The 138,448-nt window shown below is 38.8% G+C and overlaps 19 protein-coding genes, 2 long non-coding RNA genes and 4 pseudogenes across 27 annotated transcripts in view; 11 read left to right on the forward strand and 14 right to left on the reverse strand.

Moving 5' to 3' along the window:
- Positions 1-1,287: 1,287 nt before the first annotated feature.
- On the reverse strand, positions 1,288-3,952 carry LOC116201855. The gene is made up of 3 exons (XM_031533287.1): positions 3,701-3,952; positions 3,034-3,141; positions 1,288-2,150 (listed from the first exon to the last, which is right to left on the reverse strand). The coding sequence occupies exons 2-3, from the start codon at positions 3,118-3,120 to the stop codon at positions 1,572-1,574; spliced, it is 666 nt and encodes a 221-aa protein (XP_031389147.1). The 5' UTR covers positions 3,121-3,141; positions 3,701-3,952; the 3' UTR covers positions 1,288-1,571.
- Positions 3,953-5,618: 1,666 nt separating this feature from the next.
- Positions 5,619-6,119, reverse strand: LOC116199353. Its single transcript, XM_031529676.1, has one exon. It carries the CDS (start codon positions 6,117-6,119, stop codon positions 5,619-5,621), a length of 501 nt encoding a protein of 166 aa, XP_031385536.1.
- Positions 6,120-7,408: 1,289 nt separating this feature from the next.
- LOC116200796 (probable magnesium transporter NIPA4) lies at positions 7,409-11,822 on the reverse strand. Of its 2 annotated transcripts, none has more exons than XM_031531705.1 (9): positions 11,266-11,822; positions 10,294-10,350; positions 9,829-9,919; positions 9,593-9,753; positions 9,375-9,502; positions 9,152-9,289; positions 8,368-8,460; positions 8,009-8,114; positions 7,409-7,911 (listed from the first exon to the last, which is right to left on the reverse strand). In XM_031531705.1, exons 1-9 carry the CDS (start codon positions 11,402-11,404, stop codon positions 7,814-7,816), a joined length of 1,011 nt encoding a protein of 336 aa, XP_031387565.1. In that variant the 5' UTR covers positions 11,405-11,822; the 3' UTR covers positions 7,409-7,813. The 2 variants fall into 2 exon arrangements, with proteins under 2 accessions (XP_031387565.1, XP_031387566.1); XM_031531706.1 differs by having other exon boundaries at positions 10,294-10,363; positions 11,266-11,404.
- A 10,283-nt stretch (positions 11,823-22,105) lies between these two features.
- On the forward strand, positions 22,106-26,129 carry LOC116202061 (probable LRR receptor-like serine/threonine-protein kinase At1g34110). The gene is made up of 2 exons (XM_031533573.1): positions 22,106-25,086; positions 25,450-26,129. The coding sequence occupies exons 1-2, from the start codon at positions 22,506-22,508 to the stop codon at positions 25,746-25,748; spliced, it is 2,880 nt and encodes a 959-aa protein (XP_031389433.1). The 5' UTR covers positions 22,106-22,505; the 3' UTR covers positions 25,749-26,129.
- Positions 26,130-27,379: 1,250 nt separating this feature from the next.
- On the forward strand, positions 27,380-28,491 carry LOC116199354 (leucine-rich repeat receptor-like tyrosine-protein kinase PXC3). The gene is made up of 2 exons (XM_031529677.1): positions 27,380-27,833; positions 28,373-28,491. The coding sequence occupies exons 1-2, from the start codon at positions 27,380-27,382 to the stop codon at positions 28,489-28,491; spliced, it is 573 nt and encodes a 190-aa protein (XP_031385537.1).
- Positions 28,492-29,745: 1,254 nt separating this feature from the next.
- LOC116201863 lies at positions 29,746-30,758 on the reverse strand. The gene is made up of 3 exons (XR_004155959.1): positions 30,624-30,758; positions 29,890-29,960; positions 29,746-29,760 (listed from the first exon to the last, which is right to left on the reverse strand). It is a non-coding gene; the product is annotated as an uncharacterized LOC116201863 (long non-coding RNA).
- Positions 30,759-31,458: 700 nt separating this feature from the next.
- LOC116199355 (leucine-rich repeat receptor-like tyrosine-protein kinase PXC3) lies at positions 31,459-32,573 on the forward strand. The gene is made up of 2 exons (XM_031529678.1): positions 31,459-31,912; positions 32,275-32,573. Exons 1-2 carry the CDS (start codon positions 31,459-31,461, stop codon positions 32,571-32,573), a joined length of 753 nt encoding a protein of 250 aa, XP_031385538.1.
- Positions 32,574-35,385: 2,812 nt separating this feature from the next.
- LOC116199357 (leucine-rich repeat receptor-like tyrosine-protein kinase PXC3) lies at positions 35,386-36,500 on the forward strand. The gene is made up of 3 exons (XM_031529680.1): positions 35,386-35,482; positions 35,636-35,839; positions 36,202-36,500. The coding sequence occupies exons 1-3, from the start codon at positions 35,386-35,388 to the stop codon at positions 36,498-36,500; spliced, it is 600 nt and encodes a 199-aa protein (XP_031385540.1).
- A 482-nt stretch (positions 36,501-36,982) lies between these two features.
- LOC116200833 (dihydrolipoyllysine-residue acetyltransferase component 5 of pyruvate dehydrogenase complex, chloroplastic) lies at positions 36,983-40,613 on the reverse strand. Its single transcript, XM_031531760.1, has 6 exons — positions 39,521-40,613; positions 38,664-38,855; positions 38,479-38,566; positions 37,745-37,815; positions 37,532-37,615; positions 36,983-37,416 (listed from the first exon to the last, which is right to left on the reverse strand). Exons 1-6 carry the CDS (start codon positions 40,382-40,384, stop codon positions 37,312-37,314), a joined length of 1,404 nt encoding a protein of 467 aa, XP_031387620.1. The 5' UTR covers positions 40,385-40,613; the 3' UTR covers positions 36,983-37,311.
- Positions 40,614-44,630: 4,017 nt separating this feature from the next.
- On the forward strand, positions 44,631-46,439 carry LOC116199995 (DNA polymerase I-like). Its single transcript, XM_031530627.1, has 3 exons — positions 44,631-44,723; positions 44,904-45,138; positions 45,283-46,439. Exons 2-3 carry the CDS (start codon positions 45,045-45,047, stop codon positions 45,618-45,620), a joined length of 432 nt encoding a protein of 143 aa, XP_031386487.1. The 5' UTR covers positions 44,631-44,723; positions 44,904-45,044; the 3' UTR covers positions 45,621-46,439.
- A 166-nt stretch (positions 46,440-46,605) lies between these two features.
- On the reverse strand, positions 46,606-51,933 carry LOC116199993 (embryogenesis-associated protein EMB8-like). 4 transcript variants are annotated; one of them, XM_031530622.1, is made up of 15 exons: positions 51,354-51,931; positions 51,008-51,097; positions 50,271-50,332; positions 49,981-50,075; positions 49,684-49,776; positions 49,455-49,577; positions 49,074-49,151; positions 48,739-48,824; positions 48,587-48,635; positions 48,156-48,212; positions 47,900-48,057; positions 47,745-47,828; positions 47,569-47,647; positions 47,058-47,476; positions 46,606-46,860 (listed from the first exon to the last, which is right to left on the reverse strand). In XM_031530622.1, the coding sequence occupies exons 1-15, from the start codon at positions 51,647-51,649 to the stop codon at positions 46,857-46,859; spliced, it is 1,773 nt and encodes a 590-aa protein (XP_031386482.1). In that variant the 5' UTR covers positions 51,650-51,931; the 3' UTR covers positions 46,606-46,856. The 4 variants fall into 4 exon arrangements, with proteins under 4 accessions (XP_031386482.1, XP_031386483.1, XP_031386484.1 ...); XM_031530623.1 differs by having other exon boundaries at positions 47,927-48,057; positions 51,354-51,929; XM_031530624.1 differs by lacking the exon at positions 48,587-48,635 and having other exon boundaries at positions 47,900-48,037; positions 51,354-51,933.
- Positions 51,934-52,980: 1,047 nt separating this feature from the next.
- Positions 52,981-58,221, reverse strand: LOC116198815 (sucrose transport protein SUC9-like). Of its 2 annotated transcripts, none has more exons than XM_031529059.1 (6): positions 58,093-58,221; positions 56,033-56,084; positions 54,488-55,909; positions 54,029-54,092; positions 53,696-53,739; positions 52,981-53,384 (listed from the first exon to the last, which is right to left on the reverse strand). In XM_031529059.1, the coding sequence occupies exons 3-6, from the start codon at positions 55,697-55,699 to the stop codon at positions 53,208-53,210; spliced, it is 1,497 nt and encodes a 498-aa protein (XP_031384919.1). In that variant the 5' UTR covers positions 55,700-55,909; positions 56,033-56,084; positions 58,093-58,221; the 3' UTR covers positions 52,981-53,207. The 2 variants fall into 2 exon arrangements, with proteins under 2 accessions (XP_031384919.1, XP_031384920.1); XM_031529060.1 differs by having other exon boundaries at positions 54,488-55,906; positions 58,093-58,218.
- A 2,934-nt stretch (positions 58,222-61,155) lies between these two features.
- On the forward strand, positions 61,156-61,891 carry LOC116199358. The gene is made up of 2 exons (XM_031529681.1): positions 61,156-61,340; positions 61,447-61,891. The coding sequence occupies exons 1-2, from the start codon at positions 61,156-61,158 to the stop codon at positions 61,889-61,891; spliced, it is 630 nt and encodes a 209-aa protein (XP_031385541.1).
- A 3,143-nt stretch (positions 61,892-65,034) lies between these two features.
- LOC116199754 (sucrose transport protein-like) lies at positions 65,035-71,340 on the reverse strand. Of its 2 annotated transcripts, none has more exons than XM_031530231.1 (7): positions 70,443-71,340; positions 68,690-69,671; positions 68,375-68,418; positions 65,958-67,031; positions 65,743-65,804; positions 65,540-65,601; positions 65,035-65,355 (listed from the first exon to the last, which is right to left on the reverse strand). In XM_031530231.1, the coding sequence occupies exons 1-4, from the start codon at positions 70,905-70,907 to the stop codon at positions 66,777-66,779; spliced, it is 1,746 nt and encodes a 581-aa protein (XP_031386091.1). In that variant the 5' UTR covers positions 70,908-71,340; the 3' UTR covers positions 65,035-65,355; positions 65,540-65,601; positions 65,743-65,804; positions 65,958-66,776. The 2 variants fall into 2 exon arrangements, with proteins under 2 accessions (XP_031386091.1, XP_031386090.1); XM_031530230.1 differs by having other exon boundaries at positions 65,540-65,642.
- A 2,107-nt stretch (positions 71,341-73,447) lies between these two features.
- On the reverse strand, positions 73,448-76,789 carry LOC116199758 (annotated as a pseudogene).
- Positions 76,790-81,454: 4,665 nt separating this feature from the next.
- Positions 81,455-82,908, forward strand: LOC116199756 (annotated as a pseudogene).
- A 598-nt stretch (positions 82,909-83,506) lies between these two features.
- LOC116199755 (ATP synthase subunit delta, chloroplastic) lies at positions 83,507-84,773 on the forward strand. Its single transcript, XM_031530232.1, has one exon. The coding sequence runs from the start codon at positions 83,770-83,772 to the stop codon at positions 84,526-84,528; it is 759 nt and encodes a 252-aa protein (XP_031386092.1). The 5' UTR covers positions 83,507-83,769; the 3' UTR covers positions 84,529-84,773.
- A 352-nt stretch (positions 84,774-85,125) lies between these two features.
- On the reverse strand, positions 85,126-88,423 carry LOC116199757 (annotated as a pseudogene).
- A 1,074-nt stretch (positions 88,424-89,497) lies between these two features.
- On the forward strand, positions 89,498-93,403 carry LOC116200152 (IST1-like protein). The gene is made up of 7 exons (XM_031530873.1): positions 89,498-89,732; positions 89,959-90,048; positions 90,456-90,588; positions 90,677-90,780; positions 91,462-91,633; positions 91,723-91,863; positions 92,115-93,403. The coding sequence occupies exons 2-7, from the start codon at positions 89,999-90,001 to the stop codon at positions 93,117-93,119; spliced, it is 1,605 nt and encodes a 534-aa protein (XP_031386733.1). The 5' UTR covers positions 89,498-89,732; positions 89,959-89,998; the 3' UTR covers positions 93,120-93,403.
- A 1,404-nt stretch (positions 93,404-94,807) lies between these two features.
- LOC116201488 (somatic embryogenesis receptor kinase 2) lies at positions 94,808-100,075 on the reverse strand. Its single transcript, XM_031532737.1, has 11 exons — positions 99,533-100,075; positions 98,552-98,684; positions 98,384-98,455; positions 98,032-98,175; positions 97,816-97,887; positions 97,667-97,738; positions 97,441-97,553; positions 96,992-97,123; positions 96,556-96,897; positions 95,911-96,305; positions 94,808-95,652 (listed from the first exon to the last, which is right to left on the reverse strand). Exons 1-11 carry the CDS (start codon positions 99,678-99,680, stop codon positions 95,338-95,340), a joined length of 1,938 nt encoding a protein of 645 aa, XP_031388597.1. The 5' UTR covers positions 99,681-100,075; the 3' UTR covers positions 94,808-95,337.
- Positions 100,076-103,471: 3,396 nt separating this feature from the next.
- LOC116199317 lies at positions 103,472-104,597 on the forward strand. Its single transcript, XR_004155521.1, has 2 exons — positions 103,472-103,795; positions 104,110-104,597. It is a non-coding gene; the product is annotated as an uncharacterized LOC116199317 (long non-coding RNA).
- Positions 104,598-110,330: 5,733 nt separating this feature from the next.
- On the reverse strand, positions 110,331-113,440 carry LOC116200178 (G-type lectin S-receptor-like serine/threonine-protein kinase At1g34300). Its single transcript, XM_031530925.1, has one exon. It carries the CDS (start codon positions 113,156-113,158, stop codon positions 110,543-110,545), a length of 2,616 nt encoding a protein of 871 aa, XP_031386785.1. The 5' UTR covers positions 113,159-113,440; the 3' UTR covers positions 110,331-110,542.
- Positions 113,441-114,479: 1,039 nt separating this feature from the next.
- On the reverse strand, positions 114,480-124,762 carry LOC116200026 (exocyst complex component SEC6). The gene is made up of 25 exons (XM_031530685.1): positions 124,408-124,762; positions 124,113-124,151; positions 123,908-123,996; positions 123,688-123,778; positions 123,139-123,228; positions 122,970-123,049; positions 122,361-122,453; positions 121,517-121,543; positions 120,917-121,024; positions 120,688-120,823; positions 120,558-120,602; positions 120,098-120,153; positions 119,608-119,716; positions 118,328-118,468; positions 118,046-118,225; positions 117,788-117,871; positions 117,608-117,694; positions 117,130-117,174; positions 116,801-116,879; positions 116,417-116,486; positions 116,184-116,271; positions 115,857-115,946; positions 115,625-115,741; positions 115,378-115,440; positions 114,480-115,120 (listed from the first exon to the last, which is right to left on the reverse strand). The coding sequence occupies exons 1-25, from the start codon at positions 124,534-124,536 to the stop codon at positions 114,989-114,991; spliced, it is 2,268 nt and encodes a 755-aa protein (XP_031386545.1). The 5' UTR covers positions 124,537-124,762; the 3' UTR covers positions 114,480-114,988.
- A 4,510-nt stretch (positions 124,763-129,272) lies between these two features.
- Positions 129,273-132,018, forward strand: LOC116199360 (annotated as a pseudogene).
- A 1,898-nt stretch (positions 132,019-133,916) lies between these two features.
- Positions 133,917-138,448, reverse strand: part of LOC116199437 (putative laccase-9) — a 5,289-nt gene continuing 757 nt past the window's right edge. The window contains exons 3-7 of the mRNA XM_031529782.1: positions 135,957-136,201; positions 135,736-135,861; positions 135,014-135,608; positions 134,489-134,850; positions 133,917-134,310 (exon numbers count right to left, since the gene is read on the reverse strand). Of these exons, the coding sequence (XP_031385642.1) occupies positions 134,129-134,310; positions 134,489-134,850; positions 135,014-135,608; positions 135,736-135,861; positions 135,957-136,201 (1,510 nt within the window). The 3' untranslated portion in view covers positions 133,917-134,128. The remainder of the gene's footprint in view (positions 134,311-134,488; positions 134,851-135,013; positions 135,609-135,735; positions 135,862-135,956; positions 136,202-138,448) is intronic.

Genomic DNA, 138,448 nt, shown 5'->3' on the forward strand with positions numbered 1-138,448 from the left:
TTGTATTTTTTGGAATTTTTAAAATTTTATTTTCTCTTAAATGACGTAGCGCACTATGATTGATTCTACGTAACAAAAGTGACACATAGGACGTGCCACGTCAGCAAAATGTTAACGGCGTTAGGGCCAATTGACGGTTTGTACTATTATGAAACAATTTTGAAACATTTTGTACCATTATGTAGCGAAAAAAACTTTTTGGACCATAATGAAACATTTGAAAAAAAATTTGAACCACCAGTGCAATTTACCCATAATATAATAACAATTTCTAGATTTGTCTTTCTTCACCTCCTGGGATGCTATGTATATTCTCCGAGCAAAAAACTATCTTGTCCATAATATCGCTCATTCGACATCATTTTGAAATATCAATGGACCTATTGCCATCTCTTTCATTCCTCAATTGTCCTTGTCCGGGGAGAAGAGATGTAATACGGATAATAGACAATTTTTGTGTTATTTCTACGCCTTTTATGTCGATTTAAAAAAAAAGTAGATATATGGTTTTAGCTAGTTTTATATTTCAGGATTGCCTCAACCAAAACCGTAAAGTCCCGTTTGATACGAAGGAATATAATGGAATAAAAATGAATGGATTTTATAGAGGGAAAGGTAATAATATTAAATGAAAGTTTGTGATTTTCTTCAATAACCATTAAAAATGAAGGAATATAATTATAATACTGAACGTATTTACTAAGATATCATATTATATATATTTATATATATATATATATATATATATATATATAAATTAAAAGAACATATATAATACCTCAATACAAATAGTATGAAATAAGGAAATGACCATTCTTTTTCTTTTTGAAGGGAATGCTCATTCCATCAAAATGAAGGAAAAACATGATGATGAGAGAATGCCTTTTCAAACTAACATAAATGACACTATATAAGAAAAGGAAGTGAAATAAAAAAAAAAATTCAATTCCTTACCTAACTGGACCTCACAATTATAACATCATACGAACGACATCATTAATATATATTGGGTAATGTCTGTCTCCAAGCTGGGGATGGAGCAAAGAACAAATCAGCCTAACATATATTGAAACATGCCTTCTACATCCCTCCCTTCTCTATGGACAGCAATCATGTCCTTTATTAGAGCTACCAGACAAACTTGCTACGGGATTTAGCTGGGCGATATACGTATACCTATACATATACATACACAAGCACATGCACACACATACACACACTCATACCTGATTCATTATGCATCTGTCTCAAAACGGTGCCGCCGTGACTATGAAACCAGTGCAGCCATGGCAATGTAACCAGGCAAGCTGGTGAAATTTTTATATATGAACGATCGACTCTCCGGTCATGCTGTTAATTTGCACCGATTGCATGCATTCCATTCACATACTGGAATTATGCAAAAGGTGTTCAACTGAGTCGGTGTCTGCTTAAGAATCGACATATACATTGGTTTCACGCGCATGTTTGTTCCAAAACCTACTCAGTGCAGGAAATTACGAACTCTCTCTCGAGGGGCAAAATAACCTGGGATGATTGATACAGTTTGAAGGATTAAATTCCTCCTAAGGCTAAAACCGGACCCAGCATCGAGTGCACTTGGCCATACAGTCTCCCTTACAATCGACATTGTATCCCAGCACCTTTGGATTTCGAAGGAGAAGGTTCTTCAAAGATTTCCCTTCTATTCCCCAATCTCTCTTCAGGACCTGCACATTGTTCTTCAGTTCCTGTTCGAGGCCGCATCCGAGGACTTCGGGGAACTTCTTCAGTAACTTGCACAGATCGTCATCTGATAGGCTTAAGCTCCTCAAGTAATCTAATGTTTCCGTCACAATCTCGAATTTTGGAACTTCCCTTTCACGTTCTTCGCTCCAGTAAGGGGATTGGACATGACCAAAAGCCTTTCCTAGGATCTTATCCTCGTCTTCGGCGTTAAAATTAAATGGACTAAGAGCTTCTCTACACGCTTCCCAAGATTTGGTCTCTTCTTCGCTCGAATTATAAGTTTGAGCAGCAGCTGCATGTAGTCCCCATTTTTTTGTAGGTTGCTTGCATCGCCAAAATCCTCGGTTCTCATTACACGGAAAACAGTGGGAGAAATTAACCCTCTGCAGCAGTCTGTCTGGCGTATATATTATGAGATCAGCCTGCAACATGGTTGATCAAATAAATAAATAATTTGGTTCGATAATTTTAAACAAGAAGTTACTGGTTTTGGATCAAATGCTGCGACATATAACAATTAACAGGTGAAAAGATAAAAGACATGCAGATATTATTACAAATATATAAATAAATATATATATATATATATGTTGAGCTGATCGTTTAAGGAGATTGAGTTCAAAAGTGAAGTGTAATTACACCATTATTTTACCCTCAATGACCGACTTCAAGTATTGGACGAGTCTATGAAGTTGTAGACATTCTTAATCGAATCAAATGAGTCCCACGACAGTGAACTAGTTACTCTACCCAAAAGGCTCGGCAAGTAGCTTCATTTTGAAGCTCGGAAGATGTTAGAAATTAAAGCCAAAAGGAAATGGAATATATTTCTGGGCATGTTCTATTAATTGCTACTCTTGGGATGGATGAAATGATGCTTTCTTAAACCAGAGGTGACATGCCAAGGCTACGGTCATTTATTTACAACAGATAATATATGAAGAGACTTTCCTTTTCTGTTGTTCTCTCTGTCCCAAAAATGTCTTTGTTTTGTACCTTGCAACTTGGAATTAAAGGCAGGGAGAGGTAGCACAGAGAGAGCTTTGCTTTTTGGAGTTGAAATGAAAGACTCATATTATCATGTGTAAGTAAAGTACACATGTGGTTTGCTTTTTCTTTTTGTTTTTTTTATGTTTTTTCTCAACCCCCACCAAAAGAAATCCTGCAGGCAAAAGCATTATAGACGGACAGACATCAATCAAGATTAGCCAACGGCACAGCAAACAGAGGAGGAGGAGGAGGAGGAAGAGGTATGTTTATTATATAATGGGATGGAAAGGGACTATAAATTCAATTCTCACTCACAGTTGCGGTTGCAGACACGGTGGAAAAGGCAATTCGAGAGGCAGAATCATGGTGCAGAAAAGGAGAAGCCAAAGGGTTTCCTACCATCCCTGCAACTCCCAACTCCAACTGTGAGCAATTTTGGCACAATAATCCATACAAGCAGAAAGAAAACAATTTTAATTGACAGTTTTAACTATCAACTAAAAATTTCAATTTATTATTCATAACTTCCACCTGAACTAAAGTATACTAAACTATACTATACTATACTATACTATACTATACTATACTAAAGATGATTATTATTGACATTCGTCAAGAACCAACCCCTCCCCCCCACAACTCCCCAGCCAGGCTCCATAAAAACAAAATCAAAATAGGAGCAGACATCACATTCGATTCCAGGCTGCTAAGTAATTACATACAGGAATCCAACTCACCCCTCCCCCAAAAAAAAAAAATTTTGTTTTTTCTGGAAAAAAAAAAAAGAAAAAAAAAAAGAAGAAGATTGCAGCTTCTTCTTCTTCTAGTAACTCAATAATATTGCCGCAAATCGATGGATTGCGGGCGGGCGGGCGGGCGGGCAGAAATCATCTATGTATGTATGTATGTATGTATGTATGTACGCTACCTGAAAATGAGATACGGTGATACAAAATACGGTAAGAAGGAAACCTTACCTTACCTGCTGCTGGCCCTCCGCTCTTCTCCTCTCCTCTTCCACAAAGCAAGCAAGCAAAGGAGCTGCCTTCCTTCGCCTGCAGCTCAATTCCTTCCTTCCTTCCTTCCTTCCTTCCTTCCTTCCTGGGACTGGATTGATGATTGGTTCAACCGCCGTTAAAGCAAACAAGCAAAGGGCGGTACCGGATAAATTTCCCCCCTCCACTCCCACTCCAATAATTGCATAATTTGTATTTGTGTGAAGAATATTTACGATTTATGTATATGTGTGTGTGTGTGTGAATGTATGTATGTATGTATGTAAGGCTCACAATGCACAATTGCTGATAGATAACGTGCTTAAGAATAGATAGATAGGTAGGTAGGTAGGTTGGTAGATAGATAGACAGACCTAAGCAAACCAGTAGCAGAGGCCTAGACGAGATGGAGATGGAGATGGAGATGGACCTGCTTAAGGATCGTCAGATAAGTGGATCCGTGGGCTGGGCTTATCTTCAATGCATAAGGCTTTGGACCGGCCCAATAAGTGGGCTTTCGTCTTCTTCTTCCTACTTTTTTCTTTTTTTCGTTTTTTCCCCTAAAACCCTAAAACCCATGTAAAAATTTCCTCCTCCACCTTCTTCCCCTAAAACCCATGTAAAAATTCCTCGTTATTTTTATTTTTATATCCTTCCCTAACTAAAGCAATTCTAGTCGTATATGAGTAGATGTCACTGCTGTCAGTAAAAGACACAGAAGGATTGTTTTGCCAAACTGAGCTGATGATATTTGTTTATTTGAGGCAAAATTTGAGGGAGGAAGCTGAGGGAGACTTTATTTATTTTTATTTTTTTTATTAAAAAAAAAGTTATACTTTTGGTACCTCATTTCATACGATCATGCTACATTTCTCATGCAATCATGTTACATTGATTGCCCTCCAACCCCTGCTACTTAAAAAAAAAAATGAAAGAAGAGGATTATTATACTGTTGTGAGTGCTGCTTTGATAAATTACGTCATGCGATGGTGAAGTTGAGAGTTCTCTCCCTTCCTCCCAAGGATCAACGAGAAGTTGGCAGACTCATAGTATGCTCGACCATTAGGAATTCATGGAAGATGTATATACTATAAAAGGATACTATCAAGTAGGGACGGACTCGGGATTTGACTTAAGGGGGGAAGGGGTGAGATCCTTAAAGCGGCCAATAATGAAATAATTTCTTCTAGTTAGGGGGAGCGAGCGAGTATAAGAAATTTCATCAAAATTCAAATGACTATAAATAAATTTCATTAAGACGGGGCGACTTCCCCCTCGATCTATCCTTGCTGTCAAGAGTTCGAGGAAGGAGATGGAGATTCGTTCTGCGACTACTGTGTTGTCTCCACTATTTTGCAGTGTCAAGAGTTCATTAGTTTTGATCATCAATATTGACTGTTCGTCTGTTGACCATCTGTTTTATATGGGCTTTGCTGTTGTGAGTTTGTAATTATCTTGGATAAGCGGACAGCCTCTCTCTGTTGCCTCTTGTACATTTTAATATTAATTGGAAATTTCACCACTTATCCCAAAATAAAATAAAATAAAATAAAAGGAATCTGTTCTCAGTTGAGGATGCATTATGTACATAAAAGTTGGGCATAAATTACATCATGTACTGCAACGGGTTGGGTCAAACTATTTTTGCCCACAAACATAGCCAAGAAAGGGAGAAAAAACCAATCTTATATATAGTTATGCATCGATAATCACTAACTACGTCTATCGGCTATTCTCATTTCCATATTATATATCTGTTACTAATATAATTGATCAGTTACTGAGTAGTTGACGTAATGAACGCAACATTATTATTTTATTTCATGACCAGAAATGCTTTTAAGTTTTTTTTTCCCCTTTCTTTCTTTCTTTCTCGTGTTTAAGAAAAAAAAAAATGACCACCACTACCAGCAATGTGGTGGCGGCTGCCCCTGCCTCTGCCCCTTCTTGAGCGTCTGATGGTTTTGGTTACTACTGTGAATCAAGAACAGCTTCCTCAGCACCTTGAGAAGTGCGACCACCCCCGGCCTGTCGGCATTAGCTTTTGAAATGCTCAATGACTTCACGCATCCGAACCGGCCCGACATATCCTTCTCGGATTTGCCTCTGCGCCTGATCTTCAGCGGCGAGGAGGACAGTAGCTCTTCATTGAAATCTTCCCACAGCATATCCATTTTTTCTTCATCCATGCTCAAGCTCCCTCCACCTTTCTTTCCTGGAACTGGGACGGCTCCGGCTCCGGCTCCGATGGCCGGTTCTTCATCAACACTGGCGCTCCTCCATTCCTCGTGTTCATGGTGACGGGAGAAGGAAGGTGGGGACGAGGCTCGCCACAGAGGGGGGGAGTCGATTAAACAGGGGAGTGACTCTGTGGCTGAAGGGAAGCTGAAATCTTCCAGGTCCATTGAATTTGATGGGTCGGTCGGGTCAGCTTCTTTTAAGTCTCCAGACCAGACACAAGAAAAAGAAAGAAGGCGGCAAGAAACGAATGGAAATGGGCATATATGGGGTTAGTCATCTTATTGGGTGGGGGTTGCGGGTTATTATTTGTTAATTTGTATTATTGATTATATAATTATTATTGATTGATTTGTGAGGGTGTTGTAGCTCAACTGCTACGAGTTTACTTTCTTTGTTCATATTCTCTTCCATGCTTATTCTGAGTTCAACTAACATGACAAAAGTCACAGTAATACATTTGATACTCTCAGTTCAAGTTTTTAATAATAATTCAATTTAAATAGTTAGTACTTAATAAAAGAACCAAACACTTGATTGAAATACCAAATATGTCCCCTAATCTCTTGTCATAATAGAATTTACCTCTTGAGTTCATAAGTAACCAGCGAGCCATGTATAATATATATAGGATAGGATAGGATAGGATATATAATAATGGGGACCTAAAAACAAATTCTTTAGAGGGCTATTTGTCTTAAAATTAAAATAAATAGAGAGAGAGAGAGAGAGAGAGCGCTGTATATTATGAATTAGATAGAATAGGGAAAGATAGATGAGTCCCAACGAACTAATTGAAATGCCAAAGGCATTTTTGGTGAATTCATGCCTGATTGAATCCTTTCCTTTTCATGCATTTGGTGGGGGAGCTTATCCGGTCCCGAGTCGGAGCCTGTTCAATTGAATATAATCAACTATAAAATGAACTGAGCCGACTAAAATAAAGTGCAGTCTGATTATGTTCAACTGAACCAATTCCGCTCCGAAACTGAATAAATTTCCTTAGGTGAGATGACATCCTCCTCTCTCTCCCTCTCTCTCTCTTTGTTTTTTCGGATGAGTTGAGTAGAGTAGATAGTATGGTGCGATTTGATATCCAATGAATGGTAAAATTGGTTTCACCACATTAAACCAAACCCACCTAAGCCAGCTCCTTCAACATAGAATTAGAATATGCAGCAGAAATTATATTGACCAAACCCCAGTTTTTGGTGTGGGTTTCGCAACCCCATACTAGCAACCCCATACTAGCTGTAGTTGTAGAGGTCGCACCGTTGCTTCCATCCACACCACCTTGATTTTCAATACCAAGAACTAGACAGGCACAAAAGAAAGAGATGCTGCTTCCGCGGTGCGCCCCGTGCGCCCCGTGCCCCCCTCCCCCCACCCCCGGACTAGAAGAGAAACGAGAAGCAGTTTTTCAAGCAGAAAGGCAAATACCATATGACAAAGTTCAGAGGGAACTCACACCCACATGAGCGGGACCGTGGATGTCCTATCACATTGACATCGTTTCCTGGCCAATCTGATTCTAGAATACATGTATGTATACAAGGAGGGGGGAAAAAAATATTCATGCTCGAAATTACAATTGCCGAAGAGGTTGTTGACCCATGTAGGGCAACTAACGAAACTAAAAACGAGGGTGCAGCACGCGATAATATGGAACCGATCACGCATACCTGGCCCCACGATAGCGACTTTTCAGCTTTCTTTCCACTGCCCCCCAATTGTTAAAACAAGATAGCCGGACCACCCCGACAAGGGATTCAAAAACACAGGATGGCTGAAAATCCTTGCCCAAAATGTGAGCGACTTTAGGGAGAAACAGATTACTGACACGAGTATCATATGCGACTTCTCATGAGGTTCGTAAGGACTCAGGGCAGCGTAACGGGATACCTTCCACATCAAAACCATCCTCATCCGCGTGCTTGGGCAGGCGTGTGGATCCTGGACCTGCAAAAGGGGACCATGACAACATTACCTTCTATTCTACAGAGAAGTCGCCACTCCGAGGGAAATAACCAAGGAGAAAAGAGAGAGGCCGACTCACCATCCACCATGTCTTTTGTTCTATGAAGAAGGAAAGTGCCGGAAAGAATTGTGACAAACCCACACATCTCCGTAACTATCTGAGTCGGATTTTGTCGGTCCCAATCCTGCATAATTTGAGAAGAGAACCAGCTTAGATCCTCTTCTATTGCAACTAATTTAAATACTTAATTGATTCAAACGACAGATCATTTGATGGCTGTTTTGATTCTTGACCAGCAGTAAGAGTTGGAGCAAATAGCAGAGCCCAAGTGGTATTTTCTCAACATAAGCTGAATTTGTGCAGCATGGCAGTATAAAATTCAACCCTTTATAGAAAATATGGTTGATTAATGAAATATAATAAACAGAGAAGATTACCTTGAACATGATTATGCTAGCCAAAATAGTTAATGATGTGAACATAACATAGTATATTGGTGATACGACTGCAGTGTTGAATGTATCAAGCGCCTGCAGAAACATACAAGATTAATAACATTCTTTGATTAAAAGAAGCTCTTCACGGAGGGGAAAAAAAGAAATGGAAAAAAAAAAAAAACCCACGCCGGGGATCAAATTTTAGAGGCCTTTCTGATATTACCACAGTGAAGCTGGAACAGATTTCAGAACGTATTGTCTTCTCATCTGTTTGGACGAATTTCTTTTTCTTTCACCAAAAAATGGTCGTGGAATAGCCATTACCTCAAGACAGAGAACATGTAAACGTCCACTTCCAGGAAAATGAGAACCAGCACTTATGGCGCCCTACTTCCACTCCAAAACACTCAGTTCAAGATTTAATTTCTGCTATAGGAGTTTTCTATACCTCTGACTAATCCCCCCCTTGTCAAGGCCAGTAGACCTCCCTTGTACTTAAAGGGTTCACTCTACACAATACAATTCTAACTTTCCCTTCTCATCTTCCTTGCATAAAGCTCTATGTAACTAGGTACAGAGCTCCAATGCTTTCACTGTCAGTTCTTAAATACAGATAGATTCTTCCTTTTGTTGATAAGAAACCAAATACAAGAAGGGAAACTTCAGTTTTACCATGTCAAGATTTGAATTCAACAAGGAATATACACAACATACACCGGCTTAATCAATTTGTTGATTACTGAAAGTTTCACCAGAAAACAAGGAGTTCAAAGATATGCATTACCTTGTTTAAATAGTTCATCTGAGTTATAACACAGGTGGCCACAACCAGGATGAAGACCCATGTCTGGGGATATACTAACTGATTCATTCCTGAAAAGGTCAACTTCAAAGCTATTCCAAGTGCTTTAACGCTCATGACCTGTCAAAAAAAGTAATAGTCGTCAACAAAGAGACAGTAACAGCATAGACAAGAAGATCGAGGAAACCAATAATTGGCTACATACCGACAGTGAACCCACGAGTGAACAGACGCCAATATAGACCATGACATGCGTCTGCCCATACAGTGGTATGTAATGGACGATGAGTACAAAGACGGCTGCAATTACCAAAGCCGCATAGAAAAGAAAAGCTGCAAGAAATATTACAACAGATTTCTCATACTGCAAGAACTATCACAAAACAGACTCAAGAGATATAAAATCTCAATGATGTAAATTACCAGGCTCGGTTGCAAGATCCCATACTTCCTTCACTGACTCAATTTCCCGTTCTTGAGGAGCATGTAGGACAATTGTTGTTGATCCCACAACACATAATACACAACCGAGAATCCCAAATATATGCAGCTTCTCCCTTAAGATGATGTGTGCAAGTGCCGCACTGTAAAAAATATCACAATGAGCAATTGAAGATGATTTTGGTAAAATCGGCATCATATAAATAATCTCCACATGCCTGATAATTATACTTAGTGCACCAAGAGGAGTGACCAGGATAGCTGGTGCAAATGCATAAGCTGCAAAATTTGCGATTTCCCCAACAACCACTGCAAAATAAAAATCGAGACAAGTTAGAGCACGTTAAAAAGGAAATATGAAGGGAAAAAAGTTCAAACTGAAACAAGAAAACTCAATGCTTTGGAAAAGAACTTTTGAGACAATATTTGAATTCAAATTAACAGCAATGAAACAAAGCAAAAACATACTGAATTGAAAACTCTAAGTTGATCGAAAAATGTGAGTCAACCAAGAATGGAGCAACTTTCTCATATAAGCACAAGCTACCCCTAAAAAAAGCCGCAATAGCTCATCTAATAAACTGAAAAATCCAAAATTAGAACTAACATACTTCACACTCAGTAATACGAAAAATATTTACGCACTTTGGACTCTTTACAGCAAATATTAGGAAAAAGCTTACTCGTTATCATGCCAATCCACCATAGTGGCTCGTACAAGTAAGAATAACCTCCAACACCTGACACGGAGAACTGTAAGTTCAAGCCTGAACAGATCAATCTTCAGTTTACATATAAGAAAAGGGAAAAGGAAGAAAAGGAAGGAAGAAGACATTTTAGTGCAGAAATAAGTTGTTCTTAATGCTGGCATTTACATGTAAGACAGAGGAAATAGAAAAATTTCATAGCATATAAGCCATAAGCATGTAGGATGTCCACAGATATGCAGATCACGACACTGATGAAGAATGTAGGAATGGAAGAACTTGCTAGTACTAAAGAATACAGCCAGCGACAAAGATCACAGAGAGAGACTGATTAGAACGACAAGATGAAATTAGGCGATGCACAATCAATATAAACAACCTCAGATCTATCAATAACAAACCGGATCTATCAATTCTGTTTGTTGAATGCTCCACAAAAAAAATTAGTCCTTTTTAGCAGATAACCATGTTTGGGCGGGTGACACTGCAGACTGTTGTTAGGCATGACGGACAAAATAAACAATAGCAGCATCCATAATTTAATAAAGTCATTGAGCGATCATATGAAAGCTTACTGCAATCGAATCAAATCCAGCTATCAAGGAAAGGAAAGGAAACCCCCCGGAACTGAGTGGAAGCATTCTCAGAAGGGAAGGAGGCAGGCTCACAGAAACCCAAAATTATCTTTATCTTTCCACTAAAACTAAACCTCAAATTCCAGGTAAAGGCAAATTAGCTGGAAAAGCCCCAACGCAAAAAATTGCACGGAAGCGATACATACGAGTACTTCACTGCGGAACTGAAGGAGCAGAGCACGCACACTACTGGTGCAAGCAAACAGAAACCCCGTGATTTGGCTCCCCATCAGAACAGGGCGATAGCAAGCAAGCACTGGGACTGGAGATACCTACTGAGGAATATTTTAATAAGGGGGAAAATTTGGGTTACCTGCCCTAACACCTGAAGCCCCAGCTTTCTTCAAGCCCTTTTTCTTGACGATGAAGCTAGCACCAATGAAGAAGCTTGAAGACAAGGCCAACACCAATCCCTTGATGTTGTCGGAGGACATGCCCTTGTACGAGTCCATAGCAGCCGTCTCACCGATTCCTTGTAGACAAGAGACGAGAAAAACCCTAGGCTACAATTCAGTGAGATCCATGCAAACCTCACCGCATTGTCAGCCCCTTCTTATCAACATCCGCAACTGCAATCAGTCTGAAGGGGAGCGCAGATGTACGATAGATAGCCTACAAAAGTGTGGGTGGGGCAGGGGGAGCAACAGAGAGACAGGAGCTGAGAGCAGGTTTGAGGAGGAGAAAGGTAGCGGAAGATCTGATGCAAGCGGATATGAGCAGAGCAGAGCAGAGAGAGAGAGAGAGAGAGAGAGCGAGCTTAATAGAGAAGGGATGGGATGGAAAGGAAGACGAAGGGAAAGCGTAACAGAGGAGACCCTGAGAGAGAGAGAGAGAGAGAGAGTGGTCGCTGTAAAAATGGGTAGATCGGAGATCGGCTAGTGAAATTGATTGAATGTATGAACGAAATAATAATAAAGCAAGATAATAAATTAATAATTAATAATTAAATAAAAATATAAAAAGCGAGGAGAGAAGCAAAGGAAAAGAGGAGCAGATAATCTTGTGTGTGTCTAACAATATGAAAGAATAAAAAGAAATCATATATATATATATTTGGTTCGAATTCTTTCTTTCTGCTATCTTAATAAATAATAATTAAATAATAATATAAAAAGCGAGGAGAGAAGCAAAGAAAAAGAGGAGCAGATAATCTTGTGTGTGTCTAATAATATGGAAGAATAAAAAGAAATCATATATATATATTTGGCTCGAATTCTTTCTTTCTGCTTTTGTTCTGCTTTATTATTATTATTATTATTATTATATCTAGAGGGAGGGGGAAAATTGATTTTTTTTTTTTTGGATATCAATCAAAGTAAGAAAAGATATGTGTTACGTTGTAAACGAGCAACCAACGACATAAGAAAAGGAAAACAAAACGCAATTTTTTTAAAAAAAAAAAAGAAGAAGAAGAAGAAAGAAAGATCTTATTTATCCATTTTTCTATCTATTTCAAGTTTAAATTTATTTAGTTAAAGATTGAGAAAGGATTTGGTTCGGCAGCCGTACCGAGGAGGTAAGTCCCAGATAATCATAGGACTACAACAATGATTTTGATTTAACTAAGTCTCGGGATCTGTCGGATGTAGATTTATCGTGAGGAACTTATCTCGAAAGTTAGTCGGATGGATGGATGGATGAGCAAAAGCTTGAGATATACAAATTAACATTTTCCTCTAGCAATAATTTTAGATAATTAACAGTAGAAGGGATGGGAATAATTTAAAAGGAGAATTATCATTTAGATTAGATTAGAATTAAAAGAGTGGACATTTATTGAAAACAATTAGATTGAATTGAATTAAAATGGTCCCGAAAATCTTTGACTGACTCGATTCTCCGATCAACACAGCTAATAGTACAGCGAGCTCAGCTAGCTACCTAGCTCAGCTGCCAGGCCAATTTCAATCATGAGTTGGATTCCTTCTTTTTTTTCTTTTTTTTCCCCCTAAATTGTTCTATTACTTTAGGGTTTTGGGCCCTTACCGTAATATTGGATAGGAGTCCAATACGTCAGCCCACTGTGAGTTTGGGCCCATCTGGTTTGGCCACCTCATCCTCAGCCTGAGAGGCTCTGATAATAATAATAATAATTATTATTATTAATTACTTATTATTATTATTATTATTTATGTTGGACGAAGGCCAGTCTTGTTATTATATATACTAGGATATCATCCGTCCGATGCTGCAGGTCGGAAAAAAAAAGTTTCATCAACTTCTTTTGGTTTATCATAATAGTTGGTCTAATAACGAATATATGATATAACTAAAACTACAAATAAAACTACTCACATATAAAAACTATGAAATCTCGGTTGATAGTAAATGATTCAATTTTTTTAAAAAAAATTGTAGTACTTAATATTTCATATGGTATAAAAATTAAAATTTTCTCTCCACTAATTTAGTTTGAATTTTGGGTAAATTGCACCGGTGGTCCAAAATGTTTTACAAATGTTTCATGATGGTCCAAAAAGTTTTTTTCGTTACATAATGGTACAAAATGTTTCAAAATTGTTTCATGATGGTACAAACCGTCAACTCGAGCTGACGCCGTTAACATTTTGCTGACGTGGCGCGTCCAATGTGTCACTTTTGTTACGTGGAACCAATCATAGTGCGCCACTTCATTTAATACAAAATAAAACTTTAAAAAGTCCAAAAAAATACAAAAAATAATTTAAAAAATACAAAAAAAAGAGTAAAAATTTTGAAAAAAATAAAAAAAATATTTTAAAATTTTGAAAATTTTAAAATTAGGGGGAAAAATTTAAATTATTTTAAATTATTTTTAAAAATTATAAAAAATACAAAAAAAAAGTAAAAAGAAAAAAAAAAAAAAAAAAATTTTTTAAAAAAATTTTTTAAATTTTTTTTTTTTTAAAATTTTAAAAGGGTAAATTTAAAAAATTTTTTTATTAAATTTTAAATTTTTAAAATTTTTTTAAAAATTTAAAATAAGAAATTATTTTTTTAAAAATTATTAAAAATAATTTTCAAAATTTTCAAAATTTTAAAATAATTTTAAAATAATTTTTTAAATTTTTTACTCTTTTTTGTATTTTTTTTTTTTTAAAAAAATTAAAAAAAATTAAAAATTTCAAAATAATTTTAAAATTTTCAAAATTTTAAAATATTTTTTTTTTTTCAAAATTTTTACTCTTTTTTTTCAAAATTTTTATTCTTTTTTGTATTTTTTTAATTTTTTTGTATTTTTTTGGACTTTTTAAAATTTTATTTTGTCTTAAATGACGTGGCGCACTATAATTGGTTCCACGTAACAAAAGTGACACATAGGACGCGCCACGTCAGCAAAATGTTAACGGCGTCATCTCGAGTTGATGGTTTGTACCATCATGAAACAACTTTGAAACATTTTGTATTATCATGTAGCGAAAAAAACTTTTTAGACCATCATGAAACATTTGTAAAACATTTTGGACCACCGGTGCAATTTACCCTTGAATTTTCCATATTTCTAACTAGAGTACCATGATCATAATATAATAAGGCTTAAGTGGTAGTGGTATACTAATTTTAGGTAGACGAACTTTCTCGCAATTGGTTCGATATTCATTAAAAGCTTATAATGGCGAACGCCAAGTTAATATACAAACAAGAATTAGTCTCAAGTCAATATGTTAGTCTAGCGTCGCATTTCATCGAAAAAGAATGACATTTCTAACGTCACGGATAATAAGAGACTACTTAAATAGGAGTTAACTAGCAAATCCATCCCTGACTTAGTTGAATTACATCAAGTGCATCATTGAAACGAATTTTACATCATTTTGGTCACCGAGTTAATCAGTTACATCAATCGGGGTCCTTTGTTACATCAATGTGGTCCTTTGTAACATCAATTGGGTCCGTTGTAACATTAATTTGGTCCATGTCGTCTAGTCAACCATTAGTCTTGGACATAAATGTATGTTTACATCAATTTCGTGCTTTCGAACATTTTCACCATTTTTTCTTCTTTTTACATTTCTTTTAAATTTCTCTCTCTTGCTTCTAGCTCTCGCGATCTCTTCTCGACTCCGATGTGCAAGTCTCGCTCTCTCTTATGTTTCTCAATCTTCTCTCTCCTCTCTCTTTCTCTCTTTTCTCCTTTCTCCTCTATGTGGCCCAACTTCAAGGGAGGAGCCGGGTAAAATATGGATTGGCTTGATTTAAGAAAAAAATACGGAACTGTTGGCCCAAAAAAGCATTATGATACCACTTATTTTTGGAAAATTGGCAAATTAGATAATTTTATATAGGATTAATTTAAATAAAAAATTATACTTTATTGAATTAATTAAGGATTAATTTATTTGGATCAATTACTTTATTTGGGTTAATTTTATATAGGATTAATTTCTAAAACATGTATATTAAAATTTAGATGATTTTTTCAATTTTCCTTTAAATTTTTGTCTTTCATCATTTAAGTCGTTTTACGTTATCTCTAGTAAGGTTGTCAGAATCGCGATTCTACTTAGAATTGATCGAGAGTTGTGGAATCGTAAATCGTAAAATTCTACCTGTAATTAAAAATATATATATACAGATATATACCAAATCTCATGTCAAAAATAATAGAAGTAAACATTAAATGATAAATCTTGCTACTTCCTACTTCGTTAGTCAAAATCTGATGGTGCTTAGTCTTCACAAGATAACACTCCCACTATAACAATCTCCAATTAAAATTGATATAGTATCGTGGTCACGGGTCATGTAAGCGAAATTGTTTTTTCTCCCTAACTTCTTCTTGGTTTGTCTCTTCTTGAAATCATCTTTCTCTGCATATATAACTTTGGATTGAAACTAGAATCGTAGAATCGGTCTGATTCTACGATTCTGCGATTCGAATCACGATTCAGCCACGATTCTACCTTTCCGATTCATGCCATGAAATCGGAATCGCTAACCACCCATTGAATCGTAGAATCGTAAGATTTTACGATTCGAATCACGATTCTAACAACCATGATCTCTAGTATAAAAACATCTCTCTCTCATGGCTTCCATTCACACCCTTAATCTCACTCTATTGTCATATTCTGCTATTTACATCATGAAGGTCCCTCCTTAAATATTATCTCGTATTAAATGGTCCTTCAATATCAAACTTACATCAAATAGGTCCTTCGATAACCTTTAACATAATGTGCATAGTTATACTTATTCAATAAAAAACTCTATATGATCGAATATCTATACTATTATATAGAGAGATCCCCATTTCTTCTCACATTTTCTTTCCCAAAATGCCCTTATAAACATAATTCCAAATATTACAAACCACAAAATAAGGGCTAAAATTGTAAATTCATAAAATAAGTACTACATTCACTCTCCTATTTCTTTCTGTTACCACCCACTATTCCTCTTACTTCTCTATCCCTCTTTTCTGTTTTTCTCCAACCTCAATAAATAATTACCCAATGATCCCTTAGTCAGAGAACCATTCTTCGTCGTCAGAGGAGCTAGGGGTGCCACCATTTTCATCACTGGAAGAGTCGGAGGAATTGTCTTCTTCATTATCGGAGGATATGAGTAGGCACTCTTCTTCACCATCACTCGATTGGGGAGCGTTGTCACAAAAGTTTCTGCGACGGTTGATGGGAGAAATACAATGATCCTCGTCTTCCTTTTCTTCTTCGCTTTCCTCGTCAGAACTTGACCCGAAGAGGGTAGACGCATTTGAAGAGTTAGAGAAGTATGAGGAGTCGGACACACCTCCTTCATCTTCTCTAGCTTCGTCTTTTGCCTCCTCTCCTCATTTTCCTTCAACATGGCAATTCTCTTGGACGAAGGACCAGGGGAAGGGCAATCTTCGTGCTCTTCTGCTTTTCACTTGCCCTTATACATGGCTTACTTTGTCATATTCAAGAAAGAACGGAGGAAACAAAGAAGTGAAGAACTGGTGAGAATGATATGTTATTTTATAGCCCCATGTATAATCATTACGTTAATTTGGATAAGTAAATAAGTGCACGAATATGCGGATTAAACAAAGTATTAGCCAATCACTTGATCAACATCTATTCGTTTCTTGGCAAAGAATATTAAAGGCTAGTCAATAAGCGTGAAACAATATGGCTTATATAGTTAGAATATGGGACCAATAATTTTTTCATAATAATTTGAAAAGTTAACTATTTCTTGGAAAATAAAAATTTATTTGGGTTCGATGTTCCATCTTTTTGGTACTGCTTTGAAATAGAAATCCTTATGGACTCGTGTGTAATTGAAAGTTGCATATAGTTTTAAATTCTGTGGGTCTTTGTGTACCTTTTGCCGATTTCTTTCTCTCTTTTTAGAGAGAGAAAGCTTAGTTATGGTTGTTAATGGTAGATTCAAGTAGGATTAGATTCTTTCTAAAACTTTCATATGGTCAAGTCTTTGGATCGTGAGGAAGCCATAGGATTTTATGGATCGTGATTTCGTTAAATAATTTGTAAGATATAATAGTTTGAAAGTTTATGATTTCGTGATAGAAAACTAAACTTTGAACCAACTTTTTGAAGTCGTTTCTTTATGAATTGTAGTTTATTATGTTACCTTTCCATATGCTAGGATGAGCTCTTTGGCTTGGGTCTGGGATAATATCTGGTTTTTGTAAATTATACTAGGCCTCTAGTGGAGCTATGTTGAAGGGGTCAGTACTTGCACTTGTTATTCAGTTTGTCTTATATATTAGCAGTTGAACACGAGAGCCCGAACATGGCGTAGTGAGGGCAGCAATATTACCATCACTGCTGCACACCATTTAGGAAGAAAAACTTGTAAAAAAAAAGTAACTTGATTGGATATCCAAGCGAAGAGTACAAATGGCTTGAACAGCGACATTCGACCACCATTTACAGTAGAGAGTGGGAAGAGGAGATGAGAGAGAGTGTAATGAAAAAAGAAAAAAAGGTGGAAGGACCTTTTTGATAATCGGCTCATTTCAGCACAGTTAGATTATTAATATCGTTATAACAGAAGGAACGAGGGATCAAGTTGATGTTACCAATGATCAAATTGAAGTTACCAATGACCAAATTTATGTTATTAGGGACCAAAATGACGTAAAATTCATTTCAGGGATCCAATTGATGTAACTCTACTAAGTCAGGGACAAATTTGCTAGTTAACTCCTTAAATGAGTAACAAATTGAAATAGGAATTTTATCAATCTAGATTGGTTTTAAGTGAGCCAACGCTTGTTATCCTTGAATAATGCCTCGGCTACAAGTCTTGCGATTAGAGAAAATTTAAGATTGGGAGAGCTTTATATTATTAGTGTGTTAACCTTGCTCGAATCTAGATTAATTGGATCCGTCGGTTTCTATTTATGAAGTGGCATACACCGAGAAAAAGAGACTTGTACACTTAAATCCAATAAAAAAATAAAAAATTATATATTTAAAAAAAGAAGCAAAGATGAGTAGTTGATGGGGGTGAAAACCCATCGTACTCACCAGGTGATGCCCATAGACTTCTTTTAATAGTTGTAAGCTAAAGTTATACTAGGAAGTAACCAATGCGATGCCGCGGGTCGAAAATTTTTTTTGTCAATCTTTTGATTTATTTTATTGATTTGTGTAATAACCAATATATAGTACAATTGAAACAAATTATAAAACTATTTATGTGTAAGAATTATGAACTCTCAATTGCTACTAAATGATTCAAATTTTCTAAGAAGTAACATTAATTAATATGCCATACGATATAAAATTTAATAGTTCTCTCACTAATTTCATTTGAATTTTTAATATTTTTTATTAGAAAGCCATGATGATAATATCATAAGATTAGAAAACACTGGAAAATGGGAGAAATAAAAAAATGGAAATTTTAAAAATGCAAAAATTAAGGCAAAAAAAAGATAGAGAGAATATCATAAAACGCATGATATCCAATTCTTTAGTGATTTAGGAAAAAAATGAGAAATGCTTGTATACCATAGGAGCAAAAAAGATGACATTAAATTTACTTGTGAATGCTAGAGATTTGCTTCCATAAGTGACACTATTTAAATATAGTAATCGTAAAAAAAGATGATAGAGATGTGCAAAAAAGATGACGTTAAATTTACTTGTGAATGCTAAAGATTTACTTCCATAAGTGACACCACTTAAAAATAGTAATCATAAAAAAAGGAAAAAACTTGCATGTAATACGAGCAAATATAGATAAAAAGGTAAAAAGATTTAGAAATAACTGATCCAATCAAAATGATCATATCATCTGACTTGACGATCAACTGGGTCACTCTGCTACCTTATCGAGCTGAGGTGAAAAACATTAGACAGAAAAAAGATATTAAAAAAATAAGGCACCTGAGATTCCATACTTGCAACCTAATACGGAATTGATTAGAGAAAAATTATTGCGCATTTTTTATAAAATATTTCTAATACGGAATTGATTATGATTTTTCCAAATAAAAGTTGAAAGAAAGAAATATTTTTTGAAAATAAGTTGTCCGACTATAACAATCGAATGATTTTGGCCTCATCGGTTGACTGGATTACCCAATACCTTGTTTGGATTAGATTTAAAAATAAGAAAACATGAGAAATTTTAAAAATATATTATATTTTTATATTTTAAAAAGAAAAAAGAAAAAAGAGGTAAGTGGGGAAAAGGTCCCTACCCCCACCATCGTCCATGCCACCTAGAATCACTTCTTTGTATTATATATATATATTCTTATCTTATGGATGATTTTTTCTTGGTTATGGCTAAATACACACCCCATATAACTAGGGCTACCTCATTTATGATAAATGGACAAAGTTACCTTTAAAAAGTGGCCCTGCAGCCCCTACATATGGGGTTTGTATTTAGCCCCAACCTTTTTTCTTTCATGAATTAAACTGCATATATATTACTTTCATGTTCATGCATGCATGTAGAGACGGATCAGGATTTGAACCAAAGAAAAGTGAGATGCTTGAGAGGGCCAAGAATAAAATAATCTTTTCAATTTAGAAGGGTTAAATGTAAGAAATTTTATCAAAATTTTTAAATTTATATGTAAAACTTTTTAGGATGTGAGAATTTACATAAATTTTGAGTGAGCTATAATTTGTTGGAGTCGGGACTTGCTTGATAGGAAAAAAAAGAAGAAGAGAAAAAAGTAAAAAACTCTTAGGACAACTCCAAATCCTTATTTTTTCCTCTATAAAAGAGAAAATTATAGTATATCTATCATACATTATTATAAAGGGGTTTTCAAGCCATATATCTTATGATTTGTCCATTTTATCAAATCTATCACATGATTTAAAAATTATCCAAAAAGACCGATGGTTTGCATGTTATTTCAGATTTATCCCGACGTCAAGTTTTTCGTCAATTTTTAACGATACTGTTAAGGTGACTCATTTTACGTGTAATAATGCTTACGTGGAAAATTGATACGTCAGCAAACTTGACGAAAAATTTGACACCGTGATAGATCTGGAACAACATGCAAACCATAAGTATTTTTGGAATAGATTGAAAGAAAATGGATAAAACGTGAGACATAATCTCGCCACGAAAAGTTAGGTGTCCGTTTAAGGGCACAGATTCATCAAGAACTAATTCTGGCCCACCACGCTCCACGCTAGGTGAACTACAGTGGACGACCCCCAAATTGATTTTTTGAGTCTCAAACCCAAGACCTCTAGGACTTTCCTGGGCTCTGATACCATCTCGCAAAGAAAAGCTAACTGTCCGTGTGAGGGCACAAATTCATGGAGTACTCATCCTTACCCCTATTATAAAAGAAAATGAATCTTTTTGGTGTAATATTTATTTTTCGAAATTACCCATATTATGAGAATCATAAATTTGAGATTAAATTTAAAAATATTTTAATCTCCAATTTATGAGATTTAAATAAAAAAGGTGTGCAACGTAGTAGCGTATACACTCTCCTATTGACTTAGAATTCACAGATTCGATATCCAGTGGGACTATTCGTGTCCATTTATTAGTTCTTTATTATTTATATTTTATTATAATAGATTTTAGACCTCTTTTATAACAAATAAAAATTGAGATTAAAATGGTAAATTTCATATTAATAACTACCCACTAACTTCTGTTTTTCGCTCAATATATTCTATTCTTTTTTTTTTTTGCGCTTTTCAATTTCCCTTCCTTCACACTTTTCAACGTGACCTTGGCAGCCAAGTTTTACGAGGATCTTCCTTAATTGTTCCATGACATTGTGAACATATAATGGGCAGTGTCGTTCTTTTTTCACTAATATAATATAATTTGCCAATAAAATGTTTCCGCAACCCAATTAAAGTAATTTCTGGAAAATATAGTGTTTCTCGACACCTATTTGATATTCAAATTTTCTCATTTACGGTTTCTGCGAGTACGGTGGAAGCGTTGCCTCTAGTAATTTTAATAGGAAGCATGGACCCAACTTCTTCGTGGGGTTATATTATACATAAGGAAAAATAGCCGATCAAACAAGTATGAAGTTAATATTATCCATTCAAGTGAATGAAAAAGAAAAATTCAATAATAATCTTTGAAAGTGGTAAACTGGGTTAGAGCGAACTCACATGTCCACACTAAGGAATTTTTTGATTTGGTGTGGTGAATAAGTAAAACGCACTGAATATTTTAGTCGGTCAGGCTACGGCAGTCCAGCCAGGGAAGTCTGTCGGGTCGTCTACGTTCTACTACTCCTAGTAAAAAAAAAGTCAAAGTTAATTAATTAATCAAGCGGTCACCGGTAACCATACCAGTACCCCCAATGAATTGGATTGGGAGAGAAAAAGAAAAATAGAGAGAGAGAGAAAAAGAAAGGGAAAGGATTTATTTAAGTTAACATTCCATTCCATTCCATTACATCCCCTTCCTTTCCTCCCTTTTCAAAGAATTTTCGTTGTTGGAAAAATCAAAAGGAAAAGAAGGAAGAAAAAAGAAAAAGAAACGAAGGCACAATACTGAGCCGACACCGTTGTCAGTCAAAGTCATCTGTTGTCAGTCAAAGTCATCTGAAGGCGACATATATATGTAACCAGGTAGTCAAAGTCAGCTCAACCCAAAACATACGTCACTTCTCTCTCTCTCTCTATCTCCCCCCGCCGTACAGTACAGTAAAGTCAAGTCTTCCTCTTCCATCCTCCTCCACTCCCCTGCACCCACTTACCCATTTTTTCTCACCTTTCTCACGCAAGCATTCATTCATTTACATTTCATTCATTCTCAATGGCAATGAAACTATTACCGGTCTTAGACAGACATACATACATACCCCTCCCCTCTCCTCTCCTCCTTCGCCATATAGTTTACTAATAATAAAGATAATCCTCTCTCTCTCTCTCCCTCTCTTTTGTTTCCAACACAATACGATACGAAGAACACGATTGCCAATCATCTGAAGAAGAAGAAGAAGAAGAAGAAGGGGAAGGCAGCCGAGCTCAGTGCTTGCTGCTGCTTTGCTGTTGGAAAATTCATTGTCATTATATTATTTATACAGCCTTAGCTCTATAGCTTAGATTAGATTAGATTAGCTAAGCTAAAAAACACATACACAGAGAGAGAGACAGAGAGACAATGAGCACCTCTCTGCTGCTCATTTCTGCAGCTTTCCAGTTGCAGTTCCTCCTCTTCTTCTTTCCTGATCCGGCCTTCTCTCGCCTCCCACCCGACCAAATCTCCGTCATGACCGCTCTCTCTCACCAAATTCCCACCACCCCAGCAGTTACTGCTGCTCTCTCGCTCTCATGGAACATCTCCTCGGAGCCTGACCCCTGCAACTGGAAACGTGTCACCTGCTCCCCCGACAACTCCTCCATAACCCACCTTTCCCTCTTCGGCTTATCCCTCTCTACCCCCGACATCCTCCCAACTCTCTGCAACATCTCTTCTCTGGAGGCCCTCGACCTGTCGGACAACGACCTCTCCTCCATCCCGCCCCACTTCTTCAGCTCCTGCGGCAGTTGGCTCGGGCTCAGGCTGTTGAATTTCAGCCGCAACAAATTGGTAGGTTCTCTCCCCGCTTTTGCTGGTCATTCCCTTCCTCAGTTGGAGTTCTTGGACCTGTCCCATAATTCCCTCGATGGGACCATCGGCTCTCAGCTCGATGGCTTGGTTAGCCTTAGGAGCCTCAACCTCAGCTCCAACTCGTTCGGTGGCTCTCTCCCTGTCCCTGTCGGCTCAAGCGGCGCCAAGTTCCCCGCTCTTCAGGATCTTAAGCTCTCCACCAATAATTTCCATGGCCCCATCCCTCCCCAAATCGCAGACTATCCCTCCCTCGTGCTGATCGACCTCAGCTTTAATAGCCTCAACGGAACCCTGCCCGGCACCTTAGGACAGCTCCAGGATTTGCAAGTACTGATTCTCTCCGCCAATGACCTCAGTGGCCCCATCCCGCATACCCTTTCGAACCTCTCTAAGCTCTCGAGGTTCTCCGCCAATCAGAACCACTTTACAGGCGCCGTTCCCAGCTGGCTCCCCAGGTCGTTGAGGAGTTTGGACCTCAGCTATAACGACTTAAGCGGGCCGATCCCATCGGAACTCTTGTCTCCCCCGAGTTTATCCTACGTCGACTTGTCTTTCAATCGGTTGGAGGGTCAAATTCCCCCCAACATATCTCCTGCCATGTTCAGGTTGAGGCTTGGTAGCAACTCGCTCAGCGGTGCAATCCCTTCTTCGGCCTTCCTGGGGCTCCACAGCTTGACTTACCTTGAGTTGGACAACAACACCTTCCGGGGTCCCATTCCCATCGGATTGGGCCACTGCCGAAGTTTGGCTCTGCTCAACTTGGCCAAAAATCGACTGTTTGGCCCCTTTCCTCCGGAGCTGAGAAATCTCTCTAGCCTCCAAGTCCTGAAGCTCCAATTCAATAACCTGTCCGGGGAAATTCCTGGCATCATTGGTAGCTTGACGAGCTTATCCCAACTGAACATGAGCTGGAATCTGCTGACCGGGCCCATTCCATCTTCGATTTCAAGCTTGAGGAACCTCACCATTCTGAATTTGCAGCATAACCATCTTGTTGGGAGTATCCCCGACTCCATCGCCCATCTTGATTCTCTGATAGAACTCCAACTCGGGAGTAATCGACTCAATGATCCGATTCCTCCTATGCCACCTAACCTGCAGATTGCCCTGAATCTCAGCAACAACCTCTTCAATGGACAAATCCCGTCCGCTGTCTCTCAGCTGAAGAACTTGGAAGTCTTGGACCTCTCAAACAACGAGTTCTCGGGTTCCATACCCGAATCCTTGACTGCAATGGATGCCCTCGCACGGTTGGTCCTCACAAATAATCGGCTCTCAGGAATTGTCCCCGAGTTCGGTCCACTTGTTAAGCTAGAAATAGAGGGAAACAACGTCACTCTTCGTTCTCACAATCGAACCACCTCATCCCCGAAGAAGAGAAACTCTGTCGCTTTGGCCATCATCATAGCTCTAGCCTCTGGTATTCTAGCTTCCATACTCGCTGCAATACTCGTCTTTTCATTGTGGAGACGGTTTTGTCGGGTCGAGGATGAGCACTTTCAATCAGGGGAAGACCTTCCCCTCCCTCAGGTCGTTCGAGGCACTTTATTAACCACAAATCGGATCCACAGATCAAGCATAGACTTCAACAGAGCAATGGAAGCAGTCACTGATCCATTGAAGATCATAGTGAAGACTCGTTTCTCGACCTACTATAAGGCCACGATGCCTTCAGGAATGAGCTACTACGTCAAGAAGCTGAACTGGAGTGACAAGATATTCCAATTGGGGAATCATGACAAGTTTGCACGGGAGCTCGAGGGTCTGGGGAAGCTGAACAACTCGAATGTCATGACTCCTCTCGCTTATGTCCTGTCTGTAGACAGCGCTTACCTTTTCTATGAATATGCGCAAAAGGGCACCCTCTTTGATGTCTTTCACGGTGGATCAAATGAATTGGACTGGGCAAGTCGTTACAGTATTGCAGTAGGAGTGGCTCAGGGGCTGGCCTTTCTACACGATTGCTCCTCAGGCCCCATTCTCCTCCTGGACCTCTCGAGCAAAAGCATATTGCTCAAGTCTCTGAAGGAATCTCAGGTGGGAGATATCGAACTCTGCAAGGTGATCGATCCCTCGAAGAGCACCGGCAGCCTCTCAACTGTTGCGGGTTCTGTTGGGTATATTCCACCTGGTGAGTCAGGCTGCTTCTTCATTTTAGTTAGAGTAGAGCAGTCAAATTAACCATTTCTTTTCCTTCTCTTTTAAACTATTCCATCTCAATGGCTGTTAGGATTTTTAGGACGCGTCATCTCTGAAATTTTTTTTGTGCATGATAAGTTGAATGATTATCGTTCCCGGGAGGTACGTACGTACTAGATCAAAACATTAACAGAGTTGGCATAAATGATAACTGCTAAATCTATCCTTGCTGCTGATAATGACATCGAATGCAATTGACGAACAATAACAAAATGAAAGAAATATAAGAGAAGCAAAGCCTTATGTTTACAAGCTATAGAGCTCACTTGGTTAATATTTCTGATATTGTATACAGAGTACGCATACACGATGAGGATGACGACAGCGGGAAACGTCTATAGCTTCGGGGTCGTGTTGGTGGAACTCGTAACTGGGAAGCCAGCGGTCAGCGAGGGAACTGAGTTGGCCAAGTGGGTGTTAGCAAAATCGTCGCAGTGGGATCGTATACTCGATATCAGTGTCAGCAGAACTTCCTCGGCAGTTCGGAGCCAAATGCTTAATGTCTTGAAGATCGCTCTGAGCTGTGTGAGTCCATCACCTGAAGCTCGGCCTAAGATGAAGAGTGTGCTAAGGATGCTCCTAAATGCAAGGTAAAGCCTCTGTTGGAGATATTAGACGGATCTACCTTTCTTGTCGATGCAAGGTTACCTGTATTTGTATGTAAAATATATGAATGTGTGGAGAACGATAGGAGGAGAGCGAGGAAGGGAATAATTTTTCGAGGGAGCCGACGCTGCTCCCTGCTTTTTTTTGCTTCATTACATTCTGTCTTGATACGTAGCTCAACACTAAAGTCAAGACAGATAGGTTGGAGTACAAACAATACAAAGATAGTCTCTCTCATCTCCCGCAATAATAATATAGCAGGCCTAGCCTGTATAGTAAAGATTTTTGTCATATTCTTGTTGCCCTGTACAGTGAAATGTCTCTGCAATTCGTTGCTTACAGCAAATAGGCCATAAATTTTCTTGATAATTCTGCGTATCTTTTGCTCTGATGGACGGTTCTTCACTTCATTGTTTTGATAAATCTTTTAACACAAGCATCGGTTATTGTACGCACAACAACATCGCAGCAGCAAATTGAGCTATACCTGAGCAAACTTGAGAGCATTAATTCCAAAGAGGACAGCAAGTCCAATGACAATACAAACAGTGAGGAATCAAAATTCAATTATTCGGACTTCAAAAATGACATTACCAAAGCTAAAAATGTGTGTATTTAGGTAACTCCCGAGTAGAACACTGCAACCCCATGTCCTGCATCTCTTCAAAAATCTGCTTCTAATTTTATGGAAAGTTATATCATCAATTCATCCTTCCAACTTCCCTGCATGAACTGATAGCGTGCCAATGGAAAGCCTGAAACTTCAAAACAAATGGCGGGTAGAAGGGGTGGCACTTAGAAAGTAAGATCCTTCGGGTCGTCGATAATCTTCGCCAACTCCTTCCACTTTCTTGACAAGGAATATATATCAACCTGAAAATTATAGTATAGTAACCCTCGTATGATTCATCACCGTTGAAGTTTTTATGAGAGAAATCAGTTGGAAAATAAATACTTTTACAAAGACTACCTTATCAGCATCCTGAAGCACAGGGGTGATCAACCCTCCGTCCATTGCAACAGCAACTGCGATATTTATATTACTGTTGTATGTGAAGCTCTTTCCATCTCTGCAACTAGAGTTGACAACAAGACGCTTAACCAATGCAAGAGCTGTGGCCTTTGCAAGTAATGCTGTCATGGTCACCCCCTTGGACTTAATCTACAAGATGTTAAATAGTATGACACAGGACGAAGAAAGAAAGAAACATGTTTTAGGAAAATATGGACCAAGGAACATCAATTATATATTAAAAGGCGTCATTTTGACCACAGATACTGGAAAAAACTTTGATAGTATCAAAACTTGCCAATCAGCAACCACAAATATAGATTGAAATACTTGCTTGGTATTTATTGTGACAAGAGTAAGAACTAACAAGATATTTAATTTGATAACTTCTTGCTTTACAAATATCCCCACCATTGATATCCAATAATCCTCCCAGCAATTATGCGTCATATTGCTTTATACTGAAGGAAAGCGACATACTAATAGTGCATGCGAACCATCTCGCAAATTTACTTTGACGTCAAATTATTATTCGCTCTTGCCTATAACTGCATTTGCAAGCAACAACTTCACACTAATCAATTACTTTTTCTTAAGTTATGACCAGATGATGCAATACTTACTAACTTACGTAGAGGCAGAGCAGCAGAATTATGTTGACCAACAACCACGGAAGATCCAGTCTCCTACTATTATCGCTGATTGTTCAAAAATCTATGAGAATCACTACTTGAAACTAGACCACTGGAGAGCAGCTATTCTATTTCTTATGCTCGAGGCAAATGGTTTCCAGAATGTTATACCTTCTTGTAGAGAGCATCGAGAGAACCTGATAGCAATAGCGTACCTTCTTGCAGTTGGAGTGGCTCAGAGGCTGGCCTTTCTGCACGATTGCTCCTCAGGTCCCATTCTCCATCTGGACATCTCGAGCAAAAGCATATTGCTCAAGTCTCTAAAGGAACCTCAGGTGGGAGATATCGAGCTCTGCAAGGTGATCGATCCCTCGAAGAGCACCGGCAGCCTCTTAACTGTTGCGGGTTCTGTAGGGCATATTCCACCTGGTGAGTCAAGCTGCTTCTTCATTTTAGTTAGAGTAGAGCGGTCAAATTAACCATTTCTTTTCCTTCTCTTTTAAACTATTCCATCTCAATGGCTGTTAGGATTTTTAGGAAGCGTCATCTCTGAAATTTTTTTTGTGCATGATAAGTTGAATGATTATCGTTCCCGGGAGGTACGTACGTACTAGATCAAAACATTAACAGAGTTGGCATAAATGATAACTGCTAAATCTATCCTTGTTGCTGATAATGACTACGAATGCAATTGACGAACAATAACAAAATGAAAGAAATATAAGAGAAGCAAAGCTTTATGTTTACAAGCTATAGAGCTCGCCTGGTTAATATTTTTGATATTGTATACAGAGTACGCATACGCGATGAGTAAATATTGAATACACGATGAGTTAATATTGCTATTGATAATGACATCGAATGCAATTGACGAACAATAACAAAATGAAAGAAATATAAGAGAAGCAAAGCTTTATGTTTACAATCTATAGAGCTCGCTTGGTTAATATTTCTGATATTGTATGCAGAGTACGCATACACAATGAGGATGATGACAGCGGGAAACGTCTATAGCTTCGGGGTCGTGCTAGTGGAGCTCTTAACTGGGAAGCCAGTGGTCAGCGAGGGAACTGAGTTGGCCAAGTGAGTGTTAGCAAAATCGTCGCAGTGGGATAGTATACTCGATATCAGTGTCAGCAGAACTTCCTCAGCAGTTCGGAGCCAAAAGCTCGATGTCCTGAAGATCGCTCTGAGTTGTGTGAGTCCATCACCTGAAGCTCGACCTAAGATGAAGAGTGTGCTAAGGATGCTCCTAAATGCAAGGTAAAGCCTCCGTTGAATATATTAGACGGATCTACCTTTCTTGTCGATGCAAGGTTACCTGTATTTGTATGTAAAATATATGAATGTGTGGAGAAGGATAGGAGGAGAGCAAGGAAGGGAATAATTTTTCGAGGGAGCTGACGCTGCTCCCTCCTTTTTGTTGCTTCATTACATTCTGTCTTGATATGTAGCTCAGCACTAAAGTCAAGACAGATAGGTTGGAGTACAAACAATACAAAGATGTCTCTCTCATCTCACGCAATAATAATACAGCATGCCTCGCCTGTATAGTAAAGATTACGGTGAAATGTCTCTGCAATTCGTTGCTTACAACAGCAAATAGGCCGTAAATTTTCTTGATAATTTTGCGTATCTTCCGGTCTGATGGACGGTTCTTCACTTCAATGTTTTGATAAAACTTTTAACACAAGCATCGGTTATTGTACGCACGACAACATCGCAGCAGCAAATTGAGCTATACCTGAGCAAACTAGAGAGCATTAATTCCAAAGAGGACAGTAATTCCAATGACAATACAAACAGTGAGGAACCAAAATTCAATTATTCGGACTTCAAAAATGACATTACCAGAGCTAAAAATGTGTGTATTTAGGTAACTCTCGAGTAAAACACTGCAACCCCATGTCTTGCATCTCTTCAAAAATCTGCTTCCAAATTTATGGAAAGTTATATCATCAATTTATCTTTCCAACTTCCCAGCATGAACTGATAGCGTGCCAATGGAAAGCCTGAAACTTCAAAACAAATGGTGGATAGAAGGGGTGGCGCTTAGAAAGTAAGATCCTTCGGGTCGTCGATAATCTTCGCCATAGTTTGCAGGAATGAAGCCAGGTTAGATCCGTATATTACCCGATGGTCTACTGTAACATTTACCTGGTATCCATTTCAGCGCATTATTGGGAATGTATTAATGCTTGGATCTCTCAAGATTAACGAATTTTTTTTTAAAGTATTCCCAAAGGCAAAAAAGATATGGCAAGTAGATTACTTGCATTTGATTTTTCATGCCAATTCGCCCATCCTTGGAGGCGACGACGGCAGGCTGAGATGCACCAACTGCCATGATTGCTCCCTGCGCATGAGAGAATTTTCATGACACGCTAAATATATCCTGATGACAAATTGATAATCAATTTATATCATAAGTCCTCTCTCGAGGGCAGGAGAGAAAACAAATTGAATTTCGAGTTAAAAGACATACAGTTCCAGGAGGGAAAATGGCATCGAATCGATCCACACCAAACATCCCAAGGTTTGACAGCGTAAAGGTACCTAGAAAAGAATTGCAAACACAGCAATGACAATTAGGCATATGTTGCCAAAAAACTTGCCGGCCCATGGAAAAGTAAAAATGAATTTAGTAGCCGTTAGTCTATTGATAGTGAGGCTATATACGAGTGCATATTCAGCCGAGCTCTTCATTTCAAGTTTGATACACCTGAACAATTTATAAACCAACGCATGAATCAGCTAATTGAGTGCTCAGCACTATCGAGCTGTTCTGTTCTACAACGTGCCAATGTAATACAGAATTTTGTCCAGCAAATAAGGCTCTACTATTTGCAGGAAGTTAGGTTTCAATACTCTTGTTGTTAAATGGTCAAACCATCAAATTCTTCTCACCGCCTCTGAATAGAAAATTATCTTGCCCACATGAATATGCCATCGGACTGTCGAATGCTCACCTTCACTATTTTAAGGAAGAGATGCAACATACACCATGCACCCAACCTCGACCCAGGATTGAGAAAACAAATCCATCCTATGATTAGCTATTATCATAGTGATACAAATCCTTTAATTTCTGGAGGATTTATCAAGGGATAGGACAAATCAATGCAGCTAACAACAAAGAGGAAAATGCCCATGTAGCTTAAAATATTTCTTTGTACCACCAATATCACACTGCATCAATTATAAAGTAAGATAAGCTACCTGTGTTGTACTCATGAGGTTGTAACTGTTTAGCACGGGCCTTATCCACCAGCTCCTTCCACTTTCTTGACAAGGAATATATATCAACCTGAAAATTATAGTACAGTAACCCTCGTATGATTCATCACCGTTGAAATTTCTACGAGAGAAATCAGTTAGAAAATAAATGCTTTTACAAAGACTACCTTATTAGCATCCTGAAGCACAGGGGTGATCAACCCTCCGTCCATTGCAACAGCAACTGCGATATTTATATTACTGTTGTATGTGAAGCTCTTTCCATCTCTGCAACTAGAGTTGACAACAAGACGCTTAACCAATGCACGAGCTGTGGCCTTTGCAAGTAATGCTGTCATGGTCACCCCCTTGGACTTAATCTACAAGATGTTAAATAGTATGACACAGGGCGAAGAAAGAAAGAAAAAATGTTTTAGGAAAATATGGACCAAGGAACATCAATTATATATTAAAAGGCATCATTTTGACCACAGATACTTGAAAAAACTTTGATAGTATCAAAACTTGCCAATCAGCAACCAGAAATATAGACTGAAATACTTGCTTGGTATTTATTGTGACAAGAGTATGAACCAACAAGATATTTAATTTGATAACTTCTTGCTTTACAAATATCCCCACCATTGATATCCAATAATCCTCCCGGCAATTATGAGCCATATTGCTTGATACTGAAGGAAAGCGACATACTGATAGTGCATGCGAACCATCTCGCAAATTTACTTTGACGTCAAATTATTATTCGGTCCTGCCTATAACTGCATTTGCAAGCAACAACTTCACGCTAATCAATTACTTTTTCTTAAGTTATGACCACATGATGCAATACTTACTAACTTACGCAGAGGCAGAGCAACAGAATTATGTTGACCAACAACCACGGAAGATCCAGTCTGCTGCTATTATCGCTGATTATTCAAAAATCTATGACAATCACTACTTGAAACTTGACCACTGGAGAGCAGCTATTCTATTTCTTATGCACGAGGCAAATGGTTTCCAGAATGTTATACCTTCTTATAGAGAGCATCAAGAGAATCTGATAGCGATAGCGTACATTCTTGCAGTTAGCGTGGCTCAGGGGCTGGCCTTTCTGCATGATTGCTCCTCAGGCCCCATTTTCCTCCTGGACCACTCGAGCAAAAGCATATTGCTCAAGTCTATGAAGGAACCTAAGGTGGGAGATATCGAGCTCTGCAAGGTAATCGATCTCTCGAAAAGCACCGGCAGCCTCTCAACTGTTGCTGGTTCTGTAGGGTATATTCCACCTGGTGAGTCAGGCTGCTTCTTCATTTTAGTTAGAGTAGAGCGGTCAAATTAACCATTTGTTTTCCTTCTCCTTTAAACTATTCCATCTCAATGGCTGTTAGGATTTTTAGGACGCGTCATCTTTGAAATTTTTTTGTGCATGATAAGTTGAATGATTATCGTTCCCGGGAGGTACGTACGTACTAGATAAAAACATTAACATAGTTGGCATAAATGATAACTGCTAAATCTATCCTTGCTGCTGATAATGACATCGAATGCAATTGATGAACAATAACAAAATGAAAGAAATATAAGAGAAACAAAGCTTTATATTTACAATCTATTGAGCTCACTTGGTTAATATTTCTGATATTGTATACAGAGTACGCATACACGTTGAGGATGACGACAACGGGAAACGTCTATAGCTTCAGGGTCGTGTTGGTGGAACTCTTAACTGGGAAGCCAGCGGTCAGCGAGGGAACTGAGTTGGCCAAGTGGGTGTTAGCAAAATCGTCGCAGTGGGATCGTATACTCGATATCAGTGTTAGCAGAACTTCCTCAGCAGTTCGGAGCCAAACGCTCGATGTCCTGAAGATCGCCCTGAACTGTGTGAGTCCATCACTTGAAGCTCGGCCTAAGATGAAGAGTGTGCTAAGGATGCTCCTAAATGCAAGGTAAAGCCTCCGTTGGAGATATTAGACGGATCTACCTTTCTTGTCGATGCAAGGTTACCTGTATTTGTATGTAAAATATATGAATGTGGGGAGAAGGATAGGTGGAGAGTGAGGAAGGGAATAATTTTTCGAGGGAGTCGACGCTGCTCCCTACTTTTTGTTGCTTCATTACATTCTGTCTTGATACGTAGCTCAGCACTAAAGTCAAGACAGATAGGTTGGAGTACAAACAGTACAAAGATTGTCTCTCTCATCTCACGCAATAATAATATAGCAGGCCTCGCCTGTATAGTAAAGATTTTTGTCATATTCTTGTTGCCCTGTACGGTGAAATGTCTCTGCAATTCGTTGCTTACAGCCGCAAATAGGCCATTAATTTTCTTGATAATTCTACGTATCTTTCGCTCTGATGGAGGGTTCTTCCCTTCATTGTTTTGATAAATCTTTTAACACAAGCATCGGTTATTGTACGCACGACAACATCGCAGTTGCAAATTGAGCTATACCTGAGCAAACTTGAGAGCATTAATTCCAAAGAGGACAGCAATTCCAATGACAATGCAAACAGTGAGGAATCAAAATTCAATTATTCGGACTTCAAAAATGACATTACCAGAGCTAAAAATGTGTGTATTTAGGTAACTCCCGAGTAGAACGCTGCAACCGCATGTCCTGCATCTCTTCAAAAATATGCTTCCAATTTTAAGGAAAGTTATATCATCAATTTATCTTTCCAACTTCCCTGCATGAACTGATAGCGTGCCAATGGAAAGCCTGAAACTTCAAAACAAATGGTGGGCAGAAGGGGTGGCGCTTAGAAAGTAAGATCCTTCGGGTCGTCGATAATCTTCGCCATAGATTGCAGGAATGAAGCCAGGTCAGCTTCGTATATTACCCGATGGTCTGCTGTAACATTTACCTGGTATCCATTTCAGCACATTATTGGGAATGTACTAATGCTTGGATCTCTCAGGATTAACTAAAAATTCTTTAAGGTATTCCCAAAGGCAAAAAAGATATGGCAAGTAGATTACCTGCATTTGATTTTTCATGCCAATTCGCCCATCCTTGGAGGCGACGACGGTAGGATGAGATGCACCAACTGCCATGATTGCTCCTTGCGCATGAGAGAATTTTCGTGACACGCTAAATATATCCTAATGACAAATTGATAATCATTTTATATCATAAGTCCTCTCTCGAGGACAAGAGAGACAACAAATTGAATTTCGAGTTAAAAGACATATAGTTCCAGGAGGGAGAATGGCATCGAATCTATCCACACCAAACATCCCAAGGTTTGACAGCGTAAAGGTACCTAGAAATGAATTTCAAAGACAGCAATGACAATTAGGCGTATGTTGCCAAAAAACATGCCGGCCCATGGAAAAGTAAAAATGAATTTAGTATCCGTTAGTCTATTGATAGTGAGGCTATATACGAGTGCATATTCAGCCGAGCTCTTCATTACAAGTTTGATACACCTGAACAATTTCTAAACCAACGCATGAATCAGCTAATTGAGTGCTCAACACTATCGAGCTGTTCTGTTCTACAACGTGCCAATGTAATATAGAATTTTGTCCAGCAAATAAGGCTCTACTATTGGCAGGAAGTTAGGTTTCAATACTCTTGTTGTTAAATGGTCAAACCATCAAATTATTCTCACCGCCTCTGTACAGAAAATGATCTTGCCCACATGAATATGCCATATGACTGTCGAATGCTCATCTTCACTATTTTAAGGAAGAGATGCAACATACACCATGCACCTAACCTCGACCCAGGATTGAGAAAACAAATCCATCCTATGATTGGCTATTATCCTAGTGATACAAATCCTTTAATTTCTGGAGGATTTATCGAGGGATAGGACAAATCAATGCAGCTAACTGCAAAGAGGAAAATGCCCATGTAGCTTAAAATATTTCTTTGTACCACCAATATCACATTGCATCAATTATAAAGTAAGATAAGCTACCTGTGTTGTGCTCATGAGGTAGTAACTGTTTAGCACAGGCCTTATCCACCAGCCCCTTCCACTTTCTTGACAAGGAATATATATCAACCTGAAAATTATAGTACAGTAACCCTCGTATGATTCATCACCGTTGAAGTTTCCACGAGAGAAATCAGTTGGAAAATAAATGCTTTTACAAAGACTACATTATGAGCATCCTAATGCACAGGGGTGATCAACCCTCCGTCCATTGCAACAGCAACTGCGATATTTATATTACTGTTGTATGTGAAGCTCTTTCCATCTCTGCAACTAGAGTTGACAACAGGACGCTTAACCAATGCACGAGCTGTGGCCTTTGCAAGTAATGCTGTCATGGTCACCCCCTTGGACTTATTCTACAAGATGTTAAATAGTGTGACATAGGGCGAAGAAAGAAAGAAAAAATGTTTTAGGAAAATATGGACCAAGGAACATCAATTATATATTGAAAGGCGTCATTTTGACCACAGATACTGGAAAAAACTTTGATAGTATCAAAACTTGCCAATCAGCAACCACAAATATAGACTGAAATATTTGCTTGGTATTTATTGTGACAAGAGTATGAACCAACAAGATATTTAATTTGATAACTTCTTGCTTTACAAATATCCCCACCATTGATATCCAACAATCTTCCCAGTAATTATGCGTCATATTGCTTTATACTGAAGGAAAGCGGCATGCTGATAGTGCATGCGAACCATCTCGCAAATTTACTTTGACGTCAAATTATTATTCGGTCCTGCCTATAACTGCATTTGCAAGCAACAACTTCACGCTAATCAATTATTTTTTCTTAAGTTATGACCACATGATGCAATACTTACTAACTTACGCAGAGGCAGAGCAACAGAATTATGTTGACCAACAACCACGGAAGATCCAGTCTCCTGCTATTATCGCTGATTGTTAAAAAATCTATGAGAATCACTACTTGAAACTAGACCATTGGAGAGCAGCTATTCTATTTCTTATGCACGTGGCAAATGGTTTCCATAATGTTATACCTTCTTGAAGAGAGCATCGAGAGCATCTGATAGCGATAGCGTACATTCTTGCAGTTGGAGTGGATCAGGGGCTGGCCTTTCTGCACGATTGCTCCTCAGGCCCCATTTTCCTCCTGGACCACTCGAGCAAAAGCATATTGCTCAAGTCTATGAAGGAACCTAAGGTGGGAGATATCGAGCTCTGCAAGGTGATCGATCCCTCGAAAAGCACCGGCAGCCTTTCAACTGTTGCGGGCTCTGTAGGGTATATTCCACCTGGTGAGTCAGGCTGCTTCTTCATTTTAGTTAGAGTAGAGCGGTCAAATTAACCATTTGTTTTCCTTCTCCTTTAAACTATTCCATCTCAATGGCTATTAGGATTTTTAGGACGCGTCATCTTTGAAATCTTTTTGTGCATGATAAGTTGAATGATTATCGTTCTCGGGAGGTACGTACGTACTAGATCAAAACATTAACAGAGTTGGCATAAATGATAACTGCTAAATCTATCCTTGCTGCTGATAATGACATCGAATGCAATTGACGAACAATAACAAAATGAAAGAAATATAAGAGAAGCAAAGCTTTATGTTTACAATCTATAGGGCTCGCTTGGTTAATATTTCTGATATTGTATACAGAGTACGCATACAAGATGAGGATGACGACAGCAGGAAACGTCTATTGCTTCGGGGTCGTGTTGGTGGAACTCTTAACTGGGAAGCCAGCGGTCAGGGAGGGAACTGAGTTGGCCAAGTGGGTGTTAGCAAAATCGTCGCAGTGGGATCGTATACTCGATATCAGTGTCAGCAGAACTTCCTCAGCAGTTCGGAGCCAAATGCTCGATGTCCTGAAGATCGCTCTGAGCTGTGTGAGTCCATCACTTGAAGCTCGGCCTAAGATGAAGAGTGTGCTAAGGATGCTCCTAAATGCAAGGTAAAGCCTCCATTGGAGATATTAGACGGATCTACCTTTCTTGTCGATGCAAGGTTACCTATATTTGTATGTAAAATATATGGATGTGTGGAGAAGGATAGGAGGAGAGTGAGGAAGGGAATAATTTTTCGAGGGAGCCGACGCTGCTCCCTGCTTTTTGTTGCTTCATTACATTCTGTCTTGATACGTAGCTCAGCACTAAAGTCAAGACATATAGGTTGGAGTACAAACAATACAAAGATAGTCTCTCTCATCTCACGCAATAATAATATAGCTGGCCTCGCCTGTATAGTAAAGATTTTTGTCATATTCTTGTTGCCCTGTACGGTGAAATGTCTCTACAATTCGTTGCTTACAACAGCAAATAGGCCATAAATTTTCTTGATAATTCTGCGTATCTTTCGCTGTGATGGACAGTTCTTCACTTCAATGTTTTGATAAATTTTTTCAACACAAGAATCGGTTATTGTACGCACGACAACATCGTAGCAGCAAATTTAGCTATACCTGAGCAAACTTGAGAGCATTAATTCCAAAGAGGACAGCAATTCCAATGACAATACAAACAGTGAAGAATCAAAATTCAATTATTCGAACTTCAAAAATGACATTAACAGAGCTAAAAATGTGTGTATTTAGGTAACTCCCGAGTGGAACACTTCAACCCCATGTCCTGCATCTCTTCAAAAATCTGCTTCCAATTTTATGGAAAGTTCTATCATCAATTTATCTTTCCAACTTCCCTGCATGAACTGATAGCGTGCCAATGGAAAGCCTGAAACTTCAAAACAAATGGTGGGCAGAAGGGGTGGCGCTTAGAAAGTAAGATCCTTCGGGTCGTCGATAATCTTCGCCAGAGTTTGCAGGAATGAAGCCAGGTCAGCTCCGTATATTACCCGATGGTCTGCTGTAACATTTACCTGGTATCCATTTCAGCACATTATTGGGAATGTACTAATGCTTGGATCTCTCAAGATTAACGAAAAATTCTTTAAGGTATTCCTAAAGGCAAAAAAGATATGGCAAGTAGATTACCTGCATTTGATTTTTCATGCCAATTCGCCCATCCTTGGAGGCAACGACGGTAGGCTGAGATGCACCAACTGCCATGATTGCTCCCTGCGCATGAGAGAATTTTCATGACACGCTAAATATATCCTGATGACAGATTGATAATCATTTTATATCGTAAGTCCTCTCTCGAGGACAAGAGAGACAACAAATTGAATTTCGAGTTAAAAGACATACAGTTCCAGGAGGGAGAATGGCATCGAATCGATCCACACCAAATATCCCAAGGTTTGACAGCGTAAAGGTACCTAGAAAAGAATTGCAAACACAGCAATGAAAATTAGGCATATGTTGCCAAAAAACCTGCCGGCCCATGGAAAAGTAAAAATGAATCTAGTAGCCGTTAGTCTATTGATAGTGAGGCTATATACGAGTGCATATTCAGCCGAGCTCTTCATTTCAAGTTTGATGCACCTGAACAATTTCTAAACCAACGCATGCATCAGCTAATTGAGTGCTCAGCGCTATCGAGCTGTTCTGTTCCACAACGTGCCAATGTAATACAGAATTTTGTCCAGCAAATAAGGCTCTACTATTGGCAGGAAGTTAGGTTTCAATACTCTTGTTGTTAAATGGTCAAACCATCAAATTCTTCTCACCGCCTCTGAACAGAAAATGATCTTGTCCACATGAATATGCCATCGGACTGTCGAATGCTCAGCTTCACTATTTTAAGGAAGAGATGCAACATACACCATGCACCCAACCTCGACCCAGGATTGAGAAAATGAATCCATCCTATGATTAGCTATTATCATAGTGATACAAATCCTTTAATTTCTGGAGGGTTTATCGAGGGATAGGACAAATCAAAGCAACTAACGGCAAAGAGGAAAATGCCCATGTAGCTTAAAATATTTCTTTGTACCACCAATATCACACTGCATCAATTATAAAGTAAGATAAGCTACCTGTGTTGTACTCATGAGGTTGTAACTGTTTAGCACGGGCCTTATCCACCAGCTCCTTCCACTTTCTTGACAAGGAATATATATCAACCTGAAAATTATAGTACAGTAACCCTCGTATGATTCATCACCGTTGAAGTTTTTATGAGAGAAATCAGTTGGAAAATAAATGCTTTTACAAAGACTACCTTATCAGCATCCTGAAGCACAGGGGTGATCAACCCTCCGTCCATTGCAACAGCAACTGCGATATTTATATTACTGTTGTATGTGAAGCTCTTTCCATCTCTGCAACTAGAGTTGACAACAGGATGCTTAACCAATGCAAGAGCTGTGGCCTTTGCAAGTAATGCTGTCATGGTCACCCCCTTGGACTTAATCTACAAGATGTTAAATAGTATGACACAGGGCGAAGAAAGAAAAAAAAGAAAGAACGAAAGATGTTTTAGGAAAATATGGACCAAGGAACATCAATTATATATTAAAAGGCGTCATTTTGACCACAGATACTGGAAAAAACTTTGATAGTATCAAAAGTTGCAAATCAGCAACCACAAATATAGATTGAAATACTTGCTTGGTATTTATTGTGACAAGAGTAAGAACCAACAAGATATTTAATTTGATAACTTCTTGCTTTACAAATATCCCCACCATTGATATCCAACAATACTCCCAGCAATTATGCGTCATATTGCTTTATACTGAAGGAAAGCGGCATGCTGATAGTGCATGCGAACCATCTCGCAAATTTACTTTGACGTCAAATTATTATTCTTACTTGCCTATAACTGCATTTGCAAGCAACAACTTCACGCTATCAATTACTTTTTCTTAAGTTATGACCACATGATGCAATACTTATTAACTTATGCAGAAGCAGAGCAGCAGAATTATGTTCACCAACAACCACGGAAGATCCAGTCTCCTGCTATTAACGCTGATTGTTCAAAAATCTAAGACAAACACTACTTGAAACTAGACCACTGGAGAGCAGCTATTCTATTTATTATGCACGAGGCAAATGGTTTCCAGAATGTTATACCTTCTTGTAGAGGGCATCGAGAGCATCTGTAGTGATAGTGTACCCAACTCTAAATGTGGGCACGCTCAAACTCTCCACCATATTCCTACTCACGGCACCCTGCATTGTCGTGAAGGGCACCACTGTTCCCAACTCGACCGCTGCTGCCGCAGGGGGTGCTGCACTCCCAGGTGCCGGAGCTGCTGCAACAGCCAAATCCGCTGCAGCAGCCTCGATGTCCTTAGCCACAATCCTCCCATTTGGACCACTTCCCACAATCCTCCCTAGTTCCACCTTCAACTCCTTGGCCAATTTCTTAGCATATGGGGAGGCCACTATCCGCTTACCTCCTTCCGAGGCCGGGTGCACAGCTGACCCAGCGGAAGCTGCTGCTGCTGTCGCCTTTGCGGCTTGGGGAGGTGGCGTGGCGGGACCTGCATTCTCTGGCACCGTCTCTTGAGCCGCCGGAGCGGCAGATTGGTCGGAAGAAGGCAGCCCGGAACTCCCCGCCTTGAACTTGGCCTCCGCGATCTCCTCCTCCGACTCGGCCAAGAGGGCGATGGCGGATCCTACAGGGGCGACCCCGCCTTCCTCGACCACGATTGCAGCTAGATAGCCGTCATAGAAGGTCTCGACGTCCATGTCGGCTTTGTCAGATTCTACCACGACAACGCTCTCGCCTTTAGAGAGCTTGTCGCCCTCAGACTTGACCCAGGAAACAATTTTGCCCTCCGTCATCGTGGAGCTGAGGGCCGGCATAAAGATCTCCCGGATCTTGGCCTGGACTGGGTGGGTGGAGACTCTACCGGCGCGGTGGCCGGGTATTCTGCGGGGCCGGAGGGCAGGCGAGGAGGATATGAAGGTGGTCTTGAGTAGATGAGCCATCGAGGAGAATGAAGACGCAGCAGCAGCTTAAAATCGAATTGAAAGGGGCACAGAGAGAGAGAGAGAGAGAGAGCGTGTTGTGTTTGTGTCTGCGACAGCGAGAAGACCCGGAAAGCTTAGAGAGAGAGAGAGAGAGAGAGAGAGAGAGAGAGAGAGAGAGGAGAAGGTTACATTACAAACAGCAGTACATTGGAGTCATCGAAATGGGGAGTTGGGGGGGCGAAGGTTCCAACAACCTTCACCGGTGAAAGTGATGAATGGGTCGTCTACTACTCTCTCTACTGGATTTGGTTCGGCTTCGGCATCGGCTGTGGCATCTGCCCATGGGCCTCAACCCAACATGCCATTGCCATTGCCATTTTTTGAGAAAAAGTATAATTTTGATCCTCTATCTTTTAATATTTCTCTGTTTTAGTACTCTGTTTATTTTTATTTCTAATTTCATCCTTTACTTTAAGAAATTTTTCTATTTTCTAACACCGTTAAACTACGCTGAAATGGATCCGCGTTAGCACCACCCATTCCACATCATCAACATTTAAATTAAAAAGAAAAAAAATAAGTCAATAAATCCCTAGATGGAAATTGATTGGGTGCTTGAGGGGTTGAAATTAGACCTTTTTCTGTTATGCAACTCCAATCCAATTCTACCATAAGTCATCTTCTTCTTTTTCTTCTTCCGTTGCCTATCATGAAAATCTACATTCAAGAATTTTGTATTTTTTTATTTTCTCGAGTTTTTTTCAAGAATTTTGTATTGTTTCTCATGGAATCAACCCTTATCGTTGATAAATTACTTGCTAGAGATGTTTTGTGCTCTAATTTTTCTCACTCTCTGTTTCTCTCTCTAGTATCTCCCTAATTATACTCTCAAAAGGCTCGATTTTTGTTGACTAACTTAGATAGCGGCATAAGTTAGCTCTTCCTTCAACACCCACCATGGACTTACTTGTGCCTATTCATCCTCTAATCATTGAGTGTTTGTCCCTTAAGCTCCCACAACCTGCCAAGGCTACTCCGCACAGAATTTTCCATCGCAGATCGTCCTCTTTTGACTATTCTCTTCGGACCACCACTACCTTATGGACTCCTCAAACTCCGTGGTAGGGATCTACCTTGACTCGGACGCAGTCCGCTACCTCACCAACCTACCTCTTTTGCTTTGCTAGTCTAGCTACATCAGCCGCATTGGCCGCCCTTGCAAGTTCACTACCATAGAGCTGATAAGGTCGGTCCATGTCAACGAGGGGCTAAAGATGGCCATCGTGCTTCCGATTGTATTTCACAATGCGTGGATGAATCTTAGTGCCCAAGGCAGGGCAAACAATAGGTGAGGATCTAGTTCTTGATTGGGTTTGGAGGGAACCTCAAGGGAAGAAAATGACTTTTTGTTGTTTGGGTTAGGGTTAGAGTTACAAAGTTGAAGAAGTCTTTTTTTTTTAATCCTAAGGAGGAAGAAACCAATTATTTATGATTTTTTTTTATGTATATGACATGGAATGGGTACAACTAACACGGTTCCAACCTAGCAAAGTTTAACGGTGTCAGTAATAGAAGGAAACAGAAAAGTTTCTGAAGTTAAAGGATGAAAATATGAATAAGAATAGAAAAATGACTAAAATAGAAAAGCAGTCAAAGGAAAAAGACCAAAACTATATTTTTTTCTCTTTTTTCTGTATTATTAAATTAATATAAATGAAAAAATTATAGCTAAAGTCCTAGAAATTTTTTGTTTTTACTAATCAAGTTCTATATGTTTTATTTTAGCTTAATTAGTCATGTAATATATATTATATTACACACTTTCAATCCATATTGTAACTGAGAGTTAATGTATGTTGACATGGATATTGAGACATTGACAAAGTTAAATAATTTCCATTTGTAATGGAAAAACTTATGTGATATAAAATAATAAAAAGATATTTTTAAAAACATAAAAAAGGGGATCTCCAACCCCTTGTTGTGTTGGGTGCTACTAATGGCTTATTAACGGATCCCACCCCTTGGATGAGGTTGCCAACAAACACTGAAGGAGCAGTAGCCTCATCCATGGGAGCAGGGGTAGCCGATGAGGCCCCTACCATTAACATTGCGCTGAAATTGTTTTGGATCTCAAACACGATTTCAGGGTGATGGTCTCGTCATCAGGCCCCGCCCCTAGAGGAAGTTGCCAACGCCTTTAGTGTTCACTAGCGACCTCATCCTCGGAAGCACCTAGCTTAATAAGGGGCTGGTTTTCTTTTTTCTAAAAAAAAAAAGTATTGCAAACACGTCAAAGGTGAAGCACGTCCCTCCTGGGGCTCGCGAGCCCAAGGTCAAGTTGCTCGGGGCATTCTCGTTTTAGACCAAGGCTGGGTAGCCATGGGTTCGCCTAACCCTGGGCTCCCGGCCTTTGGGCTGTGGCTCGTGCGCCTCAATCAAGCCCGACCTTAGGCTCGTGACACCCAGATGGGGCGACGAATTGTCACACGGTAGTTGGGTTAAGTCCTGACGTATCTATAAATTTTAAAAAGAAGAAGGAAACAAAAACCTGGTGCGTCCCACCCCCGACCATCTTCTCATCCCGACATGGTCTTGGGTTGTTTTTTTTAAATTTTCTATTTAAAAAAATCATTTCATTATTTTATCTATACTATAAGTGTATATTATAATGATAGGTAGAAATTAATTAACGTCGTCAATGTTCATATCAGCACACGCTAATTTTCAATTATGGTTTGGACCAAAAGTGTGCAATATAATGAATATATTTTACGGGACTGAATAAAAAATACAGGACTCGATCAACAAAAATCGCAAAGTTTGAAGACTTTGGCTGTAACTTTTCCTTAATAAAACACAAAGCCTTCCATTTCCATGAAATAATAAATTAATATTATTATAAATTTAAGAAAAAAGATAATAATTAATGAAAGGAAGTTGTAAATATTGAGCTCCAAGACCACCATTAACAGTGCAGCTCGGGCTCGGTCCCAAAGGCAAAGCTTCTAAAATGGTGGAAATTGCTGCGGCAACATTCGCCCATGTCCAGATAAGTCCAGGTGCGCCCAGCGGCTTCTTCACTCTCTTGCAAGTCTCAGAAGATCAAGAGCTTTGAGCTTTCAACAAACCAGGAAAGATGGAGAATCAGGAGATTCAGGAGTGCTCTTGCTTCTGCCGCTGCCACTGGGGCATTTTGTCAAACAGGTCCAGGGCAACCTCTGACAAGAAGCGAGCTTGACTTGGCTAGAGAGAAAAGGCGACAGCCAAGAGAAGGGTCTTCTTCTCCGACGTGAATCCTCTCTGTTATAAAGGAAGGACCCCAAGTTTACGTAATTCGGGACATTGGGTTTCCCTCTTCTTATCTCAAGTTAACCATTGCGACCCTGTAATTGCTGTAAGTCGCTTCTCCATATCTTCCCTATTCCATTCATTGCATATCACAGTTTTGGCTTAGTGGATTTGCTCGAATGTCTTTGCCTCCTTTAATCCATCCTACCCAGACTGCTAGATATTGGTTGAAACCGCAGATATTCATATTAGATTCCTGAAAGAGTAATTCGTACCTGCGAAGAGCTGCACGTTTACTAAGTTGTGACTCCCTTTTAGAATACCTAACATTTGTGCTAAAGTACTGTTCTGGCAGGTCCTTGATGGCGAGAGGGGCAGTGAGCATCGCCGACAGCTATTGCCTTTATATAAAGCGCATAGGAAGAAATTCTCAAGATATATGTCACCTTCAAGAAAGATTGCATGGTCTCACGTTTGAAGATCCCCACAAGTCATTATAAATGTTCTAAAGAAGTGCAATGTGCCGGTGCTTTGCCGGCCCTTCCTTATTGCATCTCTGCCCTTCGTTAAATTGGTTATTCCTTTCCTTCCGACACTTTTGGAATATTATCTTATCTGCCTGTCAGTTTTATGGATCTGACCATCTGATGACTCTTCGCTCGGGGATACTTGCATGTGCCATTCACGTTTTCTGTTGATCTTAGTTTAGCAATAAATATCTGTGTTAGTTGCACTCTGTTCAGTTCGCTGGATCGGTACTAGCCCGAATCTGTAGCATGTGTAAAATGAACAACGGGTGTACGAGGACTTAAAATATATTTTCTTGCAGATTTGAAATGCAACTGGAAAGTAGTATCTCTTCTCTGTCATGAGCTACCTATGAAAAAGAAACCGAAGAAAAAGGATATGAGGAAGCACTCTGAAATGCAACGTCATTCTACTTGATTAAACTTGCATATCACAAGTTCATTGAAAAGCTTGTCTTTTGTTTGTAGTGAATTTCACAATTGCAAGAGGTGTTAAGGTGGGTGTAAACAAGTTGTGCAATCCACTTCTTTTGCCACAGGTTTACTTTTTGAATTTGTATTATCTGTGAGTACCTGAATAAGATTTTCATGGTGCAGTGCATGATAATGATACTACCCTGCTGATGACAGTAGTTGTACTTACATATCAGTAAAATTGTTGTTTAGCCACGAAAAAAGATGCACCAGTGAACCTGTTACTGACAAGGAGGAGTTTTCAGGTCATTCAAGTTGAAGGCCATGGAGCAGATGATGTTGTGGCTACTCTTGTTGATCAAGTTCTGCAAAAAGGATACCGAGTGGTTATTGCATCTCCTGATAAAGACTTCAAGCAGCTGATTTCCGGAGATGTCCAGATTGTGATGCCTGTGCCTGAGTTAGGAAGGTGGTCCTTCTACACACTAAAACACTGCATTGCTCAATACAATTGTGACCCGTGTTCGGAATTAAGCCTCAGTAAGTATTTGCAGCATGTTTCCTTATCAGGATAGTAGTCTCATGAACTATTGTATTTTACTATTTTCTCTGAAGTTGATAATGTCATTATTGTCCTCAGACTAGACCTGTCTCTTTCTTATAAAATATGACTAATTCTGATAGGATGCATCTTGGGTGATGATGTTGATGGCGTTCCCGGGCTTCAACATTTGGCTCCTGCCTTTGGTCGTAAAACTGCCATAAAGCTCTTGAAAAAGCATGGTTCACTCGAGAATCTACTGAATGCAGCGGCAGTCCGTACTGTGGGGAAACAATATGCACAAGATGCACTTAAGAAGCATGCTGATTACCTACGTAGGAATTACGAAGTTCTTGCACTTAAAAAGGTAATGTCTTTACTCCTTGCCTCTCTTGGCTTTTCAAGCATATATCATACTCCTCAGTGTTGCCGGGGATGTGAATGTTGTTCTTCAAGAAGAATTATTGGTGGAGGGGAATAGTTGCAATGATTCAGTGGCTTGGTCTGACTTCTTCAAGTAGCTGCAAGACATTGAGAAGATCTCTCACCAAAGTACACCTTATTCTTCTAGTAGTTCGACCTCAAAAAGTGAGCTCCTATGTTTTATTCAAAGTAATGACAAATTTGGATGGCAGCAGCTTAATAATATACTCCAGTCACCCTCGCTTCTTCCCCCACCCCCCCACCCCCCCCCCCCCCCCCCCCCCCCCCCCCCCCCCCCTCTTTCCTGAGATGCGAGGACATTCAAGACATAGTGATAGGGTGACTGAGTTTGGTAATTCACGTTGCTGACTCAACGTCAAGAGAGAGCTATTCAGTCTCACCTCTTGATTGTATGCTTTTGCCCGACACGGTCGGGATGTATATGTTCGATCAAAGGTATGACTTTGTTGTCATCTACTCTTATCCTCAGTTTGCAATTACTTTAACCGTCTTTTCTCCCCATAGACGTGATTTTGTTATGAACTGCGCAGGGGAGCTTGATAGGCGACCTCTAGTTTGGGCGAGCATCAATTTTTATGCCAAGATATTGTGAAGAATACCCATTGATTATACATGGGCAATTTTTCTTGGTTAGCATGTTAACATAAGATTGATTACATACACGTAGAACTTCTCTCTTTTTTCTTTTTTCCTGGAATCGACTCTTCTTCTATAGTTCTTCTACTCCCTCTGGAATATAGATAAAGACGACAGAACTTATTGAAACAGAAAATTACCATGATGTTATTGAAAGCTACAAATTGCTGACAAACAAGAACCATATCGGTATACAGGATTCACCAGTATATTTAGTTGAGATGGGAATTGGTCGTGGTTTGGATTTGAAATCAAGAAAAAAAAGAATTCGCAACAGATGCAAAAACATCTCTTGGGCAGGCTTGGACGCATCGAGCTGGTAGTGTAATGTTTGAAAATAAGAATCAATTTTTACCATTAGACATAATCAATGCATACCAATCCAATTAAGAAAAAAGCCCCCTCTGAGAGCCATTTATTCCAACATTCGTTCAATGTCCACGAAACCAAAAAAAGAAAAAAAACATGGAAGATCATCTTTGTTAAATTGGAATGGCATCTTCTTTTCTCTCCTCCTTTTCCAATGGTGCAGATAAAAAAATGCTAACAGGGTCGCACTCTGTAGTGCCAGGCCTGAACATCGCCTCAGCTGACGAGCACTGGTAGGTTGTGTGGTCCGACCCCTTAAACCTCGTGATCATCTGTATATACAAAATCTTGAGTACATATCACAAGTAATATACTTTCCTATTCAAACAGTGATCAATTTTCCATTCGCTTTTGCTTCCAAACACCCAAAGAATTGCATTGCGTCCCTCCCACTTCATAAGTTTCCACATAAAATTTATGGCATCCTGTTCATGTATCTCATTAAGAAACGTGATGCCGGAAAAGTTACCGCTTGATTGGAGGGGCAGGCAGGTCCTTCCTTAACTTTCTTGCTAAGAGAACTCGGAGAGCTGACCCAACCATAGGCCAAGTCACAAGAAGAGCAACATGAGCAAGCAGCCAAATTGGTCTTCTTGACTGTCCCAAGATCAGATCTAGACATCTCCTGAAGGGTGAAACCACATGACCTGCCTCAGATCCTTGCTCCGATCGCAGAATTGCTGCTGGTTTTCTTTCCTTAGGAGCATCAGTCCCATTACCACTTTCAGATGGAGGGTCTAGGGAGTCGGTTGAAATTTCTGCTGAGCCATCACAAGGTTGATCACTTTCACTGACCATTGGGGCTACCATCCCAGCCGAAACATTGACGTATGGGCCCTGATCAATCAAGGACTCGAATGCTGTATGTGGGCCAGGAGATTTTTGCACCTGGAGATACAAGGGGAGAAAAGAATTATGAGTTCATCATCACCAAATGCGACTTGCAATCTTCATATGCAAAACCCGGGGTAGAAATATACCTCAACAGCCTTCTTCTGCAGATGCAAATACCGGCTCGTTTCAAGATTATCTAGAAATTCGTCAGAAGCTCTCACCCACCTGCAAAGAATTAATGATAGGTGAATCCAATTCTGGATGTTCTGAATCATAAGTAAATAACTCATTACTTCCTGTAATCGTCACTAAAGCAACACACCAAAGTGAAGATCCCGCCAGTCCTTCAAAAAATGCAAGATGTCCTCCATGCTTCGTAGTAGCCAATACAACGTTGCTATTTAGCCTAATCAAATGTTATTAAGTATGAGGCAAAGCTCTTCATGTATCGGGAAAAAAAATAAAAAAAGGGATTACTTTTTATTAGAGAAAGGACAATTCCACCTGCACTCGTCCCAAGGAATTGCTTCCCTAGAGCAGACAGGGTCATCCAAGGCACTGATACAGAGCAGAGGCACTGAGACATTCCCGATATAGTTCGCACTGCTACAACGCCTATAGTACGTATCAACAGTCTTGACATAATAAGAAAGAATTATTAAATTATAAGTGTGTTTTAACTTACAAGGAATGGGGAACAAAGACGAAGATGACAGCGAAAAAAACTTGATACCTCAAATTGTCCAACTCGGCAGGTTGCATGGTGATCAAAATCTCGAATGGAACGTGACTGTTGGTATAATGAAGCAAAAACTATTAGATGATATCATGACAATGCATGCATAGCGAAATAGGGAATAACGAGGTGAATAACATTTTGTTTTGTCTCCTATAGAGCCAAAGTTGCATTGTTTAGAATTTTAGCAGAGGGAAAAATAAAATAAAAAAGTCGACTAATTATTATTTCTTTTTTTGTTCTTTTCTTTTTTTTTTTTGGGGGGGGGGGGTGCCGCTTTTCCTTGTCTAATATATATAATCTATAGAGCTGTATCCTAGCATCATAAGTCTAGATTTTGCATTATTGATTGATCTTTGCTTGAGGTGCTTTCATGATAATAGCCAAAGCAACACATGAAATGAAATGAATCTCAAGAGGCAGCCCACCCTCTTTACTCCCTCCCAATTTGCAAGGCGAGATAATCGTGTTTCATGTCTGCGATGACGATTTTGCTCATGTCAGAGGGAGATCATGCATGGCTCAAATCAGCATAACAAGTTTCTTGAAAACAAAAGGAAGTCAAGGACAAAGAGCATACAGAAATGCATATCTTTGGAGGCCGCTCGCAATAGCTCTATCATAAAATTTCTGCACAAGTTTTCGGCCTATAAATCTATCGCCAATCTGCAGAGAGGCAAACAACGATAAGGATTGGTGATGCTAAAAAATGCATATTGTCATGTATCTGAAACTTTGTGCAATTATATGCTCGAGAAGAACAATGCGTACACTCCTCAAAATCAGACTCATCAATAAACAGGAATTTAGTCATGAATGAGGATTTTTTTATTTTTATTTTTTTATTATCGTTAACACTGCAGTAGATGAAACCTAATCTCTAACACTGTAAGACACCATAATCGTGCAGCTTACCAGAAGGTCCCATGGGGAGCAAACAGCAACAGCACCTGCAACAGGAACATTTTCCCCATCCTCCCCCAGATATTTTACCTGAAATTAATACAACAGTTAAAAGTCTTTGTCAAAATTTTCCATTTTCTAATACATAATAATACAGCTGATAAAAACCAATGGACCTCAATTCAACAGCCAGATGAAGCATATTATGAGTAGAATGGGTGAACGGATGGATGGAATGGAACTAATTAGGATGCTACATTAAATATGTTGCTGGTCGACCATCAAAGGAACAGAACCGAACAACTAACTTGTCGATGGAGACTTGTGACACTCAGTTTGAAAGTTGATAAGGAGGATATCAAACAAGAGTGTACATAATTAAAATTTTCATACTAGGATGTTAGCACCAACGCTAGTTCCCACAATATAAAGAGGAGCCATAGGATACTCTCGAGATAGGTGATTCACGACTGCCCGTACGTCCTCCGTCCATCCAGCATTATAAAAGCAATCAGTCTGCCACCAGAAACGTTTCAGTCTGATAAAGTAGCACGTCGTTTTTTTAAAAAAAAATTTAAAAAAAAGGAAAAAAAAAATCCATGCCTGATAAGCAATAACTCACAGTAACTGAAATACCACCCTGTCCTCGATGGTTGCTAACAACAACATTCCATCGACGTTTTTTTGCCATGTGGAAGACAAGGTGCTTTATGTACTGCGAAGACAGCAAGTATAATAGATTCACATTGTGTACTTTCATAGAAAATACTTGTTTACTACGAGGGGGAAAAAAAAGAAAATGTCTAGGGTGCACCAACAGTACTCAAATAGTCTCAAAGAATCTCAGATTTGTCATTTTTATTTTATTTTTATATATTTCTATATTCAAAGTGCTTTATCAGATGCTTGAGGAACTTACAGCAGCAGAAGACTCGCTCATCAAGCCAGGAATTACCACCACGATGGGAGTTGAGCCTTCTTTGGAAATGGGATCATTAACTGTGTTCCCATGACCTAAATCGGTGGGAGGGTGGTTAGGGTTATATCTCAATCACCAGTGATTCAATGAAAATTTTCAATCGAACTAGGAAATAACTAATGTGGTACTGGACACTTATATATCTGAAAAAAGAAAAGAAAAGAAAAGGCGGTACAGAGGAAAATGAAGTTTCCTGGCAAGAAAATCAATGGTAAGTAAGGAGGCCTTACCATATGAACTTGCTAACCAATCTAAAGCAATGTTGCCACCATCAGAAGCAGCAAATATTTCCCTACGAGAGAGCAACGAGTATTTGTTAAGACCAGAATATATATTTTCTGCAGAGTATGTGTATGTACCCACACATATACATGGAGATGATAGAGCTACAATGGCGGCGGGCAATAAACGAAGTTTCTGAAAGCACGTATGAATGGACTTGTGAAAGAAGGTTAGCTGGAGAATCCTATTTCATTACTTCTCCTTCTTTCATGAAGGACCAACCATAAAGGCAGTACATACCTTACCGGCCTTGAGATGCCATAATCAAACTGAGTTGAAGGTAACTTTTGAAGAAAGAAAACAAGGGATATATATATATATATATATATATATATGGATAGATAAAGATAGATAGATATGATATCATAATTCCCAACCCCCACAAAAAATAAATAAAAAAAACTAATTGGTAAGAATTACGATTTGTTTGGTTTCACAAATAAATTTTAACTCTACTTCACTTATCTTCAATTTAACATTACAATCACTTATCTTCAATTCAACAACACAATCGTTACTTTCCCTCAACTATTCATTATATTTTTACATTTTTTTCTCATAATTCAACAACACAATCATTATAATCTAATTAAAATAAAAATTCAACTCTATTTAACTCTAACAACCAAGCGCAACATAAGACTGCAGGAATGCAGATGGGATTAGAAAATGAAAAGAACCAAACCTTGTGTAGCTGACCATGGGAGGCTTCCCAAAATAATTCAAGAAAGCAGTCTGAACATGGGGGCTAGAGAGCCACGGCGTCGCCAAGTACCTGCACATTCATCGCAACAATTCGCATCGGATAATCCCCCGATCCAATCGAAAATGCATCAAAATCACACCCGCAACTCAATGAACACCACCAGAGATGAGACGAGAGGAGAGGAGAGGAGAGGAAGAAGAAGAAAAGAAAAAGGTAGGACACAGGGCAGTGATTTTATTAGCGAGCAGAACAGAGCAATGCAAACATCTATTCAATTCAAATTCAATTCATGATGGATCATTGATGCACCCATCCACCCACCCACCTGCCGTGTAGCAGGGAACAGTTGGAGACGACATCTTGGTAGAGCTTTGAGAGGGGATTGTAAGTGAGCCTGACGGAGCAGCCCCTGAGCCCCGTGAATAAGACATCCTCGATGAAATGGAACTCCAGGAAAGCGTAGACGAAGACGGCGACAACAATACAAAGAGCGTACAAGTAGTGAGAGGCTGGGATGAGGGAAAGAGCAGTGAGAAGGAGACTGTAGGCGCCGCCGCTGCCGCTGCCGTTGCCGTAGCAGATCCCCATCCCCATTCCCTCCGGGGAGCTTAAGGATTCCATGGAATGGAAAAATGGAAAGTACTGTACTGTAGTGTAATGTTTGGTTGATGATTTTCGGATCTCAAGCTGGGAACTTGAGGGGGAGAAAGGCGAGGAAATCTATGAAACCAGGAAGGAAACAAAAGGGACAGAGTCAGACGGGGCGGGGCAGGGCATGGCAACCGTCCGGGTGCCGGGCAGGGCATGGCATTGGCGTGGCAGGAAGGAAGTAAACGAACCGACACTGACAGATTCCTTGTCTGATTTTTTTGATTGGAAGCTTATACGGTCCCCGGACGGCAGTGCTGTCCGGGGAGAGGAGGAAAAAAATAAAAATAAATAAATAAATATATAAATATATATATATATATGGTGTTGCCACGTCTACGCATATGTCATCAAGACTCCTTTCCTATCCTATTCTAATCCAACCCTACTACTTAGTATTATATATATATATATATATATATAGTATGGAAGCACTGAATGTTTGGGCCATTTTTACTCTGATAAAATAAAATGCAGTGGATCGATCAGGATCAGGATTCGTACTGAACTTTGTTCCAGCACAGCAACTGACTCGGTTAGTGCGTGAATGAATGAAGAAGGAGAACAGATCATGTAAAAAAAATCATTGAAAATTGCCAGCAAATAAATTCTTGATAGAAAGGCGAGGCACAAAGCTTGTGGCCCAACTACAACTCAATCAAAAATACGACCATTATTAAAGAGAGCACCGCAGCAGCTGCCAACACAACAACATTCTCCGACTCTGCAGGACCATGAAATATCCATGTAAAAAGATATTGCAAGTTACCAAATAGGGTTATTTTTCTTCTGTTGACTTTCATTTTCCATTTCATTGTTAAAAGCACGGATTGGCGCGAAAATCTACAGAAATCTGCTGAAATTAAGTGCTGGTGAGAGTAATAGAAATCTACAGAAGCTGCAATCGAGTTAGGTTTTAAGGTGCGATAGCAATGCTCTTCCAGGATTCAATTTTGTCCTAGAAATTAGGAATTATGGGCGAAAGAGCGATAGTGGCATTTGTCAATCGCAATGCTCTTCTCTTCTCTCCCTGCTCTTTGATGTCGGGATTTAGGGATTAGGGTTTTTGATTGAACAAAATTTGAGAATTAGGGGAGAGAGAGCAACGGTGCCGTTTCTGATGGTATTAGTATGGCAAAAAACGACGTCGTCCGATGAGGGTGTACGGAAGATCGAGTAACGGTGTTGTTTTGCTTGAGCTACATGGGGGATTATAAAATATTATATTCTTAACACCGTGAGTGCCATGTCGATTTTCCGTCTAGGCATTTAATGCCGGGACCAAACTGAGAGACGGATTGAAAATTAGTGGACTAAATCGATGCAAATTATAATTTGAGGATTAAAGTGATGGCATCGAAAAAATTCGGGGACTACAGTAATAGTGGCCTCTATAAAATAAGAATAAAAAATAAATGACCCAGTGAACGATGTTTTCAAGTTTTGGAGATTGATCATCGATCCATCAGTCCAAATTCTTCTTCTTCCATCGTCCGTCTGTCGATTAAAGGATTATTAATTAGAGACGTTGTCAGTGTCCACCTGCAAGCATGACCCCCGCCGGAGCAGCATGTTTGGGTGGTTTAGGAAGCAAGAAGAGAGCCATCAAAGCACTGATAAGCGCCCCGATCCCACCCATGACAAAGGCCGGCAGGTTCCCTCCTCCAAACATCTGATCGAGCTTCCCGCTTACCAACGACACGAACATCTGTATGTGTTCCATCAAAGACGACATATGTAAATATCGTAACGTCGTTGAAATTGTTAATTAAACAGTATATATATATAGATATATAGCTAGGCTAGGCCTTCGTCAATAAAATTATTAAAAAATCTTAAAAATATATATATAAAGGTGTTATATATATATATATATATTGTTAATTAAAATACTATTTATATTTGCCGATGCACGGGAGGGAGGGAGGGAGGGAGCTAGCTAGCTAGCTAGCTAGCTAGCCAGCGGCAGCTTTCATGGTAATCTTCTTATCATAATTCATTTAATTTAATTATATTTACCTGTGGGATGACGATGGTTAAGTTGAGAAGACCCAGGGAAAGCCCTACAACACAATCAGAAAATTGTTATCAATTTCTAACTAACTGTTTCAGATGAACGTACGGTTGTATTAATTAATTAATCATTGATTCAATATGTTGATATTGTTAAATATTTATCCTATTTATATAACTTATATGATTAATTAATTTGTTAGAAATGCATATATATATATATATATATATATATACACACATAAAATATGAATAATAATTTCCCACACTAGCAGGAAAAAAAATATATTAATATGTTATATGTATTTATAGCTAGCTAACTAGCATAGGGTTTGTCACCTTGTCCTGCACCAGAGCTGCTCGAGTACATTGATGCCAAAGCGAACGGAATGCTATAGTTAACCTGCACACGAGTACGGCAGATATTTATGCACGCATACTAATCAACTGGCTAGCTCATTATGAGCACAACAGAAATACATATGTCACGATTGAATTGTGGTTCTCTCTGTTGCTTTATTAGTTATTAGGTTCATACCGGACGACTTCAATTATGATGCCAAATGTATTTTATATTCATCCCATATGAACTGTATGGTGCAGTTGATATTCATATGTAAAATAGATCGATATTGGTAAGCCATTAATTAATTAATTAATTAAATTAATTCGATAATTGCGCAACTAGCTAACACATGCACTCTCAATCGAAAAAATGAAATATATAAGTTAAAAAGCAGGAACGAGACAACGCGTGCATGCATGCATGCATATGTACAATAATATATATGTACTTACCGCTAATGGAATGCCCATGACGGAGAAGATGGCGAGGGTATAATCCTTAATTTTCTTTGGGGGAGGTACCAGTCCGTAGCTGCGATGGAACCGCTTGGCCTCGTGTGTCACCGGAATCGTCATCCCGAGGCAGACTGTGAGGAGCAGATTCACCAACCCCCACCACTTCCTCTCGCTGATCACGTTGTGATGGTGCATCTGCTCCCCGAGCAAGGCCGCCACGGCTAGCACCACCGATTGGAGGAGCAGGCCCAGGGACCCGGTCCGGACACCAGCTGCATACAAGTTCTTCTCCTGCGCCGTTCCCTGGGGCTTCCCACCGTAGATCTCGAGCCCCACCCAGTCGGTGTTGTACTGGACGAAGGGGAACCACCCGATCCAGTTGAGCGCCGTGACCCCGTACAGGATCCAGATGGGCCTGGTGAGGTGATTGAATTCCCCTTTGAACTGCGAGAAGAAAGCACCGAGGCCGGACTTCTTCTTCTCTAACACCAGCGGCACGTCGCGCACCAGGGTGAGGGCAGATGCGATTATCACAGCCAGGAGCACTATGTCCACGAGGAAGAGGGTCTTGAGGTTGGCGCAGTAGACATCGCAGGCCGCGGTTTTCGTGAAGGGCAGGAAGCGGTGGAGGCCCGAGACGGTGCCCAAACCGTACCCGGCCACGTTGCCGACGGCCATGAAGAAGGCGAAGAAGATGTTGGCGAAGGCGATCCTCTTGTGGTCCCCGGCGGAGAGGTCGGCCAGGAAGGCCCTGCACGGCCCCTGGAGCATGTTGTTGGCGACGTCCAGCACCCAGAAACCCACCACGAAGATTCCGACGGCGAAGGGCTTCATGGGGCGGTCGAGCCTGTCGCCAAACCGGTGGCCGAGGTCTGCCGCGAAGCCGATGAGGAAGACTGCGACGCCCACGCAGATGGCCCCGGCAAGGATGAAGGGCCTGCGGCGGCCAAAGCTCGAGGTGCAGTGGTCACTGAGGTAGCCGGCAATGGGCTGGACGACGAGGCCAGAGATGGGGCCACAGAGCCAGATGAAGGAGGCCCACATGTGGGGCACCCCAAGCTGCTGGACGTAGGGGGTGAGAAGGGAGAGCTGGAGGGCCCAGCCGAACTGGACCCCGGCGGCGATGGATGCCACCACGATGAGCTTCCAGAGAGGGCTGGGTCGGACTTTCTCGGCAGTGACTGCATCAATTCCGTTCTCCATTTCCATGATTAATTGGGGTTGGTTGGGGCCGTGGGTGGGGCAGCTGATCGATCGAGATAATTGGCTTCTTCTGTGCTTATATTTGTATATGCAAAGTGGGAGCTGATGAGCTGTTGTTGTACGTACTCCCTAGTGTAAACGACGACGACGACGAAAAAGGACCGACTGATGATCTCTTTTTCCCCTTTCCTAATTAATTTAATATCCTTCCAGCTTCTAGCATAGACCAAAACATTTAAGATCATAATGGAAATTAAATTAAATAATGATGACTGATGAGGCAGGCAGGCAAAAGTTAAAGAGATCACAGACACAGAGAGACGTACACACCATACGTACCTACAGATCAGAGGATAGCTAGGAGGAATTGAGAAGAAGAAGTAAAGAAGACCTAGCAAGAGCAAGAGAAATATTTGAGGGAAGCGAGAGAAACAGATGATGCAAATGCAATATTAACTGCTTATTAGGAACATTAGGATATATATTATAGAGAGAGTGAGTGAGTGAGTGAGTGAGTGAGTGAGAGAGGCAAACAAATACTATAACTGACTCTCAGATAAATGTGAAGATATTGCCTTTTGAATCGCGGAGGAACAAGAATTTACTCTGATTTGTTCAGTTCAGTGGATTATGAATGATTCTTTCTTTTCATAAATCTTTTTGGCCCCCCCTTCTTTTTTATTATTTAATTAATTAATATAATTTAGCTAGCTGCATTATATAATTCATGAGGGAAAAAATAAATAAAACGTTACCATCTAACATTTTAATTAATTTAGTGATTCAATTAACTATTCATTGAAAAAACTATGTACAACAAAATCAGAGAGCGTTTGGTATGAGGTAATTCACATGGATTATGAGAATCTGATTTTAAATAGGCCCACATATTATCATATCTGGTTGAAACATATTACTGATAATCTAAATGCCTGAAATAATCCACTTTCTTACTCAACTAGTATGCCCGAGGTGATCCACTAACCTACTCAACTAGCAATGTGCTCTTGCAACAAGGGTTACGACTATCTAGATTACCAATAATGTGCAGCATTACTAGTCCATACCAAAACTAAGTTTTTTTTATTAACAAGTAATGCCCGTGAATCTAGTATAATGAAATAGAAATCATAATGGGTATTGAATCTAAAACTTTTCGATTGTCATCGAGGGCTGCACCACTGCGTTACACTCCATTTGTATAGATACATTTTAAGTGGAAATTTATCTCAGTATGAATCTAAATTACTAATAATTTCAATTAGTAATGCATCAGACGCTACCTTATAGTTCAAAAATGCACTTATCAAAAATGCATCAAATGCTATCAACGTGAGTTGGTTCAAGTAGTTTGGCGCTTATCTCGCTTAAACAATGTCTCGAGTTCGAGTTATTGTGAATATAGAAAATCTAAGCTGAGAGAACTTTACCCCTTAGTGGGTTGAACAATCTCAACTGAATTAGTCGGGGCCCAACTAGGCAAAATTAATAATTGAAAATATTAATTTTATAAGAAAATTAGCGTTTCAAAATGTAAGTAATTACAACTAAAATGATGCATGGATTTATGAAAACGAAACCGTGCAAACGTACGGGGACAAAAAGACTAGTATTTTGGTGTATGTGATTAATTTTAGGATTTTAGTTTTTTCAAATCAATACCCATGATTTAAAAAAAAAATAAGAAAATAAAAAAGAGATTGGGTTCTAAAATCACTTTCCAACAATTTTTGAAGTCTGATTAAATAGAAAACCTATAACGTATTACTCTTTTAATTTGGGATATATATATCTTAAAATAAAAGATATTTGCTTAGATTATTAATTTGTCTATTAGATGTTCAATCGAAGAGAAATAAGATGACAGTAAATCTGCATATGTTTGAAAATAACAATAACCTTCAAAATGAAAATTTATAAACCCGGATATGAATAAAAAATCAACATATAGGACTTGAAACTAATTACTGCACGTCAAGTTCATCATCATGTATTAAACGAGCAATATTGTCTAAAGAAAGGACAAAAAAAAGTCAGATAATATATATATATATATATGATTATTATTATACTATTGAATTATTAGAATTGCAAATTCCCTGGCATTCGATTCGAAATCTGCCAAAAGATTGAAGTCAAATCTATTTAGTTAATATAAATTAAATCAACTTTCAAAAGCAAAAATATATGATAAGATATTGCATGCTGCGTCACAATAAGATATATCCTAGCTAGCTAGCAATCCCAACAAGAAGATTCTGTAGCAAACAAGCAATCCCCAGGCTAAACAATATATAAACCGAGCGATAAGATAATCCGATCGGGAGAATTATATATATTTATGTAGCTACTAGTATAGTGAAGAAGTAATGCAGGGGATGGATGGATGCAGTGCTTGCCTTTTCTTGGTCGATCACTTTTGGCCCCCTTCCATATGCGGTCACAACACTTGACCGCAGTTGATCGACAGGGAAACCGATCGACCTAATTACTCACCTGATCAATTTAGAGCTAGCAGTATTTGCTTTGGATGGTGTTAATGGATATATATATATAGAGATCGAGACAGAGAGAGAGTATCGGGTTTGGTGGGGAGGTACGTAAACGTAGCTCGTCCGTTGATAATAACTAATAACAGTAAATGGATATATCCGAGACACAGAGAGAGAGAGAGAGAGATCGGGTTTGGTGGGGAGCTGCGTAAGCGTAGCTCGTCCGTTGATAATAATTAATGACAGTAAATGAATATATCCGAGCTCTATCCATTTGTTGGATTCCCGTACGATTTTGCTATAAATAGCTAAGAAATAGAATTGGTTAGGGTCGAGTAGTTTTTCTAGTACGTATTTCTAAGTAACAGACCGACGAGATAGCGAGAGAGAGAGAGCTGATCCCCCGGGTGGTCAATTTGCCACATGCTATTAATTAATTAATTTTTAAAATTAATTCATTCAATGAACCGTGCAATAGGCCAGAATCTTAATTATGGGTGAGGAAAAAATTTGGGGGAACCCCAGAAAAACGGATCCTTTATCTATTTACAGTAGTAAAATTTTACTGCATTCGAATGTGCATGCAATGCATGCGTGCAAGGGGTAAATCCATGCATATATCCCGACCCTTACGATCACCGATATAATATATATACATATGATAATTAATCTACATATGTATATGTATGAACGTACGTGTGCGGATGGGGATCTGGCACTTCGAGAGGAAAGGAAAGGGGGGACGCGTGATAAAGCACGGGAAGGGAATTGTCACTATCTTTTCTAGATTTGAAAATCTAGGGCCGATAAGTTGTCCGAGTTTAAGGAATATAATTATACCTCCTAGGTCAGTTGAGGTCATGTTCTTACATAAACAAAATTTTGGATTCGAGGGTCCTGTTACAACCGAGTTTCCTTGATCGCCCAAGAATTGATATCACGTCTACAGGTTGCCGTCTTTTAATTTGTTTATTGAGTAATTAATGCTGCGTTTGATTTGTTAGTGTGATTTTAGAATCATGATTTTGATTTTAACTCAACACACTACACAACAAAAATATACGTTTTTCAAGTCAAATTTATAATCTCATCTCATTTGTCATTTTCCATAATCAAAATCAAAGTTACTTTTAACTCTGAAATCAAACGCACCCTAAGAGTTCCACACATCTCACACAATTTGACTCCAAAAAAAGAAAAACGGAAGAATTAGGCCTCGTGGGCGATTTCAAATTACAAGAGAGATGGCTTAAATGCATAATGAGCCTAGCTCATTACTCTCAGACGTATATGAGATTACTAATGATTAGTTCTAATCTGATTAACAAATGCAAATATAAGTAGGCCTAAACATCATAAAAGAGACTAAGCATGCATCTTTCGATTCTTCCATGACATGGCATATTCGATCCAATTAAATGTGGGGCTAGACTATGTGCTTCTTAACTTCCCGGTTTTATTCTTGAATCGAGTGAATTATTCTAAGTCTAACCAGTTTAATTTTCATGGGCCACCGCCCTCATGATCGAAATAATCCACTTAACTCGATTCTCGTGTCTCTGGAGACCTCACATGCGTTAAGCTTGCGATTCTTACAATTCTGACCAAAATACAAAAAATGAATTTTCACTTGTTCTCACCTACCCGGCCCAATACATGAAGCGCTCCATCTTCTCCTTTATATCTCTTCCCAACCTAAATTGCTCGGAAACACATTAAGGAAAGGAAAATAATTCGAATCCCGAGATTAACGCACAAGGACCAATATAATCTCGTGTTCACCGTAGACTTGACACGACGTCGAAAAATCGGATTCAATTACTGAAATTGTGACAAGATGGGTTTTGATCGAGGATAAATCGTTTAAGTCCAATTTTTGTTTTTGTAAATGGAAAGGGAGGCTCGGGCCGGCCAATGGGCCCAACGGGCTGAACCAAGCCCAAATTGGTTGTTGAGCCACCAGAGCAAGCCTGGCCCGACCCAAGTGACCCAATTGGGTCCCAAGGGTCCAGTCGGGTCCGTGGCAGCTAGAAAGCCGCTATCCCAAGTCCGATTGTGCTCAAATTTTCAGGTTTTCCCCCGATTCACGTCAAGTCACAAAAATACATATCCTAAACGGTTCGGGCCCAAATTTGTGGCAAATTAAAATCTGATTTTTAAGTCGGATTTATATGATTAATCGTGTTCGTGTGAGGTTTTAATTGAAAATGGCAATGAACACTTCAAAACACACAAACATGTTCACAAACCATCACATCGACATTTTAATTTACTGATTTTATGTCCAAGTGATCGAATATTAATCATTTTTAATCGATTTATTCCATTAAGGCCGAATATACATGAAATCCAATTCACATCAATCCATTCTCATTTCAAACAAACCATTTTAAGTCTGATCCTTTAAATAGCCAATTCGTGTTCGGGTCGGTTTGTTTTCATTGCAAGTCCCGGTTTTAACAAAAGTCGAATTTAATTATTAAACCGATTCGTGCTAGTTTCGACCAAAACACTCATTCACGAACATCAAACACCCATGGAAAAGACCTAAACATGCCACTAAGGTTCAAGGAATTATACCTCTCCCGAGCTAGTGTCGAGGGGAGCCATGTAAGCCTCGAGCCACCCACGAACCGAACCCCAAACAAACCACCCGGGATCACCACAGCCTCGGAAAGGTGGCAGCAGCAGATACCGCAGCATATGAGGGGGTAGCTCAGCCACAAGGATCAGGTCAGCAACGGGCTCAGAAGCTCGGAGGAAGAGCGAGCAGCAGCGCAACAGCTTCAGGAGATTGAGGTAAGAAGCGAGAAAAGCAACTCAGTAGTCGATGGGGGCGTGAGGCAGCAACAATAACAAAGGGCACGAGGAGAGGCTCGAGGCAGGGCAGTAACTTTCAGGGGAGAGGGACAAGGAGAGCAGCGGCAAGGAGGGAAGTTGACCTGCAATGAATCACAGCTCAGCTCGGGGATGGGCACGGCAACAGCGGCGAGGAGAGGGAGACAGCAACAGCACTGGCTAAAGGGAACAGAAGATAGGAAGGAGTGGAAGGAGCTGGTGGCAATCACGGGTGAAGGTGAGGGAGGTGAACTGATGGTTGATGAAGGAAAAGAGAAAGATGGTGCTGGTAATGAGGATGGGAGAAGAAGAGGCAGGTGCCGAGAGAAAAAGGAAGGGAGGGAAGTCTGGTGATGGCCGAGAGAGGAAGGAGAGGACAGTGAGAGTAGGATGGTGATGAGAGGAAGGGAACTGTCGTGACAGAGGAGGAAAAGGAAGGAAGCTGGAGGTTACGGTGATGGTGGGATGTCGATGGGCTGGTGTTGGTGTTGGTGGTCGGGAAGGAACAGAGAAGAGAGAGAAGGTGAGACCGAGAGAAGGAAGGAGACGGCAATGGATGAGAATGGTGATTGATGTAGAGGGTCGTGTGATGGTGGAGGCAGATGATGGTGATGAAGATGGAGACGATGGAGACGAGAATGAGGAGGATGCTGTTGTCTGCTACTTCTATTTTCAGCCAAGAGATAGCAGGAGAAACAGAGGGGAGAGAGAGACGGAAAGAGAAAGAGAGAAGAAAGGGCCAGTTGATGAGGAAGATCATGAGAGAGTCGTCTACCTCTGTCTGTCTGTGTTGCGTGAGGATGAAGAAAAAGCGGAGGAGGAGGATGGTGCTGGCGATGGTACTGCAGGCGAGGGAGGGGAAGAGTGAGACAGAGCAAGTTGACGGAGAGAAGAAGGAAAAGAAGAGGAAAAGAAAAGGAAAAGAAGGAGATCGGGCGACGATGATGAAGGCAGATGATAGGGTTGGCAGGGTGGCGCCGAGATTTATGGTGGGCGGTGCAGGGGAGTTGCAGAGGAAGAAGAAGAAAAGAGAAGAAAAGAAAAGAAGAAGAAAAGAGGAGAGGGAGACGCATGGGGGTCGGCCAATCCCTCTGCCATTTTCTTCTTCTTCTTATTTTTATTTGTTATTTTTTCATGGGTAAATTGCACCGGTAGTACAAAATGTTTTACAAATGTTTCATGATAGTCTAAAATTTTTTTTTCGTTACATGATGGTACAAAATATTTCAAAGTTATTTCATGATAGTACAAACCGTCAACTCGAGTTGACGCCGTTAACATTATGCTGACGTGGCGCGTCCTATGTGTCACTTTTGTTAAGTGGAACCAATCATAGTGCGCCATGTCATTTAAGACAAAATAAAATTTTAAAAAATCCAAAAAAATACAAAAAATAATTAAAAAATACAAAAAAGAGTAAAAAATTTGAAAAAAAAGAGTAAAAATTTTGAAAAAAAATAAAAAATTATTTTAAATTTTGAAAATTTTAAAATTATTTTTAAATAATTTTTAAATAATTTTTTTATTTTTAAAAATAATTTTATAAAAATTTAAAATTTAATAATAAAATTATTTAAAATTTAATATTAAAATTTACCCTTTTTAAAAATAAAAAATTATTTTAAAAATTTAAAAATTTAAAAATAATTAAATTTTTTAAAAATTTTAAAATTTTCAATATTTTAAAATATTTATTTATTCTAAATTTTTACTCTTTTTTTATATATATTTTTAAAAAAAAATTCAAAAAGTTAAATTTTTAAAAATAATTTTAAAATTTTCAAAAATTTAAAATATTTTTTATTTTTTTCAAAATTTTACTCTTTTTTTTGTATTTTTTAAATTATTTTTTGTATTTTTTTGGACTTTTTAAAATTTTATTTTGTCTTAAATGACGTAGCGCACTATAATTGGTTCCACGTAACAAAAGTGACACATAGGACGCGCCACGTCAGCAAAATGTTAACGGCGTCAGCTTGAGTTGACGGTTTGTACCATCATGAAACAACTTTGAAACATTTTGTACCATCATGTAACGAAAAAAACTTTTTGGACCATCATGAAAAATTTGTAAAACATTTTGGACCACCGGTGCAATTTACCCTTTTTTCATTTGCTCATACGGGCATTATTCGGTTGGAATTCGATTTGGCGGCAACGTTCAAATGTTTTGGAACGAATATTTTAAAATTGAAAAATCCCAAAAATAATCGTTTCCATGAAAATTTCAATTTGCATAAAGAGAGGTCGACTCTCGACAAGAATCAACATTGAGCTCTCAAAACACGTTGATCGTAACTTCTTGATTATTTCCGAGATTCTTACCTTAACGATTGGATATCCAAAAAATATTTCAAAACTAATAATATGTTCAGAAAAATTCGAAGATCAATATTAAGCAGAAAAAGTTTTTTTGGTCCTAAATATAGTTTTCGAATCTTGAAAAATTAAAATTGAAGCATAATCTTGAAAGTGTTCCGTAGAGCATTTTTTTTCTTTTTTTTTTGAAAATGAAAATTGAAGTTAATTAATGAAATTTCTGATTTTGAAGTCCGCGAATACATCAAGCAATAGTTGGAGAAGACTTTCCTTGATAAATGGGAAAAATGACCATTTCACCCTTCCTCGTCGTGGTCGCGTCGGATTGTTGATCCGCACTCCCATCGCGCTGTGACCCTTGCGCATGTACTTTTGGGCCAAAATGAGGTGTTCACAGCAAATTCCACAAAAGATCAGTTTGTATTAGAATTGTGAGTTTGAGCTCGTATATATTAATTTGGGTCGGGCCCCCATATGCTTTCTTTTTTTTCTTTTTTTTTTGTCAATTGGATCAGTACATACGAGGATCTCTAATGACAATCAATTAATAATGATAGTACAGTACGCAGATATCTGACCTTGTAATTAATTCCTTTCTTTGAGTATTTATGCTTTTATGCTCATCTTTCTTCCAATAACTAGTTTTTTGTCTGTGTGATGCACATGTTATTGGTTATAATAGTTATTTTTAGATGGATTTTTAAAAAATTTTGAAATCACAATTGAAATGTTCATTAACTTATATATATATATATTCTTAAATTGAAATTAACCATTCAAATATTAATGCATACATTAACAAATTAAGGATAATTTAAAATGAATTATAATATCAAATATGGATGAAGAAAATGATATTTTTTAGAAAAAATATTGCATTTTTTTACATATCAAAATTTTAAAAAATTATAATAAATGACTTCCATATATTTTGTAAAAAAAGAAAGTGCAAATCATCTATTGTCATAAATTCTTCTTGTAAATTCTTACTTTTAAAAATTTTTAAATCGATTTATCTTTTACTTTTTTAAAACTGTAAATATTTAAACATGCTTATTACGTGTTAGTAAATTTTTATTTTAGTTACTTATTATATCGAGTTATTTTTTTTATAGATATGTTATTTTAAGAACTTGTATTTTTTCTAAATAAATTTTGAGGTTTCAATTTTTTAAATCAAGAATGTGCTCATATAATAATATTATTAAGTATTTAATGATTTATATAGGTATTTAATGATTTAATCTTAATTGTATATAATACGTTTACAATTGTTTATTTAGACATTAACCTTTATGACCTTCTACTATATACAAAATTACATTTCTATCTCTATTTATATGGGGATACTATATATATATATAGATTAAAGTTAAACGAAAATGAAACTCTAAGAAAAAAAAAAAGAGTTAATTGAAACAAGGTCCTTCCTAATAATATGAGAAAATATGATGCTAGCCAGCTAGCTAGCTTAGCTAGGTTGGATGGATGCAATATTAAGTTGGAGATTGAATTTATTGTTACTAGCGTGCTTGCCCTCGCTTTGTAATTTTATATTTTAATTTATTATTTTGTGCATTATATTTTAGAAATATGGGATTGAAATATTTTCAAAATTTATGAGATTTTCTCAATATTCAATGCGTATTTAATGGATGAATATTATAGAGTCAATTATTCATGAACTGATGATATGTTATAAACGGTTCTTCTTTATAAATGATGGACTAAGAGCCTAACTTAAAGTTCTCTAATATAAAGTACAAAACACATAATGAAAGTATGTCTAAAACACATAATAGAAACCGGACGCCTCCAGTTTTACCTACCTAATAAATAATTCAGCACTATAATGGGAAAAGCGTAATCTCAAATAGATCAATATACACATATTCGCATATAAAGTAAATCATCGTTCATGAGAGGGCATACTACAATGACGGATTTGACGATAAGACAATTCTTCTTGGACTGCGCGCCATCAAGACGCCAGCAGCATCGTCTCTAGTGTCCCTTCACACAAAAAAAGAAGCTCGTAAAAATGATTATGCATTTTAGTTCTAATTATTTTAGCATGTCATTATATATGAAGAGCTTGAGAAGTTAAGAAGACAATACTTTTGACATTGGAGATCAAGGAAAAGAGTTCAACAACTTAATAGACGTACACTTAAAAGAAAAGGAACAATCATCATACCCCTTTTAGTTTTGATCAGATTTGCTGGCATTTCCAGGTAGACCGAGAACAGGATAGTAATCCTGAACAGAGAGATTTTGATGTTCTAGTTGGAGATGCAACACTATACAGACAAAATAATCAGGGGAGGAGAGTAAATTCACACAAGCAGACGCGCGCAATTATGGCAAGGGAAAAAAATGAAATCAAACATTTCCACTCACAGCATCAGCTCTACCAACGAATCTCATTTCATGCCTTGAGGTGAATTCCAAGACGAATCCACCTGCATATATAAAAGGGCAAAGGCAGATCATTTCATGTATTATTTTATATCGATTAAGATGATCTCAATTATCCAAATTGATCCTTCATGTCCAATTTCCAGAAAAATCAAATGACGGAATATCGTTGTAAATCACGATGTGTAAGAACCCACCATCGAAGCTCAAATTAGCAGTAGATGCACCTGCAAAAGCAAAGGATAACGCAATGAGAAACAATTGGCGCAGACTGAACGGATCCCAATCAAATTGCAAGGTCGTCAAGCTGATGATGAAGAGCATCAGGGCCGCAAGGGTGGTGGCCCAGGAGGAGAGGTGTAGAGCCGATGGAGGGACAGGAGGATCGTGGCTGCAAGGGTTGTGACCAAGGAGGAGGGAGGAGACGATGAACCTGCAAAAACCGAATAAGAAGAAATATATTGTAGACTAATTATTCGATTAGACATTGTAGACTAATTTATTAGGGAAATAATAATTACCTTATGAAAGTAATAATGTAGAGCAACTTATATCCATAACGAAAATGGTAGAAAATAAATTGATCTTTATTGTAATAGATATATTTTCATGTAGAATCATTTGAAAAGACATGTGATGATAAGTCAAGAAATGAAAGAAAAAGCTTACGTGACAAGCTCTCATTTATCGAACGGATGTCTCTTTAGGAGCCAACTTTAATATAATATAAATAGATTAGGAGATAACATATCAAATATCTGGTTGACTTTATATTTATTTATTATTTCCATCCTCATTCTTCAATTTATATATATATTAGCTAATTGCTGATTCTGATGAAAATGCATATACATGGATGGCTGCATTTTATTAAAAGAAGACAAGAAGCCATATATGCATATACACAGTTGCACGGTCAATTGATTAAAGACTACATATATTATATATATTAATCACGAGCTGAGATCGATCATAGTAAGAAGGAAGCAACAGCGCCCAATTATTAATATAACTGATTAATTGGAAATGGTCATGGACTCAATTGACATTGTTGTTGCTGTTGCTACTGCTGCTCTTGTTGTTGTTGTTGGGCTTCCAGCAAGGACGGTTGTTTTCGCTGACGGAGGAACATCATCCGGGACCGGAGAAGGGAGCAACGTTATCGCCAGCAGGCCACTGACTGCGGCCGCCACTGCCCCCACCACAAAAGCTGGCAAGTTCCCTCCTCCAAACAGTGCATCCCATGGTCCGCTTATCACCGATATCAACATCTACGTACAACCATGCACCAAACCATATGGGTAGATATATACATTCTTAATATATATATATATATATATATATATACAGGGTTTTGAAAATTTATTAACAGGGTGAAATTTAATTACAAGAAGAGCAGAAATACTTAACGAGCAAAAATTATATGACAGAAATAGAATCAAAAGATATATATTTAGATGAAAGACAAATTTTTTTTTTGTGAGAACCGTGATATTCGGAATCTCAATTAGGTTCCAACTAATCCAGTCGAGCTAAGTCGGCCTACTAAGAGGTAAAGTTCTCACAACGTGTATTTTTCTGCATTCACAATGACTCGAACTCGATACCTTACTTAAGTGAAAAAACGCCAAACTGCTTAAATCAACCCACGTAATGTTGAAGACAATATCAACCTCTATAAGTAGCTATATTGAAAGATAATCCCACTTCATATAGTTAGGGTAATTTTTTATGATTAATGGACAAAATTACCCCCAGTCTCTCTATAAAATACAATCTTATAGGACCCACTTTTTAAGAGTAATTTTGTCTATTTACCATAAAAGGGATGCCATTATCTATATGAGGTGTAGATTTAACCCAGGCCATAAAGGATATGATAAAAAATAATCAATATACTGTGAAAATCTTATTGTTCATCCCAACTTAAAAGTAATAGTATGTTAAACATATATATCTAAAATTTTATATTGTTAATTAATTTCATACATAAGGAAGGCAAACATTATTTATTCAGATAAAGAGGGCGTTAGCGCAGTAGAACATGCTTTCACCGGTCAAACTAGAGATTGCATGTTCGATTTTTATTGTGGAACTATCCGTACCATCTTATTTGTTATCAAGACTTCTATTTCATGACATTATTAGGTTCATACGCCATCCTTTTTAACTGACACATTAATTATTCAAAATTTCTTTAGCAAATAATCATACTTGAGCTCTATATGTGCTCTAAATTTATGGCAATACAATATTTTTTTATGAGGGAAGTCTGTCACCTAATACAAGAACATAAATAATAAAGCTAAATAAAGAGGCACAGAAGTCCCACTAATGAGAATCGAATCCAAGACCTCATTATTCTGGACGGTAACTTATGTCACTGCATTAAATCTTCTTCTTCTAGTAATATATTATTCGAAAGTTAAGGATAATGTCTCTTATATATATATATATATATATATTACGATATAACTACGTTACTAGCTAGCCAACTAGCATGTAATAGGCAAGGCAAATAATAGGTTGGACTTCCCGTGACTTGATGGAAAAATTTCCCAATAATAATTCATCATATATAAAAATGAAAATTAAATGACTGCTCGAACAGTACCTGGGGAATAACAATTGCAAGGTTCAAAACTCCGAGCGAAAGTCCTATAAAATTCAAACAGACACACATACCTCATTAGATATATATATATATATATATATATATATAGTTAGAGGAGAGGAGACCCCTATCATATATATATATAAAATTTTCCAGAGAGTATATTATATTATATTTAATAATAGAATAGATATAATTACTAATTGTTAATCAGTAATTAATAGGATCGAGCAATGCCTTGATGATGGCTCATATCACAATCGACATATATATATATATATATGTATATATATTATATATAAATATAGACAGTACCTTGGCCTGCACCGGAGGAATTGGAGAATATCGACGCCAGAGCAAATGGGATACTGTAAGTCACAGCCAAGGGTATCCCCAGCAGTGCAAAGAGGGCCAGTGCACCGGCCTTCACGGGCCCAGGAGGCGGCAGGGGCTCGCCGGCTGAGAACCTCCGGGTGGAGTCAGCCAGCTTGGTGATGAGCACAGTCAGGCCCAAGCAGAGGGCCAGCAGGAAATTGACACAGCCCCACAGCCGCTTGACGCCGCCTGCCCCACGGGCAAGCAGCTCCACCGCGAGAGACATGACGCCCAACACCACTGAGTTGAGCATCAGGCCCAGCGATCCTGCTCGTACACCGGCAGCGTAGGCCCCGCCTTCACCGACCTTCCCGCCGTACACTTCCCGGCCCATCCAGTCAGTGTCAAACAGGAGGAAGGGGAACCAAGCAATCCAGTTGAGACCCGTCACCAAGAGCAGGGTCCACATGGGGCGCTTTAAACTCCTCAAGACACCAAATATTTCCCGGCAGAAGAAGGGGACGGGCGCTTCTAATTGCTTGACGACAGAGGATGATGAATATCCATTATTATTGTTATTATTACTATTAGTTACCACCCCATCCCCTGCATCCTCCTCGATCTCCAATGATGATGAGGTGGGCACAGCAGCGGCGGCGGCAGCTGGGGCGGTGGTGTTCTTGGAATCAATACTAATATCGTCGGAGGAGAAGGGCTTCTCGGGGACGGTGGACAAGGCGAGGGCAGTGAGGGAGAGGAGGAGTGCGATGGAGAGGAAGAAGCAGGACTTGAGGTTGGCGCAGTAGAGGTCGCAGGCTTTGGTTCTTGTGAATGGAAAGAGGCGGTATAGGTGGGTGTAGGAGCCTGCAGCAAACCCGAGAACGTTCCCCACCGCCATGAAGAAGCCGTAGAAGGAGTTGGCAATTCGGGTCTTCCTCTGGCTCGCAGCCGCCAGGTCCGCCAGGAGCGCCCGGCAAGGGCCCTGCTGGTCAATTTCTTAAATGAAAATATACGTAGGGAAGAACAATTATACTGTGTGCGTTTGATTTTAAAGTAAAATTTTAAAATTAGATTTTAATTTTGAAAAAGAGTGATATAAATGGAGTTCATTTTTTAATTTTTTTTATTTTGTATGAATTATTTAGTTTTATTATAGGTAGAATTAGATTAAAATTATATTTACAAATTAAATAAGTCATTAATTAATATATGGTAAAATGGCATCATGAATGCATGCTTTAATTTGCCTGTGCTCTCTCTCTCTCTCTCTCTCCCTCCCTCCCCCTCCCTCTCTCTATATATAATGTTACATATATTTATTTGTGCATGCAGCTATATATATATCAATACCATATGCGTATCAATTAATATCATTGGCAGCAACATATATACGCAAGCGTGGGTGTGTATATATATTTTTAAAATCACAATTTTAACCTAATTCTATCCATAATAAAATAAAATAACTCATACAAGATAAAATAACTCATACAAAATTAAAGAGTGAACCCCATTTATATGAAAATAAAACAAAATAATTCATACAAAATCAAACGATGGACTCCATTTATAACACTATTTTTCAAAATCAAAATTTAATTTTAAAATCCTACTATGAAATCAAATGCAGCATTAAAATTGATGTTGGATTTTTTTTTTCTCTTTCTCTTCTGGGTAATTAATTAATGAAATAATAGTAATAATAATAATATCTACCTCATCACCACACCACAGTAAATTAATACATACATACCTGCAACATGTTGTTGGCAACGTCGAGGATCCAGAAGCCGACGACGAAGACGGCGATGGCACGGGGCTTAGGGGTGCGGTTGTTGAGGTCGCCAAAGAGGTGGCCTAAGTCAGCGGAGAAGCCGATGAGGAAGACGGCGGTGGCGACAAGGGCAGAGCCGGCAGCGATGAAGGGGCGGCGGCGGCCGAAGCGGGAGGTGCAGCGGTCGCTGTGATAGCCGACTACAGGCTGGACGACCATGCCAGAGATGGGGCCGCAGAGCCAGATGAAGGCAGCCCAGGTATGGGGGATGCCGAGGAGCTGAACGTAAGGGGTGAGGAGGGAGAGCTGGAGGGCCCAGCCGAACTGGATGCCAGCGGCAATGGAGGCCACGGTGATGATCATCCTCTGGGGGCTAGGGGGAGGGGGAGGGCTGGGCTTTGGCCAGGGAGAAGAAGACTGCTGCTTGACTGATTCAACCTCCATTATTAATTGTGATTAACTGCTGTGGATTAATTAATTAATTAATTAATTAATTAATTAATTATGAAGGAGGCTAGAGATTGATGGATGAGATGAGGTGAACATGAGATAAGATGGAATGAATGAGGGAAAGGTGCTAAGGGGGATATATATATATGTGTGTGTGTGTGTAGAGAGAGAGAGTGGAGAAGAGTGGATCTCGTGAGTTGATGACCATCAGCTGCTATGCCATTGCCATGCATGAAGGCAAGTGACAGAAAAAGAGAGAGAGGGAGGGGGGCATGCAATGCAAATGCAATTGCAGTTGCAGTTGGAGGCCTTATCCACAAGGAGATGAGGGAAAGGGGAAGGGAAAAGGAAGCAATGAGTTGGGAGTCACTCCTTGGGGAATACTGTCAGTGAGCCAGTCAGTCAGTCAGTCAGTAGTTTACGTGCTGAATTCTTAGGGGGAGGGAAGGGGAAGAGTAAAATGGGGGGGGGGGGGGGGGGGGGGGGGGGGGGGATGGGCACGCTTTTCAAAATGTTTTCGACAAGTATTTCCCTATTGCCTATCGATCGCTGACCCCTCCCTAGTCCCTCCCCTCCCCTCCCCCTCCCCCTCCCCCTCCCTCCCCTCATTTATTATTGGCAGTTCAGTGCATCATCATCAACAGAAGAAATTAATACTCCATTTCATTTCATAATTAAATTTTAAAATTTTAATTTTATTCATTACATAATAAAAAATAATTTTTCAAAGTTAAAAAATTAAACTCTACATATAAATTTACGTACAATTCTATTATATTTAATTCAATTTTTAATATTAAATTCTCTTAACTATTTATTACTTTTTCACACTTTTTCTCATAATTTAACAATACAATCATTATAACCCAATTAAAATCAAAACTCTGTAGAACCAAACACTGTAGAACCAAACACACTATAACAGAAAGTCTCCATTCTCTCTCTCTTTCGGGCACTCCATGCATGTCTTTTGTCTTTGTGCGTGTGCGAGTGCGTATTTTTTTCGTCCGCGGTGAGGCGGTGGTGGTGCTGCTCCTCCTTTATCTTGGACCTGGCGAGCGAGATAAATGTATTGTATTGTATTGTATTGGATAACATGGTATCGTCAGGCCGGATAGAACACTGAGGAGGAGAGCGGACCCGACCCCTAGCGGAGTTTCAAGTTGCAATAATGATCCCAGAACGTTATCCAGTCAGTCATATCCACGTATACATACATACATACATATATTATTATTATTATTATTATTGCTAATATAATATATACGTGTATATATAGGGGAAAAGGGGGACTGGACTAGAGAGAGGAAGACATATATATATCTTTGATTAACGGTCGGTTCGATCCTGTGACTTGTTATTTTGTTTCCACTCTTTCTGGCCGACTTTTTTCCTTTTTACTTATTTTATTGTATACTAATATAATTTATTTATTATTCATAATACATAGATAATATAATATAAGGGGAGCAGTGAAGTGAAGGGGAGGGAGGCAGTGACCAGTAAAGCTTTGTTTGAGTGAGTCTGACGGCGGCCAGGAATGGGAAATAAGGTAAACTATGAACAGATTTAGAAGGACGAGTCGGAGATGGAAAGGACTGCGACTGGGCCGCGGGCCGGCCGTTGTGTGGGGTGACTAACTGTCCATTACTTCACTTTACTAACGGTGGCGGTGGTGCCTCTTCTACTTCCTCCTCCTCCTCCCGCTTCCGATAATAATAAATAAATAAATAAATAAACGTTAAGAGAGGAGAGCCAGACTCTTTCCCTTTCTTGTTCTCTCGTGAGTTAACTCCTCCCCCAACTAAACCCTCTCTCTCTCTCTCTCTCTCTCTCTCTCTCTCTCTCTCTCTCTCTCTCTCTCTCTCTCTCTCTCTCTGCCTTTTATTTGACTGACTGACTGACTCTGAAACTGACTTCATCATCTTCAGTTTCGTTCATCTTTCCTTCCTCATGAAAATCACCACCCCATCCAGACAGAACCACAATAACAAACAAACATACGTAACTCATAATGTATTAGTTTACCCAGACAGACACAACTTTACCGCCTCATCCATTTCCATTTCCATTTCCTGGAACCGTCAAGTCAAAGCCTTAACCTCTACCCTCCCCATCCGATCGGCCTCATTGGGCCCCCACCTTCCCCCCACACCACATCAGACCAAACCAGACTGCCACCATAAATTCCTTGCACTGAGTCCTCCTCCATTACTTACTCCGCCACCGAATTTAAGAAAGAAACTACCGATCCTCCCTCGAGAAAGAGAGAAAGAGAGAAAAAAAAAAAAAGGAAGAACTGAACTGTGCGTTTAGATTCAGAGTTAAAAGTAGTTTTGATTTTGATTGTGGAAAATGACAAATGAGTTAAAATTTAAAATTTGACTTGGAAAACGTGTATTTTGTTGTGTAACGTGTTGAGTTAAAATTAAAATTAAAATTTTTGACTTGAAAAATATGTATTTTTGTTATATAGTGTTTTGAGTTATGATTTTAACTTACAAACCAAACATGCCTGAAAATAGCCAAGATGGTGGGTGCAATATTATTTGTTAATTTGACTATATACCATTTTCAGTTCAATAAGTAAGTATTTGGCAGCAAATCAGATTCAGGAAACAAACAGTAACTAATATATAGCACCATTTCTTATCCCTTCAGTGAGTAAGCCCCCAATCAACCTAATTAAATCAGAGATCAGAAGAAGAGTCCGATGCGATGGAATTATATGACTAATGGAAGAGTAAAAAGGGAGAGGAGCATGCCATTGCACAAACCTAGTAGGTCAGATACTCCACTTCACCTCGAACCTATATTATTAAAAAGTGCGGAGGCCCATCTGTCAGGATTCGATGTTTTCACTTTCTGTATGGTTCGCCTTTGATCGGTCAAGGATTGGAACCATCAGCAACGAAAAGGTTTCCACATGTGACACCGCTGGTCAACGGCCAAGTGAGCTATGCCTAACATTTAATTTCCCCCTCTGTCCCCAACCGGGAGAAATGCCATAAGAAGCTCACCGTTATTCAGAGCTTGTTCCAAGACGTGCTACAGTCGGTCAATCTAACAGATAAAAGAGAAAGATAATTTAATAAATCCATAAATGATGTCACAAAAATTATAATAACACGCCAAAACAGATACTTGTGCGAGCAATTATTGGAGATACCACTTTGAGGAATTTCCGCCGCCAGCCTCCGAGATGAGATTTTCCAGTTCGTCGATGATGGCGTCATAGCAGAAGCGGTATTGCTCCTAGTCATTGTTATACAATGGGAGTCAACAGAAACTATCAACAAAAGGTCAAATTGGATGCAAAAGTCAACTCCGAGATTATGACTCTGATCCGGGGACTGGGAGCCCGAGGCAATTTCAGAACCACGTGAGAAAGTCAAAGTGCAGAAACAATTTTTCTTTTTCTTTTATTATTATTATTATTATTAATAAGTGCAGAAACACTAGAAACACTTGAACTGTAAGGAAGGGTAACTTCTCATAATATAAGAGCGACTTACAGAAACATATAAGAGAATCTTAGCCACAACCTTAGTTTGACATACTCGTTTCACAAGATTAAAATAAAACCACGTTACTGCAGGACAAACATATGCATACTGAATATGAGTAAAATCTAAATGACAACATCAATACCTTTGTTTGGACCATCCCAATTCTCTGAGACCTGAAAGCGGCTATGGTATTAACTAGATCTAAAGCAGACATGTCCCCGATGAGGATTCTTTGTATTGTGTTGTGGATGGTGCAGTATGTTCCACTCCTTCCTATTCCTGCACGGTAAGAGAAGAGAATTTCTCAGTGAAAAGGACAGAATGACCTTGTTGGCCCCAAAATCTAGACACGTAGTCTTAGATTCATGCTGAACCTGCAATGCACCACCATAGGACCTAGACTTGGTGGTATGTATGTGACATATTCTTTCGAAAATTTCACGAACAGCGACTGTATCTGTTGGAACTCCATGATCAGGCCAGTCAGGATACTGAATGTGCAAAACAGACATTGGAGGCTGTTCTGCCTGCAACAGAGGAAGGGAAAGAGGTACATAAAAGATGTAAAACACCAATATAGGTTACTTCATTTTCCATGACAAGGAGTGTGATGTTTTGAAAAATCAGACTAAGCTTGAGAAATTTAGAGCCAATTTATTCAAGTATGCTACCTTACCTCCTTGTAGTTTACCTCCAAGTGCCGTAAAACCAGTGAAGTCTCCGTAGTCTTTATCCATTTGGTCTCAATACAAATGTTACCAATGTCTCTTGGACCATCTTCGGCTTGGAAATAATCTCCACATCTCACTATCTGCTGATAAATGAGGAAGATAAACCCACTGGATGAATTATGAAATGAGTATGCATTCCGACTGGGGACATCCCAGATATCACTGAATTAATCAATAACAGGAGTCCCTCTATTAAAAATGACTCTTGCGAAGCTTTACCGGCATGTAGTTATCAACCAACCGAGATAAAGCTTGCATTAATATAAACCTGCGCAGCTGGTCTGTAATCCTTACACGGGTCAAGAACAACCCGAGTCTCATCAACTGAAATTAATAACAAAGGACAAATCTTAAAAAGGGAAGCTCCGCAGGACGTGGTTTTTCTTTTTTAATATATCTAAAAGCCAGTGCCAATTGATGCAGATAAAGAAGGAATCACACTTACATGGAATGACATCTCAGTAGCGGTTTTTGCTCAAATTGACATCAGCAAGACCCACGGTGCAGCTTTTAATCATCTTTGATGGCTTTATCCGGTTAGCCTACCACCAAACATGTAGAAGCCACAGACTACATAAAGTTTGTACATTATTTATTCATCAAGCTACATATTTGTCATGAAAAACCAATCTTTCTCATCAAGACTGAACACATAGTAATTTCATCATGTCGCCGAATTTCAGAAAGCAAGGAGACTAGCCACAAACATCACTTGAAATGAATATCCGCAGAAAGCATTTCATTTGTCAAGCCTTACCAATTAAAAATTTATGATAACAATTTTCAAAGATGACACAAATGAAGCTGAAATTTCCACATAGATTCAATGTCACTGAGTTGTTGTCGGCTTGTTGCTTCTTATGAGGGCAGCAGTCAAGTCCAACTATTGCGGACTGGTGAATGCGATATAAGGGCACGTAATTTCTCTCTCAGGCACGCTAGGAGGCCCGAGAATAATGAAAAATTCAATCTTTGTTTGCTACCATAAAGCAAAAGCACCTAACTCAGGATCAGCAAAGAGCAGCTTAAATTGACTTTTGATGCTATGAGTACTGACCTTGTATCAGCAAACACAAACGCCGAGAAACCAATTTCCCCATAAATAACCGGAAAAAAAGGCGTGAAAATGGGGGAATAGGCTCAGCTCAGCCCCCAAAGAATCGATTCTTGGTAGAAGCAAACCTGCAAATGAACAAACTCCTGCAAGATTCGATCAGGCGAGCGGATCTTCTCTCGAAGAGCTTTGAGAGCTTCGGAACAGAACATGTAGTGGTGGCGGGCGAGGGAGAATTTCAGGGGGGAATCAACAGAGAAATCGAAGAGCTTATTAGGAGGGACTGGTGTGGAGTTAGTGGCAGCCGGAGGATTAGCCATGGGCAAGGGCGGGGGTCGCCGAGGATGGCGGAGGTTCCGAGAGCGCCGGGAAGTGATGTTCCCCAGCTGTGATCTTCTTTAGGTTACAAGACGGACGAAAAGGTCTTACTCCAGTCGTCGGAGAGAAGACGAGAAACAGGAAGATGGACCAAGATGAAGATGATGAGTTGCTCGGCTTGAATCGGTTAAAGGGGCGTACATTCCTGCGTACTTCGTCCGTCCATAAAAATGGGCTTGGGCTCTAACTGGCCGTCTTTGATCCGATTAAATTGGAATTAAATATCAAAGTCGTTCCTGACATAGACGAGTTACATCAATCGAGTCTCTTTTATAAAATTTACACCACTTGCGTCCTTGTTACATCATTTTGTCCTCTATAATATCAAATTCGTCTTCTCTAACATCAAATTGGTCCTTTATTATATTAATTTGATCCCTTATTACATAAAATTAATCATTTGTTACATCACTTTTGATCATTTGTTACATCAATTCGATACTTTGTTATATCAAATCAGTCCCTGAGATCCCGACTCGTCCTTATTGTGATAACTCCGTGAAGGACTCAAATTTGCTGATTATCAAATAGACCCCCAAGGTGATCTTTTTAAAATTAATTTTTTTATCATTTTTAAAATTTGTATTTTTTTTTCTTTTTATTTCTTCCGTTATTTTACATCAATATAATCCTTTTTCCCCACTCTCTCTCATCTCCTCCTCTCACTCTCTATTTGTAAATGGTGGTAGAACGGCTCCGTTCAAGTCTTTCATTCTCTTCACTTGGACCTCCGATCAATGAATTACTTGCTCTTATGAAAAGCTAATATAATAACTTATAATTCATAAACAAGAGTGCAGTCAAAAGTAAAGAAACAATTTCAAAAATTTGGTCTAAAATTTACTTTTTATTACAAAATCATAAACTTTCCAGCTGTTATATCTTACAAGCCGTTTAACCAAAATTGCGAATAGTAAAATCTTATAGCTTCCTCACGATCCAAAGACTTTGACCATATGAAAGTTTAAGGAAGGATCTGCCTGTGCTAGAATCTACCATTAACGAGCGTATTGGAGCTCTCTCTCTCTAGAGGTTGAAAAAAATGAAAGTTTGTGCATTTTTGGATTAAGAAAAAAAAGTTGACTAGAATTGTTAAAATGTGAAAAGTTTATTTATTTTTTGTTATTAACCCTTTAGATAATTAATGTGGGAAGAAAGTACTACATACATTTTAGAACACATAATATGTTTATTTGCAAGATGTCGGTGATTATCAACTTCAAGAGCATCATTCATTTTATTTCTTTATCGTAGTCAACATGACATCTGCCCCCCTTTTTTTTCCCTGTTCTTCAAGCATGCAGTGGATGCACGAGACAGAAGTAGATATCTGAAACAATCTAATCCTAGCTTTTATTAATATATTGACATTGAATTCAGTTCAAACTGCATTAGTATTGTTGTATCTGATATGACAAGCGATAGCATTTCAATCTCCCTATTCAACTTTCTTTGAGTTGCATGAGCAGCACTCCTTACTCAACCTGTTTTGTGATTCATGTCAACTAGAATGTGGTCGTTAATCCTAATAAACAATTGCTTGCATATATCCCCTTCATTCCTTATCTAGCCCTTTGCCTAAACCACTTCATCTCTTTGTCTCTTAAGCTTGGGTTTCCCTGATTTCTTCTCAAGTTCTCTTTCATGGCTAGTAAAATATATGGTTCAATGCCTTATTCTAAGCTTCAAAGTTAATGTAAGTCCTAACCACTATTTCTTGTAATTGGCACATTTTTTCTCTTTTCTATCCTCAGTTAGTCTTTCCTTTTGTTGCGGGCCACTGCTGAAACACTGGAGAATGAGTCTAGCATGCCTCATATGCCACAGCGCTGAGAGCCCATCACATTCTTATAGGAGCTAATCATAACTTGAGTGGAGACGACTGGCAACAACTCATAACTTAGCCCCATCCAGTTGACTCAGCTCATCTGATCTCTATATATCACACCCTCACATATGCATAAACCAAATATATATATAGTATGTATGTATTTATACTTATATATGTATATATAAGAGGTCCAGTTCATGAGCATGGTGTGGGGGGAAGGGATCTAGGGGAAGCTGAGCAAAAGCTTCCATCTTTTTCTCATTTTCTCACTCTCTTTCTCTCTCATTTCTTCATATGTTTCTCTCTCCAGAACCATTGGAAAGTCTTTCATTCATTGGAATATCTATCTAGGATTCAACGATAGATGCTTTTCATTCATTTTATATAAAATTTTCCTTTTATAAAAAGGAAATAACAAAACGAAGAGAACGACCACAACTAAAACAAACTCGCTACTGAAAGTTAGAATCATCATCAACATCACAACATCACAAGGGAGAGTGCTCTCACCGGACATTCAACCATAGTCGATGGGAGACATAGAATGATCTCCTTCAAAGTTAGAATCATCATCATCATCATCACTAGAGTAGGAGTTCTGTGACGAGGAGGAAATTGAGGGGTCGTCGGACCCTTCTTCATCTTCTTCTTTTTCTTTCTTCTCTTCCTTTTCTCCCTCATTTTCCTCCAGTTGATCAACATTTCTATCTTCATCTGTTAGGGCCCTCGTGGGTGAAGGAGTGGGAGAGCAAGAAAGAAAACGATCTTCAACCTTTCGTTTTCCTTTGTCCATCTTCTTCCTATAAGTTGGAATCTAAACAAGAGAAAAGAGGGATGGTCGGTATAAATCCCGGGGAGAAACTGTACCATTTATAGGAAAAATGCAATCATTACTTTGTTTCGGGAAAAGTAAGGTGGTGCATGAACGCGAGCACATGCATTCATTGGCGGGTAACTCCTCGTTTTTCAGTGAGGTCTGAAATACTTGGTCAATTCACGGTGACTCCTTGCTTTGGCTCTCGATGGTGAAAGGATAAGGACTTAAAAAACTTGGCTTACAGTTTTAGGGTTTTTTAACAAAATGCTTGACACTTCGAATGGGTATAACTCTCAAACCATTTAATGAAATCATGAGCTGTAAAAGCCTGCAGCTTTCTTTTGATCCAAAGAGTTTGAGCATATAAAAATTATAGACAATATATGACCTAACTTTATCCACTATTAACGCCCGTAATCAAGCTTTTTCTCTCTATAATTTGAAAACGATAAAAGGCCAAGTTAAAGCTCTGATATTTTTTCACGAAAGCTCGCTTAAAAATTCTCTTTCATAACTTATAGAGTGAGGGAGGTGGGGGACGGAGCCGAGTGAGGGAGGTGATTTTTGTCACGGCAAGGATGACTTCTCTCGTAACTTCCAGAGCAGTTCCTTAAGCAAAATCGATCTTTTATTTTTTTTTCAACCTGTAGAGAGAGAAAGCTCCAACACGGTCGTTAATGATAGATTCTAGTAAAGTTAGATTCTTCCTAAAACTTTCATAAAAGGGAACACAAATTCAACAAAAAAGATGATGAAAAAATTAATTTTAAAACAAATCATCTCAGGGACTTATTTGATAGTTAGCAAATTTGGGTCCTTCGTGGAGTTATCATGGCAAAGACGGATTATGATCTTTAGGACTGATTTGTTATAACAAATGACTAAATTGATGTAACAAATGATCGAAAGTGATGCAATAAATGACTAATTTTATGTAATAAAGGATCAAATTGATATAATAAATGATCAATTTGATGTTACAAACGACGAATTTGATATTATAAAGGATCAAAATAATGTAACAAAGGACTTAAGTGATATAAATTTTGTGCGAGAGACTCCATTAATGTGACATGTCTATGTGAGGAACAACTTTGATATTTAATTTCAACTTAATCGGGTCAAAGAAGGCCCGTTAAAGCCCAAGCGCATTTTTATGGACGAAAGGAGTACGCAGGACTGTACGTCCGTTAAACCAAATCCAGCCGAGCAACTCATCATCTTCATCTTCGTCCATCTTCCCGTTTCTCTTCTTCTCTCCGACGACTGGAGCAAGACATTTTCGTCCATTTAGTAACCTAAAAAAGATCACAACTAGGGAACATCACTTCTCGGGGCGTCTGCCATCCCCGGCGCCCTTCGCCCTTCGCCCTCGCCCATGGTTAAATCCCCCAGCTGCTGCCCTCGCCCGCCACCAGTACATGTTATGTTCCGAAGCCCTCAGAGCTCTACGAGAGAGGATCCACACGCCTAATCGGATCTTGCAGGAGTTTGCTTCTCGCAAAAATCGATTCTTTGGGGGCTAAGCAGAGCCTAGTTCCCCCATAATCACGCTTTAATTTTTTTTTTCCGGTTATTTCTGGGGAAATTGGTTTCTCGGCGTTTGTGTATGTTGATACAAGGTCAGTATTCATAGCATCAAAAGTTAATTTAAGCTGCTCTTTGCTGATCCTGAGTTATGTGCTTTTACTTTATGGTAGCAAACAAAGATTCAATTTTTCATTATTCTCGGGCTTCCTAGTGTGCCTAAGAGGGATTTCGTGCCCTTTCATCGCATTCACCAGTCCGCTATAGTTGGAATTGACTGCTGCCCCCATAAGAAGCAACAAGCCGATAACAACTCATTGATATTGAATCTATGTAGAAACTTCAGCTTCATTTGTGTCGTCTTTGAAAATTGTTGTCACAAATTTTTAATTGGAAAGGCTTGACAAATGAAATGCTTTCAGCGGATATTCATTTTGGGTGATGTTTGTGGCCGGTCTCCTTTCTTTCTGACATTCGGCAAGATGATGAAATCACTGTGTGTTCAGTCCTTGATGAGAAAGATTGGCTTTTCATGACAAACATGTAGCATGATGAATTAATAATGTACAAACTCTATGTAGTCTGTGGCTTCTACATGTTTCTGTTTTGGTGGCGGGCTAACGGCATAAAGCCATCAAAGATGATTAAAAGCTGCACCGTGGCTCTTGCTGGTGTCGATTTGAGCAAAACCTGACGGGGTGTGGTGCAAGGCCGCAAGGAGAAGCTGGTGTCCCGAGTGATAATATGTGATTACCTGAAGAGTCTGGGGATAATTCCTGATGAACTGGAGGACTTGGAGCTGCCCTCCACTATTGAGGTCATGAGAGAGCGCATCGAGTTTCTGCAGAAGACGGGACTGACTATTGACGATATCAATGAGTACCCCCTAATGCTAGCCTGCAGTGTGAGGAAAAACATGATCCTCGTGTTGGGCTACTTGGAAAAGATTGGGATTAGCAGGCCAAAGTTGGGTGAGTTTGTTAAGAATTACCCGCAGGTTTCGCATGCCAGTGTCGTTGTCGAGCTTGTGCCAGTTGTTAAGTTTCTACGTGGACTCGATGTGGAAAAGCAAGATATCGGCTATGTGTTACAGAAGTATCCTGAGTTTTTGGGGTTTAAACTCGAGGGGACAATGAGCACTTCAGTTGCTTATCTTGTAAGCATCGGCGTCAGTCCCAGGGATATTGGTCCTATGGTCACGCAGTATCCATATTTATTGGGGATGCGAGTTGGGACTATGATTAAGCCACTCTGTGACTAGTTGGTTTCCCTTGGCTTGCCGAAGAAGATACTAGCAAGGATGTTGGAGAAGCGAGCTTACATGCTGGGGTACGATCTCGAAGAGACTGTGAAGCCTAATGTTGATTGCCTGATTAGCTTCGGTGTGAAGAGGGAAGCTGTTGCTTCCGTTATTGCTCAGTACCCCCAAATTCTAGGATTGCCCCTGAAGGCTAAACTGTCTTCACAACAGTACTTCTTCAGCTTGAAGCTTAAGATTGACTCTGAGAAATTTGCCCGTGTGATAGAGAAGATGCCGCAGATAGTAAGCCTTAATCAACAAGTGATTATGAAACCCTATGAGTTCCTTTTAGGACGGGCAATCCCATCTGAGGAGGTTGCGGAGATGGACGTGAGATGCCCTCAGTTGCTTGCGCAGCGAGTGGAGCTCATGAAGAACAGTTACTACTACTTCAAGGGTGAGATGGGGAGACCAATTAAAGAACTCGTAGACTTCCCAGAGTATTTCACATATAGCTTGGAATCGAGAATCAAGCCCAGGTATCAAAGGTTGCAGAGCAGGGGAATCAGGGGCTCATTGAATTGGTTCCTGAATTGCAGTGACCAGAGATTCGAAGAGAGGCTGCAGGGCGATTACATCGAAGCGGATGCCGCAGGTCTATCGTTCTGCATGGGTGGGAAGTTGGAGCTCCCGTGGAGTGAAATGGTGTCGGATGAAGAGGATGAGAGTGAGGATGAAGTGCCTTAGCGCAGGACAGTTTATCTGTAGCTGAGATTTTTGTTTTTACATGTGTTACAAAGAAGAGTAGCTTTGCTTATTTGGAATATTGGATGGAGCATGGAAGGGATGGAAAATGATAATGAATTATTTATTACTGGTTGGTAGAATATAAGTTTATTTCTCCAAAACACATTCTTAATTTTTCATTTTAAGCTTTTCATCGGTTGAGTTTCAATTTCGAGTGAGATGCTAAACACAAACCAATTGATATACAATAATAATAATAATAAAGGTGAGAACTGAAGAAGCTAATCATATCAGGAGTTGAATGAACATATCTACGATGAAAGCCCGCATAGCAGAGGCATCAGTGAACTGCCTTCTAATCCCCGTGCCACTCCCAATTCATATTTCAACTGAACTCAAAGGAGCCCAGTGGATGATGAACTCGGGTCAATGTTTCATTGGGAATGGGAATGGTGTATTTATATTGTTCTTGTTCTTGTTCTCGTTCTCTACGGCAGCAGTTGTCCCTTTTTTATCTATCGCTTCGTTTCTATAATCCATCTGTGGTACCTTAGCCTACGCCATTATTTATTTGTTTATTTATTTATTTTTCCCTTGTTCTTGTTTTTTCGGGGGTATATAAAACCAAAACCAAATGGTAGGGCTAGACTAGGAGGAGAGGAGGAAAAAGAAAAAAGGAAAATGTTGCCAAACTTAAGCAACCAATGAGAGGTAGTACACGTGGCAACTCCTTATCCTCTGAGGGGAAGAAGGCTTCTATCTCCTCCAAGAGCCAAAGATAAGAAGAAGAAGAAGATGATGGTGATGTGACGGTCTCCTCCGCCGCAAGATCCATCCATCCTTCCCTCCCTCCCAAAATCCTTCCTCACCTCACCTCACCTCACCCACCCCAAATTTCATTTCCAGTTCCAGAAAACGGGAAAAAAGAAGAAGAAAAAAAAATAAAATCCAAGCTTTAACCAGTCAGTGTTCCTTCTCTGTGTCTGTGCTGTGGACTGAAGCTCAAAAGAAAAGCAACAACAATGGCAGCCCTTCAGCAGATCCCAATCTCCTCCCAGTCCAAAACCCTCCCTCTGCCCCAAGCCCCGACAAGAACCCCATTCCTCCACAGGCCTTTCAGTCTGTCCTTCTCCTCCTCCATCCCCTCCCTCAACCTCTCCTCCTCCAACCACCACCACCTCCTCCTCCGCCCCGGCTCCGCCCTCGGTGCTCGGATGGTCGCCACCGCAGCCGCAAGCTATGCCGCCGCCCTTGCTGACGTGGCCAGGTCCAACAACACCCTCGACTCCACCAGCGCTGACATGGAGAAGATCGAGAAGGTCTTCGCCGACCCACTGGTGCACGAGTTCTTCTCCAACCCCACCGTCGACCTCGAGAAGAAGCGCATGGTCATTGACGAGATCGCCACCAGCTCCGCTCTCCAGCCCCACACCGCCAACTTCCTCAACATCCTCGTCGACGCCAAGAGGATCGATCTCATCAAGGACATCGTCAAGGACTTCGAGACCGTCTACAACAAGCTCACCGACACCGAGCTGGCCGTCGTCAGTTCCGTGGTGAAGCTCGAGTCGCAGCACCTGGCTCAGATTGCCAAGCAAGTGCAGAAGCTCACCGGGGCCAAGAACGTAAGAATCAAGACCGTGATCGACCCGAGCTTGGTCGCAGGGTTCACCATCAGGTATGGGAACTCGGGGTCAAAGTTGATCGACATGAGCGTGAAGAAGCAGCTCGAGGACATTGCTGCCCAGCTCGACTTGGGTGATATCCAATTAGCTGTATAAGAAAAGAGAGCTCAAGTTCTCCTTCTTATCGAATTTCGAACTTTTGAAAAAGATGTTGGGAAGGAATACAAATTCTTCCTCCTCCTCCTCCTCCTCCTCCTCCTGTCTATGAATTAATTTGGATTTGGAATTTCTGTTCTTGTTCTTGTTCTTGTTCTTGGTGTCACTGTAGCTAAAAAATGCGATGCTGTGTCTGTCAGTCGTATGGAACAACTGAGGAGTACATTTTAGTTTGCACAGTGTAATATTCTCTCGACTGTTTCTATCATCCCATCACTCATTACATGCCTGTGTGCAGATTTAAATTCACCATTTATAGGAGGAGTCTAATTGAACATGTCTCGCTTCCCCTCTTTGAATCAAGAATCAAATCAAATCAAATCAAAGCTTTACAGATATGAGTGGTACCTAGCCCCTGAGCCCTTTGGGCAGCCAGGCCGGTGCTCCATGATTTATCGCTCTCATCTCTGCCCCGGCCAGGTCTATAATGAACTTCACTAAGACCACGGATTCCGGCATTGTTTAGGTGGAAACTCCAAATAATCTTTTTAAGTGTTACATAAAAAGGGATTGTCCCGTGCAGCCATCACGCCATCATATAAAAAGGGTGACATCCTGCACCATTCTTATAGCTCAATCTCATTAACTTCATTGAGAATCTTTTTACATTCTCAGAGACATGAGTGTAACAGATAACCATGCTCTACTCTCTGCCGTTCCAAGGAAAAACCAATGCTCTTTTGGCCTTTTACTGGAACTCTGCCATCTCGGAAAACTCGAGCAGTCCCATCAAGTGTAACTGAAACAAGGAACTCCTTGTTTGCAGAAACAGATAGCGACTGAATGGCATCAGAATGGACATTGAAAGTTCTCACGCAATCCCCGGAGAGGCTATCCCATACCCTAACCTTGCCATCCACACAACCTGTCGCCAAGAATCTGGATGTCCCGAACCAAGTCAAGCAAGTTTCTCCGTCCCGAAAAAGAGAGAGAGAGAGTGAAAGATAAAACCATTTCCTGTTAAGACTATCAGAAAGGACAAGATTCAATTCTATTTTCATGCAGAATCTGATAAGTAACCTCATGATCACAGGTGGCACGTGGTGATGAATACTGGAGATCCCAAATGACAAGCTTCTGATCCATGCTTCCAGTTGCAGCCCAAGGTAAGCTTTTACGCGATTTCACAGAACAAAGTGCGAACAATATGAAGTCATTTTCTTACTCTCTCTTTTTTCCCCCACAAATGACTCAGCAAATGCATATAGGCGTGCGAGTGGGGAAAGTTGGAACGATAAAGAGGGGAGGAGTAAATTAGTGACACAAGTTTTACCTTGGTGCAATCCCCACACATTCAATGGAATCGGAGTGAGCAGCTAGAGAGTTCGCGACCTTTTCAGCCAAAAAATGCCAGCGTGTCACAAGAATGAGTGAGCATATCAAAGAACAAGAATCACTATACCATCTACTGCGAATGAAAATACTTCTTTTTATCAATTCAGCTTCTCAAAGACCCAGATAAAATTAAAAAGAAACATGAAACAAGGAGTCGGACCTTCCCGCTTGCTATATTCACAATGTGAACAGAACTATCTTTTGCTCCAGTAATGGCAAGATTCGAGTCAGAGCTTATAGTCAAGCATGTCAATCCTTCGGTATGATATGGATGACCAAAGAGAAATGCATCGAATATAAATAATTCGAAATATAATCTGAAACTCTTAGGAAATAGCATCATCTTATATGAGAGATGGACATAAGCTGCCAAAAATGTAGACTACTTTCAGATGGAATTCATCATAATTGGACAAATAAAGAGCACATGGTGATTTCTAGAAACGGGAGAATGTAATATTATGATATGAGATCATCATAAACTCAAATTTCATGAGTGAGTACTCTAGCTATGAACCGCAGTTGAAAGAACTACTACATGTTGGAGCGAAAACCATGGATTTGTTAAAGGACCATTCCTAAGAGGCACTAAGTCCTAATTGCGAAACTCCCGACTTCATTTTACAGCATCGCATGGATGACAAACTAGCTAGTGGTCCCAATTATGGATGAAGTGTAAATAGTTACATGCTCAAATTGTGCTCTTTCATACTCGGAAACTTAAATTACATCAACTTAGAGGACAACTGCTAAAGAAAAAATTTCATAAGGCATACCTCTTACAACATGAATGATTTCACCAGTCTTAGGGTTCCAAATTCTTATAGCAGCATCATCACAGCCAGTACAAATTGTTTTACCTTAAACAACCAGGAGGCAATGAGATAAATAAACAAGAAAGTAAGGGAGTTGATGAACTGGAGCAGCAAGTCAATGGTCGTGATAAGATTCGTACCATCAGGAGTAAAATCTCCGCATGTGACACTAAACTATGACCAGAAAAGATATTGAAATAGGCACTTTTATTATCAGCATTCCACATCCAAACAGTTGCATCCTCCGAGCCAGCCAACACTAAGGGTCCCCTGGGATGCCACTTGACCCACTGAATAATTATGTTGTTCATCATTAAAACCTCTTACAACATCAACAAGATAAAGCTATATCAAAGCAAAATGATTAACAGAAGTTCACCTCAATGCCCCCATATGATCCTTCAAGTGTTCCTTTAACATTTCCCAGAGACACGTTCCGTATCTGAATAAACCCATCAAAGCTTCCAGATGCAAGCAGCTGCCGATCATTACTGAAGGCCAAACTAGAAACAGAATCCTTAAGACCTGCAAAAGCACTCTCAAAATGGGTAAGTTGGGGCGTTTAAGGTGATGATAACCCGACTACTAAGCACTGTTAAAAAACACACCCTGAATTTCTAATGCCCAATCTCCTTGGCCTATCTTCCATAGAAGCCCCCTATCATCTCCACCTCCAGTTGCTACTAAAGCCGCATCTGCTGGGCTGCACGCAACAGTGTAGAGTTACAGAGATGGTAGTAATTAATAAAAATTTGTGAAGTTTTGCATTTAGAAAAAAAGGTAAATCACTGCGTGCATAGTTTTATTTTATCAGAGTTCTCCAATAAGGAAGAAAGACTCACATCTTACTTACGAGAACTGATCATGCGGGATCCCACTCTGGGAGCGCAAGCAAAAAACACAAAGAAAGAAACAAAGCATTGAGCATACATGAAAAGGCAAAAAGCATGATGAAGAAAGCTTTACCAGTATGACCAGTAAATATGTGCAAAGAATCATCAGCTGCACCCGAGATCAATAGAAATGTTTGCACAACATATCAGCCAGCCAATGGGTAAAGCTAAAGTTAACAACAGCTTGCCTTCAGAATGAAAGCGCATCAAAACCACAAATTGAACGAGAAGAAGCAGACAAAAGAAGTAAAGCAACTCTTGGCATACATACCGATAGCATCTTCTTCGTCGTCCGCATCAGGAAGATCTGCAACGACACCCAGTAAGGTACGCCACACCCACAGCCACAAATTTGAACAAACGGCCAGAGTACGTATGTATATGCGGTACATATATATATACATATACCCAAAAAAAAAAAAAAGGAAAAGGAAAAACGGATGGGACTGGATGGATGGAGTTGGAGATAAGTAAAGAGAAGGACCTTCTTCCTCGTCTACCTGGACCTCATGAATGATGTCGGATTCGTCCATGAAGACGTCACCCTGGTCATCTTCTTCGTGGGGTGTCGGGCTGTTCATTCTTCCCATTGTCATTTAAATTTTAGTTCGCTCGTCGTCAATGGCGCCGATCGGTCTTAACGTAAGACTCGAACGTTCGCTGCCCAGCTGCAGCAGCTGAGGAGGAACAACTCGATGTCATTCACCTCTCCGGCCCGGCCTGTGCGTTCGGGGAGCTGCTCAAGTTGGGCTTTAATGGGGGGGTATGTAGAGGCCCATTGGGCATGTAGTCCAATCTTACCTCAAAAGCCCAATCAATCTCCATTGACAAAAAATTGACTGGATCGGACCTCGTTTAGAAGCTGCAATGCATTTCATTTGTGTCGGCGAGTGTAGCATTTCTCTTGTCGCAATGGTCAATAATATTGATATTGATGATGAATTTTTTTTTTATATGTATTTTCCTTTTTTATTTTTTCTTTTCCTGAGAGGAGAGCACGAGCTGAAACTGAAGTTCGGCACTTGGGCTGTTATTTTTATTTTCATAATAAGGACCAAAAAAAATAAAAAGAAAACTAATCTCTTTTTTTTTTTTATCTATACTGCTTCAAAAGGAAGAAGTTTTTTCTTCGTATAACATTCGATTTCCCAAAATGTCCTCCTTTGATGAGAAAATGTGAGACATAATAGGTGTGTTTGTTTCTAAAAATTTTTTTAACTTAACTCAACTCCACTTATTTTCAATTCAATATCACAATCATTACTTTTTTTATTTTTTAAATTTTTTTAACCATTCAATTCAATTTTTAATATTAAATTCTCTCAACTATTCATTACTTTTTCACAATTCAACAACACAATCATTACTTAATCATTACTTTCTCTCAATTATTTATTACTTTTTCACAATTTTTCTCATAATTCAACAATACAATCATTACAAATCAATTAAAATAAAAACTCAACTCAATTCCACTCAACTCTAAATCCAAACGCACTCTGAATATAATGTCCTACTTCTCTCTCAACTCACATTTTTCTCTTGAAAAATCTCTCTCTCTCTCTCTCTCTCTTGTCTCTCTCACTCTCTCAATTCTCTACGTGCATAATTTCCTTATATTTCAGTTTTTTAATTAATTAATTAATTAAACTCTCAAAATCAAGTTTTTATATGTCAACCAGGTAGAGTATATTGTGCCGACTAATTAAGATTGATAAGAATTACAATGCATTATAAAAATTGAACTTGAAAAAAAATTATTAAATAAATTCAGAGCGTAGCGGTCTACGTCTAGTGTTTTATGATTGATTGAATCATCATCATAAAAGAAAAGGATAAAAGATCAGAGTTCAGAATCGAGAGAGAGAGAGAGAGAGAGAGAGGAAGCCTGGCTGGAACCAACCGCAACGCGTTCACACATGACACGGTGGGCAACTTTGGTGTTGTGTTGCCTTCTCTGTTAAGGGAAGGGAAGGGAAGGGAAGGGAAGGGAAGGGGACGGCCGGGAGGTGGATTTTGGCTTCCACTTGGGTTTGGAGATTGCAGGGGAATTGGCGTCCAATCCGATCGCACATATTATATAAGCAAGCGTAGCAGGCAGGTCAGGTGGATCAGAATTCACTTTCTTCTCCTCCTCCTCCTCTCTCTCTCTCTCTCTCTCTCTCTCTCTCTCTCTCTCTCTCTGTGTCGTCACCAAATTTTCCTTCCTGTCTGGTTTCCTTACTCACTTCGATACATCACGGAGGGATCCTACACTCTAGTTAGAGAGACAGATATATAATACACACACACACATCTATATATAACCTCCCTTTTACAAATCTCAGATCATCTCTTCCCGGGTTTGCGGCGTTCGGATTGCCAATCATGTCAATGCTCGACTCTTTCTTCAGCAAGGGCTTTAAAGCTGCAAAATGGTAACTTTGTTTCCCCTACTCTTTCCCTGATTAATTCCCTCCCCCTTTTTATTTTTTGGCTGTTTATTATTATATTATTACGAGCTTTGATCCTCTGTTTCTAGTTTTGTTCGTCACGAGAATAAGGAGATACCTTAGGAGTGTCTCTCTGTGTGTATTTGATTGAGCTAGTCGATATTGAATTCTGAATTTTTTTTTTTAAAAAAAGTAGTTTGTGGATAAGTGGAGCTGTAACTTGTTAAAGATATGATCTTGCTGAAAGACTGAGATTGAAGGCTTCTTTTTTCTTCCCTTTTAGAGATTAGGAATGGATGGAAATACAATTTCTCGGTTAAAGCTTCCTAATACTTTTGAGTTTGATTGATCACTACTTGGAACACATCATTTGCCTGAATTGCCCGTTGCAGTAAAACCCTCTTGAAGTTGACAATTCCGCGGATTAAGTTGCTGCGGAACAGAAGAGAGATTCAAATTAAACAGATGCGCCGAGACATTGCTAAGCTTCTCGAGACTGGTCAAGAAGCTACTGCCCGAATCCGGGTATTACTCATCTCTTTTTTTGCTTTAGACTGCCTTCCCAAAGCTCAGGTTGAAAGTTCCATGGTCTCATTTTCAATATTCTCCGCAGGTGGAGCATATTATAAGAGAGGAGAAGATGATGGCAGCTCAGGAGATCCTTGAGCTTTTCTGTGAGCTTATAGCCGTCCGCCTTCCAATCATTGAGGCTCAGAGGTTGTATATCTATCGTCCTTCTTTTTCTTCCTTTTCTTGATGAGTAGAAGAACTTATCTCTTGGGGTGCCTGTGCATATTGCAGTGACCATAAAGTTCTTCAGTTATGCTTTTTCTCTTTTTATTGAATTTTCATCTCACGTTGTAGTGGCTACATTATAGCCTTGATCAAAGACTATCTTTTAGGACGAAGGTTCTTGTTAATTAATTGGAGTGAGGTTAGCTAAAGTTCAATGGACTCACTGGAACTGTAATGTGGCAGCATGGGCACATTTCGAATTCGTGGCAAAATAATGCCAGCAAGTTTCTTTTAAGCAAGTGGCATTTTGTAATCTGGGCATTGACTGCTCAAATTTACCCGCTGTGTCGTTAAGTTCCAATCTCCTTTGTTGTTTTCAAATATGAACTAGCATCTTGCCTCACTATGCCTTTGTTGGGATGCTTGCTTGTACTTTATCCGAAAGATCATCGGAACTTGGATTTTAGACAAAGATTCTTGTGTTCTTCTTTCCTCAATGCTAATAACTAGTATTCGTAACATTTTCTGAAATATAATTGTATAGTACAAAAATGCTGGTCATGTATGTGTGACTGAGTTTCAGTGGGCAAAAGGAAGGGAATCAATTATGTAATTCTTTTGGCCCAAGAAGTCATAACTAAGATCAAATTTTGTTTCGTGTAGAGAATGTCCTCTTGACCTTAAGGAAGCAATTTCGAGTGTATGCTTTGCTGCACCAAGATGTGCTGATTTACCAGAGCTGCTTCAGGTTCAGATGTTGTTTGTTTCTAAATATGGAAAGGAATTTGTGGCCGCTGCCACTGAACTAATGCCTGATTGTGGGGTCAATCGCCAGGTCCTACTATATTTCCTTTCACGCTCATAGTTCCCAGAAATTTCAGGTCACATGGTTCCATTTGTTAAATTTCGTTGGTGTAACTGCAGCTAATAGAGCTCCTATCTGTGCGGGCTCCTCTGCCTGAAGCTAAGCTGAAACTCCTGAAAGAAATTGCTGAGGAGCATGAACTGGAATGGGATCCAGCTGCTTCGGAGACTGAGCTTTTCAAATCTCACGAGGATTTGCTGGTAAGTATCATTGCATCACCTATTTGATTCTCAATATGAAGGGACCAAGAGGTCAAAAACATGGAAGGGAAAAAAAAAAAAAAAAAAAGGTATGAAGGAACCAAAAGGACCTGAAATAGAATCAATATTACAAAGAAAGACTGTTCGGTAGCAATTCCATTTTTTTCACATTTCTTCATACCGGATATTTTCTTACTGCAAGTTTCTGCTGTTTTGTGCTCACATGTCATACCTTAACCTCTCTTTGATAGAATGGATCAACCCAGTTTGTCAGCGGATCTAAAGTGCCCCTTCCAAAGGAGAAACACGATGAATCATTGCATTCTTCATCAGAACCTGCCAACAATGAACATGAGGATACTGATGAAGGGTTTGACTCATTAGACTTCCCCGAAGTTCCTAAGGTCACAGTTCGATCCAGTCAAGATGCTGCCTCAGCACCAGAGATCATTCCACCAGTTTCTCAAAGCAATCAGGAGAATCCACACATTATTGAGGAAACTAAAGAAACCCTTTTGCACGAGCACTCGGAACCGGAGCAACTGGTGCAAGAGCAACTAGCTCATTACAAATCAGCTGACGGTGTAAAGGAGGAAAATAAGCAGTTTCTGCCATTTATTTCTCCTCCCTCTCTCTCATCTGCATCCTTTTCGGCGAATAAGGAGACACCTCCACCATCTGTTCCCTCTGTCGACCGAGCGAATAAGGAGACACCTCCACCATCTGTTCCCTCTGTCGACCGAACGAAGAGTGAGATGAGTAACATTGATCTTCAGGATGTTCTTGATGCTGCCCAGGCTGCTGCTGAAACTGCTGAGAGAGCAGCAGCAGCAGCTCGATCTGCTGCTAGTCTTGCACAGGTCAGAATCAACGAACTCACCAAGAAAAATAGTGCCAGTACAGAGGCCAGTGATGATAACCCATTCCATGGGGATGTTCGCGATCAGCTGGCTGATGATGCTTTGAAGTTGGAGTTGGACCATCAGAACTCTTGCGGCAATCCCCTTAATCCACAGGAAACTCGCCCATTTTACAGTGAGGTGCATGAAACAGAAGTATTTGATGTTCCTCCAGTTGGAACTGTTAAATCTGATGCTGATTCATCTCCTGGCATTCACCACCCGGAGAGATTGCCTTCAATGGAGGATGACTCATACTTCTCCTACCCGAACCTGTTTTCTTCTTCACAAAGCTCGGATGTTGGAGCAGGTACTCATTTATCTACCGATAATTCGCGGTCCAGGCACGAGCCCTGAGTTTAATTTTTTGTCTGGGTACCAACTAGGCTTTGGTAGGAGCTGTACTTCTCAGTCCTGTGTTGAGAGAGGATTTGGTGGTTTATTAAATCTTCAGTTTTTGCGTTTCTGTAAAGTATGGGCATCCGTGGACTGAAGGGAGGGATGGTACTGTAGTAAGTTTGTTGGTGAAGCACTCCCTTAGATTTCCCCCATGGTCTGATGTGTTCTATGGTCGAGCTTTTCGAACTATTACTGCAGTTACTGTTGATCGAAACAATAAGAGTCGTGCTTCTTTGAAGACAGGTCCTCTCAGTCTTGTCGCGACTCTCTCCAAAAACTTTTTAAGCTAAATCCACGCGGAGCAAGCTTTGCTTTTCATATCGTGTGTATTTCGGATGAAATCGGAATCTATTGTTGCCAATGGAAGAGTGATTTTTGGGAAGCAAAGGCATATGAACTCATTCGGCGGTTCCACATCAGAATTCTAGTGGATCCTTTTATTCATTCTGATGGAGCTAGTAAATGGAATAAACTTGGCAGAGGCTCTCATTATTTCTGTGTGATGCGAACATGACAGTTGCCCATCGGGCCTCTCTTCAATTATAAAGCGATGGTATGAAAGGTCAGAGGTTAACTGACAAATACTTATAGCTTTGTTTTCATGGTTCTCTGAAACTCATACCGAAATATATATATATATATATATATGTGTGTGTGTGTGTGTTCCCTGCAATCCAACCACAGCTCCTCCTCACTTTTTAATACAAATAAAATAATAATATAATGGGTTCTCTAATAATATCTCGAGTATTCAGGAAAGGAAAGGTCATCTTTTTTTTATCTGCTCTCCATATAATTCAAATCAATTCGGACCAACCTCATTCTCAATCACCATCCATGCCATCTCCTCTACCGGTGTGCACGTGTACTGAGTATACCTAGAACTGGTTGAAACTTACCCGTTAGGATAGGGTCCAGATAATTCGTATTAAAAATAAAATAGGATCCGGATATTAAAATCATGAACTGATAAAAATCGATTTCGATTTCTACCTACAGAATATCTAGAATCGAAACCGAATATTAAAAAAAAAAAAAGAGTAAAGTTACATTCTCTGTAACACATCTTTCTCTACTCTTTCTCTCTCTTGAGTTTAAATTGAATTGAGTTGAATTTACATTCTTCAACTCTTTCGTGAAAGCGATCCATTCGTGTTCACATCCCCTCCCTCCCTCCCTCCCTCCCCATCTCTCTCTCTCTCTCTCTCTCTCTCTCTCTCCCCCCTCGTTCATGTCAACGCCCTATTCATAGTACCCCTGAAGAACATTACTGTCATATCATCATTGCTTCTGAACTATCGCTACATTATCTCACTTCCTCATGGGCGTCCCAATTTTGAATCTTTCGAGTTCAATCAAATTGTCACTTGACTTTCATTTATCGAAGTTCTAGTTTTTGTCCTGAAATTGCTTAGTCCTAAAATTTCTAGTTCTAGTTTCAAGTTCAATCAAGTTGTCGATTTTCAATTTTATTTAGCGAGACAAAAAAAATTTACTGATTCCAACAGCTTACCCAGAACTTGTAATATACCACAAGTTCCGAGTAGGTTCCGGTTCCATAATTCAACAGGGTAAGATCTGATTCTAAAATCTTAGAACTTATCCTTTACAGGATAGAGTCTGGATATCATGAAAAATACAAAATATCCGAACCAATCACCCATAATCTCATTGATTACTAATATCATCAGTACAGTACAGTAAGCACCTGAGCAAACGGCATTGAATACTCTGATGACAGGCACAGGCACAGGCAGGCAGGCGCACAGGCAAACGGACAGCCAGCCAGCCAGAGAGCGGCCCAGATTGATCCTTTTCTTTTCATTATTATTAGTGAAGAGAGTTGTTTGCAAAATGTTGTAGCCACTGGCAAACTCCCAACCTATTCCTCTTTTCCAGATGCCTCGATCCATGAATTGGGACCAACTTGCTAAATTGTGTTAATGCTCCATTATAACTCCGAAACAGAAGATGATCAATTTCACCTCAGCAAGCTTACTAACTCATATGCACAATATGAATTACAATGCACATCACAGGCTTACAGATGATAAATCAGGACGGTGCTATTCGGGGGTAAGAAATGAAAGAAAAAAAATCACCATTAAAAAGAAGAGAGAGAGAGAGAGAGAGAAGGAAAATGACTACTAAAATGATTCTTTCCTTTACCAGGGCATCATCTTGGACCCGATAACTCGACCGCATGTAGGTTATCTGTTGAGTCAACAATCCAGTCGGAACTCGGATGAGGGGCTAATTCAACCTCTTGACGAAGAACTTCGACCTTTTGCCATTCGTCCCACCTCTCAGCTAAGCCATCTCCTTCAAGCATCCTCACGACTTCTGACATCTTTGGTCGGTCCATAGGAGACCCTTGAGTGCATAGCAATGCAACTTGGATTAATTGCTCCACCTCAGATTCGATGTAATTCTTTTGGAGATCAGGGTCGACCAGCATCTCTAGCTTTTTCTCCTTGAGGAGCCCTTTGACCTGAGAATATATATCGATTAGTCACTGCACACGAAACTTGAAACGACATGGAAGGGGAGTAACATTTGATCGCTTCTCATAAAAATTATTCACTCCAGTGATTTGCACTTGCCTAAACAAATTATATGGGCATCTATAAAATTTTTCTCAACCATCTTGATATCCCGAAGAAAAAGGAAACCATAAATAAACACACAGATAATAAATAAAAGGCAGCCACCGTTAACATAGAGAACTTAGCCGGGTACGAGCTTTTACCCAGTCGAGCAGCATGACATCATCATCGTTAGCGAGCCGAGCAAGATCGAAAGCCCTCTGCCCTGTAATTAGCTCTAGAAGCATAATGCCATAACCAAAAACGTCAGTTTTCTCCGACGATTTACCAGTAGAGAGATACTCAGGAGCTATGTGTCCAATTGTTCCTCGAACCGCAGTTGTCACATGAGTATCCTTGTAGTCCATAAGTTTCGCCAACCCAAAGTCACCAACAACAGCCTCAAACTCCTCGTCTAAAAGGATATTAGCGGCTTTCACATCACGGTGGATAATTTTGGGGTCACAGTGATCATGCAAGTAAGAAAGACCCCTTGCAGATCCCAGGGCAATGTGCTTCCTAGTGGGCCAATCAAGCGGTGGCTGTGATGGGGGCCGTTCTAACAATAGAAAGAACATTTCAGAAACGGAGTTAAAAGAGAAGTATGATGAGTATATAAAGGAATACTTCAAGGTCATATGCAAGAGTCCAAAAATACACTCCAGAAATAGTTCGCAGGTCAGTGTCCCACTTCTCCATTATGAGAACCCAAACTGGGAAAGAGGGGGGGGGGGGGGAATGGTTGTGGGGGGGCAGGGGAGAGGGAGGTAACAAGCAATGTATTTGCACTTCCAGAGATGCGGGCATACCTCTCAAACATGATGCAACACTTCCATTAGCCATGTAAGGGTAAACAAGCAATCTCTCAGTAGGAGTCATGCAAAACCCACGTAATCGCAAGAGATTCCGATGGACGGCCATGCTAATCATCTCAACTTCAGTCTGAAACTGCAATTCGCCGCCTGGCGTACGCTCCTCTTTTAGTCGCTTCACTGCCACAAGAGAGCCATCTGCTAGACGTCCCTTGTAAACCTTCCCAAATCCACCTCTGCCAAGAATGTTCTTGTTACTAAAGCTATCGGTTGCAACCTGTAGTTCTCGGAGAGAGAATCGTTTCAGCTGGCCCAAGTGAACTTCTGGGTCCTCTTCGGCTGCAACAGAAAGAACTAATTAGAAACTATATATTTGATATATATCCAGAAGATACAATATTTACATACATCAAGTTCCAGCAAAGTCACAGACCTGGCACATCGAAAAAATATTCTTGGGGCTTCCTGCGGCGCCACCAAGCAAATGCGATTGCAGGAGCAGCAAAAAGTAAGGCAGCACCAGCTGCAACTCCTCCAGCAATTGCTCCTGTTGCACTACTGCCTCCTGCATTGATTTAAAAAGAAATCATTCACTTGATAAACATTCTCCAATCACAAAAAAATTCAAAAGCAAATAAAGGGGGAAAAAGTTTCATATGGAAAAACCAACCAAAAACCACTGGATTCAAAATATCATCGAATGGCACAATTTACAAAGTCATGGACATATATGGCGTGCTGTCAACAAGCTATTTCATTGATGTAAGGCATGAATGAACTCATAATCAAACAAATCAGACAACATAGTTCTACATTAACGAGAAATTGAAGAATTTGCAGACATTGATTTCAAGTCTGACAAACCCAAAAGCAGACAATCACCTGGGGAAGAAACTGGTGGTGGAGGAACAAATGGAGGAGGAGGAGAAAATGGAGGCGATCCTGGGCAAGGCCGCCCAGTCACAGGCCCACATAAATTCAAATTGTTGGCAAAACTGCATAAGGAAATCACACTTGAGCAAACTGTACCCCGAAAAAGGATATTGATCTTTTAGTACCACTCTAAAATACATTCAGGATCAGTATATCTCAAGTCTCATCCACAAACCTGATAGGAGTGAACAAGGAGAAAGAGCCATTGTCAGGAACTTCTCCTGAGAGTCGATTGTTTGACAGATCCCTGATTGGATTAAGTTATGCAAAGTTATTCACAATCAATGAGAATGAATCAAAATGTAAACATATTTTGGTACTTACAGCACTTGTAGAGATGAGATATTAGTCAATGACATGGGAATTGGACCAGTCAAGCTGTTATTGTTAAGCCGCCTGTCCTTGCAAAGAAATTACACCAACATGCTTAAATACAATGTTTGTGTCGGAACTCCAACTAAATTGAGCTAGTTCCTCGCCATTAATTTATGCACAAAAATGCGATTTCAGGTATAAATCAGAAGGTGACCAAAAACTCACAGAAATCGCAGCTTTGACAGCTTCCCAAGTGTATCTGGAATGGGACCAGTAAAGTTGTTCAAGTAAAGATCCAAGCTCACCAAACTGGTTAGATTTCCGAGATCAATAGGAATAGGTCCACTTAAATTGTTGCTGTAGAGCTCCCTGCCAGGAAGGAACCCCAAGAGTAATTATTGCAAGTATCATAATCATAAGTATTATAAGCATTGCAGACGGTAAACACCTGCAGTCAACAGGTTGATGGATACATATATCTAAAGAAATCAACCGACATATCACATAAGAGATCATAAAGAACATCGAGCGAGCGGTACAACAAGCACTGCAAGACTTCAAACATAATATCACTTACAAGTATTGTAAATTCTTTAGTAAGCCAAGCTGTGGGACCAGTTGACCAGACAAAGCTGCATTTCCGAGGTCCCTTCGATAGTAAAAGAAGATAAATCTCATCAAAAGGATCTTCCACAAACAAGTGAAAAGATGAAACCATAGAAGCAGAACATTTTAGGGAGCTTACACTCTTATGACACTATTATCATTGTTGCACGTCACGTGAAACCACGTACAAGGGTTGACAAGGGTAGGATCCCAACTTTGCAGGACATTATTGGGATCTTGTAAGTTAGTTCTCAGGCTATGCAAAGCATCACCTGTTTTAGTTTGCATAGAAACAAATGTCAGATACCCAGACATGAAATCCAACAAGCACACCTTAGTGAGATCAGATTTTAACATATCAAATGAATCGGTAGTTGATGGAAGGGAAGCATCAAACAGGTCCATTAATCCCTAAAATGAACAGAGCAGGAGCTAAAACCAAACGATTAAGGGGGGGGGGGGGGGGGGGGGGGGGGGAATAGGAAAAAGGAAGAGGCTGACTAAAAGGACGCAACATAGCAAACTTGCGGGGGGGTGGGGGACCCTGGAATCTCTACTTATGTCGAACAAGTTGACTTATGGTGGAAGAGAAGAACCCTTGATTTCTGATTTTAACCAGCGGCCTGCCTGAAAAGTTGTCGATACCAACTGCTGAAAATAGTAATCTTATTTCTGTAAGGAAGGGTATTTCAACAAACACCGTTGCTTCTAATCTAATGATTGTTCAGCACCGTCAAAGCTGCTACAACTTCTAGCCAGATATTTTGCTATGAAATAAATACTGCAGCACCCTGGCCTCTTCCAAAGACAAATCAGAAAACAGGTAGTCCCATGAACTTCTCAACATTCTTCAGTTTCAGTCACCCTAGCAGCAAAAAGACTCCCAGTAGCAGAAAGGGAGGGAAACAAAAACGGAGCTACAGAGGGAAAAGCCGCGAGGAAGAAAACATCACAAGCCTTAAAATATCAAGCAGAGGGAAAAGATAGACGAAGCAAACCAACAAATTAACTAGCATTTCACATTACTGCAAACAAGAAACTAAATGAGTTGCAGAGACGCAAAAGATGATCAGAAATTATTTCAATGTGGCCAGCGAAGCTAAAAGCAGCAGAAACCGACCTTCCATGTTAGCTCGTAGGAGACATAATGAGCGGAGAATGAAGATCAGCAGGAGCCAAAAATCTCGAAGAACCTTCCTTCTCGCCATCGACAGACCTTGACCTTGCCGAACCAAAATTTCCCTCAGATCCAAAAGAGAAGGCCACATCCGAGAAAAGTTTCCATTCCTACCCACCCCACTTCACATTGAGCTGAAAACCGACCCAACAGATCAAAATGCTCGATCTCAGAAACGTTGAGCTGCTACATCAAAAGGGCACTGCCAACACACAACCCAAAAGGCAAGACCGAATTTTTACTCGAAAAACTTCGAGAAAAATAAAATTATACAAAAAAAAAAAAAACAGTGTCTTTCACTTTCCCCTTTGCCTTTCCCTTTCGAATAAACTTTTCTTTCTTTTTATCATTGATTATTATTATTATTATATATTATTTGCTTCTCTCTCTCTCTCTCTCTATCTCTATCTCCACGAGACTTTAACCCCCAGGGTTGAGTGAGGGGGGAGGGCTCAAGAGGAGAGGAGAGGAGAGAGGGATGGGAGCGAGAGGAGCGAGTGAAGTGTGTTTATCTTTTTTTTTTTTTAAGTTGCTCTTTTTGAGTGCGTCGCGTGCTTTCAGAGACACGGAGAGAGAGAGAGAGAGAGTGAGAGTGTGTGTGCTGCCCCGGACGGTGCTGACCGCTGCCCGAACGCAGTCAAAACGCCCCTTCGCTGTATATCGTGGAAAGTGACGTGACTGTGGGGCAACCCCGTTTTGGTCAAGCTGTAGGGGCCCACTTAGTGCCACGTCGGATTCAGTCCGAGTTATCTATTCAATTCGTCAAAACTCCCCTTTTCTATTTTCGTATTATTAATTGGTTTTTTTTATCTCTTTAAATATTGTTCGCTTTTGTTGTTGTTGGCCTTCTTTTCCATGTGCTTTTTTTTTTTGGGGGTGAATTAGGGACCTTCTTTTCCATGTGTTAGTATGCATGTACATGTGTACGTACGTATCGTGTAACTGTATGTGGTGTATTGCTTGTGGCGTTGTTACCTCTTTGTTTTCTGATTCTATACGAAAAATGGATACTTATCATCATATTCTTATGGCTCTAATATATTAATGTTGCTACTATTTTTACTTTTAGATCATCAAAGATTGTTTTATCTTATTCTAACTTGATTCCAAAAATCAAACTTGGCGCTTGGTATGAGGTAATCCATGTGGATTTATCAAGAATCTGATTTTAAATTTTTTGGGCCCACTAAATTATCAAATTTGGATTAAGCTGATGCTGCTTTTGATTTGTTAGTGTGATTTTAAAATCATGATTTTGATTTTGATTTTGATTGTAGAAAAAGACAAATGAGATGGTATTATAAATTTAACTTGGGAAACGTGTGTTTTTGTTGTTTAGTGGGTAAAGTTAAAATCAAAATCACAATTCTAAAATCACTTTTAAATTTCAAACAGGTCCTGAATATCTAAGTTAATCCCACTTTTCCTCGTAATATGCTTTCCCACCATGGGATGACTATCTACAATACGAGCAAGATTCTTAGGAATATCACATGGTAATCAAGAGATTTCAGATTCGATTTTCGTTGTGAGACTATTAATGCCCCTACTACCAGTAAGCTCTAATGGGCAAATTGCCAAATTATGGATAAACTCTTGACTAATTAACAGATCATTTATAAAGGGGAGATATTGGATATCATTAAAAATAAAAATAAAAAAGAATACATAACAAATATTTAGACAAGAGAATTTCTAAAGAAAAAAGATGAGAAATTCTTTGATAATTCTAAATCGTTATATGATATGAGAAAATATCAATAGAACAATAATAAGTTGACGACTTGTTTACTAGCACGTAACCAATGAGTTATATAAAAAAGCATATAGCAAGAGAATTTTATTTGTTATCTCCTATTACATTACAGTGGAGAATGATCATTTAAAATTTCTCCCTATTTGTAAACAAATGTTATTAGAAAGGGATAAGCAAAACAAAAAAATCCCAAACAACAAAAGACTTTTCTTTTTAGAGGAGGAATGGAATGCGATGCAATGATTTAGTTTGGAATAATATAAAAAAAAAAAGAGTTTTTGGAAAGTCGGTAAATCCCTCTTCATGATCTCTTTATTATTTCTGCGCATGCCATGTTGTTTAAAGGAGAGATATGTGTAATTATTAGAAAAGCCTCTTTTGACGAGCTAGTAAGACTTCAAAATGGTCTCTCCACCTTTCCGATTTCAATTAGCAAGCATGCATGTCTTATGATGCTAATGAAAATTAAAGTACGACGTTTGGGAAAAAAAAAAGAGTTTGATTTCATTTTGATCGATGATCTTCTTGGATAACTTTTTAGATGATTTTGTTATAGACGTTATTTCTCAAATACATTTACTCCTCGTACTTCTCTTATTTATCTTTTCCTATCCCTCGAGCAATCAAGGATAAATTCTTCACTAATATTTAATCCTAGCTATATACATATATAGGTCAATGTAAAATATATATATATATATATATATATAAAGGTAGGGTTGCTCTTTGTTGGAGAAAATGATTGGGCGGGTTTCTTTGGAAGCGAGACTAAGGCTAGGCTGAAAGGGTTTTCCCACTAATTAGAAAGTCTTCATATTCCCTTTTGCCTCTCTGTTTGTTTTGTTGGTTCATATTCGTAAAACGCTTACACTGTACTATACATATATACATATATGAGCTAGATTAATCACATATACATTATACATAACGACACATATTATCATACACGGAAAAACTAAAGAGAAATCTACAGGTTTATAAGTGATTAGATACCATAACCTATTAACTCGAACTTTTGGATTGAAAATGGGCATAATTGCTTATAGGCCCAGTGAAATTTTACATGTATTAAAGCGGGTTACGCTTTCACGCACACGTGTGGACTCACACTATGCCAAGTCTAGTTCCGAGGCGGCCAAATTGCGCCTCATCTTAGTCCGGTCCAAGTGTGGGCTCATTATCAATTATCTCCTCTCCTCTCGTCCGACGTGAAAAAATAATTTCACCTCGTAGTTAAGTCCCGAGCACGGAAGTCCAATCCCGACTCATAGTCAGTTCTTGAGGGCGGGTGTTCAAGTCCACGTGGCATGTGTAGGTGAAGCATTAAAGTCACTCGTTGCCACATGAGAACGGGTGTTGAGACATATTATTCCACACGGAAAAACTAAAGAGAAATTCACAGATTTATAAGTGATTAGGTACCACAACCCATTAGATCGAGTTTTTTGATTGGAAATAGATCCAATTACTTATGGGCTCAGTGAAATTTTACACTACTTTCTCCAATTAATTTATTGGTTCACACATGAAAATACATATGCAAACTCGCAGAGCTAGGTACCCTGGCCCATTCCAATTTTGCCTTATTGTAATTATAAATAATATATAATCTATAATACATACATAATGTGAAAGAGAGTTTCTCCATTAATTGTGCGTTAAATTCATCAATATAAATGATTAATTCTCTTTTCTATAAAATAATTCAATTCCAATATAAATCATTTTTCTAGATAATAATTCATTTTCTGTAAATAAGTAATTAAATGTGTATTAATATATATGAGTTAATCAATTCTAATTTTATTATCTTATAAAATGATTTATATAAAAAAAATTAAAAATTTCCACCATGAATAAACATAAATTTTTGTAAAAGAAGTTTACCTTCTAAAATATTTGGATTAATTGCATCGTAGGTATAAAAAGTTTACAAAGTGTAATACTTTGATACAAAATGAATTTTTGATTAAAATTTTGTACAAAATGTCCAAATTTGTAACAATTATGTGCATTTCGTCATCTGCCTTGTCAGGACTTGCTGATGTGAATTTTTGATGTGTCAAAATTCTAATTAAACTAATATTAAATATTAATAAATAAAAATTAAATCTAATAAAATCAGAAACACCTCTCTCTTTCTCCCTCTTCCTCTCTAACCCTTTTTGATTGAAAACAGGGAGGGACTTGAGGACGGAGGAGTTGAGATCGCAGGAGGCGGAGCGGACGGGCTCGACATAGAAGACGAGGTGGGTGCGGAGGTTGTGGTAGTTGCAGCGAAGGAACCGGTGGTGGTAGCGGGAGCGAAGGAGATACTAGCGATCTTAGAAGTGGAGGAAGGCCATGAGGACCACGACGAAGAAGAGGATGACGGTGGCGCCGAGCATGATCTGTCTACTGACGACGTAGCAAACATCCCCCCCCCCCGGGCGAGGGAGATCGTTGTCGGGGTCTCGAAATCGCTCATTTCTTCTTCTACTTCCTCTTCTGCTACTTAATGAAAGTATTGACGCAAAAAAAAAAAAAAAAGAGGCAGCAAAAATGTATTAAATTTGATAAATATAAATTAGATAAAAAAAGAAAAACCTTAACATTTTTATTAAATAACTATATATTATATATACGGGGAATTTGGGGACAACAAACAAACCCTAGACGGTCACAGTAGTCCTACCCTCTGCCATCCCAATTTCAAAATTTTCAATTGCAAAATCCTCAAATTCTATTCTATTGAGGTTTTAATTTGTTTTCTTTTAATTTTCAGGAGCGCGAGAGCAGATCCAGCTCTGACAATATGAACGACACCGCCTCCAATGACAATCAGGACGCGGCCGACAAACCCCACAAGGACTGGCGGTAACGCTAACACACTCCCCAGCAAATCCGGTAGCTTGAGGCGTATGAACTTCATGCTCATCAATCTCCCTTCATCTTCATCCTCTCTCTCCTCCACCACTTCATTTTCCTTATTTGTTTTTTTTGTCGATAAAAAAAAAATTAGTGGGATAGATCAGAGGAGAGGTGAAAATTCTTTTAATTTTATTTTAATCTTATTTTATTATTTATTATAATTAAAATTTTAAAAACAATTTTTTATTTTAAATTTTGAGCCATGTCAGATGTGCGCATGATACGTTAGAATGCACATCAACAAGTCGTGACGGCATTAGACGACATATGACGAAGTGCACATGATTCGAACATTTTGTACCAAATCCTAACAAAAAATTCATTTTGTTTAAAGTGTTATATTTTGTAAACCTTTTGTACTCATGGTGTAATTAATCCAAAATATTTTCGAAAGATGTTGCATTTGGGCTTTCTGCTCTTATTTATATTGTAGCAACTACATAATAATTTTCATTATAACTTTTATGATATATATATATATATATATTTGCAGATGTAATTTTTCCATCTGTAATGTAATTGTAAAGAAATTTATATGTATTATAATTTGTTTTATTTTGTCTTTGTCATTATATAAAAAATATTTACATATATGATGTTATTTGATTATGAATAGTAATTTTTATTATTATATTCGGTAGGTTTATCTCAGTTTGTAGAAATTACATATCTATAAAATAGCTCAACTTTTACAATTTTACCAAAAGATTTTCTTATAATTCTTATTTCAAACATTCATTTTTCTTATTTCATATCCTTCAAATAGTTATGTATTATTTTAAATTATATTACCATTTTCTAATTCTAATTGGCAATGCAAATCATATATGTGTTTAATTAATGATTTTTAATAAAATTATGTCTTATATAAAAGTAAAGAATACGATTTCTCAATATCAGTGTTTCTAGCTAATTAATAAATGTATTTTTTTTGTCTGCGCCACTTGGTATCCGAAAGCTCAATAGATCCTAACTAGGATTGAGCCATGTCAGCTCACTAAAGAATGAAGTTCTTCGATTGTGGATTTACTTCATTAACAAGATGCAAACCAATACCTTATTTAAGGAAAATAACATATGTGGATTAAGGAGAACTTTGTGATTTAATAAAATATTTAAAATTATTTTCTCAAGATATAAGTGGTTATTACATATTTATTATTAATATATTTCTCCCTTTATAATAATATAAATATAAATAAATTGACATATTACAAAATTTACAACTGAAGGTTCAAGCACACCATATAAATAAGTAATTTTCAGTTGAGAAAGATTGTCCCGCATAGAAAAATTAAAGAGAAATCAACGGGTTTATAAGAGGTTGGGTATCACAATCTACTGGCTCGAGTTTTTGAATTGGAGATGAGTCAATAACTTATAAACCCAATAGAATTTTATGATATCAGAGCGAGTTAAGGTTTCGCATGCTCATGTGGAGACTCACACCATGCCAAGCCCGAGTGTGAAACTCGTGGCTAGTGAAGTCTGAGTCTGGAAGTGGAAGCTTCGGCTCATAGTTGGTTTAAACCCCCTTGTCCGAGTCTAGAAGAGGAAGCCCACTTGCAAGTAGTTAAAGCCCCAGTCCGAAAGGGAGGAGAGTCTGGCTCGAGGTAGGTTATTGAGGGCTAGTGCTTTTAAATATTCATGTGGTACATGCAGTAAGTAAAGGGTGAGAAAGACCACAAAATGTCACATGAGGGAGGTGATGGGAGAAATTTTCCTACACGGAAAAATTAAAAAGAAATTCACGGGTTTATAAGAAGTTGGGTGTCACAATCTACTTATTCAAACTTTTGGATCAAAAATAGGCTCAATAACTTATAGATCCAGTAAAATTTTACATTTTCTCTATTTTACCTCATTGCCACTTTATATTCTAAATTTTGCCAAAATATTAGAATGTTTCTTGATTTTTCCCGCGGAGTCCCGCAGCAAAGCGCGGGCTTCCGCACTAGTATATATTATTGATGATTAATTCTGATTGATTGTACCAACAAAAAAATTGAAAAAAAAGGATTAATCCTGTGGTGGCGGTGGGAGTGGGAGAGGGGGCCGGTCGGGTTCGGGGTCGGGGACCCATCCATTTCTTCACAAAGTTGATGGCCTTTTTGAATTTGAATACTAAATTGAGAAAGTGCAGCGCAGTGCAGTGTGGATCACATTCACATGATAGCTAATTCTATTAATTAAGCCCCCTTTATGTTCGCTTTATTAACTGAAATAGATTTTTTTTTTTAAAAGAATAAACTTCTGATCTCTTTGCAATTGCATGCTAGTTGAAATACTGGTGTTGTGCATGCATACTGATGATGATGATCACCTCTCTCGATTTGCTGTCACCCATATATATACACATAGATTATATACATATACCTGAGAAATGAAAAATATCTATCTCGTTGCGTTTCTTTTCTTTTCAAACCCTCAACCTAGTTTTTTTTTATTATGAATGATGATATCCGGAAGTCCAATTGGATCACGATTAATTCAGTCGAGTCGGGTCAACTCACTAAGAGGTAAAACCCTTTCAATATGAATTTTCTGCATTTACAATGATTCAAACTCGAGACCTTATTTAAACAGAATAATCGCCGAATCGTTTGAACCAACCTATGTTGGTTACTCAACTTAGTTTTTATTAGTTTAATTAGTTCCATCTTCCTATATATATACATGTATATATACGTATATTTGATGTAAGAATCACTTAATTACCATGTGTGTATATATAATTGAGTAAATGTAATTTCAAATTAATCCATTATGTACTCACGTATTGAGTTAATAAGAAGAATATCTCGAAAATCATCATCAAATTATTATGTCGACTACTCCTATGCTATACTATATACTATCCTATCCTGTGCTATACTATACATCAAGTGAAGTATCCTCTTCTTTGATATATACAAATTATATTGTTATATAATATAAATACATGCATTCAGCAACATCATTCCCTCTAGTTTCTTACAAGACTAGCGTGCAACACCCGCACAAAGTACTAAAGTAGGGGATCGAAAAAAATTTACATTTATTTTTTAGTTTATCATAGTAGTTTGTATAATAACCAATATAAAGCATAATTTGTAACTCATGATAAAATAAATTATGTGTAAAAATTATAAACTCTTCATTAAAAGTAATGATGTAAAATCTTCAAAAAAAAATCATAATTTTTACTATTTCATTAGGTTAAAAAAGATAATATTTTTCCCTGTTAATTTTAATTTAAAATTTTGATATCTGATTAGAAAATCATCGTTCCAGTGTAATAGGCCTTAAGTAGTCCGCTAATTTTAAGTGGATGAACTCCACTTGTAGTGGGGTTTTGAAATTCGTTAAAAATATCTCGTAGTCATAGTCAAATTAATGTCCAAGTAAGAATTAATCTAGCTCACAAGCCGGCGTAACCTTGTGTTTCGCCAAAAATAAAGACATTTCTAACGTTACAATAAAAAAGAGCACTATTTAAATTGATGACAAATTGAAATGGACTTTTTATTAATATTGGTTGGTTTTGTAAGGGTCTACTTCTTTAGTGTATATTTTTTATTTTTTCACATCATACATAACTAATTTGGACCCTTAAATTTCCTTTAATATAATATTGATCGTCCATTTTTATAAATTTTAAAACTTTTAAAACACCCCGAAAATGATCTAATCCCTTTATTATATAAAATGTGATTTTTGTCCACAATTATTTCCGTCAGCTTCAATCCTATCACAAATCCAGAGAGATTCGCGCTGCGGTAAGAACAATGGAGACCGTAGACCTTGGCCATCTCATGGCCTTGACCCTACCCACCAGTTCTCTTCTCTACCGTCTTCAAGGTTCGGCAATCTCATCTTCCTCTATGCCCTCGCCGACCTCAGTTGATATCTCTGCTTTGTTGCTACAAAAAAAAATTATTTTTACTTCGTTGTCTACAATGTTAAGTCAAAGGCCAATAAATGAACTGTGCATGTATAGACCAAATAAGGCTAATCAACTGACTTAAAAGGCTGTTGCTTTCCATCTTGAGCTCACACAAACATTATTAAAAAGGTCAAATTGTGTCGCGAAGAAGCATCAGCTCATGTGTGGTGAGCTCGCACAAAAACCCACAGAATTACTAGCAAATAGACACATTAAAGCTCGAAACCAAATCCGCCGCCATGTTACAATTGAATACGTGCGTTGAATCAAGCAACCTTTTTAATCAGAATTCCCATCTCCAGTTACGACTCCAATCCCGAATCATAAAAACGTAGCCTTGAGTGTGAAATAGATGATTTTGAGAACAAATTACGCGGCCGGTTCGACGAGTAGTTTGTGGTAGATGACGTGGAACTTTCTCATCAATCAGTCCATACGTGAGGGCTAATTTATAATATTATTGAAAATTTGTGAGATGAAAATAGGAAAGTGAAAAATTAAATTAAAAAAATATTACGTAAAATGGATGATCCATATTAAATGAGAGGGATCCAAGGGCTCATATTAATTTTATATGGCATGAAAAAAAATCAAATTTATGCATTATAGAATATGAGTTTATAAGGTGGTTATGGCGAATGTTCTTTTTAAGTAAGGTCTTTGGTGCGAGTCTTGTAATTGAAGAGAATCTACAATCGAGAGAGCTTTATCTCTTGGTGGATGGACCTCGCTCGAATATTAGATTAATCAGATTCATCGAACTTCTTAGTACTAAGTGATGTACTTTAAAGGAAAAAAAAAAGTTTTATATTAAATTAAATAGATGTTAAAAAGTAGGTTGACGTTCGCTCGGATATAGAATAATTGAAGTCCGTTGAATTTTTCAATACCAAGTGGTATCCTCCGAGAAATCCACCTCCGAGAAATCAGTGAGTCGTTAAACTGGTAAGGTAATCAGTGTGTCCTTAAACTGGCAAGGTACACAGAAGGCGTAGGACTTGGGACGAGGCCAAGCCTTGTGGACTGAAAAGAGGATAAGGATGGATTTAAGAGCACTTGCAATAACAAGAAAAATCGGCCCAATTGCCGCTGAGTTGGCAAATTGGGTCGGGACAAATTTGTCCCCCCCATTGGAGGGGGACGGGGACATGTCCCCCCTGCCCGATATAACATTATGCCCGCTGAGCTTTTTTGGTACGACATCTTAATCAACATCGGAGATTGAGACGATCGATTCAGATGAACGGATCTTCGAAAATGAGATGGAGCTAGCTAGCTAGCTAGCAGCAACAACACCACTACAGGCTATAGAGCTCGTACATTATGGAATATCATTCATCAATTTAATTCCTCTAATGGAGTATCTTTCCTCTTGTCTTTTCAAAGATAGCACCAGTAACTGCGAATCGAGACTAGGGGATGACTCCAATATCACTCTGATACTCGTTTCAGTATTTGCAGATATAAATCGCAAGAGTGGGTGGGTTTCTACTTTCTTTATTATATGATTTGGCAGCACGAGCCTTTTGATAAAGGGAAGGATTGATCGTATCCAACATGCCTGTATTAATTAGCTCGAAGACTCATCGGTTTGGATCTTGCAAAATACAGACCCAGCCTCCCTCCACTCCACTCCACTCCACTCCACTCCACAGCAGGTTTTTCAAGGGAGACCGGGAAAGGAAAGAAAAGGAAATGATGCAGAGGAGAGAACCTTGAATCTGAGAACGATTGGACCATTGACATGACCCACCCACATTCTCTGATCTTCTCTCGAGTTCCTTGTGCCAGAGAAAACGGTAATACAGGACACGACAGAAGCTTTGGATCCAATAAAGGTATCTGTGTTGTATCATATGACAATGATTCAAATTCAAATTCCCCACCAGATAATAATGGCTATGGCTCCGGCTATGGTCATTCACAGATCTTTCCAGTGAAGAAGGGGAACCTGCTCACTTAATATACTTTTGATTCCCACTAGGATTTCCATTCTCTGATGTACCCTCCGGTTTGACGGTCGATTAAGATAAAAAAACAGATACACATCGGCCCCCCACCCCGAAAAAGAAAAATTGTAGAGAGAGGATGAATCGTGTCGAGTCCCCGGCGAGTACTGCAAATGATGGATGCCAATCTAGGAGGAGGCATGGCAAGGAAAAGGATAAGGAATCTCCATACAACTGATAATGTTTATCTATTCATCCGATTACAATATCCATCTCAGGCAGACGAGTGAAGTAGCGGATACTCTACATACAGAAATATTCCATACATGACAAGACACCCAACTAGGAGCTCGAACTAGTCAACAGTATCGTCTATTACTATCGAATATCTTGGATTGTATAATTGAATTGCCTCATTTCAAATCTGAACCGAGAAGTGAGGAAGAAGTCTTCTCAGGATTCCTTATCATCCTACCTGAAGAAGCCAGAGGAGAGACGCCGGCAGTCTGGAGCGAAGACGACGAAGAGGGACCAGGAGCAGATGCTGCGAACGTGGACAGTCCGCTAATGTTGCTGCTGATATTGATGCTGGTCCCACTAACAGACCCTTCAACGGCCGCCTTTGGTGCCGGCGGCTTCTCGATCTCAGCAATCCCTTCAAGCATCTGTACGACCTTCCCCATTGTCGGCCTGTGAGAGGGCTGCTCCTGTATGCACCAGAAACTCACCTGCACTGCTCTCAGCACCTGTGCCATGTCCACGTCGGGCTGCTCTCTCAGCCTCTTGTCCATTATAGCTTCTATATTGCCCTTCTCAAACTCTTCGTAGGCCCACACTGAGAATTTCTTCTGGTTGGTCTCGGGCGAAACGTCAAAGTTCCTCCTACCACTGACTATCTCCAGCAGAACCATCCCGTAGCTGTAAATGTCCGATTTCGAAGTTATCAGGAGATTTGCAAGCCACTCGGGTGCCAAATATCCTCTGGTCCCCCTGACACTCTTTAACGTCCGGTATCTGTGGTCCTTTGGGTTGATGAGCTTTGCAAGTCCAAAGTCCGACACTTTGGCATTGAAATTATCGTCCAAGAGGATGTTTTCCGGCTTTATGTCACAGTGGACTATGCAATCTCTGCACTCCTCGTGAAGGTACGTGATCCCTCTAGCAGTCCCGAGGGCGATACTGAACCGTTTCTCCCAATTCAAGAACTTCCCTGAGACGTCTTCGCCGGTGAAGAGGAAGTTATCTAGCGAACCATTCTTCATGAATTCATAGACCAAAAGGCGGTGCCTTCCTTCAGAGCAAAATCCAATAAGTCTCACGAGGTTCAAATGGTGGGTACTGCTTATGGTCGCGACCTCCATTCTAAACTGCCTCTCCCCCTGCTCGATCCCCTCCAACTGTTTCACTGCAATGATCGTCCTATTGGCGAGAACCCCTCTGTAAACTGCCCCAAAGCCTCCGGCTCCAAGCTTCTCCTTGAAGCCCTTTGTCGACCGCTGGAGCTCCTTGTAAGTGAACTGGACTGGGGCCCCAGAGGCATACTCGAGAAGGGCGTACTGGGAGGAGAACCCTCCAAACCTCGGACTATTTCTAAAGCACCAATACCAGAGGCTGCCCTCCACAAGGATGAGACCGAGAAGCGTAGCCAAGACAACCACGGCGACCAGCCAAGCATGTAATCTTCTACCCTTGCCCTGAGCACCCTCCGGGGATGATGGGTTTGGGACCACGGGCCCGCAAACTTTGACATAGGACGTGCTAGGTAGAGCGGGATTCTGATACCCACTAACAAATTCAGGGGTCTTCAAGTAGCACATGCCCGACCCGTCGGACAGAGAAGTCGAAGCAATGCAAGAGCTGCTCACGAGACAATTCAAGCGGCATGCCGAGATACCGATGGAGAAAACCTCGGACGAGAGCTCGGGGGGGTATGTAAGGAACAAGGCATGGTCCAACTCCAGCATGGTAGTACTCCCAGGGCAGTCCTGGATCTCCACGGTCCTCTTGCATCCCTTTCTGCTGTCAGTCGGGTCGATCAACTCGAAGTTCTGGCTGGGGCAGCCGCAGATAGGGTTGGAGTCATTGTAACTGCAGATACCAAGATTGCCGCAGTAGCCGAAGACCCTGCACTGATCAAGAACAGCAGCCCACCTCATGTTGGTGGTACCACTACCCAGGGCCGAGCTATATATCCTGAGGTTCCCATCAGGGTCCAACCTCAAGAACCTAAGGATATCACTCCCCTCCGCGTAGTCACTGCTGTAAAACAGAATAGCATCGCTGCTCAAGGAGGGGTCGGATATGGATAGAATCCCAGTCTGCCGAATGTTGAGGGTCGGGGAGGTGAGATTCGCCTCGACCGAAGAATTCAAACCCTGAGTCCAGTACACGACGCTGCTGCTGCCGTTGGCGACCCAGGTGAGAGTCAAGTTGCCAGAACGCTGGAGAGCGAAGGAGTAAGAGCCGCTAGTGAGGAACAAACCGGGGGTGAAGTTCTGGGAGGGGAGAATGGTGTCGGTGGGGTGGTCGAAGGAGGACCAGAGAGCGGTGCCGGTGGCGTTCCGGAGGACGAGGTTGCCGGAGTCTTCGAGGGAGGCGGAGGAGACGCCCTTGGAGGAAGTGTTGGAGGACCAGACGGTGGAGCCGTTGCCGTGGGAAAGGACGAGGTTGCCGGTGGGGAGGAGACGGAGGGAACCGGAGAGGTCAACGGAGAAGGGGGTTGACCAGACGAGGACGGAGCCGCCGGAGTAGGTGATGGCGGCTACGAAGGAGGAGGAGGAGGAGGAGGAGGAGGAAGGAGCAGGGAGGAAGCCGAGGGAGAAGGTGTTGTTGGGGGAAGACCAGGTTTGGTTTGGGGAGGAAGCATAGAGAGTGGAGTCGAGAGGGATTTCAGCTGCTGATGATGAAATTGAAGAGAGTTGTTGTTGGATGAGCAACAAGAAGGAGAAGGAGAAGGAGAAGGAGAAGGAGAAGGAGAAGAGGGGGGGGAGGATGCCCATTTGGCTTTGGGGGATCATCGCAGCGGCCATGGTTTTTATTTAGATTTAAGATTAGAAAATAGAAGAAGCAGAAACCTTCTTCTGAGCTCAGATCTCAGAGGTGGTGGTTCTTCTTCTTCTTGTTGATATCGATCCACATATCCATGGAAGGAGGAGGAGGAGGATAGATTATTATTATTATTTTTTTTAAAAAAAAAGCGTGTGAAGAAGAAGAAGAAGAAGAAGAAGAAGAAGAAAACGGTGAAGCTTTGACAAATCAATGAATTGGAATTGGAATTGGAATTGGTCGGGTCAGTAAAAGTCAAGTCAGTCGGGCAAATGAGGAAACAGAGAATCCTCTCTCTCTCTCTCTCACACACACACACACATTAGTGGTGATTTCCTTCATTCATCAAAATTTCCGAAAATTATGGTCTTTGAGTCCAATACATATCGTCACATAAAATACATTCAGACAAGTAAAAAGAATACAATAATAATAATAATAATCATCATCATCATATAAAAAAAAAAAAAAGAGTTCTGCCGTACCTTTTGTCGCCTCAGATTATTTACTTACTTAAATTAAGGAGGAGCAATTTAATGTGACCTCTCACATCACAATCCAAAATTTAAAAAAAGAGAGAGAAAAAAAAGAGAAAAAAGACTGGACTGGGCTGCGACTGAGACTGAGACTGAGACTTGGAAGCGGTCCAAATTTTATTGCGAATTATATTTTGTTGTTTGTTTTTGGGTTTTACATTTTTCTTCAAAGAAATAGAATAATGGAAGACTCTAATAAAGGGGAACAGAAGAGTATTCTTCACTTAACTTGCGTTTAATTTGTCAAACGCGATACCGTAATTACTTTTCCAAGGCCGCGCGCTCCACCTGATTTGACAAATGAAATATGAAATGGGACAAAGAAAATCATATTAATATATATATATATATATAGACATACCCGGATATATTGATAGACAGATCAGCCCTCCGAAGACTTCCTCCAAATATTTGGGCATCGAAAAGGATACGTTGTTTCAACTTTCTTCGTAGCATAAAAAAAAAGCTCGGGAAAATGGAGATAGAAGTTTGCCATGAATTAATAGACGGACCAAGATTATTGGTCATAGGAATGCTCGTTATAATTATGATTGCCATTACTCGATGTGATTTATGCATCTACTTTCCTTTGTAGGTAACTTGGCTGAGCGAACTAATATTTTCCATTCTTATAATTTCAGCTCGAGTATTTTTCTCTTGTATCCGTTTCTGCAGTGAACTAATGTATTCCTTTAAATATCAATAAAAAGATCCTCAATATCGCTTGGGAGCAAAAAATAAAAAAAAAAAAGAAAAGAAAAAGGCCGGGTAAAAGAAAATAATAATAATAATAATACATTACCAAAGGAAAAAGTAGTATCTTCTATCGTCTATTAGCGCGTGTAATTCTCACTTATGGTTTGACAGATGATCGAGTTATCCATCATGATATCTTCTCAGAAGCAGCTGCTCATCAGCATCATCATCTCTGGGTACAATGAACTACGGGAAGATGGATGGACTGGAGAGGGTGTCCTGCTCTGCTGTGGCTGTGGCTGTGGCTGTGGCTGTGGCTGTGGCCAGCTTTTGATTCCGATGATTAGTATTATGATGATAGCATAGCATGGGGCTCAACTACAGATCCCTCCAGTAAAACGAATTTTTCTAATTCACTCCAAACTCTTTTAACTTTACAACCCGAAACAACAAAAACACACCCGAGGTGAACAATCTCCTTCAATCACCTCCTGAATTAACCTCAAAACACACTGTATCATGAGCAAAGACAGCACAAAACCTCTCTCTGCCTGGAAATTAATACATACAACCAACCCCTTTCTAAGTCAACTTCCTCCACAGAGATGATTTAGCAGCAGCCAAGGACTTCACTCTTGGAAAGACGAAACCTGCCTTCGGGGGATTCCCGTCAACCAGCGAATTCTCATATATCTCCTTGCACTCTTGAACAACCTGTTTTTGAGCAAATAATCAATCGGTTGCTCCCTGATTACCAAGCTTCCCTTTAACGCCCAACTCTTTTAAGGTTAACGGATATGAATCACACAACCAATCACAGAAATTATCCAGTGTTTCTTAAAATGCTTCATGTGACTTTTCACATGACATTTTCGCAGAATCAGCAATTTTGTCTCGAGAGCTGACGAGCTATAAGCTTTCATCTTTGCCACCGCCGACAAATTATATAGAAGAAAATGAGCTAGATTTACCTCCTTAGCGTCCTTCCTCGGTATGCCTTCCCTTAGCCCGACAAGCTTCTCCACGACTTCAGGCTGCAATCATAAAGTATAATCTTAATATTAAAACCCGCAACAAGTTCAACAGTGAACCTCAGCAAAATCCACTAATAAGTTCCAAAGACATGGAAAACCAAAACGGGGGAGCATCTGCAGCATTTGGAAATTTTGTCTCTGCACATTGAACTTATGAAGCATCAACTTCTCTTAAATTATTTACCGGACAGTCAGGCTGATGCTCCAGGATATTAGTGTAGATGAGAGTAAAAGTATCCAGGCTTTCAGCGGAAGCAAGTTCCCTCAAGTCGCTTAATATCCTGATTCTGTTTTCAACTTTCTGCAGGCACAAGTTAAACAAAGATCAGACATACCCATAGAATATTGAAGCAAAACTGAGCGGGGAAAATTAATGACTCAATTTAAAAGCAAACCTGGAACACCGAAACACTTACCGAAACACTTATGTACTCCCTAAAGAAGTCCATAAGAACCTCCTCATCAAGCCGCATCCGCTCAATGGTTTCTTCCTTGATGTGGTTCCTCTACAATCAACAACAAATCAAAAACCCACATAACTATGGGAGAAATACAACTCGGTGAAAGGCACAGCCAATAGCTCCCACTTCACGCAAAAATAATTGCAGTCAGAAGGACAATTTTTAGGCATAACCCCTCCCATGATTTTCATATACCAGACTCAACATGACTGCTCTATAATAACTCATGCATGGCTCCTATTCAACTTGAAGAGACAAAATTAAATGCTTCTGATTAAAAACCTGAGATAAGAGATGGTCGACATAGACGATGACAGTTTCCTCCAGGCAAGCTTCAACAAATCTCCTAAATGATCGTTCTTCTATGTACCTTCACAAGAAACAATAAGATGAGAAATAAAGAGCTCAGTTTTCGGATTCGGGCCAATCGCATATGAAATCATGTTCTTTACAATGACAAAGGTTGCTTGCGCAAAGTGATATCTCGTGTGTCAAGTTCAAAGCAAGAAACTTACATCTTGACATCCGTAAAATAATCCCCAAATGTTGCAACGAGGTACTCTGTAACCTGTCCCTCACTCCATTCTGGAGCAAGAGTCAGAGGACCAGAAAACCGTTAAATCCACAAGATTATGGCAAAAATTGAAGTATCTGATGCCACTAGAAACAAGAAAGTCAACGGTTTATTATAGGTCATTCGTGATGATTTATTTAGCTTCTGAATTGGTGCTGCTGGAATCATGTAGGGAAACCAAAGGAAGTGAAAAAACAATTGCAAGAAGAAATTTCATTGAGGAAAAGCAGGCTGTTTGTCATAAAATTAAAGAGCGTTTACTACAAGTCATCCTATACAAGGAGAAGAAATATTTTTAATTCATGGACATGGTAAAGGAGATCACCTTTCTGATAAAGCTTGACAAGTAACTCCTGCACCCCAGGATCTTCAAAGATAACACTGACAGTTTGATGCACAGCTTCCTGCCAATAACAAGTTCAGATATGAATTGGAAACCTTACTGCGAGAGATGTCTAGAGAGATGGGTGATACATAATAAAAGGCAACTAACAGCAACGGCACACATATGGCATAAAAAAAGAATAAAATATCTTTAACACTCAGAATATGCTAAATTGTAAATAAAAGGCAAAAGTAAAATGGAAGGACAGTATATAATCACCAAATTTTGTAAGCATGGGGGAAATATCCCCAACCAAAGAAGCAACATACCTTAGCAACCTCCAGGAAACCTTTGCATGTGTCTTCAAAATTGACCTGTTTGAAATTGAAAGAAAAGAATTGCAAGGATAGACCCTCTCTGTTAGAAACACAGAAGTTTCTGCAATGTTGAAAGGGAGGGGATGGGGGATTGGGTAACCCCCTTCCCTCAAATAAAAAATGCAAACTGCAATGAATTTCTTGAACTGCTATTACTATTATTACTACTACTACTACTACTGACCCAAAAGCTTCAGACCACAATCTGTCACTGACAAATATGAGCTCTTAAAGAAGAGTTTCAGAACACAATTAATAACCCAAAAGCTTGTCTTGGAATTAACCGGTTCTAGAACCTCTTACTAACACGTATCTCCTCATTTATACGTTTGCAACAGCCCCAGAAAGGTACAGCAGCATTTTCCTTATCCTTATCAATTACTAACATCATAAACAGAGAACTGATATAAACATGGAAAGGTGGAATAACCTGCTCAGCATAATTTTGTGGAAGCGCTTCCAAAGTGCTGGTGCTTAGCTCCATTGCAAGGTCGTAGCAGCGCAAGTTATTATTTATCTGTTTGTGGAAGTAGATAGATCAGTTTTATTTTGCCTTAAAGCTACTGCCATGCAGCAAGAGGTATAGCACATCATGGCTAGAAAGTCAAACCATTGCACATATAGACTCCAGGCCAATATCAGAAGCCGGTTCTTCAAGTCTTTGCCTTTCAGCAGCTTGGAAATCAATCATAACCTGTCATAGCAAAAAAGATAATATAAGTGAAATCTCCGAAACAGCACTAACAAAAAGTGAAAAGAAAAAAGGCAATGACCTATTAAACAGCAATAAATAGCTCTTTGCAAGTCAACAAAATGAGGAACCTATAAAGAAAGTCAACAGAATGAGGAAACAGTTCACAAAACTTGCCTGAATAACTGCTAAGGCAATTCTGTATAGCATCACATCCGTACTGTTGTCCCGGACAATTTGAACTTGCTCTCCAAGAATCCTGAATAAATCAACAGCAGCTGGGGTGTATAATTTTCCATCCTCTGTTTTCTTTGGTGGCTGCACTTTGTCAGCCTCGAGGATATTCAAGTACCATTTCTAGTAACAAAAAAGAGTGAATAAGTTGGAAAAGACAATTAAGATAACAAAAAATGCAACAGTCCCATATATACTAGATAATTAGACAACACTGCTAATTACCCGTGTAGTAGCCTGCATTCTCTCAACATAGGAATTCATGAGGGGATCCATGGCACCACTTTCAGAACAAACTTGAGCCAGGGACTCATCAACCCCGAGCCCAATCAGATTTTCTTGATACTCAACTACCCAACCAGTCACCTGTACATACAAAGCAAGCATCAAAATTCAATAGAAAAGGAGAATGTGAGGTTGATTCAGCATGACATGAGTTTTAAATGAAAGGATGCCAAAGCCAGCAAATTAACTGCTTGGCTGGGAGATATTTCATGGGCATAGGTTGCTGACAAAAGTGAGCAAAGTATTGCCACTATTTAAAAGTGCCAGAACTCCAAAATTAAAGTGACATGGTGTACATTATATATTTAAAATAAAATAAAAAACTAGTATTCATCGGAGCACTTTGCAAGATTTTATTGTTGGGGTGGGGGTGTACATTACAGGTTATGTTCAAGATTCATCAGTAGAACTACAATTCTGCTACACTTTGTTGCCCTCGCAAATAGTGAAAGTAGGCAAGGCCTGTGCATTATGCATAAATGACACCGTATTGTTTCACGAATGTCAGTCCCTTGTGGAAATTAAAATGATGGAAATATTTTTTAAAAAAAAGACCAGCTAGTTTTACAGGAATATAAAACAGAAAGCATAATTTAATGCAAATTCTGACATGTGGTAAAACCAAAACAAACAATTTGGCGATCTTTCCAAAAAAGTAATGTTAGATAAAAGCATCTATCTTTCATTATATGGAATGGAATATATTAATTCTAGTAATCCTAATCGTCCAGTTGAAAAAGTAAGGAAACAAAAGGAAAAATCAATGGGAAGACAAATTCTATTTATAGCAGTCTTGGATATCACTGATGCTTATTGTTAAATTAGAGGAAATTGACAAGAACATTGACTAATGGAATATTCTATAGCAATAGTGACATACAAGATTAATATATATTCCTTATTACTACTAAAATGAAAAAAGAAAACAAAAACTCAGGGAAAGCGAAATCCCCGACATAATGCAAAAATTAATATATGGACTATCTGTTCATCAAAAGGTTATTCAACCGACCTCAGCATGCCTATTCTTTCACAAACACAATATAATAGACTGAAAAAGTTAATCACTCTCAAAAGAATTAAGCTGGAGAACTTGGCAGCTAAGTCATCTTCAAACAAGTAAAGCAGAAGCCTCTCGAGAATGCACAACTGAAAAGTATGAAGCAAATTTGAATCAAACTAGATAAACATGCATGAAAATGATTAGATCAATGAGTTACCTTTAAAATCTCTATATTTGTGAGGTCATTTGCTCTATCGCTGAGTAATCTAAGCATCTGAATAAAACGCTCAGTATACAAATTAACCATGAGCTGGAATATTTCATATCTGCCAAGAGAATCGATGCAAAAAATAATAAAAAGTCAAATAATCTTAATAAGTCAATAAACTGCACATCCATGAACAAAAAGTATAGTATATAAGCACAATTCAGCTGAATTCTCTACAAGGCAGATACTTTTTCAATTTCAAGATGTGAAGAAGATATACACCATAATTTGAATTCTGATTCAATTTAGACCGGTTGGAATAGAAACCTCATTTTTTAGGAGAGCATAATAAAGTGACCAAAAAGCAAATTTGATATGGGTTATATCGGTTTCAGCTGACAGGTTCATATGTAAAGAAAGTAAAAGTTGCTGGCTCAAGAAGTCCTTTGGGAAGAACATACATTAGGCAAATATATCAGAATTTGTTGCAGAGACAGACCTTGGGGGAAAACAGGGAGCTACATAGTCGTATATATCTCCAAGCTCATCTCCAATCTAAACATGAAGAAATAGGGAAAACAGAATAACAAGAATCAAAGTTAAGAGCCTACCTTATTAAAATTGGAATATATACACAGTCTTCACTGTATAATCAAGCCTAGAGGAGCTTATTCGTAAAAAAAAAAAAAAAGGGCCTAGAGGAGCTTAACAAGACCTTATGCACAGGGTGAAGATAAGAAACAGTCATTTAAATGTAATTGTCAGCAAGAACAATGAGCCAGTACTACTTTATTACTGATGCATCATCCCACATAAAGCAACTACATACAGAAAAAAAAAATTGAAAGAGGTAACTCCATTTAACATAATAGCTGCTAATTCTGGAAAAGTAAATAGTTATCGATCCATTCCATAATAGGCATTAGGCTTATAAAAGTTCAACAGATAACTAAGTGTACCATGCGAGCTTCCTCCAATGCTGCTTTCAAGTCCTCGAACACAAGCTGATGAAAATTTCAAATACATGTCAAAAGGGAACAATATGAATATATTTGTAAATAATTGCGTATAGGTGTTTCCATTAAGTACCACTGTTAAAAGCTTGTTGAATCGTGCTTCAACAGTTTTACTGATCTGCTCATAGCATTTATCCTTGTAGCCTTTACCCTGAACCTTCAACTTCTGCTGTGTCAGATTTCTGGAGGATGCTGTTGCATTTGTTTTCCTGCAAGCAATTATACGCAATTTATCTAAGGTCAAGTTATGTGGAGAAACATAATTACTTCGAATAAAATCAAAGATCTGTTCATATCGTTACTTGGCAGTTCTACGGGGATTTGCAACAGTTGCCATTGCGCCGCCGCCTTCTGCCTCAGCAGCTTCTTCAGCGAGCTGCTGATCAAGTATCTCCTGCATTTCAACAACCCTACAAAAAAGTACCTGCCCTTAAGAAAGATAAGTAATTTATACCTAGAGAAAAGATTAACCAATGACCAGCAAAGTAACAGATTAATTCAATAAAAAAGAAATGCTTGCAGAAATCACTAAATCATGTTCGATACTAGATTCTGCTTTGTAAATGCAACTAAACTTGAGCAGGCCTACAGGTAAATCCAATTATTGCATAAGATGATTTAAGTTGCATCTCACACCACTATCTGTCTCTGAAACCATTAATATCCTTCCATTTGATAATTTCCTCACTCTTTCATACATGTTCAGTATAAATAGCTGGCAAGCACACTAATATGCTGACACTCTTAATATCTTTGTCCAAACACTAACTAATCGATTTCCCAGAAAAAAACCATTGAAGAATTTGCAATACAAAGCGGTTGGGAGAAATGATAATTAAGGTATTAAGTAAGAAAAACCATGAATACAGGAAAGTTCATTACTAAGTGAATCATTAATCTACCTTAAAGCACGAACCAGAGTTTGTGGGCTGCAAAACAGAACAGATAAACTTATGGTCAGCTTATTAAAAAAAAAGTACATATATATACGCGCGCGCGCGCGCACACAAAAACATATATATCTATATTTTAAGTACTGTATATGCATCTTATGTACTCAACAATGTACTGGTAGAGCCAGAAATTTGCAATCAAGAAAGAAAAAACACAGCTGGTGCCGGTATAAACTATAAAGAGAGTAAGAGCGTAACTGTAAATGTTTATCCATGCAAGGAATGTATAACTGAACCTAGCTCTGGTTGTTGGCACGAAAAATTATCTCTGTTGCCGCAAGTATCTTTATTGCTTGATCTTTGGCCATTCAGAGTAATGGAGAAAGCATGTTATGAATTCTCTTCTTTTTCCAAAAAATGGACTGAGGGATGATATTGGACCTTGTGTCTCTCTGACAATTAATCTAGTTTCCCACCTGCAGCACCCCGATTCCAGAAATTTGTTTGTTTTGTTTCAGTTTCCAGTAAAGGCAACAGGTATCATGCCTCTACATCTCAATAAATGTGAAAAGTATTTTCGTTTCTTCAGTTATCCTCAATGTGTAAGAGTCAATGCAGAAATCGAGAGAAAAAAACTAATAACCTATGATCCCAATCCTCAATAAGAGCTATTTTCCACAGCAAAAGATTTGTCAAGTAGTAATTCTCAAGACATCCATTTAAAACGTTTACTGTAAGTGTCACCATTTACATGTATTTAACTGCCGAATAAATCTCAAAATCACAAAGCATATATAACACAAAGGAACGTGTCATTCCCACATATCTCGACACCAATGAACAAATTTCTCACCTCTCCTTTGCAAGCTTGTAGAAGTTGCCAATGTGTGCCCATAATGTCTTTTCAAATGTCTCCCATGTACGATCTACATCTTCAAAATATTCTCTGGAATTCCACATGGAACAGTAAACATATCTTCCATATTTTCTTAAAGTATGAAATGTTAACAAAAGCACCTTACTCATCGAAGGTCAATGAGATGCTAGCTGGAAACTTGTTTGAAGTTTCAATATTCAGACATGAAAAAATGGCTGTGCTTGACCTTTATATCACTATTGATATAAATAAAGAATGATACTTTGTACAACTATCAAAATATCCAGTGACAACTCTCCGGCAACCCATCATCACAAGCATGGGTTGTAGCAATCTCAGAGGGAAATAGACATCGCTAGAGAGATTCCATGATAAGCCTGTTGGATCTAGATGCCAAGTAAAACATCAATGCTAGCAAAATTATCAGCCAACCGAAGAATTTCATATTGGGGATGTTCCACCATTTAATGAAAGTGAATATCTAATGTAAACCACAAGACCATGCTTCCAACTGGATGAGCATATAAAAAAATAAAAATAAAAGGAGAAGAAGAAGAAGAAGAAGAAGAGGAGAGGAATCTCAACCTTAACCGGCCAACCTCTTCCTTATGTGATGCTGCAGCTGCTAGCGCAAACCGTCGCTTGCCATCCAGAGCAGTCAACCTCTAAGAAAAGATAATAGAAGTAATTACTCTCACTTATGCATTGGAACATTCAATTAGAAATCTCATTTAAGAAAAATCTTAGGCTTTACTTCGTAAGTATTTATGAGTTCTTTATCATCACTCAAGGAATCCCGTGCCTCAGCTGCTTCAACTGATATAGACATCATGCCATCAATATCCTATCAAGGGCAGAAATGATTAGCAAAGCAACCGCTATCCAGAAAAGAGAAGATTGCGCAGCTATTCGTCATGCTTAGCGTGATACATTATACCAATACAGAGGAATATTTAACAGGCAGTGCAAAACCTTGGTATAATAATCATAACAGTAACCCTAATAGAACACTCGAGGTCCAGCTCAACCTCGGAATGTTTAGGAAGAGTATAGTAGGGCTTACACTCATCCTGGGACCAGACCAATTTGAATTATGAGACTCAACCTCAATCTGGCTGTTTGGGAGAGCTCAGCTTATTCTAGCCCAAGTTGGATGAGGCAATACAAATTGCATTTCATGGAATAGCAAAACTTCAAGAAATTGACAAGAGAATACAGATACGTGTTCCTTGAGAGAAAAGAACAAAACTTGATGTGCAGTTCAGATGACTACGACTTATGCCACCAAGGTCTAGAAGCCCACCTTAAGAGTCGTATTCAAGTTATTCCTTGCATTGCTGAGGAGCTTTATCTGGTCATGATTCTCAATCAAATTTTGGCACTCAGTACACAACCTGATACAACAGGCATATAAGCAGACAAAGGAGATTACACTCATTTTCTCTCTTTACAAGTGCATATAAAAACGAGAGGGGGATAGAAAAGGAGAAAGAAGAGCAGCAATTGCCCTATAAAGATTGTACTTTTCAATGGAAAGGAAGTTCTCCCTCAGCTGATTTATCGATTTCTGCGACAAGTTTAGCGAATCAAGCCCGGCCTGTGCCTGCTCAACCTGCAGGACAGTCATGATACAGCTTAATTAATAAAGTGGAGTGTAGTTCTTCCATGAATTTGTGAGGAAATGATTCGCCGGTATATACAAAGAAAACGAATTCGGGAAGAACGCACCTGCTCAGCAACCATTGTACTGAGTTGTGCATCGTTTGCCTGGCAGTTGACCGTGCAAGACAACGCATCATCAGCCACCAACATATGAATAATAAATAAATAAATAAAAGAGGATTTCACACAAACACCATAGAGATTCTTCAAGTATCCATTTTAGCTCCCTAAATGATCAAACAACTAGGTCCCAGACCAACCAAAAGGCATAAAATTTATGATTTCGAGCTAATATCCAGGCTCAATTCAATCAAAGAACCAAAAGAATAACTACAGGGAAATTGGGAGTAAGAGCAGAAACCTGTTGGCGAGCGATGTAATCGGATTTGATGGAGGAGATTGACTGCAAGAGCTCGGGAAGCGGCAAGAGCTTTGCGACCTCACGGACCGCAGACTCCTTAGCTTCTACGCCCAGATCCTCAACCATCATCTTGTATCTCTGTGTCAAATAGTGTCCACGGCACCAACGTCGAAGCAACAATCACAGCTGCGGCTAGAAAGCTATATTTTTCACAAGCCAATTGCGTAGACGAAGAAAGTTGACAGGACAGAAGCGACAGAGCTGAGGGAGGAGGAAGAAGAAGAAGAGGAAGCTTGACGATGGATCTCTATTTTCGTCATCCTCAAGCTTTTCGGTTCTCCCCCCCTCTCCTTCTCTCTCTCTTCCAATGTAAGTTGGCCGAACCATTCCTCCGACTGCGTCCCGGGGGCAATCATGTAATTTCCATATGGTGTTCGGCAGGTACGTCGGAGGATCAGTATTTTCTGAGAGAGCGAAAGTTTATGAGTAACCTAGCAAAATTGGTCCCTAAATATACACAAATTGCATCGACCGGATTCTTGGACGAAATCTGCATCAAATTGGTCAAACTGGTCCCTTAAAACATCAAACTGATCCCCTATAACATCAAATTAGTCCATCGTAACATCAATTCAATCTTCATAACATCAATCGAATCCCTCACTTATTTCAATTTGGTCCCTCCGTCAAATGTTGTTAGAGTTAATGGAGAATCAAGATAACATCACATAGTCTTTTGACTCCTTCCCCCATTCTTTCCAAATTTCTTCTTTTTTTTCTATTATTTTCTCTCTCCTTTTTCTTCTTCGTGTTCCTCTCTCTCTATCTCCTTTGCAACTCGTCCTCTCCGACGACCTCTCCTCCTCCAGCTATCCTTACCTTTAATGACCCACCTTCTCCTCCAACCTCACCATAAGGTAGTAGCCCATGAGCAACTGCAGCTACCAATTCATTTAAAGGAGAAGGAGAAAGCAAGAAGAAAGAGAGAGCTTTAAGCTCAAATAGATCAAGCAGATTGAGGAAGAAAGCTAAGAGGGAGGGAGAATGAGGATGGCGATTCGATTCGATTACTTGGTATAACAGAAACGTGAAATGCCCCCGAAGTCAAAGAATCCGAGAAACCCGTCATCGAACCAAATTAAGGAATGGGGGAACATTCGATTGATGAAGAATTATGAGAGAGAGAGAGAGAGATGGAGGACACTGAGAGAGGAGGAAGGAAAGAAAATGATAAAGTCAGAAGCTATTCAAAATTTTTTTTTTATGGTGTGAGGTGATGTGAATGTGATGATGGGTTCCGATCCTTCCCTGCTAGTCTCGGGTTGTTGTTTGTTTATATTTTTTTCCCCAATTTCTGCCTGGAGTATTAATTGCAACTCATCCTCTCCAATAACCTCTTCCCTCCGGCTATCCTCACCTCCGATGACCCACCTTCTCCTCCGACCTCATCAAAGGGTAGAGTAGCCAATGAGCAACCCCAACTACTGATTCATCTGAAATAGAAAGATAAAGCACAAAGAAAGGGAGAAATAGTGTGATACAAGAGGAGAGGTCGAGGTGGCATAGCGTCGCGGTGTAGCTACCAATTGCCACCATTCATGCCTGTGTCGTTTGACTGCAGTCTTCTCACGAAGAGATGATTGCAGAGGAGATGATTGTTTTATGTTTTCCCTTTTATATAATTCAAATTTTTATATTTAATATTTTTAATTTTAAAGAAGAATTTCAATTAAAAAAAGGTACGGAATGACGAAATTGATAACTGTTAACGGAATTATTCCGTAAGGACCATTCCAATGTTATTATATGTTAGTTAAGGAATGGTATGGGTACTAAATTTATGTTATTGAGGACTAATTTGATGTTATGATGACCAATTTGACGTTATAAAGGATCAATTTGACGTTATAAGGGGTCAAATTGATGTATTAGGGACCAACTTGATGCAGATTTCGTCCAAGGGATACGATTTATGCAAATTGACTATCTCAGGGACCAATTTGCTAGTTTACTCAAAGTTTATTTCTACAGCACTGGTATTTCCTTCGATTCGGAGGCTCCGAATGAGACAAAGGGGCAAGCTTGTAGTTAAGTGCAAGATGGACTGCCCCTTTTTTATTGTTTCTCATCTGTAGGAATCGGGGGATTTCTTTTTCGGAGGAAATAATATTTTCCATATTTTTAGCCCGAGTAATGCTAGCGCTGCCGAATTCGGAACAGCCGAATAGACACAAAGGGGCACTCTTGTAAATAAATCAGAGAGCAGGGGCTTTTTATTAGACAAAAAAAATATATCCGTTGAGTGTTACTAATTTCATTTTGAACAAGTAACAACTAATTAGAATGTTTATAAGTAAAAATCTGTGTATCCGATGTAAGGTCAATTTTTCACTTTCAAAGATTCTGATTACCAAATATTTTCTCATTAGATAGAGCGGAAAGCAAAAGAGAAAAAGTATTTTCTCTTTTTAGTACATTACATTTGGATAGTTTTCTATTTTAATTTATCTCTTTTTTTTTCTTTTATTTATTTCTATCAAATAATTTTGTTTATTTTCCTGTTAGAGTCGTTTTCTTTTCCTAGGTCGTTTTTATTATATTTAATTGTTTTTCTGATTCAATTCTTTTATTCGATTTACTATTAGAGTATAGTCAATTTAATCCCAAATTTAATTGCCCTTTTGATTTTATCCTAATTCTATTTTTATTCAGATTTTTCCTTAACACATTATATTTGTCATATTTTTCTTCTTTAGTTTTTCAATTACAAATGCTTCAATGATGGTTTATGAAATAAAGAGATTATTTATTAAAAAATAAAACTATTAATTTAAAAAGAAAGATAATGGAAGGCAGAGGGGAAGAAACATTGTTATCAGAAGCGGAGTGGAACTGATGCCCTATCCATCTGGTTCTTCTTATTGGACCCAAATGCATACTTGAACCCACAGATCCATTAGACCGAACAGTTTCTTATTGAAACTGGATAGTTTTAAATTGGAGAAATTGTGATCCCATTTGTAATTGCTTTTTCGATTTTATCCTAGCTAGGGTGCAACACTACGCGATACCGTAGATTCGAAAAATTTATCATCAATTTTTTGTTTATCATAGTAGTTCGTGTAATGATTAATATTGAATAAAACTGAAATTAATAATAAATCTAATTATGTGTAAAAATTATAAATTCTTGTTTGATAATAAACGACCCATTTTTTTTAAATATTATACTAATTAATATATCACATGGTATAAAAGCTAACAAGCCTCCTCACTAATTTTCAATTGAATTTCAATTATTTTTAATAAAAAATTATGATCACAATATAACAAGCCTTCGGAGTCCAATAATTCAAGTAGATGAACTTTACTTGCAATAGGGTTTCGAAACTCTTTAGAAGCATCTCGCAGTACAACCAAATCAACGTCCAAGTGAGAAGTAGTCTTAGTCAACATGCTACGTAACCTTGTATTTGCTGGAAAAATAAGGAAGTTATTTGTAACGGCACAAATAAAAAGAGACTATTTTAATTCGTGATAAGTTGAAATAGTCGTTTTGCTAATATGGATGGTTTTAGATAAATTGACACATATTTTCTTTAAATAAGGTCTCGAGTGACCATCTTGTGATTGGAGAAAATCCACGATCTCGAGAAAGTGTGTTATCATTTAGTGTACTGATCTCGCTAGATTAATTGAACACATTGGACTTCCAGATACGAGATGTTTTACACAAAAGATATACATATATATATGGTAAACTAAATAAAAAATGAAAAAAAAGCAAGGTTTCTAGTACGTATCTTGTGTCGGAGAAAATTCACGATTGAGAGAGCGCGTTATCCCTTAGTGTGCTGACCTCATTCAAACCTAGATTAATTGAATACGTTGAACTTCTAGATATTAGATTTTACACCGAAAAAGGATAATATATAAATTGAATAAAAATGAAAAGATATTATTATTATTATTATTATTATTATTATTATTTATTTTTTTAAGTTTAGGGTGAGTCCCCAGTGGGTGGGAAAACCCACTCGACTTGCCATAAGAGGAGGATGGACGAGTTTTATATAATTACTAAAATAATAATATAATTCTTTTTATTCATTTTGAGTCATTATATTTGCCTTATTTTTCTTCTTTAGTTTTTTAGTCATAAATACTATGATGATATTTTACGAAATAAATAATCATTTTCAAAAAATAGAACTCTTAATTAAAAAAGATATATATAGTAAATTAAATAAAAAATGAAAAAAATATTAATCTTTAATAAAAAAAGCAAGGTCTCTAGTACGTATATTGTGATTGGAGAGAATTCACGATTGAGATTGAGAGAGTGCGTTATCCCTTATGATCCGTTTGGTTTAATAATGATTTTTTAACTCTACTTCACTTAACTCCACTTATTTTCAATTCAACAACACAATTATTACTTTTCACTTTTTCTTCAATTTTTTAACTATTCAATCCAATTTTTAATATTGAATTATCTCAATTATTCATTCATTTTTTCACAATTCCATAATACAATCATTACTTTTTCTCAATTATTCATTATTTTTTATATATTTTTTCTCATAATTCAACAATACAATCATTATAACCCAATTAAAATCAAAACACAATCATTATAACTCAATTAAAATATAAGCTCAACTCTAAAATCAAATATGACATAATCCTTTCCTCGCAACCCCCATCACTTTTGCTTCTCTTGCCCCTCGTCATTCCCTCCCCATTTGATCCCTTTCGTGCACCATCCCCACTCAATCGCAAACCAATTGCGCCTGCCTCTGCTGATCACTTGCTTCACGAACATCCCTGGTGATGCAAATTCTACAAATCACATCCATCTCTCAATGGGTTATATAAGGATCTCCACAACATTCCCATTCATGAGCGGTGCGCTCCTGGCTCTTCCCTGTGACACCGTCCTGGTGGTTGACTTCTTGAACTCCCTTGAGGCTGGTGATATTTCCGAGGGCAGCCCGGCTTCTACATGCTCGACAAAATGCCTGAGACGAAGGTTTTTCTTCCTCGATGCGTATCCACGTTCATATATATAATGAATTACGCCAATTTGATTTGGTTTGTATTATAGATATGAGGGAGAGTCCAAAGTACGTATGGGTGGCCTACTACTATCTGGTGGGGCTGTTTTGCTGCATAATATCATTGACGACTACAGGAAAGAATACATGGACATTGGCTTGATAAACTCTCCAACTCAAGGCTGCATATGTTGAACATGTAAGTTTCACATACATGGATAGAGCTTCCCCGTTCTTTTTCTCAATAAAGAATCTGTGCTGAACAAAACGAGTAGGAAAAAGAACTGCCTTTTATAACCCCTCCATTGGTTTATTTATATCTAGGAGGGGCTAATTCCCGTTAGGACCTCAACATTCCATTGGTGTATATTCTACCGAGAATTTTTCAAGCAATTCATAAAATCAAGTATGTTTGAGAGATATAAGAGACAACTTGGATGTTGGTCGTACGTTTATTCTCATCAGTGTTCATTAAGGCACCATGTGGATGAAGGATGTGTTGTTATCCACTTTTTGGTTCGTACTCTGTCTTTTACTTTCTAAATTTTATTATCCTTTCCAGGTTATAAGACCGTTCATTTTGAGAAGAAAGAAAGATGAAGTCGAGAAGCACCTTCCTGGAAAATCTCAGGTGATACTGAAGCGTGACATATCATAATGGCTGAAAGTATATTATCAACAAGTTTCGGATGTAGACAGAGTCGAGCTTGATAATGGTATGTATGCAGATATTGCTCTGATAGGACATGTTCCCTTGTTTTTTTTGTTTTTTGTTTTCTTTGTGTCTCCAGTACAAGTCATTATAATCAAATTAAAGGGTGAAGGGACCACAGCTTAACATAATGTAATTTAATCACAACAAGTGCAATTCAACGTTTGCTGTCGTAACATTTCATGAAAATATTCGACCACAGATGAGAATTAAATGTTTGTGAATGTTATGTTGGTAGTTTTCTATTCCTCTTGGTCATTTTACACAATATGTAGCATTTTTAGATCTTGTATATGTCATGTATGACTTGTCAGACTTCTCAGACAACAACCAATGCATCTTTATGCGAAGGCTTTATTAGGCATCTTGAATCATTTTAAATTAAAAAATTGGTTTCAATTATATTTAACCCTGCAGAGAAAAGCCTTAGTTATTGTAGGTAAGTTCCTTCTGGAAGTTCTTTTTCAGCTAAATCGACATAATTGCAGGATCTGAAAAATCAAAGAGCCGGCAAAACTTGTCCATGCAACTCAGGAAGTGCTGTAACCATCCTTACCTCTTCCTGGGAGAGTACAACATGTGATGCAAGGATGAGATTGCGAGAGCGTCAGTTGAGCTGCTTCATTGCTTGGTCCCCAAGCTCTGCAGGGCTGGGCACATGGTCTTTCTATCCTGTCGGATGGGCCGTCTCATGGATGTTCTTGAAATTTATCTTCAGTTTCATGATTTCAAGTTTCTCAGACTTTATGGTTCATCGAAAACGGAGGAAAGAGGTCGCCTACAAAGTCTTTAATGCTCATGATTCACCTTACTTCATGTTTCTTCTGAGCACTCCCGCTGGAGGGTTTGAATCTGCAGACAGCAGAAACAGTAATAATTTTCAATAGTGATTGGAATCCTCAAATGGATCGGCATGGAGGACTTTAATTTTTGATAGTGATTGAGCATTTCTGCCCACTGCTTCTGGCAGAAGAAGGAAGTGAAAGTTTTTGTATTGGTTAACGTTAGTTCGATCGAATAGGTAATATTGGAGCGGATAAAGCAGAAGATGAATATTGATGCCAAGGTGATTCAAGCAGGACTCTTAAATATACTACTTCCACAGGGTTTTTTGCTACTTCATGTTAGCATCTTCCTGATGCATGTATTGGTTTGTCTGCATTATTATCTTGTGTCCTATTTGTCTTTTGCAACTTGGGACCGGAGAGAGATGTTAGAGAAGAGATAATGTTAGAGAAGATGGATGAAGAGAGAAGGAAGAAGGAGAACTACGTGGTCTGCCTTATGGAAGATCATGAAGTGCCTGAATGGGCTTATGCCACACCATATTCAAAGGAAGCCAAGTCGAAAGGTTTTGATATTAGCGAAATCACTGGAGAAGAAAAAGAAACGAGGTCGTTTATGCTGATGCACTGAGCGATCTATAGTGGATGAAAGCAGTAGAAAATGGGGAAGATTTCTCAAAGCTTTAGGTAAAAGGACAGAGAATGGATGCCCCTCTCTCGAAGAGAAATGAATTGGAAAGCAGCATAAACGTGGTATCAGAATTGGGGAATGAAAATGGCGAAGAAGAATCTAAGGTTGCAGGCAAGACTGGCAGCGAAACAGTTGGCAGCGGTTCCATGTAGGAACCAAGAATTGAAGTTAAAGGAGCGATACTGAAGTTCTCAGTTAAAGGATAAGAGGAAAGATCAGGTCCCTTCTGTGAGCAATGAGGTGGGTGGAGTTGGTTACGAGATTAGAACTTGAAGTCTCACCTTGATTGGATAATAGGTACAGCATTGCATGTTCTAAGATTAGCTATTATTCCACCGAAAAAAAAAATTCCACCAAAAAAAAAAAGATTAGCAATTAAGTGTTTGGAAGTTAGATTGTTCAAATTTGTGCATATTTATTTACATATTTCAATAAATAATCAACGGTTCATAAAGTTTGTAGAATAAAACAGTAGAAGGAAACTATGAGATTATGCTGCTTGTGGCAAGAGAGGCAGCTTCCATTATTGGTATCATCGGGGTCAAAAATTGCATTACTAATGCCAGTCTGTAGCAACAGAAAAAGTCACCCTTTATGATGCATAGGAAATTGAGAGAACCAATTCATTAAGTGATCCAACTCTGCTAACTAGATGAATTTCGAAGACTTTTATCGAGAAAGAAATAGTTTCGTGGACCAGTTAGAAGAAAAACTCTTTCGACTATTTCTAGGAGGTGATCAACAAGATGTTGGAAATGAATTATCACCAGATCCTCATGCTGCATTGGAAATGGATAGACTTGGAATTTGTTTGGTAGGCTCATACCTTGCTACATTTTTTGTACTTACACTATGCTTGTTTCATGCGTTTTCTCTTCCTACTATGATATTCCATCTAATTAAACCTATAATTTAATTTAATTGCACTTTTCACCCTTGATAATGTCTCTTATTTATTGATCATCCTAAAAAATTATGACTCAAACCATATTTCTATCTTCGTTATATATATCTATGTATCATACTGAGATTCTTATTTTTAAAGATGATTATATATATGGACAAATCATGAAAATGCAAACCACGTGCAATGCATGTGACCCCTCAACTAGTAAAAAGAGAGAAAGTCATGAATTAGAAGATAGAAATGGAAACAATTAGGTAATGGAAAAGTGTAGAATTTCTTTTGTAATTCATGTACAAATTTGAATAGTGAAAAAGAAAATTTTTCGTGCTTCTTTATTAGTTATTTAAGATTTTTCTTTCATTATTATAGGCCTTGAGCCACCTTTGTAACTTTGATTATGTATGAGTAAACATATTTTTTACATTTCTCAACTTTTTAGAAAATTTTCTAGGAAAAATGAAAAAATTTCCAAAAGTAAACATGCCCTCAATCTTTTTCCCCGGAAAAAATTCAATCTTTCACCAATGAGTTGAAATTCTAGAAGCTTTAATTCATTCCCCAAATAAAAATTCAGAGTTTTTAAATATTTTTATTTTTTCGTTTCTACTGTTTGGTTGATTTTTCAACCTGCACTTTAATTTTTTTTCAAATTCTTCTTTAGTTTATGTTTTTCCATTTTATGTTGTGTTATGTATGTTATTTATTTATTTAGATTCTATCTTTTACTTTTCTCTCATATGAATATTTTTTTATTATTTTTTGAAGATTTTAATATGTTATTTTATATTTGTTTTATAAACTTTCTGAATAGTCTTTAATATTTGATTTTTCTATGAAAATTTTGATAGTTGCGTTTTGTTTCTATGAATCTTTTATATTTTAATTTGTTACTTTTATGATTTTCTTAAAAGTTATTATGAATAAGTCTTTAATTTGTTATTCTGCGGAGAAGAGAATAAAGGAGAGAAAGAGGAATTTTAGGTGTATCTCGCGTGTAAGCACGGGCTCGACGATTAGTTAATAATAGTATAAGAGGTAGAGAATAATGTATATGTAAGATATCCTCGCGAGTTGATTGTCCAAATTAATCAGGCAGTTTTAGAAATATAAATTAAGCCTGCATTTGGTTTTCGAGTTGGATCGTGATCTAACTCGACTGTTTTTGTACAATGATTGCAAATGTTGATAAATATATTGATATGTGAGAATATATATGTATATATATATATGTGTGTGAAAGTAAATAGTGAGTTTATTGTTAAAAAATTAATTATAAAAATGGTTATGAAAAAATACGAGAGAAAAATTATTATTAAATGACAGAAAAAGATAAGACAGTAATGATTATATTGTTGAATTTGAGAGATAATAGAGTTGAGTTAGATATAGTTAGATTATTATTTGAAAAACAAACGAGCCCCTGGAGAGCTAGCTAGCTACCAATCTGGGTCTTTCATAGATCAGGCTAACTGAATATATATTAATATTTCCTTATCATCACCAAAAAAAAATTATCAATATCGATAAGTATTATTAATATCGATAAGTACTTGTCGCACGCCTTTGTCTTCATGCCTCTCGTTGCAAAAATGATCGGGGGGTGCCATACAACGAATCTGATCCACATGGAGGCATATAGGCCGGTGGATCCTTCATCCTCGCCTCTGCAGTTTTGCCGTTTTTGACGATAAAAACCGTGTCCATTCCCCAGGTCATATGTCGATCGAAATGGCAGTGCATATACCATACTCCTGAAAGGAAAATCCAAACGACTTGTATCAGCGAACTGATTAAACTGCAATTAATCCTCTATGGTTGGAGACGGATAATCAGTGGTTAGTAGTAAGAGTTTGATCATTACTAGTAAGGCAAATCTAGTATATTCTATTCTAAGTTACATGCTTCAAGCCTGCTTAATCAATTAATTACCGGGATTGCTGGCTCTAAATCTGATGGTTGCCCATCCGTCCTTTGGAATTGGAATGGTGTTGGCTTCCGGTGGATCGTACAAGTTATAGTTAAGTGGATCTGTCTCATTGTTAAAGACCCCCACGCCCATACCAACCACATAGAATCTGAATCCATGCAAGTGCATGGGGTGGTTTTCGCCCGAGTTCATCACATTTGTGCCTTGGAACACAATCTCCACCGTCTCATTGTACTCCAGCACCTTCACCTTCGTTCCTTGTTCAGACATCGTCACGTTGTCTGTCATTAAATCGTCGGATGTGAAATTGAACAAGTGAGGCGGGATGTTGGGGAAGTCCGTTGTGTAGTACCCGGATATGTTGCTAACCAATGACCAGAGAATTGGCAGAATTAGATCACATGGTTGTATATATAGATCGATCATTTAAATTTAGTTCGCAAAGCAATTTACATTTGCCTATCAAATGCGCGCGTCAGTCATGCCATTATATATAAGAGGTTGTCCGGGGTTTCGGGTGGACTTACCGGTAGTATGCCTGCAAGATATCCACGGACGGGTTAGCGAAGGTGATGTTGTTCAGGGCCGAAGCAAGCCGATTTCCTTCAGGCCCAGCACACGAGTCATTAGGGCACTTCAACATGGTTATTGATATGGTCACATACATCCGAGTTGTGACATTTTCAGGGAGATCTATCGGATGCTCCGCTGAGTTCAAGCTCCTCAAATGCCTGACAAAGTGTTTTGCGGCGTCGATATCATAGAATCCGGGGGAAGAAGAGGGATAAACTGGGGAGGATGTGGGAGTGTAGTTGCCGTTGTACTGAAATATTGCACTGGTTATGCTCTTGTCGAAATCGTCGGCCTGGCCATCAAAATAGGGAGTCCCGAGCATGTAGTAGTGACCGAGGGGTTGGTTTGCAGAGACCAGAACGTCCATCGCCTGTCCCGGAGTTATATATATATAGTCTGTAACATAAGGCTTCACATAGGATCCATCCCACCCGACCACAGTGAAAGGGTGGTTCGCAATGCTGAAGAATATGTCGGAATTCTCTACGGAGTTGACAAGGCGGAGAAGATAGGTTTTGCCGTAATCAACCGATAGTCGATACGTGTCAGCTGCAAGCATATTTGTAACAGAGAGATTTCTTTTACTTAAGATGTTATTTATGCAATGTTTAATCAACGTTGTAAGTTTATATATATATAAGAATAAAAAGTAGAGTGAGAAATATATATGTATCACCTTTGGAGCAATTGTAAAAATCACCAGGCTGGCCATTTATACAGTAGGCGTCTGACAATGTTGTCAATCCTCCCTCACGCAGTGCTTCATCCATTAAAGCCATCACGTCTTCCTTGTACCATGATGCTACACATGAATGAATTGCAAATTCATCGTTGGTCATGCGGATACAATCAATTAATGCACCCAGCAAATTAATTGGAGAGGTTGTGCATGTATACCAAAGAATATGACTTTTTCATCATCAGGCTCTGGGAAAGGATAGGTCGTCCCCTCTGCCGGGAGAATGATAATCGCTCCATGAACCGTAGCTCGTGTCCAGTCGCTGTGCGCATGCCACCAGAGAGTTCCTTCTTCGGAAGAAAATATAACTTCATAAGTAAAGTTCGTTCCTGGCGGGATGGGGCACTGCGTAACATACTCGGGCCCATCAGACCAGGGATTTCTGGGTTGCTTGATACCGTGCCTGCAGGCGATTAACCGGAAGAGCAGCGCGTGCATATTATATAAAGATCCCATTTTATTATTACCATAGGATACCATGTTATATAATGACAGGGCTACTATATATATATATATATATATATATGTACACTTCATCTTAAATGCCTCTCCTAATTCAATATCTCGATCGACGCACTCTTGTAATCGATCAGAAAAATTGCTCAGAAAATATTGGGTGAGTAATACACAACCAAGTGACTTGTAAAATTCTATTCCTGAATGGCATATGTCCAGTAAGAAAGAGAGAATTATGTAGTGGGACATATGCTCAGAATTGTTTGGATTCCGGATTAAAAAATTTTAATTTTAACTTTAATTTTAACTCAACACACTATACAATAAAAACACTCATTTTTCAAGTCAAACATTTTAACTTTAATTTAACTCAACACACTACACAACAAAAACACACGTTTTCCAAATCAAATTTATAATTCCATATCACTTGTCCTTTTCCACAATCAAAATCAAAATCAAAATCAAAGTTACTTTAACTCTGAAATCAAACACACCGTTATCATTTGGAGTTAGAGTTTTACACAACCACTTGATTATGAATTACTCACCCCATATTTTCTAAAAAATGCTAGGCATAAGATATATATAATAAATGATATCTGCATATGTATTCTTGTCTATAATATATTTGGTGCCACATTGCGCGGAATCCCATTGCGTCAATATTGTGTGTGTTTTATTTTCCTGTTGTATATATGTAAAATATCATTAGACCTAAAAGCGAGATGACCCACTCCAATTGAAAGCTGGAGTTAATAAGTTGTGATACTCATTTTTTTATTATATTTATTAAATTCTTCTTAACTGATTTAAACTCTCCACGCCTGATCTCACATGGCAATGCGCGACTTTAACACTTCACATATATGTTTCACACTTCACCCATATGTTTCTTATAGACTTGATAGTGTGTTTGATTTTAGAATTAAGCATAGTTGAGTTTTGATTTTAATTAGCTTGTAATAATTATGTTATTGAATTATGAGAAAAAGTGTAAAAAAATAATGAATAGTTGAGTAAAAGTAATGATTGTGTTATTGAATTTTGAAAAAAGTAATGAATAGTTGAGAGGAATTCAGTATTAAAAATTGAATTGAATGGTTAAAAAATTGAATAAAAGGAAAAAAGTAATAAAAGGGAAAAAATAATAATCTTATTGTTGATTTTTATTATGTAAAGTTAAAGTTAGAGTTAAAATTTTAAAAATATAACTCACAAATCAAACAGAGTGGAACACTCGCCCTCAAGAAGAACTGATTATTGAGTCAGGCTTGGACTTCCGTTCTCGGACTTTTATAACCACGTGAAGGATGAATATTGAGAGTAAAAAAAAGTTCCACGCCGAACAGTTAAAAAAGATATTAGCTTTAGCTTATTAGAAAATTTTAGAGAATATAATGGTGCATTTGGTTTCAGAATTAAAATAATTTTGATTTTGATTGTAGAAAAAAATAAAATGTTGTGTAGTGTGTTGAGTTAAAATTAAAGTTAAAATTTTTAACTTGAAAAATGTGTATTTTTATTGTGTAGTGAGTTGAGTTAAAATTAAAATTAAAATTTTTATGATTTTAATTTTCAAATCAAACGGCCATAACTCTCCACAATATATAAAGAAAGGTGTGTTGACACCAGGATTCACATTAAAAGAAAAAAAAGTGAGTTGACTGTGAGCTAAAGAAAGACTTTTAACTGCCAGCGAACTTTCAGCATATAAAGAAAGGTGTGTTGACACCAGGATTCACATTAAAAGAAAAAAAAGTGGGTTGACTGCCAGCGAACTTTCAATTTTTTCTTTTTCTTTCTCGGAAGCCAGCGAACTTTCAAGGGCCCGTGCCAGATTTTCGTGCATCGATGGTTGATTTTTTTTTTCTTTAATTTTTTAAGAACTAAGTAGAGATATGTCAGAAGATAATCCCGTGCAAACAATATGGTAATACCAAGAGAATTTTAGAGGAGATTAGGACAACAAAACAAGATGAAAGTGCAGGGACGAATTTACCCTTAAAAAAATAACAGAAAGTACAGGGATGAATTCAAGGAGCAAAGGACAATAACAGAAAGTACAGGGATGAATTAAAGGAGCAAAGGACAAAATGATTATACCAAGCGATGAGATCCTGGGGTAGGGTCGCCAGATAATGCATTAATTAATATCAAGTACGTATATTGAGTTAACATTATATATATATAC

The sequence above is a fragment of the Punica granatum genome, chromosome 3, assembly GCF_007655135.1.
Source record: "Punica granatum isolate Tunisia-2019 chromosome 3, ASM765513v2, whole genome shotgun sequence".
NCBI lineage: Eukaryota > Viridiplantae > Streptophyta > Magnoliopsida > Myrtales > Lythraceae > Punica > Punica granatum.

Bases quoted from the DNA above. Each gene is read 5' to 3' on its own strand.
- LOC116199995 (XM_031530627.1), top strand. From the start codon at position 45,045: ATGCCTGTGCCTGAGTTAGGAAGGTGGTCCTTCTACACACTAAAACAC. The intron at 45,139-45,282 runs GTAAGTATTTGC...TAATTCTGATAG, and splicing joins GTGTTCGGAATTAAGCCTCA to GATGCATCTTGGGTGATGAT.
- LOC116199355 (XM_031529678.1), top strand. From the start codon at position 31,459: ATGATGCAATACTTACTAACTTACGCAGAGGCAGAGCAACAGAATTAT. The intron at 31,913-32,274 runs GTGAGTCAGGCT...TATTGTATACAG, and splicing joins TGTAGGGTATATTCCACCTG to AGTACGCATACACGTTGAGG.
- LOC116200178 (XM_031530925.1), bottom strand. From the start codon at position 113,158: ATGGCCGCTGCGATGATCCCCCAAAGCCAAATGGGCATCCTCCCCCCC.
- LOC116202061 (XM_031533573.1), top strand. From the start codon at position 22,506: ATGAGCACCTCTCTGCTGCTCATTTCTGCAGCTTTCCAGTTGCAGTTC. The intron at 25,087-25,449 runs GTGAGTCAGGCT...TATTGTATACAG, and splicing joins TGTTGGGTATATTCCACCTG to AGTACGCATACACGATGAGG.
- LOC116200152 (XM_031530873.1), top strand. From the start codon at position 89,999: ATGTCAATGCTCGACTCTTTCTTCAGCAAGGGCTTTAAAGCTGCAAAA. The intron at 90,049-90,455 runs GTAACTTTGTTT...TGCCCGTTGCAG, and splicing joins GGCTTTAAAGCTGCAAAATG to TAAAACCCTCTTGAAGTTGA. The intron at 91,634-91,722 runs GTCCTACTATAT...GTGTAACTGCAG, and splicing joins ATTGTGGGGTCAATCGCCAG to CTAATAGAGCTCCTATCTGT.
- LOC116199755 (XM_031530232.1), top strand. From the start codon at position 83,770: ATGGCAGCCCTTCAGCAGATCCCAATCTCCTCCCAGTCCAAAACCCTC.
- LOC116199357 (XM_031529680.1), top strand. From the start codon at position 35,386: ATGATGCAATACTTACTAACTTACGCAGAGGCAGAGCAACAGAATTAT. The intron at 35,483-35,635 runs GTTAAAAAATCT...ACATTCTTGCAG, and splicing joins TCCTGCTATTATCGCTGATT to TTGGAGTGGATCAGGGGCTG. The intron at 35,840-36,201 runs GTGAGTCAGGCT...TATTGTATACAG, and splicing joins TGTAGGGTATATTCCACCTG to AGTACGCATACAAGATGAGG.
- LOC116199354 (XM_031529677.1), top strand. From the start codon at position 27,380: ATGATGCAATACTTACTAACTTACGTAGAGGCAGAGCAGCAGAATTAT. The intron at 27,834-28,372 runs GTGAGTCAAGCT...TATTGTATGCAG, and splicing joins TGTAGGGCATATTCCACCTG to AGTACGCATACACAATGAGG.
- LOC116199993 (XM_031530622.1), bottom strand. From the start codon at position 51,649: ATGGAATCCTTAAGCTCCCCGGAGGGAATGGGGATGGGGATCTGCTAC. The intron at 51,098-51,353 runs GTGGGTGGGTGG...ATGAATGTGCAG, and splicing joins TGTTCCCTGCTACACGGCAG to GTACTTGGCGACGCCGTGGC. The intron at 48,825-49,073 runs GTAAGCTGCACG...GCCTCTCTGCAG, and splicing joins GCTCCCCATGGGACCTTCTG to ATTGGCGATAGATTTATAGG.
- LOC116200026 (XM_031530685.1), bottom strand. From the start codon at position 124,536: ATGATGGTTGAGGATCTGGGCGTAGAAGCTAAGGAGTCTGCGGTCCGT. The intron at 121,544-122,360 runs GTGAGAAATTTG...TCTGTTTTGCAG, and splicing joins TACAAGCTTGCAAAGGAGAG to CCCACAAACTCTGGTTCGTG. The intron at 115,742-115,856 runs GTAAGTGTTTCG...TTGTGCCTGCAG, and splicing joins GGGAGTACATAAGTGTTTCG to AAAGTTGAAAACAGAATCAG.
- LOC116200796 (XM_031531705.1), bottom strand. From the start codon at position 11,404: ATGGACTCGTACAAGGGCATGTCCTCCGACAACATCAAGGGATTGGTG. The intron at 10,351-11,265 runs GTAACCCAAATT...TCTCCGTGTCAG, and splicing joins GGCTTCAGGTGTTAGGGCAG to GTGTTGGAGGTTATTCTTAC. The intron at 9,290-9,374 runs GTATGTAGCCAA...TTTTTTTGACAG, and splicing joins CACTCGTGGGTTCACTGTCG to GTCATGAGCGTTAAAGCACT.
- LOC116199358 (XM_031529681.1), top strand. From the start codon at position 61,156: ATGGGCACGGCAACAGCGGCGAGGAGAGGGAGACAGCAACAGCACTGG. The intron at 61,341-61,446 runs GTGCCGAGAGAA...CTGTCGTGACAG, and splicing joins GATGGGAGAAGAAGAGGCAG to AGGAGGAAAAGGAAGGAAGC.
- LOC116199754 (XM_031530231.1), bottom strand. From the start codon at position 70,907: ATGGAGGTTGAATCAGTCAAGCAGCAGTCTTCTTCTCCCTGGCCAAAG. The intron at 69,672-70,442 runs GTATGTATGTAT...ATTGACCAGCAG, and splicing joins TTGCCAACAACATGTTGCAG to GGCCCTTGCCGGGCGCTCCT. The intron at 67,032-68,374 runs GTACTGTTCGAG...GGTTGTACGTAG, and splicing joins TTGCAATTGTTATTCCCCAG to ATGTTGATATCGGTGATAAG.
- LOC116199353 (XM_031529676.1), bottom strand. From the start codon at position 6,119: ATGGACCTGGAAGATTTCAGCTTCCCTTCAGCCACAGAGTCACTCCCC.
- LOC116200833 (XM_031531760.1), bottom strand. From the start codon at position 40,384: ATGGCTCATCTACTCAAGACCACCTTCATATCCTCCTCGCCTGCCCTC. The intron at 38,856-39,520 runs GTATAACATTCT...AACATCTTGTAG, and splicing joins TCGATGCCCTCTACAAGAAG to ATTAAGTCCAAGGGGGTGAC. The intron at 37,816-38,478 runs GTAGCTTATCTT...ATTCTTTTCTAG, and splicing joins ACCTCATGAGTACAACACAG to GTACCTTTACGCTGTCAAAC.
- LOC116201855 (XM_031533287.1), bottom strand. From the start codon at position 3,120: ATGGTAGGAAACCCTTTGGCTTCTCCTTTTCTGCACCATGATTCTGCC. The intron at 2,151-3,033 runs GTGAGTGAGAAT...ACCATGTTGCAG, and splicing joins CCGTGTCTGCAACCGCAACT to GCTGATCTCATAATATATAC.
- LOC116198815 (XM_031529059.1), bottom strand. From the start codon at position 55,699: ATGGAAATGGAGAACGGAATTGATGCAGTCACTGCCGAGAAAGTCCGA. The intron at 54,093-54,487 runs GTAAGTACATAT...ACTCGTGTGCAG, and splicing joins TCATGGGCATTCCATTAGCG to GTTAACTATAGCATTCCGTT. The intron at 53,740-54,028 runs GTGACAAACCCT...ATTGTGTTGTAG, and splicing joins CAGCTCTGGTGCAGGACAAG to GGCTTTCCCTGGGTCTTCTC.
- LOC116201488 (XM_031532737.1), bottom strand. From the start codon at position 99,680: ATGTGGCCTTCTCTTTTGGATCTGAGGGAAATTTTGGTTCGGCAAGGT. The intron at 97,739-97,815 runs GTAAGTACCAAA...TAATCCAATCAG, and splicing joins ATCTCATCTCTACAAGTGCT to GGATCTGTCAAACAATCGAC. The intron at 96,898-96,991 runs GTCTGTGACTTT...TTTCTGTTGCAG, and splicing joins ATATTTTTTCGATGTGCCAG to CCGAAGAGGACCCAGAAGTT.